This window comes from Diceros bicornis, chromosome 1, assembly GCF_020826845.1.
Source record: "Diceros bicornis minor isolate mBicDic1 chromosome 1, mDicBic1.mat.cur, whole genome shotgun sequence".
Taxonomy (NCBI): domain Eukaryota; kingdom Metazoa; phylum Chordata; class Mammalia; order Perissodactyla; family Rhinocerotidae; genus Diceros; species Diceros bicornis.
The window spans coordinates 51,146,225-51,267,758 of NC_080740.1; the positions used below are offsets into that span (position 1 = coordinate 51,146,225).

The 121,534-nt window shown below is 37.8% G+C and overlaps 1 protein-coding gene across 1 annotated transcript; it reads right to left on the minus strand.

Annotated features, from left to right (window-relative positions):
- Nucleotides 1–3,765: 3,765 nt before the first annotated feature.
- MEIKIN (meiotic kinetochore factor) lies at nt 3,766–118,013 on the minus strand. Its single transcript, XM_058540583.1, has 14 exons — nt 117,809–118,013; nt 117,607–117,746; nt 116,847–116,934; nt 115,148–115,208; nt 109,846–109,983; nt 102,129–102,245; nt 97,187–97,226; nt 90,471–90,535; nt 86,136–86,206; nt 75,134–75,298; nt 73,134–73,214; nt 62,339–62,458; nt 12,573–12,696; nt 3,766–3,797 (listed from the first exon to the last, which is right to left on the minus strand). Exons 1-14 carry the CDS (start codon nt 117,938–117,940, stop codon nt 3,766–3,768), a joined length of 1,374 nt encoding a protein of 457 aa, XP_058396566.1. The 5' UTR covers nt 117,941–118,013.
- Nucleotides 118,014–121,534: the final 3,521 nt, after the last annotated feature.

Consider the following 121,534-nt stretch of genomic DNA (forward strand, 5'->3'; position numbering starts at 1 on the left):
ACTTGGATAAATGAAGATATCTAACATTGAAACAGATAACAGGAGAAATAATTGCTTCAAGGGGGAAGATAAATTCAGTTTAGGATATATTGAGTATGAGATACCATGAGAACCCCTGTAGCGATGACAAGTAGGCATTTGGCTACACAGATCTAGAACTCTAGAAAGGTCTTGGTTGAGTCCATGAGCCAGGTTGTTCTATGTTGCACATGATAGAAAATCCAAACTAAACTAGCATAAGCAAAAAAAGAAATTGATTAGCTCTCATAACTGGACCTGAAGTAGATGGACAGTTCAGGCACAACTGCATCCAGGGACTGCAACAATGATATCAAGAATCCAGTTTCTCCATCCCAGCTCTAATTTCTCTCTGTGAACTCCATTCCCACGCAGGGCCTCCATTTGTGGACACAAGATGGCTGCCAGCAGCTTTCCTTTCAGGTAAAATCCTTTCAGGTAAAAATCCAAGAGAAAAAGGAAAAAGTCTGTATCCCAGCATTCCAAGAAAAAGCTCTAAGATTTTAATCTGATAGGATCATTTTAGGCCTTGGACCCATTCCTGAGCCAGTCACTGTGCCAGACTTGGGAGAGCTGTGTTTATTGACTTAAGCCATTAAAGGCCACCCCTGGAACTAAGGGTGGGATCAATCCCACCTAAATCATATGGCTTGGAAATTCAAAATCCAATTAGGATGGAGGTAGAAGGGAATAGAAATACAACGATGGAGAAGATGTAGTTCCTTCTCTCAAGAAGCTTATAGTCTATGAAGCAAAAACAGAATTTGACAGGCAATTGTAGTACATCGTGATAAATGCTATAATGTGGGCAAGTACAGGATGCTGTGGGAATTCAAGGAAAACAATGAACCTTTTGGGAGACAGATGCAGGGACAGTCACTGCACATGTCCACTACCAATATCCATGGCAGTTAGAGATAAAGATTTGGGGTCAACTTCACAGAGATGGTAACTGAAGCCAGTGGTAGATGAGATCACCCAGGGAGACTGTGTAACATGGGAGGAGGCCCTAGATTAGAACCCCGGGGAAACACCAAAATTTAAAGACTGGACAGAGGAAAATGAGCCTTCAGAAGAAATGGAAGAGAAAGAGCTAGAGATGAGATGAAAACCTGGAGAGTAATGTTTCAAAGAAGTCAGAGGTTGGGTAAGATGAGAACTAAAAAATACTCCTTAGATTAGCATCAAGGAGGTTGCTGGTAGCCTTGAGGGGACCAGTATCAGTGGAGAACCAGAGCTGAAGCCAGATACTATGTGTGCTAGGGGGAGGGGAAGAGGGAGGAAGGGCTGAGGAGTGAAGGATCACTGAGAAAGCAGAAAGCATTCTTTTCAGGAAACATGGACGTAAACGGGTGAAGAATGGGTAGGTAGAGGAACAGATGGAATCAAGAAAGGATTTAAGGTGTAAGATGATACACCATTTTAAATTGCAGGTTAGAAAGCAACTGTAGAGCAGGAGAGGTTGAAGATAATTTTTATCTGGAAAATCTGGGCATCACATCCTTCATATAAAAACATATGCTATATACACAATATGAGATAAAGAGGCTATTCATAACTGAACAAACCATGATGAATTATACCTTGGAGAGATGGAAAAAACACTCCAATTAAAAATTTTAAAATGGAAATGACATCATGCCTGGACTTGCATGCATTTTTAACTGGATTTTCTGGGTACTTATGACCTGAGATTATTTTTTTTCGCGAAGTATAATTTGAAAATATAATTTTAAATGCTTAAAAATGAAATTTAATTAGTTATACGCTGAAGTAAAGGGTTCCAACAGTGCCATTGTTAACCTTTTTTAGATCACAGACCACTTTGAAAATGATGAAAACTATAGAGACCCTCTCCCCAGAAAGAGATGAACTCCTTTTTTATTCTTTTTTTTTTTTTTTTTTTGCTGAGGAAGATTTGCCCTGAGCTAACGTCTGTTGCCAGTCTTCCTCTATTTTGTATGTGAGCCACTGTCACAGCATGGCCACTGATAGAGGAGTGGTGTAGGTCTGCGCCCAGGAACCTAACCCGAGTCACCGAAGCAGAGCATGCCAAACTTAACCACTAGGCCACAAGGGCTGGCACATTAACTCCTGTTTTGATGCTCTTCCAGGGAGGTTCACTGAAAGACCTCTGAGGCCTACCCACAGATATAAAGTTAAGAATATATAACTTGAACACGCCAACAGGAATTTTCTTTGGACTTCTCATGTCTGCCAGACAGCAAGCAGGCTTATTCTTTCCTTCCTCTTAATCATAATTGGAGTTATGTCCTCCACCCCTAAGCCTTGAATGCCAATTGCATCTTCTTCCTCCCTCCCACCTTTCCCTGTGCTCTAGCCAATAAAACAAAAATACTGGACTCAAATAGTCCTGCCTTCAAATCTTGGCTCTGTCACTTTCTAAATTACATCAGCCTGACCAAGTATTTACCTCTCTGAGCTAGTTATATTTTCGTTATCAGCAATGTGAAACTATCAAATGTTTATTTCCTTCAGCCCCACTAGGCTCAGTCTAATAATGAGATGTCATTCCTTCTCACAGGAACCTACCACCTGAATGGAAACTATCAAATAATTCATTCTCATTCTACCCCCTCCCCCTTGGATTATAAACTCTTTGAAGGTAGAGAATAGACCTCCTATTTCATTTCTTCTTCCCCCACTGCTTATCACATTTCTGCTTTTAAAACCACCACAAGATTTGCTGACTTAGTTGAGTACTGATTTAGAATTCAGGTCTAAATTTGGTTCTAGCCTCCATCATTAATGATCTGTTCTATATTTCCTAACAATTTTGCCATATTTCACCTCCAGATGAAAATGTAAAACAGAAATCACAAATAGCTTTGTTAGTGGCTTAAGGCTTTGTCAAATCATTGACAAGAATATCTTCATGAGACTACTATTTTAAAACGAATACTATATGGGTTACAAAACCTCAAATTGTTTTATCGATTTTAGAATTTTCTTTCTTATTTAAGCAGCTTTGAAATTTTTACTCTTACTTACTTTTATGTATAATAACATTTGTAAAACCATCACAGTTAAAATCTCACCAACAGTTATACAACTGTACTATGTTCACTGACAACACGATTGCTGCTTTTTAGGAAGGGCACTGTTGAGATGCCACAACAAGTTATATTACCAAAAAAGTATTAGCTAAAGAAGGTTGTTGAGGATGAGGTAATATATTAAATACTCAGTGTATGATTGATTGTACATATTATACATTCCCTGCTTCAGCAAATCTTGAGTATAGAGTTTCTTTCAGTCAGACCTGGAATTAGGTCTCTCACTCATGTGGTTTCAATTAAGTTCTGTTAAAAATAGCTCGTAATATAAGCATTTTCATTTTTAGTGCTTCAACAACTTTACTACTTTTAATCCATACAAAGAATAAACTCTGGGAAAAAACAATCAAAGGAAGTTACATAGTACCCTGGTGTTGGCTCTTTATAAATAGCTGAAATCATCTATTTAGTGTACAGTCTTCTAATATAAGCTATTTGTTCTTATTTTACAATACAAATACATATATTTAAGAAGCATACAGAAAAATGTTTCTTTTTTAACTGATTAAAGGTAAATTATAAGAGTTCAATAGAATTTCAACATTAGGAAATTATCACAATCAGAGATTTTTGATTTTTGAATTTCATACAATTCCAGGCAGACATTTTGCTTTATGGACTTTGACTTCACATTCATGTCTTCAAAGTAGTTTAAATTCAGCCACAGCTGCTACATCCTGCCATTTGTTTTTATTATAATATCTGGAGGAAAAAATATAACAATAGATTACTTCATACACATCACAAGCAGGTATCCCATAGTTATTAATAACCTGAAAGAGAGAGCTTTGATGCCCAGGCCACTCTAGTTTACCCCGTCAAGCCTTAGGAAACAATTCCAGAGGCCATTAAAAAAAAAAAAAGGAATAGCTGGCTGACTCTTTCCTGGACATGCTGAGGACACTTCTCTTTGGAGACACAAAGAGACCTGCTCAATAACATTCCAGTGGGAAGCCCAGCAAAGACAGCTGTCAGTGGCCATCACAAGGTCTCTAACCCCTACCTTGTAACTTGGAGGAATTGATCCAGTTGTGCTTCTCATCCCTGCCTCCTCAGCCACCACGCAGGCAGAAGCCCCTCACATTTTTCTACCCACTATTCTTCTGCATTCTCCTACTTTTTGTTGTAGCTGAACCCACCACATTATTCCCAATACAGAATTCTGGGGCCTTTCCCCCCATATCTTGCGCCAGGAGATCCAGAGCAGAGCCAGCTTTACCTATTCCCATTGCCATGTTCTTACTATGATATACTTCACCCCCTGGCCTAATCAGCCTATACCAATGGTTCTCAAAACTTTGTTGTACCTTAGAATTACCTGAGCTTTTAAAAATCGTGATATCCAGGCCATACTCCAAACCAATTAGATCAGAATCTCTGGGCAAGGGATTCAAATATCTAAGAAAGTCTGATGTGCAGCTAAGTTTGAACACCAGATACCTATATCTTTGCTATTCAAACTGTGGCCAATGGACCAGTAACTTCATCATCACCTAGAGTTTATCAGAAATGTAGAATCATAGGCTCCATTCCAGACCTACTGAACCAAAATCTCCATTTCAAAAAAATCCTCAAACAATTCACAAGTACATTAAATTTTGGGAAGCACTGGCTGTTCTACCCTCTACTCTTCCTTATTGTTGTCTTTACTGACCTCAGACACTGTTCATTTATTAAAGACTTTGGAAACTGGGCCACAGTCATCCTCTGCATAGCAACTTTTGAGTAACTTCCCAAGTTACTCCCAAATGAGGCTCCCCAACTACCTAGTCTCCTCTACCCCTCCTCAGCCTTCATACATCCAGGGCTATGTCCCATATTTTCCCCTGACATCACCTAGAATGCATCATTTCTGAAACTTTATAATACTAGAGACCTAGGAGTCATCCTCTGTCCTTCTATTTCACTACCCTGTACTAGTACCTAATCAGTCACTAAGATGTGGCAATTATATCAATAAACATTTTAGTTTAGACTGGTTCTCAAACCCCAGATTTCCTAAATAAAATCACTGAAGAAGCAATGACCTGGGAATTTGCACTGTTTTTAAATTCCCTAGGCGGTCTGAGCACCACACTTCAAGACACACAGCTCAGATCCTTATTTTCTCAACTTTTTTCATCAGGACTTTTGCAAAACTCCCACCTGATCTTTCTGCTTCCAGGCTCACTTCTTTCCAAATCACCTCCATATTTCTAGCCAGAATGACCTAATTAAAAAGCAATTTGACCAGGATAAAGTCAAAAGTCAGTATGGTATAGGTGGCTCTCCAAGATCTGACCCCTGATTACTACTCAAGACTAAGTAAGGAGAGTCCAATCTCCACTCCAGCCAAACATAACTACTTTCAGTTCCTTAACTTACCCAAGGATGCTTTAAGCCTCTGTGCCTATATGATGGTGCCTCTGCCTAGAAGGCCTATGCTCAGGATGTCCCTGAGGGCTTCAAAACATCCTTCAGAGCATTTCCTATTTTCCCTATGTACCCCAACAGGGTCTCATATATAACTCTATGAGAAGTACCTACGCCTCCATTGGACTTGTTTTACATACCTGACTTCCTCTATGAGATTACAAACTTCGTAAAGACAACTATGTCTATATCTCAATATTATCAGCAACTAACTGCATGTAGCACATAACATCTAGACTTAATAAATGTTTGCTGAATGAATGAACCAATCAACTGCAGAACTTCATCTTTATATTCTATAGCTACATGACACCAAAACAACAGGCTTAACAGGTCTCCATGATGTCAAACAAGTTTGATTTCTTTTTTCCCCCAAGTGTGTGTCAAAGACTACATACACTTACCTGATATATTTTTTACATGAGATGGCATAACCAAATTTATCATCAAATACAATAACCACACAATATATTTTAGGCTTTTTGTAATTTAATAAAAACAAGGGAATAGTTTTCCAAGAGAAAAAGGGAAATGTAGTGAGCTAGATTTCAGGAACTAACCTAACCTATAGAAGCAAATGATAATTATTGTAAAATGAATAATTATTATATAGCAGACACTTTACATAGATTATCTCTAATCTTTACAACAACTCTTTAAGAACTACTATTATGCCAATTTTACAGATAGGAGGCTAACATTCAGAGGATTTAAGGAATTTACTCATGTGACAGAGCTAGGATTTGAACTTAAGAATGTCCTACTCTTAGGTGATTTCTACTACCATCACTTAGATACTCAAATCTTTTTCCATCTCATTTGTCATATTTCTGGGTGACACTTCTGCCTGCTATCATTATCTAAAAACTCAAACTTCTCACTAAGAATTATATATATTATAAATATATATATCCAGTTAAAGGCTGTTATTCTACTACTAGCTTGAGATATGAATTTACAACACACCATTTATCATCTCTTCTGGAGATCAAAATAAAATAGAAATCTTAAAATCTTACTATAAGGAAAGCTGAAGGTTTTTGTCTGATTTTCCAAAAGGTATTGTTAGCTTGGAAGTCTTCCTTGACACTTCAAAGCAAAGTTATGTATCCCCTCCTGGGTTCCTACAGTGCCTTGTTCCACTCCTAGCTTATCACCTCCTAGAGAAGACTGTGACTATCTCATCACTAGTAAGCCCCAGAGGGTTAAGGTCATACTCATATCCTTGCTAATATTGCAGTGCCTAATGCATGCTTGTTGGCCAAATTAAAATACCAATATATTAACCATCCATTGCTATAAAGATAAGAAGTACAAAGCAAGGATTGCCCAAGCCTTTTATTGGCAAAAAAAGTCTCTGGTTAAATAGAATACAGAAGCCCAATATGTAAAGTAAAGAGAAGTAAAACTTCTCTGTCTAGATGAGCTGAGAAACTCAGAGCCCTATCTACACTACCCCCCATCTCCTATTTGACAGCTACCCAGTCAAACTACTGAAAACCAAGAAATCTAAGTAGTAGTTCTCATTCAGCCAGTAACTAGCTGTGTGAACTTGAGCAAGTCACTTATTGATCTGGCCAGGTCATTTTTGTTATACGTAAAATGAGCAACATAGATTAGATCATTACATGGTTCTCAAATTTTAGTGCTTATTGGAATCCCTTTGAGAGCTCATCAAATTTCAGATTCCTGTGCTATATCTCTAGAGATTATAATTTACCAGGTCTACAGTGACTCTGGTGCAGGTAGTCAGACAAACAAACATTGAGAAACTTTGAACTAGACATTTTGTAAGGCCTCTTCTATCTGACTGTCACCATTCTTAGACCTCTTCTTACCCACACCACCTCCTCCATCACATCTCTTTTGGACTCCTCTAGTGGTTTACTTTTTCACCAAATTTTTTCTTTAATCAGCATAGTGCCAGTTATTAATGAACAAGCAGCATACTGAACAAGGGTCCTAGACCATCAAAAGTGAACTTCACCCTGTAGTCCTGATTAGATTACTGCCAAACTAGCTAAAACGTTAAATGCCAGCACTAAAAATAGGCTGCTGCATGTTTAAAATAACATGACCACTAGTTAGCTTGTGGCTTTGCTATTTTTACTAAAGGAAAGGCAGAGACAAGTGGCTAGGGGTTAAAAGGTAATTACTTAAATGAGGAGGCTGCTAAATAAGGTGAGAGCCTAGAAAGAAGCCAGGAGGTGTCACAGCTGGTTCAACATGCATCAGGGGGTCTCTCTGTGAATTAAACTAAAAATTTTGGTTTGAACGCTCAAAAGAACTTCCCAGACACATTTTAGCTTTGATTTATTGCATACTTAAATCCAGAATTGTGACATTACCTGATGTCATAAACTAAGATGACCATAAAGAACAAATTAAGAAAAGTTTCCCTATTTTTACTTTTTAACTTTTTATTGAAGTATAGCATACACACACAAGAGTACACATATGTGTACTGTACAGCTTGATGGGTTTTCACAAATTTAACACACTCATGTAACCAGCATTCAGATGATGAAACAGAACACTACCAGCACCTTAGAATTCCCTTTATAACCCCTTCCAGTTAATACTCCCTCCCCAACAAGGATATCCACTATGGTGATTTCCATCATAGTTTAGTCTTACCTACTTTTGTCCTAAATGTAACTAATCTTAAATGTACTCTATTGTGTCTGGCTCCTTATATGAGACTCATCAATACTGTTGCATGTAACTGTACATCATTGATCTCACTGCTATATAGCACTCCAATGAATGAATATACCACATTTTTTTAATCCATTCCACTGTTGATGGGCATTTGGATAGTTTCCAGTTTGGGGCTATTATCAACAGTGCTGCTATGAACATTCTAATATATATCTTTTGATGAACATATGTACGCATCACAGTTGGATATATTCCTGGAAGTGGAATTGCTGGGTCTCCAGGGGTCCAGGGAAATGGAATTGCTGGGTCTCTTTCCACCTCAGCAAAATTTCTAGGGGTCCAATGATATGAGAGATATGTCTCCTAAGGTAAAGGATAAGTTGCTTCATCTGGCCCCTCCTACAACCAAAAAAGAAGCACAATGCCTAGAGGGCCTTTTTAGATTTTGGAGCCAACAGAGTTCTCATTTAAGTGTACTACTCCAGCCCGTTTACTAAGTGACTTAAAAAGCTGCTGATTTTGAGGAGGTCTCAGAACAAAGAGAAGGCTCTGCAACAGGTCCAGGCTACTGTGCAAGATAATCTGCCACTTGTACCATATGATCCAGCAGATCCAATGGTCTTGACGTGTTAGTGGCAGATACAGATGCTGTTTGGAGCCTGTAAGTGAATCACAGCACAGGCCCTTAGGATTACGGAGCAAAGCCCTGCCGTCTTCTGGGGATAACTACTCTCCTTTTGAGAAACAACTTTTAGCCTGCTACTGGGCCTTAATAGAGACTGAATACTTAACCATGGGCCACCAAGTTTCAAAGAGAGCCAAGCTGCTTATCATGAATTGTGTGTTGTCTGAAGCACGAAGCTATAAAGTTGGCTGTAAAGAGCAGCACTCTGTTAGCAAATGGAAATGGTGTATATGAGATTGGACTCAAGCAGGCTCTGAAAGCACAAGTAAGTTATATGAGGAAGAGGCCCAAATGCCCATGGCCCCTACTCCTGCTACATTACCTTTTCTCACCCAGCCTAGACTTACAGCATCATGGGGAGTTCTCTACAATCAGCTCACTGAGAAAAAGAAAACTCAGGTTTGGTTTACAGATGGTTCTGCATGATATGCAGGCACCCCCTGAAACTGGACAGCTACAGTACTACAGCTGCTTTCTAGGACATCCGTGAAGGAAATTGGTGAAGGGATATCCTCCCTGTGGGCAGAACTTTGAGCAGTGCACCTCCTTATTCACTTTGTTGGAAGGAGAAATGCTCAGATGTACAATTATATACTGATTCATGGGCTGTGGCCAATAGTTTGGCTAGATGGTCAGGGACTTGGAAGGGACATGATTGGAAAATTGATGACAAGGAAATTTAGGGAAAAGGCATTTGGATAGACTCTCTGAATGGGCAAAAAGTGTGAAGATATCTGTGCCTCATGTGAATGCTCACCAAAGGGTAATCTCAGCAGAGGAAGATTTTAATTATCGAGTGGACAAGATGACCCGTTTTATGGATACTGGCTAGCCTCTTTCCTCAGCCGCCTGTGTCATCGCCCAATAAGCTGATGAACAAAGTGGCCATGGGAGCAGGGATGGAGGTTATGCATGGGCTCAGCAGCATGGACTTCCACTCACCAAAGTACAGCCACTGCTCGGTACCCAATCTTTCAGCAGGAGAGACCAACACCTAGTCCCCATTATGGCACCATTCCCTGGAGTGATCAGCCAGCTGCCCGGTGGCAGGTTGATTACATTGGACCATTTCCATCATGGAAGGGGCAGCATTTTATTCTTACCAGAATAGACACTCTGGATATTGATTTGCCTTCCTGCACACAATGCTTCTGCCAAAACCACTATCCAAGGACTTATAGAATACATTATCCACCATCATGGTATCCCCTTACAGCATTGCTTCTGATCAAGGAACTCACTTCACAGCAAAAGAAGTGCGGCAATAGGCCCAAGCTCATGGAATTCACTGGTCTTACCATGTTTCCTACCATCCTGAGGCGGCTGGTTTGATAGCATGGTGGCATAGCCTTTGGAAGACCCACTTATGGCACCACCTAGGTAGCAACACCCTGCAGGGCTGGGACAAGGTTCTTCAGAAGGTTGTATATGCTCTGAATCAGCATCCAATATATGGTGCTGTTTCTTCCATAGCCAGAATTCACAGGTCCAGGAATCAAGGGGTGGAAATGGAAGTGGAACCACTCAATATTACCCCTGGTGACCCACTAGCAAAATTTTTGCTTTCTGTTCCCATGACTTTATGCTCTACTGGCCTGGAGGTTTTAGTTCCAAAGGGAGGGATGCTTCCACCAGGAGACACAACAATGATTCCACTGAACTGAAAGTTAAGACTGCTGCCTGGCCCTTTTGGGCTCCTCGTGCCTCTGAGTGAACAGGCAAAGAAGAGAGTTACTGTGTTGATTGATCCTGACTATCAAGGGGAAATTGGACTATGGAGGTAAGAATGGAGTATGTCTGGAATACAAGAGATCCCTTAGGGCATCTCTTACTATTACCATGCCTTGTAATTGAGGTAATTGGAAAACTACAATTCAATCCAAACAGGACTACTAATGGCCCAGACCCTTCAGAAATGAGGTTTTCTGTCACCCAACCAGTTCAAGAACCACAACCAGCTGAGGTGCTTGCTGAGGGCAGAGGGAATATAGAATGGGTAGTGGAGGAAGATAGTTATAAATACCAGTTACAACCACATGACTAGTTAAGCAAATATCTTTGTTTTCTTCCCTCTCTTATCCCCATAGCATCTAACATAAGATGTATTAATAATAGTTAACTTTATATCACAGTACTCGAATTACAGAATATCAAGGAGAAGAGTAAACATCACCCAAGGACTTTGCATCCTCTCCTAGGGAAGGAGTTAGCACATTTTTGATTGTTTGTAGGAGAGTTGTATTAGGTTAGGCAGAAGTGTGACTTTGTTATTGTCTTTATTTGGAGATTAAATATGGTTTAAGGAGATATGTATGAATGCATAGTTGACATGGAGTAGACTGGTTAGTTAGTAGAGATGGTTAGTTGTATGTGTCAACTTGGCTAAGCTATATTACCCAATTAAATTAAATACTAATCTTGGTGTTGCTGTGAAGGTATTTTGTAGATGTGGTTAAAGGAGATTATCCTTGATAATGTGGGTAGGCCTCATCCAATCAGTTGAAAGGCTGTAAAAGCAAAACTGAGGTTTCTCTGAGGAAGAAGAAATCCTCCTGAAGACTACATCATCAGCTCCTGCCCAAGAGTTCCCAGCCTCTTCTACAGTTTTCAGATAGACCCTATAATTGCATGTCAATTCCTTGAAATAAATCTCTTTATATACATATACATATATGCATATGTGTGTGTATATACCTACTAGTTCTATTTCTTTGCTAGAACCCTGACTGATATGGCATCTACTATTCCCTACCACTATGCTGTTATGAGAGATAGAAATAGAAAGAAGTCTACTATGTGATCTCTGTCCTTGAAAACTTCATAACCTAAAGAATATGAAAAGTGAGCACTGTAAATTATACCAGGTTGTAGTATATTATTAAGTGTCAAATGAGTAGCATTAAATTAAGTATTCAAGGAACTTAGAAAAAAAGAAAAAGATCTCTGTGGACTAGGGAATGCTCAGGGCAGGCTCGGTAGAGGAAATGGGGATAAGAATCAAGAGTAGAAAGCTTAGTTGGATTGAAGTCAGACATAATCTCTTACATTTCAATTGCTTCATTGCCTGCTTACTCATAATAGGTTTCCAAGCTCCAATGAGTACTTAGACATCCTGCCTGATACACAGTTAGGGAAGTACAGAAAAACCTAAACTTGGAGTTTAGAAGCCTTGAAAGAGTGAATTGCTCTCCACCACTTGGTAGCAGTATGATCTTGGAAAAATTGCATACTGCTTTAAGCCTCAGATTCTTAATATATAAAAGGAGGATAATAGTACACATCCCGTCTATCATAAAGTCATACTGAAAAATAAATGAGATATAATAAGGTGCTTAGCTCAGTGCTTTTCACAGAGGAAGTACTCAACCAATGTTAAGTGAATGTAAAAATATCTCCATATCTTTAAAAAGAATGCTACTAAAAATGAAACCCAACAACACTAAATTTCAAATAGTTATAAGAGGAAGTATCCTAGATAAATATATGTTAAATCAATAGCATAAGCTCCTTTTTCAAAAGATGAAGTATTTGACATTCAAAAAATTATTTTACTCAGTTTCTGAAACCTGACCAAACTTTTTATATTTTACCATTTCCACTTTGTGCAAGAACCCTTAGAATACAATTTATAACTGCCCTTCCTGTGTACATAATGAATTTACAGTGAAAAAATGTTTTATAGCTTCTAAACAGTAGGTTCCACATTCATACTCTAGTACCTTGAGGAATATCTTTAGGAGGAGAATATTTCTTCTTCTTTACAGTAATACCTTTACTTTTCACTTGTCTAGTTCCTGGTGATGCTCTAATGATACAACATATTTCCGATGCATTTGAAGGAACCTGAAAAAGAAAAAAAAAGCAGATATTGCACAATTCATCCAGGTACTATATTTGTATGTTGTTTTATTTCAAAGGCAATGTTATGAGAGGTTCAGAGATTCGGTCGGAGATGTAAAAGAAACTTTCCACTCCAAACAAATGGACTGAAGGTATATTTTATTATATAGAGGAGAGTAAAGGTGATAGTCCACGAACAGATCCAAATAGGTCAAATATTAAGAGGGAAAAACATCAGCTTGACTGGAAAGGGAAAACATCCACATCAACTGAGATAGCAGCAGATTCGAATAGATCATATAACGAGAGGGAAAAACATCAGCTCGACCAGAAAGGGCAAACATCCACATCGACTGAAGGGAAATGACATAAATCAACCAGAAAGAGAAACATCAGGTTCACCAAAAAGAGAACACATCAGATTGGTTACTCACAACATCCAAGCCCCACTGCCTGGGGAGTCCCTTCAACTGACATGGCTGGGCGGGAATCACATGTCCTGGGCAAGGCGTCCCTTCCACAGGTGAGACTCTCACCAGGCCTCAGTTTCCAGCAGTTTTTTATAGCATCGATAATTCCCAGAGTAAGCAGTTACAGAGCTTTTACAGAGCAAGCATTCAGTGTTCCCATGCACAAATGGTTATCAGTGGCATACGTGCACTGAGTCTCCTGGCTATTGTCCCAGCCTTCCAGTTGTGTACATGCATTGTTTACCCTGGTTATCATCCCAGCTCGGCACAGACGGCCAGTCTGCCCCAGGCTGCTGAGCCCAAAGGGCTTGAAATTTTTACACATTGCAACTATCTCCGTGGGAGAAGGGCCAATTCCCACCATGCAGAAAGCAGCTTTATATTTCTTTTTGTGCTGGTGGCTGTAGGTCAATGGAGCAGCCAAACATGGCTGTACTCATGTCAAGACAGGCAGATAGTCTTGATATCCATATTTCATAGATATTAACAATAGAAAGCATTTATGAAATGCTTACTCCACTCCAGACACTAACTAATTGGTTTTAAAACATTTGCTTATTTAATACTCACAAGAACCAGGCAAGGCAGGGGGCCAGCCCGGTGGTGCAAGCAGTTAAGTGTGTGAGCTCCACTTCGGCAGCCCGGGGTTCGCCGGTTTGGATCCCCAGCACTCACCGACACACCGCTTGTCAAGCCATGCTGTGGTGGCGTCCCATATAAAGTGGAGGAAGATGGGCATGGATGTTAGCCCAGGGCCAGTCTTCCTCAGCAAAAAGAGGAGGATTGGCAGATGTTAGCTCAGGGCTGATCTTCCTTACCAAAAAAAAAAAAAAGAACCAGTCAAGGCAGATTATATTATCCCCACTTGTAAAATGAGGAAACTTAGGTTCAGAGAGGTGGGATAACTTATTTAAGGACAGAGAGATAGTAATGATAGAGTTGAGATTTAAGCATTACAAAGTGGGAGAGCAAGTTTACATGATTTACTGAATTAAAACACAAATTTAAATTTAATTCTGAGTCAAACACTAAATTTCCTTGATTTCCCAACTCAGTTAATTTTGACAATTTCTCGTCAAGCAGACAGTCTCTAGAATAAAGAAATACCACATCTTTCAGAAGTGACATATCTTATTTCTTAGCACTCAGAAGTAGAGATATATTTTTATCAAGGGCTCTTCCCATTTTAAATAAAGCCTATATAGAAACTTCTTCTACTGTAAAATTCATATCATCCTTTGTGGTGGACACTTGCTATTTTCCTGCCCAGCATTCATTTTCCATCCTTCTGGTACAGTTTTCTTGGACGATTCTACTCATTCTACCAGCCTGCACACCACTCCTTCCTTATGGATCATGTGGAGCTGGTAATACTTCTGAGCACCGAGATGGCCACAGGACTCAGCCTAGCCAATCAACATATTCCATGCCCCTGGACATAGTGAATGGCTCAGACAACGACACTGTAAATGGACCAGCAGGAAGAAGGAAATGCTGAACCTGATATTCTGGCACTAAGCCAGAATCCTTAAAGGGGGCCAAAGTAGTCCCAGGTTGATACCCAACCCTAGCTATAGATGTTGTAGTAGAAACAGATACAAATCCTCTTAGGAAGATGGGATCCCCAATTTAGGCCCATAGGATTCTTATCAAATAAGAGCAAGGAAATAAATGATCAGGGTCAAGGTCAGTGTCAGAGTTGTTCTTCAAGATTTAGCTCAGAATAATTCCAAACAGAAATGAAGGCCAAAGTACATTTCACCTTTTCCTATAGTTTCATTATAACAACAATAAAGGAAGTACCAAACTCATGAGAAATCAAGCTAATGGATAAGAGTGTACAGGAATATCAAACAGTGGATTTAAGCCCCCAGAACATGAGATATTAGAATTACCAAATCAGAATAGAATAACAATGTATGAAATGATTAAAAAATTAACAATTGAAATCTCACAGATGAGCAAGCAATAAGAGACTATCAGGAATGAAAAGCAAATTTAAAAAAAAAACTAGAACTTCTTGAAATGAAAATAAAATTGTTGAAATAAAAAATTAAGTGGAAGGCTTAAGCAACAGAATAGACACAGCTGAAGAGAGAATTACTGAAGAAATTACCCAGAATACAACAAATAAATGAAAAATATTCAGGAGAGGTTGAAAGATACGGAGGATAGAAAGAGGCCTAACATGGTAATTACCATTCCAGAGAGAATAAAATAGATAATAGCTGAGAAATTTTCCAAATTGATGAGAGATATGAGTCCACAGATTCAGGAAGCCTAATATCTCAAGCAAAATCAGAATTAAAATAGCACAGCAAGCAAAAATATTAATCAATTTATATATACATTCCAGTGAAATTATAGCATATCCAAGATAAGGAGAACTTAAAAGAAGCCAGAAAGAAAAGATATATCAGGCCCCAAGACCACCATCAGGCTCAATGAGTTGCTAGAAGGACTCACAGGATTCAGAAAAGATGTTATACTCACAGTTATAGTTTATTATAGCAAAACCATAAATTAAAACCAAAGATTAAAATCAGCAAAGGGAAAAGGTATATAGGGTGGAATCCAGGAGAAAAGGCACTTAGAACTGAATCGAGGAGGAGAAGCTTCCCGTTGTCCTCTCCTAGTTGAGTCACATGGACAGCAATTTAATTCTCCCATGTGCAAAATGTTGGCAACCAGGGAAAGTCAGTGAGCCTTGACACCAGGGTTTTTGTTTGGAGTCAGTCACATAAGCATGCAATGCCTGCATGATTGACCTCAGCCACTCAGACCCCAGTCCCCCAGAGTCAAACTGATACAAGGTGGCCCAAAGCCTCAGGCATCAGAGTGTTTAACATAAATCACATTGTTAGCATAAACTATCTGGCAGGGCTCAGGACATACAAAAACACCCTTATCAGGCAGGATACTCCAAGGGCTCATAGGTCATTTCCCAGGAGCCTTGCCCCAGGATAGTCCTAAGGATCTTGGGAATGCACAGGACTGCTGAGTTAACCCTTTGCTGCATACACATAATTTACAAGAAATGAAAATTAGACTAACAGAAGAGTTGCAAAAGCAACATGAAAGTCAGAAGACAGTGGAATGATACCACTGATCAAAGAGCAGAGAGAAAAATTACTGTCAACATAGAAGTATGTACCCATTAGATGCAGAAAAAACATTTAATACAAATCATATTCACATCACAGAAAACTAGAAATAGGGGTAAGTTTTCAACCTAGTAAAGGATGTTGGTGGTCTTGAGTATTGTTTCTCAAAGATTTTTTTTTTCTTGGAGAAGATGCACTTTCTGGCTCCTTTGTGGTTCAGTAAGGCCATGTGACTATCTCTGGTCAATGAGTTTTGAGCAGAAGTAATGAATGTCATTTCCAGGCCAGAACGTTTAATTGCCAATGTAAGAAGACCTTCCAGAGCTTTCTTTTTCACGGGCATAGTTTCTAGCAATACTCAAGATGGCAGCTGCTCTGTCAGCTAGAATGAGCAGGGCTGTTAGTCAACCCAATGGAGGGATAGCATAAGCAAGAAATAAACCTTTATTGTTTTAGCTGCTAAAATATTTTGAGTTATTTGTTACCACAGTTTATCCTGCTTAGTACAAGTTACTATAAAATAAGTTGCACAAGCTTTAATCTTAACAGTGAAACTATGAAAACAAGTTCCGTTAAGATCCCAAATAAGAAATATGTTGTACTGGAGGTCTTATCCAAGACAATAAGGTATAATTCACATGGAAGGAACAAAATTGTTATTATTCACTTATGATATGATTGTCTACATAGGAAATCCAAAAGAATCTACAGACATATATTAGCATTAATAAGATTTAGCAGGGTTCTGGTTATACACAAATATATACAAACTCATTGTATTTCTATACTCCATTAACAAAAACTTAGAAAATGTAACTTATAAAAAGATATAATTTACAATAGCATCAAATAATATAAAGTACCTAGGAATATGTCGAAACAAAAAAATGCAAGATCATTCTGGTTATGAAAAAATCTATTGAAAAATATTAAAGAACATCTAAATAAATGAGGAGATATACCACATTCATGGAAAGAAAGACTTAGTAAAGATGTTAGTTCTAAAAAATAAAAAGAAAAGTGGAGGAATGAATGACACAAACCTCAGGATTATTGTTACTTACAGGAGAGGGTGAATGAAATCATGGTGAGACTCATTGGTTTTTGGGGGGACAGTATTTGTAATGTTCTATTTCATTGTTTGCATGCTGGGCACAAGGGTGTTCATCTATTTTTTTCTTTAAACTACGCACACCCTCTTTTGTATGAATGCTATATTTTTATAAAGAGAAAGCAGTCAGATTCCCAGATCTACTCTCCCACTTCTTGTAACTATTCTTCCCGAACTCAAGCAAAAGACTGGAGGATTTTTCAATGAAAAAGGTATAACAGATGGTATCCTCTCTGAGGGATTTCCAGCAGCTGAAGGTGGTGGTGTTATGCTAAAAATAAGCTGAGACTCCCAGCCCTAAAAGAAGCCTTTATCCTCTCTTGCGGCAAGAGATTGAAAGATTCTGCTCTCAGCAGTCCAAAAGGAAAGATCTAATGTTGCTAATACAAGTAAAAGGCTCAGCCATATCACTCTACAATGAATTTCACAGTTGACAAGCCCCATCCAGGAGCTAGAGTATCCAATCAGCTTTTTATATCTATAATCATAAATATGAGTATATAGCTGACTAACTAATATAATAGTTGGATGGAAGGAAGGAAGGAAGAAAGGAAAGAATGAAATAAAGAAAGAGGGAGGGAGGGGTAAGGAAAAGAAAGAAGGAAGGATGCATCTTGGAGAAAAGAGAGACTTTTCTCTTTAGTAAAAGAAAACATCAAGATTAACTGATTAACATTAGATGATATGGCAACCATGAAACAAGTATGATATAATAAAGGGGTATCCAAGGAACAAAGAGGAGCTCTTGTACCTTAAAAAATATAGCATAAGGGGCCGGCCCGGTGGCATAGTGGTTAAGCTCACGTGCTCCACTTCAGCGGCCTGGGGTTCATGAGTTCGGATCCCGGGCACGGACCTACACATTGCTCGTCAAGCCATGCTGTGATGGCATCCCATATACAAAAATAGAGGAGAACTGGCACAGATGCTAGCTCAGGGATAATCTTCCTCAAGCAAAAAGAGGAAGATTGGCAGCAGATGTTAGCTTAGGGCCAATCTTCCTCACAAAAGGAAAAAAAATATATATATATATATAGCATAAATGCAAAAATCTTCAATATAAGATTTGAATATACATTCAATATATTCAATAATTCAATATAAGGGAATCTCCCAGCGAGTAGAACAAAAGGATAAAGAGATTTTTTTTAAAAGATAAGAAGATGAGAGGGCCAGTACAGGAAGTCCACTATCAAAGTAATAGATGTTCCAGAAAAAGGAGAAAAAAATAGGGAAGTAGAGATTATCAATAAAATAATTAGAAAAACCTCCCAAAACCAAAGTGCATATGTTTCCAGAATAAAAGAATCCACCAGGGTCTAGCACAATACATGGAAAAAGACCCATACCAAGGCACATCATCATGAAATTTCAGAACACTGAGGAAAAGGAGAAGATCCCTGTAACTTCCACAGAGAATAAGTTGGTCATTAATAAAAGCATAGGAATCAGCATGCTTCTCAAAACAACAATGGAGGCTAGAACTATAATAAAGTTATACTGGAAAAATTCTATAGAAAATTATTTCCAGCCTAGAATTCTCTAGCCAGTTTAAACTATCAATCATATATAAGGATGGAATAAAAACATTTTCAGTCATGAAAGGTCTTAAACAATTTCTATACCATGTGCCCTTTCTCAGGAAGCTAATGGATGACCAGCTCCACCAAAATAAGGCAGAAAGAGAAACCTATGGGGTAGGGACAACAGGAAATCCAACTCAGGAGAGAGGCAAAGTGAATCCCCAGAATGATAGGACAGGGAGACCCCAGGATGACAACTATGTCCCAGGCACAGAGGGCAATATAGAACAGAATATTCCAACAGGTCAGAAGGCTCAAGAGACACTTCTTTAGTAAGTTTAAATTCATGGAAAACTTGATGCAACCGAAAATCTAGAGAGGCCATATAGATAATTGGTAAAGAATTTAGGACTGATTAGACAGAAAAACAAGAAAACAAGTGTTATGGGTTGAATTGTGTCCTCCCCCAAAAAGACATGTTGAAGTCCTAACCCTTAGTACTTGTTAAGGTGACCTTATATGGAAATATGGTCTTTGCAGATTTAATCAAGTTAAGATGAGGTCATTAGGATAGGCCTTAATCCAATATGACTGGTGTCCTTATAAGTGGGAAATTTGGACACAAAGACACACAGGGAGAATGCCATGTGAAGACATGGAGACACAGACACAGAGGGAAGGCAGTCATATGAAGATAGAGGCAGAGATTGGAGTTACGCTGCCACAAGCTAAGAAATAAATGCCTGGGGCTAACAGAAGCTAGAAGAGGCAAGAAGTGACCCTTCCCTAGAGGCTTGAGAGGGAACATGGCCCTGCTAATACCTTGATTTCAGACTTCTAGTTTCCAGAGCTGTGAAAGAATAAATTTCTGTTGTTTGAAGAAGCCACCTAGCTTGTGGTACTTTGTCATTGCAGCCCTAGGAAACTAATACAAGTAAACAGGATAATTATTTACTCCAGAAAAAAACACAAGGAAAAGTGGTCATAGTTTATCATATACCATAAATAGGGTAGACTCTCCATTGAGTTTAAGAAGTATGAAACTGAATTGAGAGAAACCCATTAAGTCTCGGTCTTATAAAACTTCCATTTTCAGAGTGCCTGAAAAAAAAGAGACTCTTTTGTCTCTCAACCACCATCTGACTCTAGGGCTGACACTCAGTTGAGGTTCATATCTGTATCAGTTGTTTACGGTCTGAGGTTGATCTGATTGGGCCAACATCCATTTTGATAGATTAGTATCTGCACCTCTGCCTGAACCACTAAACATTTTGAAGATCAACCCTTTCCCAAATCAAAGACTCAGTGCCTTTCCAGAATGAAAAGCCTCTATATAGGTAGCTGCTCTTTGAGGATGCTATAATTTCCAGTATTTGGAAAGAAACATTGGGAAGCTCTTTCAAAACATAAAGGAAAAGAACCAAAAGATGCAAACAATAAGAGAAAAGATATATCAATTAAAAAAACAACAAAAAATGTTAAAATAAAGATTATTTTGTACTAGAATAGAGAATAAATGAAGTTGGCAATAATCAGAGATATACTAGAAAATCTTTGAGCTAAAAAAGAAATTGTGCAAGAAGACTGAAAGGCTTCAACATATTCCTAAAGCCTCCTCTCCCTCTTTTTATTCCTTCCAGTTTTACTAAGATGTAATTCCCATAGAATACTGTATAAGTTTACAGTATACAGCATAATGACTTGACATAGGTATATATTGCAAAATGATTACCACAATAAGCTTAGTTAACATCCATCACTTCATATATTTACCAAAAGATTCTTTTTCCTTGTGATGAGAACTTTTGGGATCTACTCTCTTAAACAACTTTCAAATATACTATATAGCATTGTTCCCTCCCCCTTTATTTTAATCAAAAAGCATTACATTCAAGTACATCTTCAAAAGAAGGACATTTTCTGTTTACAAATGATCAGGCAGAAAAATAAACAAGTTATCTGGAAAGGAACAAAAATTAGGCTGGTCTCACAGTTTCTGTCTTCAACACTCAACACAAAACAAATAATTATAGTGGACTGTGATAGCTATTGTTTTGTCTGCTCAGCGAGTTTCTCATGTTCTTTTTGGCTATAAACCTTGTTCCCTGACTACAGATGTAGGCAAGTGACCCAGGGTTGGCCAATTAGAGTTTGACATTTCCCTGGCAATGACAATTGGTCCATGAGGCAGGCATGTGGCCCAAGCAAAGCTAACTGGAATCCTTACCCAGGACTAAAATACATACACAGGGAAAGAAACTCCTCGCTCCAATGCAGACTATGATGAGGTAAACCACAGAAGAATGGTGGAAGCCTGTTTGCAGTAGGAGCCCAAGAAAATGAAGCCAACCAAAAACAAGTTGAGATTAAAAAACATCTAGATGCTTCAAGAGGAATTTCTAACAAGATTCAGTTGAGTTTCTGGATTCAACACTCTCTTTCTCCTTTATGAGTCGATAAATCCTCCTACCCTTTGCTTTTTGGCTTAGGCTATTTGAGTTGAGTTTTTGTGTTTGTAGCCAAAGAAACGTGTACAATAAGTTCTCAGAACTAAGTTCTGAGAAGAAAATGTTTGTAACCTAAGATTTTTATACTTATCTTTTCCTTGTACAGACAAAAAGAGATTTTCAAATAACAAAAACTCAGTGAAATGCATCACTGTGTTCTTCATGAAAATCTTGCTTTCAGACACACCTCGTCTAATTTAGAAATAAATGAAAGTTAAGAACTCAGAGGGGCCGGCCCCGTGGCTTAGCGGTTAAGTGCGTGTACTCCGCTACTGGCGGCCCGGGTTTGGATCCCGGGCACGCACCACTACACTGCTTCTCCAGCCATGCTGAGGCCACGTCCCACATACAGCAACTAGAAGTATGTACAACTATGACATACAACTACCTACTGGGGCTTTGGGGGGAAAAAAAAAAGGAGGAGGATTGGCAATAGATGTTAGCTCAGAACCGGTCTTCCTCAGCAAAAAGAGGAGGATTAGCATGGATGTTAGCTCAGGGCTGATCTTCCTCACAAAAAAAAAAAAAAAAAAAAAGAACTCAGAAAAGGGAGGGTCATGATGTAAGACAACTGGGTGAATACAGAAACAAACAATGATACATGTTAATAATTCTTGTAAATATGGCTACAAAACTGAATGCAAATATTTTGGTTAGGAAGGAAAAATACACTAAAATCATCATTTTAAATTGGGGGGACTAGAATGATAGTGTTTGACAATGAACAAAATATAAGTTAAAGTATACTTTTGAACAGTTTAAACGTGAAGCTTCTGGATCAAGATAGTGTATTGAGACGTATATCAAAACAGAATGAGACCACATATATATACACAACGGAATATTATTCAGCTATAAAAATAAGGAAATCCTGCTATTTGTGACAACACGGATGACCTTGAGGGCATTATGCTAAGTGAAATAAGTCAGACAAAGACAAATACTGTATGATCTCACTTTATATGTGGAATCTAAAAACACCGAACTCATAGAAACAATGTTGGTTCTCAGGGGCTGATGGGGTAGATGAAATGGGGAGATGTTGGTCAAAACTTTCAGTTATACGATGAATAAATTCTGTGGATCTAAGGTACAGCATGATGACTACAGTTACCAATACTGTACTGTGTACTTGAAAGTTGCTATGAGAGTGGAACTTGAATGTTCTCACCATAACAACAACACAACAACTAAACGGTAGCTGTGTGAGGTGAAGGATGTGTTAACTAACATTATTGTGGTAAACAATATATATATGTATGGAATCACAATATATACATGTATCAAATCACATTATACACCTTAAACTTACACAATGTTTTGTGTCAATTATATCTCAACACAACCAAAGAAGAAAAAGCTGAGGTAAGATTAGCATTGTTCTACCCAAAAGCATCCCACAAAAGCTCCAGACTTAGAATTAATGGCATCAACAAATTGAAGAGCAGTAGACTATGGGGTAAACACCAAGATAATTAAAGAATTTTCATAAGAACATCTAAACCAGTCAATTTCTGCCCTCTACCACAGTGATGCTGCCACTTTTACCTCCTAGCTCCCTCCTTTCCCCAAATTACTCTTTAAAGCACTCATCTCAAAGTTTAGTTTTTCAGTACCATCTTCTTTGTTTTGTCATATCCAGGTATCAATTATATATTAATAAATATTTTCCTTAAATTAACTAACTTTTTACTTAATTTTAAAAGGAAACTGACTATTTTGGCTACCTCATATAAATGGAATCATGTAGTATTTGTCCTTCTGTGACTGGCTTACTTCAGTTAGCATAATGTCCTTCAGGTTCATCCCTGTTACCCTGTATTTCACAATTTCCTTCTTTTTTTTTTTTTTTTTGGTGAGGCAGATTAGCCCTGAGCTAACATCCAATGCCAATCCTCCTCTTTTTGCTGAGGAAGATTGGCCCTGGGCTAACATCTGTGCCCATCTGCTTCTACTTTATATGGGATGCCACCACAGCATGGCTTTACAAGCGGTGCATCCGTGTGTGCCCAGGACCCGAACCTGCGAACCCCGGGCCGCCAAAGCAGAGCACGCACACTTAACCTCTATGCCACAGGCCGGCCCCTCATAATTTCCTTCTTTTTTAAAGGCTGAATAATGTTCCATTGTATACCACACATTTTTTTTTTTAATCCATTCATCTGTCAGTGGGACATTTAGGTTGCTCCACATTTCGGCTCTTGTGAATTGTGCTGCAATGAACCTGGGAGTGCTAATATCTCTCTGAGACCTGATTTCAATTCTTTTGGATAAATACCCAGAAGTGGGATTGCTGGATCACATGGTAGTTCTATTTTTAATATTTTGAGGAACCTCCACACTGTTTTCCATACCAGCTGCACCATTCCTGCATTTCTACCAACAGTATACAAGGGTTCCAATTTTTCCACACCACCACCAACACTTGTTGTCTTTTATTTTTTGGAGAATAGCAAAGAACAGAACTGTGATTGCCAGGGGCTGGGGGGAGAGGGCAACAAGGAGTTGCTAAGCAACTGGTATAAAATTTCAGTTATGCAAAATGAATAAGTTCCAGAGATCTGCTGTACAACATTGTACCTATAGATAACAATACTGTATTGTCCACTTAAAAATCTGTTAAGAGGCTAGATCTCATGTTAAGTGTTCTTACCACAATAAAACTAAAATAAAAATAAATAAAAGAAGATTTGTATCATTTTCATGAATGGAAAATCATTATTACTTGTCATAAATAAAAGGTGATCCTAAAAACAAATACAATAAAAACATAGCAAAGTTATTGAATTTTTTGTTTTGAGATACGTATTTCATTGAATTATATTGAGAATTTATTGCTAGATCAAATTTGACTCAATAACAAATTTAAAAGAAAGGTTTTTTAAGTTACTGAATTTTAAAAGTCTAACAAAATCACAAAAATCAAAATCAATAATGTGGCATTAAAAATTAAATTGACCAACTTTTTCTCACCATTCAGCCTTATTTTAAATCATCCCCTCACTTGTTTTCACCACTCCAGTCATGATGGCATTCCCTCAGGCCCTTGTAGTCTTAGTATCTTTCCTACTAGAGGGTCTCATGCCAAGTCATCTTCTTGAAACACCCTTTCTAACCTTCCTTGCCTAGATAACTCTTACTTATCATTAAGATCTAAGGTCAATTGTTAGTTCCTTAGAGAAGCTTTCCATTACCTCCTCATCTAGGCCAAGTACCCCTCTCTTAGGCTCTTATACTACCATGTACCTCTACTTTGCACCACTTGTCAGAGGTGTAATTCTCCTCTTGTGTCTCTCTTCCCCACCAGACACAAAGGCAGATATTCTGTCTGCATTTGCTTACTGTGCTAACTCTAGCATAGTGTCTGGCACATAATAAATGCTCAATATGTATTTGTTGAATGAATGAATAAATAAATAAAATATTCTGGGGATTTTTATAATGCAAATTAGTGATTTTCTGAAATTCTCTTTGGGTGAAATTTTTCTCTACTTCTTCATTTCACCCTCCAGATCAGCTGACTTTAGATTCTGATAATCCAATAATAATAAGGTGTAGGACAATAATGAATATTACTAGCTTTCTTCCAGAAGGAAAGGAAGACTTCTTCTAGGAGAATTATGATTTCTTAAGGTAAGGGATAGTAGAGAGTATTCTAGATGGATTTTGAATTTGGAGGTTTTCCACACCTTCAAATTCTCCTGGATATCGCTGTTCCAAGTAGTAAGATATCACTCTTTCCTCATTTATGTCCTAACTTTCACATAAGAGATTTATTACAGTTATGAATTCAATACATTAAGATAAATACATTTGTATTAGAATATATGTCCTTTACTGCCTGCAATTATCTCCTTAATACCAGTGGTATGTGGACTAAACTTTCCATCTGGAGAGGGCTTCTGGTATGCATTTTTGGGTCTGAGAGAAAAGCAGAGGAAAACTTAGGATAATACTAAGCTTCTGCAACAGACATAGAGGAAGTGAGGAAAATGGAAAGGTGGCTCTGCCTAAGAGTAAAATATACCAAAGTGCACCCTTCATCTGTAAGAAATCCTTCCTTACTTAGATGGTTATAGGGGTTCCCAAACTACCTACTTTGTCTACATCCACACACTGCAAGAGTCAGTTTCCTAACTTGAATGGCCCAGTTACATACAGCTGCAAGTTAGCCCCTTCAAAGGTGACATCTATTGAGATAACAAACCTACATTACTGCAGAGGAAATCTACCTAAAATCAGTCTGGTTTTTCATTGATAAAACATGAATAGACAATGTTAAGTCACCAGATATCTGATGAATACCAACAGGATAAAAGGCAAGAACCAGTATGAACAAACAGAAAAACTGGCTCCATAGGAAACCAAAATAATTCAGTGTACAAAAGAGAACTTTAAAAAATTTAAATTAGTATCCTTAGAAATATCTGAGAGAATATCATATCATAAAAAACTAACAGGTTACTATATAATTAAAATAAAAGAAAATTCTTGAAAATTAAAAACATCATTGCCAAAATAAAAAATGTAATGAAGTGGCAGACAAATATAATTTGAACAGACCTGAAGATCCTTTTACAATTGCCATGAATAGGAAAATAAAAATGAAACCATTTCTTATGGCCCCTGCTCATCCTTCCAGACTCCATCACCTCAAGACTGTGGAGGCATTAAGAATTTATCTCACTTGCAAATGCTTCTTCTGCTCTCAAATAAATGCGCTTGCCTCTGTTTATACTTATACTGTTTGGGTGCATCACCCTCAAATACTTCTTATAATTTTTTACAAGATCTCATATTCTTTCCCTGCATTCAGTGAGGACTTCAGTATTTCCCACCTCAAGATCTTCTGTTATTCTGGGAAATTTTAATACCCATGTGGACAACCACTCAACACTTGCCTTTTCAGCTCTTTGACCACCTCAATTCTATCCAGACTAATCTCCATTTCATTCGAGAAATTCTTTTCCATGGCTACACTCTGGATCATATCATTAGTCAGAACTGCTTTAACTTAGGAAAATGAAATTGAATTACTCCAGTTTCTAATCATTTATCTTTCTAGTTTTCTCACTCTGTTACTCAGCTCCCACATCTGTCCTTTGATCTTATAACTCCTAATCTCTTTACATATCAGTCCCCTTTTCTACTCTCTCTTCTTTCTCTCTCTAATCTAGATACTGTGGTTCATTGTTTTAACCACTCTTTTCCCATTAATGTCAATTATTTTGTCTTTTTGTCCTCCCAACCCAACCTGCAGTAAAAATCCAACTACAGATCAAGCTAACTCTCTTTTTTTCATACCTTCACAACCACTGGCATTTACTAGAGAGAAATGAATAGATTCAAAAATTTCTGCTTCTGCCAAGATAGAATAAAAGGTACTGAATTTACCCCTTTTGTCTTAAATAACAAAAATATACTGGATAAAATGTATGAAACAACAGTTTTAAAAACATTGGGCATCATATAATAATGGAGAATAATCTCTGAGAGATGGAAAATAAATGAGGGGAGCCTTACAACTGCCCCAGCTTATGGTCTTGAAAGAATGTCCAGGCTGCAGTATAGGGAGGGAGAAGTGAGTCAAAGCCCAGAAGACTCCCTGACTTGAGGAGATGGAGCTGAAAGTCCAGGGAAACCAAAGCAGCTAGAGTTTACAGGACAGATTATCAGAGGAAAAAGAGCCACACAGAAAGAAACCTAGCAATATGCAGAGGTTCCCCCTTGAGTACTCAGTAGAGTACTGATGAGCTCATGTTTGTGAGGAAACTACTTGAAGTCTGGGAAAGAACCATCTGAAAAGATTAGCAGGCCATGCTTCAATAATGGGGAATAAATATCCAAGGCTGAAGACTGCTGTAGACCTGTCTAACAAACCTTAACGGCAAGACCTGAAAGAATCAAATAGTTTCCTAGTTACTTAAAGCTCAAGAAGATATATAGTAATAAAGAAGTATTCACCAAGGTAAAATTAACAATGTCTAGCATCCAAAGATTGCCAGGCAAGCAAAGAAGCAGGAAAATATAATAAAAAAATCAATTATTAACTGAAACAAGCCCAGAGCTGATATAGATGATAGAATTAGCAGAGAAAGACATTAAAACAGCTGGCTTAACTATACTCCATATGTTTAAGAAGTTAAATAGAGACATGGAGGACATAAAAAAGACTGAAAGAGAATTTCTGGAGATGAAAACTACAATGTCTGAGGTGAAAAATACACTGGATGGAATTAATAGTATATTAGACCCTGCAAAAGAAATTATTTGAAAACTCGAAGACATAGCAATAGAAAATATCCAAAGTGAAACAGAGAGAGAGAAAAAAATTGTTTAAAGTGAAAAGAGCATCAGTGAGCTTTGGGACAATATACGTATGATATATGGGTAACTGGAGTCTCCAAAATAAAAAAGGGGGGACAGAAAAGAAATTTTAAGGAATAATTGCTGAAAACTTTCCAAACATGATGACAACTAAAAACTCACAGATACCAGTAGCTCAAGAAACTCAAGCACAAAAAACATGAAGAAAATCAGAGCAAGACATACCATAATCAAATCTCTCAAAACTAGTGATAAAGATAAAATCTTAAAAACAGAAAAAAAAGACATGTTATGTACAGAAATATGTACATGTTATATGAAAAGATAAGGATTCCACCAGATTTCTTATCAGAAACAATGCAAGCAATAAAACAGACAGGCAGGGCCAGTGGCGTAGTGGTTAAGTTTGCGCACTCTGCCTCAGCAGCCCAGGATTTGCAAGTTCAGATCCCGGGCATGGACCTATGCCCCATTCGTCAAGCCATGCTTTGGTGGCATACCACATACAAAAAGTGGAGGAAGATTGGCACAGATGTTACCTCAGTGACAGTCCTCCTCATCAAAAAAAAAAAAAAGAAAACAGACAGGCAACGTTTTTAAAGTATTTAAAGAAAAAAACTATCAACCTAGAATTCTATATCTAGCAAAAATGTCTTTAAAAAATGAAGGCAAAGTAAATATTTTTCAGTTATATAGAAGGTACAAGAATTTACCACTAGCAGACCTACACTATAAGAAATGTTAAAGAAAGTCCTGGGCCCGGCCCTGTGGCTTAGTGGTTAAGTGCGCGCACTCTGCTGCTAGTGGCCCGGGTTCAGATCCTGGGCACGCACCGACGCACCACTTCTCCGGCCATGCTGAGGCCGTGTCCCACGTACAGCAACTAGAAGGATGTGCATCTATGACATACAACTATCTACTGGGGCTTTGGGGGGAAAAAATAAAATAAAATAAAGAAAGTCCCACAGGCAGAAAGAAAATCATACCAGGTGGAAATCTGGATCTACACAAAGGAATAAAGAGCACTGAACACAAACTACTAGGATAACTATATAAGATTATTTTCTCATTATTCCAAACTTTAAAAAAGATAATTGTTGACAAGTGATGTCAGCATCATGGCAGAGTGAGTTGTTCTCTTTATCTCTCTCCTCTAAGTCACAACCAGTAGGACATCCATTGATCAACAAAGAATTCTCTGCACAGCACACCAGAACGTCAGAGAGATCCATACATCTATACATCTGAAGGTGGGTGAACTGGACCTCTTGGAGACAGCAGAATTAGAAGAGCAGTGGTGGCAGCTCCCAAGACTGGAGGTTCCAGGATCTGTGGCTGTGCCTCTGGACAGAGGCCACAGAAACTGAGGTAACATCACGAATGGAGACCCCAGGAATTCAGGCATCCCATGCTCCCAGAGGTGCCAGAAATCACTGCTGGCCTGTGACTGGAGACTCCAGGAACCATGAGATACCTGTGACCCAGACCCTTCCCCCTCCCCTGATGGCAGAGCCTCCGCCACTGGCCCTTCCAGCAGCACGGGCTGCAGCCAAGAACTGCACACCCTGGCAGTCGCAGCAGTGCTCATGACCTGAGGTTTCAAAAAGCACACCAGCACTGGAGACCAGAGGGTGCAGGAGCAGCAACAGCTCTCTCGGCTCAGCCCCTATCCCTCCCCCAGCAGTGGTGAGTGGTGGCAATGACCTGAGGCTTCAGGAAATGCAGCAGTGCATGCGATCCAGCCCCCTCTTCCTCCCAGAGTAGTAGCACCTCTGATACTGGACCTTCCAGCAGCAGGAGCTGCATACAAGACCCCAATACCCCAGGCAGCAGTGGTGGTGCCCCTGACCTAAGATTCCAGGAATTGTTAGTGCCCAAGACCAGAGGCTGCAGGAGCCACAGTGGCACTTGTGGCTTATCCATTCCACTCCCCCAGCAGTGGTGGGTGGTACCTGTGACCTTAAGGAGCCATAGCAGTACCCACAACCCAGACCCTAGTGGTGGCACCCCTGATACTGGCCCTACCAGCATCTGGGGCTATATACAAGACCCTAGGCCCCTGGCAACAGCGAAAATACCTGTGAACCCAGCACCCCTTGTAGTGGCACTGCCAGCACCCCCAGATAACCCAGGAGCAGCAGTGCAGGCAACACGTGGCACCAGCACCTGAGCCCATGGAGAGCCCACAGAAAGCCAGGTAACAATGACAGCAGAACCCACAACCCTGGTCTCCTGAGCTGCAGAAGCATCTGCAACTTTGGTCCCTTACCCATAGCGGTGGCCCCTGAACACCCAACAAATCCAAATGTGACAGAGGTGCCTGTGACTCTGGCTCCTGATGCATTCATCCCTTCCCCCTGCCACAGTGAGGGAACACGAGACCCAGGTGACCCTGGAAGCAGTAGAGGTACTTGCAGCCTGGTGACCCCAGTGGCAACACCCATGACTGCAGTGACAATATAAGCAGCAAGGCACCAGCAACCCTGGAGGCACAAGCAGCACAAGGTGGGCACTGACAACACCTCTGGCAGAGGCAGTGGAGGATCAAAAGAACAGTCTCTCAAATACAACCAAAAGCAGCTCAGCATTAAAGTAACGAAAGTCTTACCTAAATAAGAAAGGTGTTTGCTACCACAAATGTGCCAGCAGAGGAACAACTCATCAAGCACCATGAAGAACAATAGTAACACAGTAGCAGAGAAAGAAAATGACAACTCTCCAAAAACCAAACTTGAAGTCATGGAAGACTGCAATCTAACTGACAGAGAATTCAAAATAGCTGTCATGAAGAGACTCAACAAGTTACAAGAAAACTCAGAAAGACAGTTAAATGAGCTCAGGAATAAAATTAATGAACAGAAGTACTTTGCCAAAGGGATTGAAACTCTGAAAAAAAAAAAAAAAAGCCAAACAGAAATTCTGGAGCTGAAGAACACAATGAATGAGATTGAGAATAAAGTAGAGGGGCCGGCCCCGTGGCTTAGCAGTTAAGTGCGCGTGCTCCGCTACTGGCGGCCTGGGTTCGGATCCCGGGCGCACATCGACACACCATTTGTCCAGCCGTGCTGAGGCGGCGTCCCATGTACAGCAACTAGAAGGATGTGCAACTATGACATACAACTATCTACTGGGGCTTTGTGGAGAAAAAGGGAAAAAAAAGGAGGAGGATTGACAACAGATGTTAGCTCAGGGCTGGTCTTCCTCAGCAAAAAGAGGAGGATTGGCATGGATGTTAGCTCAGGGCTGATCTTCCTCACACACACAAAAAAAGAATCAAGTAGAAAGCATTGGAAATAGAGCAGACTATATGGAAGAGAGAATCAGCAAGCTCAAAGAGAAATCTAGAAAGGATTCAGGTGGAAGAGGAGATAGAACTAAGTTTTGTTTTTTTTGCTTGAGGAAGATTTGCCCTAAGCTAACATCTGTTGCCAATCTTCCTCTTTTTTTTGCTTGAGGAAGATTTGCCCTGAGCTTATGTCTGTGCCAATCTTCCTCCATTTTCTATGTGGGTCACCACCACAGCATAGCCACCGACGAGTGATGTAGGTCCGTGCCTGGGAACCGAACCTGGGCAGCCAAAGTGGAACACACCAAACTTAATCACTAGGCCATGGGGTTAGCCCCCTAAGATTTATTTTTAAGTGGAGAAATTCTAAGAGAAATATCTGACTCAATTAGGAAAAGCAATATAAGGATAATGGGTATCCCAAAGAGAGAAGAGAGGGATAAAGGAGTAGAGAGCTTATTTAAAGAAATAATAGAGGAGAACTTCCCAAACCTGTGGAAGGAACTGGATATACGAGAACATAAAGCTAATAGAAGACATAATTATCTCAACACAAAAAGACCTTCTCCAAGGCACAGTATATTAAAACAGTCAAAAGTCCATGACAAAGAAAGAATAGTAAGGGTAGCCATAAAGAAGAAATAACTTACAAAGGAACATCTACCAGGCTATCAGTGGATTTCTCAGAAGAAACTCTACAGGCTAGGATAGAGTGGAATGATATATTCAAAATATTTAAAGATAAAAACTGTCAGCCAAGAATACTCTACCCAGGAAAGTTATCCTTCAGATATGAAGGAGAAATAAAGGCTTTCCCAAACAAACAAAAGCTGAGTGAGTTCACTGTCACTAGACCTGCCTTACAAGAAATGTTGAAAGGAGCCATCCTACATGAAACAAAAAGACAAAGGTATACAAAGCCTTGAGCAAGGTGATAGACAGACAGAATCAGAAAATTGCAACTCTATATCAGAATAGGTTAGTAAACTCTTAACTATAACATAAAGGCTAAAGGGAAAGAAAGCATCAAAAGTAACTATAACCATTTCAATTTGGTAACAAACTCACAACACAAAAAAGGATAATTTATGGCAACAAAAACATAGATGGAGAAGAGGAAAGGACAGAACCTGCATAGGCAAATGGAGATAAGATGCTATCAGCAGAAAAAGGACTATCTCATCTATGAGATCTTTTATACAAACCTCATGGTAACTACAAAACAAAAACTCAGAGCAGAGTCACAAAACATAAAAAAAAGAGGAAACTGAGAAAAACATCATAGAAAACCAGCACACTGAAATGGCAGACAGAAACACAAGGAAAAAAAAACAATGGAAATATAGAACAACCAGAAAACAAAACATAAAATGGCACTATTAAGCCCTCATATATCAATAATGACTCTAAATGTAAATAGATTTAATTCACCAACCAAAAGATACAGAATGGCTAGACGGATTAAAAAACAAGACTCAACAATATGCTGCCTCCAGGAGACCTATCTCAGCTCTAAAGACAAACAGAAGTTCAGAGTGAAGGGATGGAAGATGATATTCCAAGCAAATGGCAACCAAAAGGAAGTGGGTGTAGCCATAATTATATCAGACAAAATAGACTTCAAGCCAAAAAGATAACAAGAGACAAAGATGCACATTATACAATGGAAAAAGGGACATTCCACCAAGAAGATATTTATTAATATATATGCAACTAACTTAGCAGCACCAAAGTACATAAAGCAACTAGTAACAAACCTAAAGGGAGAAACTGACAGCAAAACAATAATAGTAGAGGACTTTAATACCCCACTAACATCAATGGATAAGTCATCCAGACAGAGAGTCAACAAGGAAACATTGGCCTTAAACAAAACACTAGACCAGATGGACTTAATAACATATATAGAACATTCCAGCCCAAAGCAGCAGAATACACATTCTTCTCAAGTACATGTGCAACATTCTCTATAATAAACCATATGCTGGGACACAAAACAAGTCTTAATAAATTTAAGAAGACTGAAATAAAATCAAGCATCTTTTCCAACCACAATGGTATGAAACTAGAAATCAACTGCAAGAAGAAATCTGGAAAGGTCCCAAATATGTGGATAATAAACAACATGCTACTGAACAACTATTGGATCAATGAAGAACTCAAAAGAGAAATAAAAAAATACCTGGAGGCAAGTAAAAATTAAACACAACATACCAAAACTGATGGGATGCAGCAAACAGTACTAAGAGGGAAGTATATAGCAATACAGGCTTACCTCCAGAAACAAGAAAAATCGCAAATAAACAATCTAACACTACACTTCAAAGAACTAAAAAAAGTATAAGAAAGGAAATAATAAAAATCAGAATGGAAATAAATGAAATAGAGAGTAAAAAGACAATAGAAAGGATCAATGAAACTAAGAGCTGGTTCTCTGAAAAGATAAACAAAATTGACAAATCCTTAACTAGACTCACTAAAAAAAAGAGAGAGAAGGCTCAAACAAAATCAGAAATGAAAGAAGAAAAATTACAATGTATACCACAAAAACACAAAGGATTATAAGAGAATACTATGAAAAACTATAGACAAACAACTGGATAACCTAGAAGAATGGATAAATTAGACTCGATACCACCTCCTAAAACTTAATCAAGAAGAAATAGAGAATCTAAATAGACCAATCACAAGTAAAGAGGTTGATACAGTAACCAAAAACCTCCCAACAAACCAAAGTCCAGAACCAGATGGCTTCTCTGGTGAATTCTACCAAACATTCAAAGAAGATTTAATACCTATCCTTCTGAAACTCTTCTAAAATATTGAAGAGGAGGGGACGCTTCCTAAATCATTTCACAAGGGCAACATTACCCTGATACCAAAATCAGACAACAACACAAAAAAGGAAAATTATAGGCCAACATCACTGATGAACATAGATGCAAAAATCCTCAATAAAATATTAGCAAATCAAATACAATAATATATTAAAAGAATCATACACCATGGTCAACTAGGATTTATTCCATGGACTCAGGGATGGTTCTACACCCAGAAAGTAATCAATGTGATACATCACGTTAACAAAACAAAGAATAACAATCACGTGATCATCTTGATAGACACAGAGAAAGCATTTGACAAGATTCAACATCCATTTATGATAAAAACTCTGAATAAAATGGGTATAGAAGGAAAGTACCTCAACATAATAAAGACAATATATGACAAACCCACAGCCAACATCATACTCAATGGTGAAAAACTGAAAGCTATTCCTTTAAGAACAGGAACAAGACAGGGATGCCCACTCTCACTACTCTTATTCAACATAGGACTGGAAGTCCTAGCCAGAGAAATTAGTCAAGAAAAAGAAATAAAATGGATCCAAATTGGAAAAAAAGAAGTAAACTACTGATAGTTTACTATAGTTGACAGTAAACTGTCACTATTTGTGGATGACATGATTCTATATATAGAAAACCCTCAAGACTCCACCAAAAAACTGTTATAACTAATAGACAAGTTCAGTAAAGTTGCAGGATACAAAATTAATATAGAAAAATCTGTTGCATTTCTATACACTAATAACAAACCATCAGAAAGAGAAATGAAGGGAAGCATTTGTAATTGCATCAAAAAGAACAAAATACCTAGGAATAAATTTAACAAGGAGGTAAAAGACCATATGCTGAAATCTGTTTCACATTGTTGACAGAAACTGAAGAATACATAAAGAAATGGAAAGATACTCAATTCTCATGGATTGGAAAAATAAATGTAGTTAAAATGTCCATATTACCTAAAGCAATCTACAGATTCAATGCAATCCCAATCAGAATCCCAACAATATTTTTCATAGAAATAGAACAAAGAATCCTAAAATTTACATGGAACAAGAAAAGACCCCAAAGAGCCAAAGCAACCCTGAGAGAAAAGAACAAAGCTGGAAGTATCACACTCCCTAAATTCAAAATATACTACAAAGCCACAGTAATCAAAACAGCATGGTACCAACAGAAAAACAGACATACAGATCAATGGAACAGAATCAAGAGCCCAGAAATAAAACCACACATCTATGGACAGCTAATTTTTGACAAATGAGCCAAGAACATACAATGGAGAAAGGAAAGTCACTTCAATAAATGGTGTTGGGAAAATTGGACAGCCACATGCAAAAGAATGAAAGTAGACCATTATCTTACACCATACAAAAAAATTAACTCAAAATGGATTAAAGACTTGAACGTAAGACCTGACACCATAGAACTCCTAGAAGAAAACATAGGTAGTATGCTCTTTGACATCAGTCTTAGCCATATCTTTTCAAATATCATGTCTACTCAGGCAAGGGAAACAAATGAAAAAAATAAACAAAGGGGACTACATCAAACTAAAAAGTTTCTGCATGGCAAGGAAAGCTATCAATGAAATGAAAAGACAACCTACCAAATGGCAGAAAATATTTGCAAATCAAATATCCCATAAGGTGTTAATACCCAAAATATATAAAGAATTCATACAACTCAACAGCAAAAGAACAAACAACCCAATCAAAAAATGGGCAGAAGGGGCTGGCCTGGCAGCGTAGTGGTTGAGTTCACACGCTCCGCTCCAGCGGCCCAGGGTTTGCAGGTTTGGATCCCAGGTGTGGACCTACGCACCGCTTATCAAGCCATGCTGTGGTAGGCGTCCCACATATAAAGTAGAGGAAGATGGGCACAGATGTTAGCCCAGGGCCAATCTTTCTCAGCAAAAAGAGGAGGACTGGCAACAGATGTTAGCCCAGGGTTAATCTTCCTCACATACACACACAAAAAAATGCGCAGAGGATATGAACAGATATTTTTCCAAAGAAGTTATACTGATGACCAACAGGCACACGAAAAGAGGTTCAACATCACTAATTATTAGAAAAATGCAAATCAAAACTACAATAGATATCACCTCACACTCATCAGAATGGCTATTATTAAAAAGACAAGAAATAACAAGTGTTGGAGAGGATGTGGAGAAAAAGGAACGCTTGTACATTGCTGGTGGGGATATAAATTGGTGCAGCCACTATGGAAAATAGTATGGAGATTTGTTGAAAAATTAAAAATAGAAATACCATATGATCCAGCTATTCTACTTCTGGGTGTTTATCCAAAGAACATGAAAACACTAATTTGAAAAGATGTATGCACCCTATGTTTACTCCAGCATTATTCACAATAGCCAAGACTGGAAGCAACCTAAGTGCCCATCAATGAATGAATGGATAAAGATGTGGTATATACACACAATGGAATACTACTCTGCCATAAAAAAAGACGAAGTTGTGCCATTTGCGACAACCTGGATGGAGCTTGAGGGTATTATGCTAAGTGAAATAAGTCGGATGGAGAAAGACAATTATCATAGGCAGAAGATAAAGAAACAAACAAACATATAGTTACAGAGAACAGACTGGTGGTTATTAGAGGGGAAGGGGATGTGGGGAGGGAAAAAGGGGTAAAGGGGCACATGTGTATGGTGATGGATGGCAACTAGACTTTTGGTGGTGAACATGATGCAATCTACACAGAAGTCGAAATACAATGACGTACACCTGAAATTTATATAATGTTATAAACTAATATGATCTTAAAAAAAAGATAATTGTTTAAACAAAAATAATAACACTTTCATGAGGCTTACAACATATGTAAAAGTAAAGTGCATGATTACAATAGCATAAAGGCTAGGAGGGAAGAAATGAAAGTACTATACTATATGTGAACTTCTATGATAATCATGTTAAGGTAAACTGTGATAAGTTAAAGATGTATAAACTCTAAAGCAACCATTAAATAACAAAACAAAGAGTTACAGCTAATAAGTCAACAGAGGAGATAAAGTGGAATCACCATAAAATGCTAAATTATTCTGAAAGAAGGCAGAAAAAGAGGAAAAATTAAGAAACTGATAGAATAGAAAATGAACAGCAAGATGATAGACTCAAAGCTAAACATGTCAATAATCACATTAAATGCAAATGATCTAAGTACTCCAATTAAAAGACAGAGATCAATTGATTGGATAAAAAACCAAGACCCAATTATATGCTGCATATAAGAAACACACTATAAAACCACAAATTAATGAAAAGCAAAATGATAGCGGTTCTGCAAATAAGGAGCTTGAAAGTCTCTAATCCATCCTAACAACAAGTACAAAGCTGAATAGATTTAAAAGTCATCAATTCTTCTTGGATCCATAAGAAAGGGAAGGACACAGGATAAACAGCTGTCCCCAAGACTGACAAGGCAAAAGGTGAATACAGGGAGTCTTGGCCTATAGGAACAGAGACTCAAGAGCTGAAACTGCCATGGGAACCAATGCTGGGGTAGGAAAACCTGAAGTGTAATTGATGAATTTCTGGAGGCTCAGCGTGGACAACTCTGAGACTTAAAAACTCCAGGGGTCCCAGTCATAGTGGGCCCCTAAAATATTGTGAGATTTACCTCCAGGAGCTCCATTAGATTTCCACAGTAAATATCAGAGAAAAATCCTCTCAGGCTTCCAGTAAGGGGAGGAGAAAAGGAATCATTTTGAAATAAACCACAGCATTCTATTCTTTTTAACAATACTTGTCCTCAGGGGAAACTAGTTAATAGAGCCTAATCTGCTGGGGTATTATCAGAGCCTAACTGACTGGGGGAGGGAAAATACCCACTCTAGCTGGCTCTAGCTTTCCATGTGGCAGAAGGGAAATAACCAACTCCAGCCCACTCTAGCCATTCTATCCCACCTAAGGGGGGGGGGGAACCTGAGAAACACCTGTGAAGTTAACAGTCCAGAGGCATAGGCTCACTAAAACACTGAGACCTAATTATAGGACTATAGAATGTTTCCCCTCCCCCTACGCCTCACCATCACATTACTAAAGGCCTATTTACAGCAGTTCCTTTTTTTTTTTTTCTTTTTTTTTTTGATTTTTATTGATATTTTAATGGTTTCTAACATTGTGAAATTTTGGGTTGTACATTTTTGTTTGTCCATCACCCCATATATGACTCCCTTCACCCCTTGTGCCCACCCCCCACCCCCACTGCCCGGGTAACCACAGTCCAGTTTTCTCTGTCCATGTGTTGGTTTATATTCCACATATGAGTGATATCATACAGTGTTTGTCTTTCTCTTTCTGGCTTATTTCACTTAACATAATACGCTCCAGGCCCATCCATGTTGTTGCAAATGGGACGATTTTGTCTTTTTTTATGGCTGAGTAGTATTCCATTGTATATGTATACCACATTTTCTTAATCCAATCGTCAGTCGAGGGACACTTAGGTTGCTTCCACTTCTTGGCTATGGTGAATAATGCTGCAATGAACATAGGGGTGCATAAGCCTCTTTGGACTGTTGATTTCAGGTGCGTTGGATAGATTCCCAGTAGTGGGATGGCTGGATCATAGGGCATCTCTATTTTTAATTCTTTGAGGAATCTCCATACCGTTTTCCATAGAGGCTGCACCAATTTGCATTCCCACCAGCTGTGTATGAGGGTTCCTGTTTCTCCACATCCTCTCCAACATTTGTTGTTTTTTGTCTTGGTGATTATAGCCATTCTAACGGGCGTGAGGTGGTATCTTAGTGTTGTTTTGATTTGCATTTCCCTGATGATTAGTGATGTTGAGCATCTTTTCATGTGCCTATTGGCCATCTGTATATCTTCCTTGGAGAAGTGTCTGTTCATTTCCTCTGCCCATTTTTTGATCGGGTTGTTTGTTTTTTTGTTGTTCAATTGTGTGAGTTCTTTATATATTATGGAGATCAACCCCTTGTCAGATGTATGTTTTGCAAATATTCTCTCCCAGCTGGTTGGTTGTTTGTTCATCTTGATTCTGATTTCATTTGTCTTATAAAAGCTCTTTAGTCTGATAAAGTCCCACTTGTTTATTTTTTCTTTAGTTTCCCTAGTCTGGGTAGGCATGTCATCCGAAAAGATTCCTTTAAACCCAATGTCAAATAGTGTGTTGCCTATATTTTCTTCTATGAGTTTTATAGTTTCAGGTCTCACCTTCAGGTCTTTGATCCATTTTGAGTTAATTTTTGTGAATGGCGATAGCACATGGTCCACTTTCATTCTTTTGCATGTGGATGTCCAGTTTTCCCAACACCATTTATTGAAGAGACTTTCCTTTCTCCATTGCATGTCCTTAGCACCTTTGTCGAAAATTAGCTGTCCGTATATGTGTGGTTTTATTTCTGGGCTTTCAATTCTGTTCCATTGATCTGTGTGTCTGTTTTTGTACCAGTACCATGCTGTTTTGATTACTATTGCTTTGTAGTATGTTTTGAAGTCAGGAATTGTGATGCCTCCTGCTTTGTTCTTTTTCTTTAGGATTTCTTTAGCTATTCGGGGTCTTTTGTTGCCCCATATAAATTTTAGTATTCTTTTTTCTATTTCTGTGAAGAATGTCATTGGGATTCTGATTGGGATTGCATTGAATCTGTAGATTGCTTTAGGTAATATAGACATTTTAACTATGTTTATTCTTCCAATCCACGTGCATGGGATATCTTTCCATTTCTTTATGTCATCGTAGATTTCCCTCAATAATGTCTTGTAGTTCTCATTGTATAGGTCCTTCACCTCCTTGGTAAGATTTATTCCTAGGTATTTTATTCTTTTTGATGCAATTGTAAATGGTATTATCTTTTTGAGCTCTCTTTCTGTTAGTTCATTACTAGCATATAGAAATGCAACTGATTTTTGTAGATTGATTTTGTACCCTGCAACTTTGCTGTAGTTGTTGATTGTTTCTAACAGTTTTCCAACAGATTCTTTAGGGTTTTCTATATATACAATCATGTCATCTGCAAATAGTGAGAGTTTCACTTCTTCGTTACCTATTTGGATTCCTTTTATTCCTTTTTCTTGCCTAATTGCTCTGGCCAAAACCTCCAGTACTATGTTGAACAGGAGTGGTGAGAGTGGGCAGCCCTGCCTCGTTCCTGTTCTCAGAGGAATGGCTTTCAGTCTTTCCCCGTTGAGTATGATGTTAGCTGTGGGTTTGTCATATATGGCCTTTATTATGTTGAGGTACTTTCCTTCTATTCCCATTTTATTGAGAGTTTTTATCATAAATGGATGTTGTATCTTGTCAAATGCCTTCTCTGCGTCTATTGAGATGATCATGTGGTTTTTATTCTTTGTTTTGTTGATGTGATGTATCACGTTGATTGATTTGCGGATGTTGAACCATCCCTGCGTCTCTGGTATAAATCCCACTTGATCATGGTGTATGATCTTTTTAATATATTGTTGTATTCGGTTTGCCAATATTTTGTTGAGGATTTTTGCATCAATGTTCATCAGCGATATTGGCCTGTAATTTTCTTTCTTTGTATTGTCTTTGTCTGGTTTCGGTATCAGGGTGATGTTGGCCTCATAGAATGATTCAGGAAGTGTTCCATCTTCCTCTATTTTTTGGAATAGTTTGAGGAGGATGGGTATTAAATCTTCTTTGAATGTTAGGTAAAATTCACTGGAGAAGCCATCTGGTCCTGGACTTTTATTTTTTGGGAGGTTTTTGATTACTATTTCAATCTCTTTACTTGTGATTGGTCTATTCAAATTCTCCATTTGTTCTTGGTTCAATTTTGGGAGGTTGTATAAGTCTAAGAATGTATCCATTTCTTCTAGATTGTCCAATTTGTTGGCATATAATTTCTCATAGTATTCTCTTATAATCCTCTGTATTTCCATGGTATCCATTGTAATTTCTCCTCTTTCATTTCTAATTTTATTTACTTGAGCCTTTTCTCTTTTTTTGTTAGTTAGCCTGGCTAAGGGTTTGTCTATTTTGTTTATCTTCTCGAAGAACCAACTCTTTGTTTCATTAATCCTTTCTACTGTTTTTTTGGCCTCAATATCATTTATTTCTGCTCTGATTTTTATTATTTCTCTCCTTCTGCTGGCTTTGGGCTTTGTTTGTTCTTCTTTTTCTAGTTCTGTTAGGTGTAATTTAAGGTTGCCTATTAGGGCTTTTTCTTGTTTGTTAAGGTGGGCTTGTATCGCTATGAGTTTCCCTCTCAGGACCGCTTTTGCTGCGTCCCATATGGTTTGATATGGCATGTTATCATTTTCGTTTGTTTCCAGATAGTGTTTGATTTCTCCTTTAATTTCATCAATGACCCATTGGTTGTTCAGTAGCATGTTGTTTAATCTCCACATTTTTGTCACTTTCCCAGTTTTTTTTTCCTGGTTCATTTCCAGTTTCATAGCCTTATGGTCTGAAAAGATGCTTGTTATGATTTCAATCTTCTTAAATTTATTGAGGCTTGCTTTGTTTCCCAGCAGTTCCTTTTAATATGATATCATGTATAGCTATCAAAAAAAACTTACAAGGCGTACCACAGGCAAAAAACACAATTTGAAGGAGAGAGCAAGCATCACAACCAAACATGGCAAGGATCTTGGTATCATAAGACCGAGAAATTAAAACAACTATGATTAATATGCAAAGGGCTCTACTGGATAAAGTAGATGGCATGTAAAAACAGATGGATAATGTAAGCAAAAAGATACAAATGCTAAGAAAGAACAAAAAAGAAATGTTAAAGATAAAAAATACTGTAACAGAAATGAGGAATGCCTTTGATGAATTATTAGTAGGCTGGACATGGCGGGGGAAAGATTATCTGAGTTTGAGTATATGACAATAGAAACTTCCAAAATTGAAAAGCAAAAAGAAAAAAGACTGAAAAAAAAGAAACAGAACAGAATATCTAAAAACTGTGGAACAACTACAAAAGGTGTAACATATGTATAATAGGAATACTAGAAGGAGAAGAAAGAGAGAAAGGAACAGAAGAAATACTTGAAACAATAGTGATTGAGAATTTTCCCAAATTAATGTCAGACAGCAAACCACAGATCCAGGAAGCTTCAAGAACACCAAGCAGGATAAATGTCCCCCAAATTACACCTAGGCATATTATATTCAAATATCATAAAATAAAACAGAAAGAAAAAAATCTTGAAAGAAGCCAGAGGGAAAAAAACACCTTATCTATACAAGAGAAAAGATAAGAATTACAGACTTTTCCTCAGAAACCATCCAAGCAAGAAGAGAGTGAAGTGAAATATTTAAAGTGCTGAGAGAAAAAACTCCACCAAGCTAGATTTCTGCACCCTATATTATCCCTCAAAAGTGAAGGAAAAATAAACACTTTCTCAGACAAACACAGATTGATGGAATTTGTTGCTAGTAACCCTGCTTTGCAAGAAATATTAATGGAAGTTCTTCACGGAGAAGGAAAATGATATAGGTCAGAAACTTGGATCTATATAAAGAAAAGAAGAGCATTGGAGAATAAATAAGTGAAGATAAAATCTTTTATTTTTCTTAATTGAAAAATCAATTGTCAATTAAAATAAGAAATCAATTCTTAATTGATTTAACAGATAATAGTTTGTTCAAAATAATAACAGCAATAATGAATTCAATTATGTATGCTTATGTATATATCTTATGTGTGTGTGTATATACATATATATACTTATGTATGCTTTTATACAAGTGAAATGAATGACAACAATGATACAAGTCATGTGAGGAATGAATTAGGATTATTTTGGTATTATAAGGTATTTGTATTACCCATGAAGTGGTATAGTGTTATTTAAAAGTGGACTTGGATTAGTTGTAAATGTATATTGCAAACACTAGGGCAACCACTAAAAAAAAGTTTTAAAGTATAACTAATGTGCTAAGAAAAGAGAGAAAATGGAATCATACAAAATGCTCAATTAAAACCGCAACAGGCAGAAAAAATGTGGAAGACAAAAATAGAAACAAAGGAGAAGGGCAACAAATAGAAAACAGTAGCAAATATGCTAGATATTAATTCAACTATATCAATAGTAACTTTGAATGTCAATGGCCTAAATGCACCAATTTAAAGATGGAGATTGTCAGAGTGAAACAAAAAACACAACCCAATTGTATGTTGTCTACAAAACACACACTTTAAATATAAAGACACATATAGATTAAAAGTAAATGGAGAAAGACATAACATGCTAACACTAATCAAAAGAAAGTGGGAGTAGCTATATTAATTTCAGATAGAGCACACTTCAAAGTAAGGAAAGTTAAGAAGGGCATTACATAATGATAAATAGGTCAATTCTCCATGAAGACATAAAAATTCTTAATGTTGAGCCTAACAACAGAGCATCAAACTACATAAGGCAAAAACTGACAGAAGTGTAAAGAGAAATAGATAAATCCATTATTGTACTTGGAGACTTTATAACCTCTCAGAAATGGACAGATCCAGCAGGCAGAAAATAAGTAAAGATATAGTTGAACTCAACAGCACCATCAATCAACTGGATATAATGGTCATCTATCGATTATTTCATCCAAAAACAGCAATCTGCACACGTTCTTCTCAAACTCACATGGAACAGTCACCAAGATAGATGACACTCTAGGCCATAAAACACATCTTAAGTTTAAAATAATAGAAATCATACAATATGTGCTAAAAGACCACAATGAAATTAAACTAGAAATCAATAACAGAAAGACAGCTGGAATATCCCAAAATACTTGGAGAGTAAACAAGACACTTATAAATAATACATGGGTCAAAGAAGAAATCTCAAGATAAATTCTAAAATATTTTGAACTAAATAAAAACGAAAACACAACTTATCAAAATTTGTGGGATGCAGCAAAAGCAGTATTTAGAGAGAAATTTATACAATTGAATGTATATGTTAGAAAAGAAGAAATATCTAAAATCAAGAATCTATGTTTCCACCTTAGGAAATTAGAAAACAAAAGAGCAAATTAAATCCAAAGTAAGCTGAAGAAAAGAAATAATAAGAATTAGAATAAAAATCAATGAAAGTGAAAACAGGAAATCAATAGACAAAATCAATGAAACCAAAAGCTAGTTCTTTGAAAAGATCAATAAAATTGATAAGCCTCTAACCAGGATAACTAAAAAAAGAGAGAAATAACACAAATTACTACTATCAGAAATGAAACAGAAGACATCACTACAAAGTCCATGAAAATTAAAAGGATAATAAAGGAATATTATAACCAACTTTATACCTACAAATTTGATAAGTTAGATGAAACGGACCAATTCCTTGAAAGACACAATCAGCCAAAATGCACACAAGAAGAAACAGATGATCTAAATAGGCCTATATCTATTAAAGATATTGAATCCATAATTAATAACCTACCAAAACAGAAAGCACCAGGCCCAGATGGGTTCACTGGTGAATTGTACCAAACATTTAAGGAAGAAATTATACCAATTCTCTACAATCGCTTTCAAAGGATAGAAGCAGAGGGGCTAGCATTATCCTAATACCAACACTAGACAAAGACATTACAAGTAAAGAAAACTAATATCTCTCATGAACATATATGCAAAAATCCTCAGCAAAATATTAGCAAATTGAATCCAACAATGTATAAGAAGAATTATACACCATGACCAAGTGGGATTTAACTCAGGTACGCAAGGCTGGTTCATCATTTGAAAATCAATTAATTCAACCCATCACATCAACAGGCTAAGGAAGAAAAAAACCACATGACCATATCAATAGATTCAGAAAAAGCATTTGACAAAATCCAACACCCACTCATGATAAAAACTCTCAGTAAACCAGGTATAGAAGGGAACTTCCTCAACTTGATAAAGAATATCTATAAAAGACCTATAGTTAACATCATACTTAATGGTGAGAAACTCGAAACTCTCCACTAAGATCAGGTACAAGGCAAGAAAGTCCCCTCTTACCACTGCTTTTCAACATTGTGCTGGAAGTCTTTGCTAATGCCATAAGACAAGAAAAGGAAATAAAAAATATACATAGTGTGAAGGAAGTCATAAAACTGTTTTTATTTGTAGATGACATGATTGTTTATGTAAAAAATCTGAAAGAATCAACAAAAAAACTCCTGGAGCTAATAAGCAATTATAGTAAGGTTGCAGGATACAAGGCTAATATACAAAAGTCAATTGCTTTCCTATATACCAACAAAGAACAATTGAAATTTAAAATTAAAAGCACATTACCATTTATATTAGCACCTCCAAAAATGAACTATTTAGGTATAAATGTAACAAAATATGTGTAAGTTCTATAGAAGGAAAACTATAAAACTCTGATGAAAGAAATCAAAAAAGAACTAAATAAATGAAGAGGTATTCCATGTTCATGGATAAGAAGTTCAATATTGTCATTATGACATTTCTTTCCAACTTGATCAATAGATTCAATGCAATCGCAATCAAAATCCCAGAAAGTTATTTTATGTATATGACAAAGTGATTCTAAAGTATGTGGGGAGGCAAAAGACCCGGAATAGCCTACACAGTATTGCAGAAGAACAAAGAAGTCAGACGACTGATACTATCCAACTTCAAGACTTACTATAAAGCTACAGTCATCAAGAGAGTGTGGTGTTGGTGAAAGAATAGACGAATAAATCAATGGAACAGAATAGAGCACCCAGAAATAGACCCCCATAAATATACTCGTTTGACAAAGGAGCAAAGGCAATACAATGGAGCAAAGACAGTCTCTTCAACAGATGGTGCTGGAACAATAGATATCCACATGCAAAAAAAAAAAATGAATCTAGACACAGACCTTACATCCTTCACCAAAATTAACTCAAAATGGATCATAGATCTAAATGTAAAATGCAAAACTATAAAACTCCTAGAAGATAACATAGGAGAAAACCTAGATGACTTTGGGTATGGTGATACCTTTTTAGACACAACACCGAAAACACAATCCATGAAAGAAATCATTGATGAGCTAGACTTCATTAAAATTAAAAACTTTTGCTTTGTGAAATACAGTATCAAGAGAATTAGAAGACAAGCCACAATTCGGGAGGAAATATTTGCAAAAGGTACATCTGATAAAGGACTGTTATCAAAAATATACAAAGAACTCTTAAAACTCAACAATAAGAAAACAAACAATAGGATTAGAAAATGGGCCAAAAACCTAAACAGACACCTCACCAAAGAGGATATAGAGATGGCAAGGAAGCGTAAGAAAGGATGATCTACATCATATTTCCACATCAAGGAAATGCAAATTAAAACAATAATAAAATACCACAACACACCTAATAGAATGGCCAAAATCCAAAATATTGACAACAGTAAATGTTGGTGAGGATGCAGAACAACAGGAACTCTCATTCTTTGCTAGTGGCATGCAAAACTGTACAGCCATTTTGTAAGACAGTTTGGTAGTTTCTTATGAAACTAAACATACTCTTACCATTCCATCCAGAAATTTCACTCCATAGTATTTACCTAAATGAGTTGAAAACTTATGTCCACACAAACACCTGTACATGGATATTTATAGCAGCTTTATTCACACAGATGATCCCTGACTTAACGATGGTTCAACTTACGATTTTTCAACTTTACGATGGTGTGAAAGTGATATGCATTTAGGTAGAAATCATACTTCAGAATTTGAATTTTGATCTTTTCCTTGGCTAGCAATACGCGGTACAATACTCTCATGATGCTGGGCAGTGGCAATGAGCCAAAGCTCCCAGTCAGCCACACGGTCACGAGGGTAAACAAGTGATACACACACAACCATACTGTACTCATACAATCATTCTGTTTTTCACTTTCAGTACAGTATTCAATAAATTACATGCGATATTTAACACTTTAGTATAAAATAAGCTTTGTGTTAGATGATTTTGTCCAGCTGTAGGCTAATGTAAGTGTTCTGAGCATGTTTAAGGTAGAATAGGCTAAGCTATGATGTTTGGTAGGTTAGGTGTATTAAATGTATTTTCGACTCATGATGTTTTCAACTCACAATGGGTTTATTGGGACATAACTCCATCATAAGTCAAGAAAGATCTGTAATTGCCAAATCTTGGAAGCAACCAAGATGTCCTTCAGTAGGTGAATGGATAAATTGTGGTATATCCAGACAATGGAATGTTATTCAATGCTAAAAAGAAATGAGCTATTAAGTCAAGAAAAGATACGGAGGAAACTTAAATGCATATTACTAGGTGAAAGAAGCCAATCTGAAAAGGCTACATACTGTGTGATTCCATACATATGACATTTTGGAAAAGGCAAAACTATGGAGTTAGTAAACAGACCAGTGGTTCCTGGCGGGGCAGGGTGGTGGTGAGGGGAGATGAATAGGTAAAGTGCAGAGGATTTTTAGGGCTGTGAAAATACTCTGTATGATATTATAATGATGGAATTATGTCATTATACTTTTGTCCAAATCCATAGAATGTAGAATATCAAGAGTGAACTCTAAGTTAAACTATGGACTTTGGGTGATTATGACATGTCAATGTAGGTGAATCCTTGGTAAAAAATGTACCATTCTGATGAACGATGTTGATAATAGTGGTGGCTATACATGTGTGGGATTCGTGGGTACATGAGAAATCTCTGCACTTTTCTCTCGATTTTGCTGTAAACTTAAAACTTCTCTAAAAAAATATTTTTTTTAAAAAAGTAAAAGGATGTAAAAATATATACTATATTAACAACAGGCAAAAGAAAGCTGGAGTTGGGCCAGCCCCGTGGCTTAGCAGTTAAGTGCGCGTGCTACACTACTGGTGGCCCAGGTTCGGATCCCGGGCGTGCACCGACGCACCGCTTCTCCAGCCATGCTGAGGCCACGTCCCACGTGCAGCAACTAGAAGGATGTGCAACTATGACATATAACTATCTACTGGGGCTTTGGGGGGGGGGAGAAAGAAAGCTGGAGTAGCTATATTAATATCAGACAAACTAGATTTCTGTGCAAAGAATATTACCAGGGATAAAGAAGATCTTTCATAATGATAAAGGGGTGAATTAATCAAGAGGACACAACAATCCTAAATAATCCTAAATGTTTATACACCTAGTAACAGAGCTTCAAAATATATGAAAAAAAAAGGATAGAACTGAAAGGAGAAATAGACAAATCCACCATTATAGTCAGAAATTTCAATACCTCTTAATAATTGATAGATCAAAGGCAAAAAATCAGCAAGGATATAGTCGACTTGAACATTACTACCAATTAACCTGACATGATTGACATTTATAGACCATTCTACCCAACAAAAGCAGAATACACATTATTCTCAAGTGCACACAGAACATTTACAAAATAAACCATATGGGTTATAAAACATGTCTCAATAAATTTAAAAGGATTCAAGACATACGAAGTATGGTCTCAGACCACAATGGAATTAAATCAGAAATCAGTAACAGAAATATCTCTGGAAAATTTCTAAATATCTGGACAGGAAATAGTACACTTCTAAACATCTCATGCAACAAAGAATAAATAAATAGGGCAAGTGGAAAGTATTTAAACTGCATGAAAATGAAAACGCAGCATGCCAAAATTTGTGGGATGCTGCTAAGCAGTAGTTGAGGGAAATTTGTAGCATTAAACACTTATACTAGAAAAGAAGAAAGGTCTCATATCAATGACCTCAGCTTCCACCTTAAGAAAGTAGAAAAAGAAGAGCAAATTAAACCCAAAGTAAGCAAATGAAAGAAAATAATAAATATCAGAGCACAAATCAATGAAATAGAAAATAGAAAAACAATACAGAAAAATCAATGAAACCAAACTTCTAGCCAGATTGATCAGGAAAAAAAAAAGAAGACACAAATTACCAACGTCAGGAACGAGAAAGATTACATTACTACAGATGCCAGGATATTAAAAGAATAATAGACTATTATAAGCAACATTTGACAATAAATTTCATAACTTATAGGAAATGGACAAATTCCTTGAAATACACAAATTACCAAAGTTCACTCAAGAAGAAAAAAATAAATTGAATAGCCCTAAAGAGATTTTTATTGTAGCTTATTTCCTCCCAACAAAGAAAACTCCAGGCCTAGATGGCTTCACTGGTTCTACCAAACATTAAAGATAGAAATAATTCTAGTTCTTTTCCAGAAAATTGAAGAGGAAGTAATACTTCCCAACTTCTTCTATGAGGCTAGCATTACTCTGATACAAAACTCACACATAGGCATCCAAAGAAAATAAAACTATAGATCCTAATGAACATTGATGAAAAAATTCTTAAAAAAATTTTAGCAAATTTAATCTGACAATATATAAAAAGAAAAATACACTACAACCAAGTGGAGTTTATCTCAGGATGCAACATTGGTTTAAGATTAGAACATCAATCAATATACTATATTCAATTCACCATCATCATCAATTCACCATATTAATAAACTGAAAAATAAAAACTCTATGATCATCTTAATAGGCACAAAAAGTGCATTTGGCAAAAGTCTAACATTCATTTTTGATAAAAACTCTCAAGTATATAAGGAATAGAAAGGAACTTCCTCAACCTAAGAAAAACTTCCAGCTAATATCATACTTAATAGTGAACTACTGAATGTTTTCCCTCAAAGTACAGAAAGAAGGCAAGGATGTCTGCTTTCCCCACTGCTCTCACTCAGTATTGCATAAGAGGATCTAGCCAGTGTAATTAAGTAAGAAAATAAAAAACCTCCAGATTGAAAAGGAAGAAGTAAAACTGTTTTTATTCACAGATGACATAATTGCCATCTGTGGTCTGATGGAACCTTAGGGAAAAAAAGAACTTACTAGAACTAATAATTAAGTTGAGCAAGTTTGTAGTGTCCTTGTTATGAACTGAATGTTTGTGTCCCCACAAAATTCATATGTTGAAGCCCTAACCTCCAATGAGACTGTATTTGGAGATGGGGTCTGTGAGAAGGTGATAAAGTTTAAATGAATTCATAAGGGTGAGGCCCTAATCTGAGAGGGCTGGTACCCTTATAAGAAGAGGAAGAAACATGAGAGCTCTCTCTTTCTTCATGTGAAGAGAGAAAAGGCCATGTGAAGCCATAGCAAGAATGTGGCTGTCTACAAGCCAAGAAGAGAGTCCTACCAGGAAATAAATAGGCCAGCATCTTGATCTGGGACTTTCCAGCTTCCAGAACTGTGAGAAAATAAATTTCTATTGTTTAAGCCACCAAGTTTATGGCATTTTGTTATGGCAGCCTAAGCAGACTTAATATAATAATCAGTATACAAAAAATTTATATTTCTATAGGGTAGCACTGAATAGTCAGAAATTGAAATTAAGAATACCATTTATAATAGCCTCAAAAATAGGACATACTGACATCATGTGGGAAATAACGACATCAGGTGGGAATAATGACCTACACAGTAAAAACTACAAAATATTTCTTAGAGAAAGTAAAGGAAACCTTTAAATAAATGGATAAATACACCTTGTTCTTGGGTTGGAAGACTCAATATTGTTACAAAGTCAATTATCCCCAAATTAATCTACAGATTCAATGCAACCCTAATCAAAATCCAATAAGGTTTTTTTTTTCCACAGAAATTGACAAGCTGATTCTAAAATTCACATAGAAATGCACAGCGTGTGGTGCCGTCAGCAACATGGCAGAGTGAGCTGTTCCCTTTGTCGCTCCTCTTCTAAATTACAACTAAACATTCATTCATTAACCAACAGAGGATTCCCACACAGCACAAGATGCCTGAGAGAACTACACATCTATACATCTAAAGGTGGGTGGAATGGATCCCCGGGAAGCAGTGAAACTGGGTGAACACACCCCACCCCCTCCCCAGCAGCAGCGAGCCAGGTCACAGAGACTTACACAGTGGCCAATGTGACTCTAAAAGGAGGCACGGGCAGCCCAGCCTGCATGTGAATGCTATCAGAGGAATAACCCAGCCTAGAGGAGTGTCCACCATGCCACGGCAGCCCTGCCAGTAGGAACGCTCACTGAGTGGCCGTGGCTCAGCCCCCAGGAAGGAGACCTGCCCACCAAGCACAGAGACCAGCATGAATGTAAGAGGAGGTGGGGGCAGCCCAGCGCACATGTGAACACCTTCAGAGGGATAGCCTAGCCTGTGGGAGCACCCACTGCACCCCGGCAGCCCCATCAGTGGGAACACTCCCCACCAAGTGACTGTGGCTCAGCCCCCGTGAAGGAGCCCTGCCCACCAAGCACAGTGACCAGCACGACTGTAAGAGGAGGCTGGGGCAGCCTGGCGCATATGCGAAGGCCTTCGGAGGGGTAGACTGGCCTGTGGGAGTGCCAACTGTGTCCCGGTGGACCTGCCAGTGGGAATGCTCCCCACTGAGTGGCTGTGGCTCAGGCCCTGCAAGGGTGCCCCGCATACTGAGCACAGCGGCTCAGTGAAACCACCAGCGAGCACAGTGCCAGCCCATGCTTGTGTAACCCACCTGCTGAACACAGAGGCCTCGCCACCACAAGAGCAACCCGCTGAGTGGCTGTGGCCAGACACACAAACACAGAGCCGCTGTACCTACACAACTTCCAGCAAATGCAGCAGGATCAGAAACACAGCTCCTGCCTCCCCTCAGCAGTGGCAGGTGGAATCTGTGACCTGATACTACCACAAATGGGCCAGCAAAGGATCAGTTCATCAAACACCATGAAAAACTACAGTAACACCTCAGAGTAGAAGGCAAAGGACAAGTCTCCAGAAACCAATCCTGAAGTCACAGAAATTTACAATCTAAATGATAGAGAATTCAAAATTGTTGTCATAAAGAAACTCAACAAGTTACAAGAAAACTCAGAAAGATGGTTCAATGAGCTCAGGAATAAAATTAATGAGCAGAAGGAATACTTCACCAAAGAGACTGAAACTCTAAAAAAAGAAACAAACAGAAATTCTGGATATTAAGAACACAATTAATGAGATAAAAAATAATCTAGAATCCTTAAAAAATAGAGCTGAAATAGCTCTATTTTTAGCTGAATAGAGTTATGGAGGACAGAATTAGAGATTTAGAGGATATAAACACAGAAATGCTTCAGGTGGAGGTGGAGAGAGAAATCAGATTTTAAATAAATGAAGAAATTCTTTGAGAAATATCCGACTCAATTAGGAAAAGAAACATAAGGATTATAGGTATTCCAGAGGGAAAAGTGAGGGAGAAAGGAGCAGAGAGCTTCTTCAAAGAAATAAAAGCTGAAAACTTCCCAAACCTGGGGAAGAAACTAGACTTACAAGTAGATGAAGCCAATAGAACTCCTAATTACATCAATGTAAAAAGACCTTCTCTAAAGCAAATAGCAGTAAAACTGGCAAAAGTCAATGACAAAGAAAAAATATTAAGGGCAGCAAGGCAGAAGAAAAATAACCTACAAAGGAACCCCTTTCAGGCTTTCAGTGGATTTCTCAGCAGAAACCTTAGAGGCTAGGAGAGAATGGAATGATATATTCAAAATACTGAAAAACAAAAACTTTCAGCCAGAAAACTCTATCCATCAAAACAATCCTTCAGATACAATGGAGAAATAAAAGCTTTCCCTGATAAACAAAAGCTGAGGGAGTTCATTGCCACTAGACCTCCCTTACAAGAAATCATGAAGGAAGCCCTCATACCTGAAACTAAAAGGCAAAGGTTTACAAAGCTTTGAACAAGGAGATAGACAAAATCAGAAAATGGCAGCTCTCTATCAGAACAGGTTAGCAAACACTTAATTATAACATAAAAGATAAAGGGAAGGAAAGCATCAAAAACAACCATAAGTACTTCAATTTACTCACAAACTCACAACACAAAGTAGAATAATTTATGACAATAACTCAGAAGGGGATGAGGAAAAGGATGGAATGTGCTCAGGCTAATGGAGATAAGAGGCTATCAGAAAATGGACTATCTCATCTATGAGATCTTTTATACAAACCTCATGGTAACCACTAAACAAAAAATCAGAGAAGAGCCACAAATCATAAATAAGGAGAAAACTGAGAAAACCATCACAGAAAACCAGTAAACAGAAATGGCAATCAGAAATACAAGGGAAGAGAAACAACGGAACTATAGAAAAACAGAAAACAAGAGACAAAATGTCAGTATTAAGCCTTCGTATAGCAATAATCACTCTAAATGTAAATGGATTGAATTCTCCAATCAAAAGACACAGAGTCGCTGGATGGATTGAAAAACAAGACCCAGTAATATGCAACCTCCACGAAAAATATCTCAGCTCTAAAGATGAACATAGGCTCAGAATGAAGGGATGGAAGATGATACTCCAAACAAATGGCAAGCAAAAGAAAGCAGGTATTGCCATACTATATCAGACAAAGCAGACTTCAAGATAAAAAAGACAATGAAAGACTAAGAGGGGCAGTATATAATGATAAAGGGGACAGTCCACCAAGAGGACATAACACTTAAGAATATATATGCACCTAACACAGGAGCACTGAAGTATATAAAGCAACTATTAACAGACCTAAAAGGAGAAATTGACAGCAACACAATAATAGTAGAGGACCTCAACTCCCCACTTATATCAACGAAAAGATCACCCAGACAAAGTGTCAATAAAGAAATAGTGGACTTAAATGAAACACTAGAACAGATGGACTTAATATGTATATATAGAACATTCCATCCTCAAACAGCAGAATACACACTCTTCCCAAGTTCATGTGGAACATTCTCTAAGATTGACCATATGTTGGGCCTCAATAAATTTAAGAAGATTGAAATCATATCAAGCATCTTTTCTGACCACAATGCTATGAAACTAGATATCAACTATAAGAAAAAGGCTAGGAAAGTCACAAATATGTAGAGACTAACTAACATGCTACTGAACAAACACTGGATCAATGAAGAAATCAAAGGAGAAATAACAGAATACCTGGAGACAAATAAAAATGAAAACACAACATACAAACTCTTATGGGATACAACAAAAGTGGTTCTAAGAGTGAAATATATAGCAATACAAGCCCACCTCAACAAATAAGAAAAATCTCAAGTAAGTAATCTTAAGCTACACCTAACAGAATTAGAAAAAGAAGATTAAACAAAGTCCAAAGTCAGCAGAAGGAAGGAAATAATAAAAATTAGAGCAGAAATAAATGAAATAGAGACTAAAAAAACAGTGAAAAGATTAATGAAACTAAGAGCTGGTTCTTTGAGAAGATAAACAAAATTGGCAAACCTTAGCTAGACTCACTAAGAAAAAAAAGAGAAAAGGCTCAAATAAATAAAATTAAAAATGAAAGAGGAGAAATTACCATGGATACTACAGAAATATGAGGGATTATGAGAACACTATTAAAAATTATATGCCAACAAATTGGACAACATAGAAGAAATGGATAAATTCTTAGACTCATATAACTTCCCCAAAAGAAATACAGAATCTCAATAGACCAATCACAAATAACAAGGTTGAAACAGTAATCAAAAACCTCCCAAAAAACAAAAGTCCAGGATCAGATGGCTTCTCTGGAGAATTCTACCAAACATTCAAAGAAGATTTAATACCTATTCTTCTCAAACTATTCCAAAAAATTGAAGAAGATGGAACACTTCCTAACTCATTCTATGAGGCCAACACTACCCTGATACCAAAACCAGACAAGGACAACACAATGAAGGAAAATTACAGGCCAATACTGCTGATGAACATAGATGCAAAAATCCTCAACAAAATATTGGCAAACCAAATACAGCAACACATTAAAAGGATCATACACTATGATCAATTGGGATTTATACCAGGGATGCAGGGATTGTTCAACATCCACAAATCAATCAATGTGATATACCACATTAACAAAATGAGGCATAAAAACCACATGATCATCTCAATAGATGCAGAGAAAGAATTTGACAAGATCCAACATCCATTTACGATAAAAACTCTCAATAAAATGGGTATAGAAGGAAAGTACCTCAACATAATAAAGACCATATATGACAAACCCACAGCTAACATCATAATTAATGGTGAAAAACTGAAACCCATCCCTCTGAGAACAGGAACAAGACAAGGGTGCCCACTCTCACCATTCCTATTCAACATAGTACTGGAGGTTTTGGTCAGAGCAATTAGGCCAGAAAAAGAAAGAAAGGGTATCCAAATTGGAAAGAAAGAAGTGAAACTCTCACTTTTTGCAGACTACATGATTCTATACATAGAAAACCCTAAAGAATCCACCAGAAAACTACTAGAAATAATCAGCAACTACAGCAAAGTTTCAGGATACAAAATCAACTTATAAAAATCAGTTGCGGGCCGGCCCCATGGCTTAGCGGTTAAGCGCACATGCTCCGCTACTGGCAGCCAGGGTTTGGATCCCGGGCACGCACCGATGCACTGCTTCTCCGGCAATGTTGAGGCCGCGTCCCACACACAGCAATTAGAAGGATGTGCAACTATGACATACAATTATCTACTGGGGTTTTGGGGGGAAAAAAAGGAGAAAGATTGGCAATAGATGTTAACTCAGAGCCAGTGTTCCTCAGCAAAAAGAGGAGGATTAGCATGGATGTTAGCTCAGGGCTGATCTTCCTCACACACACACACACACAAAATCAGTTGCATTTCTATATGCTAATAACGAGCTGGCAGAAAGAGAAGTCAAGAATACAATTCCATTTACAATTGCCACAAAAAGGATAAAATATGTAGGAATAAATTTAACCAAGGACGTGAATGACCTATACACTGAAAACTATAAGACACTACTGAAAGAAAATGAAGATGACATAAAGAAATGGAAAGACATTCCATGCTCAAAGATTGGAAGAATGACCATAGTAGAACGTCCGTATTACCTAAAGCAATCTACCGATCCAATGCAATCCCAATCAGAATCCCAATGACATTCTTCATGGAAATAGAAGAAAGAATCCCAAAAGTTATATGGAACAACAAAAGACTCCAAATAGCCCAAGCAATCCTGAGAAAAAAGAACAAAGCTGGAGGCATCACAATCCCTGACTTCAAAATACACTACAAAGCTACAGTAATCCAAACAGCATGGTACTGGTACAAAAACAGACACACCGATCAATGAACCAGAATTGAAAGCCCAGAAATAAAACCACATATCTATGGACAGCCAATCTTCAACAAAGAAGCCAAGAACATACAAAAGAGAAAGGAAAGTCTCTTCAATAAATGGTGTTGTGAAAACTGGACAGCCACATGCAAAGAATGAAAGTAGACCATTATCTTACACCATACAAAAAATTAACTCAAAATGGATTAAAGACTTGAATGTAAGACTTGAAACCATAAAACTTTCTAGAAGAAAATACAGGTAGTACACTCTCTGACATCCGTCTTAGCAGTATCTTTTTGAATACCATGTCTACTCAGGCAAGGGAAATAAAAGAAAAAATAAACAAATGGGACTACCTCAGACTAAAAAGCTTCTGCAAGGCGAAGGAAGCCATGGACAAAACGAAAAGACAATCCACCAACTGGAAGAAAGTATTTGCAAATCACACATCCAACAAGGAGTTAATTTCCAAAATATATAAATAAGTCTTTCAACTCAACAACAGAAAAACAAACAACCTGATCAAAAAATGGCCAGAGGATATGAACAGACATTATTTTTCCAAAGGAGATATACAAATGGCCAACAGGCACATGAAAATATGGTCAATACCACAAATTATTAGGGAAATGCAAATCAAAACTACAATGACATATCACCTTATACCTGTCAGAATGGCTACAATTACCAAGACAAAAAATGACAAATGCTGGAGAGGATGTGGAGAAAAGGGAACCCTCATACACTGCTGGTGGGAATGCAAACTGGTGCAGTCACTGTGGAAAACAGCATGGATTTCTGTTTAATCCCTCAAAAAATTAAAAATAGAAATACCATATAATTCAGCTATCCCACTACTGGGTATGTATCCAAAGAACTTGAAATCAACAATTCAAAGAGATTTATGCACCCCTATGTTCAGTGAAGCATTATTCACAATAGCCAAGACATGGAGGCAACCCAAGTGCCCATCAACTGATGAATGAATAAAGAAGATGTGGTGTGTGTGTGTGTGCGTGTATATATATATATTTATATATACACACACACACCATGGACTACTACTCAGCCATAAAAAAAGACAAAATTGTCCCATTTGCAACAACATGGATGGACCTTGAGGGTATGATGTTAAGTGAAATAAGTCAGACAGAGAAAGACAAAGGCCGTATGATTTCACTCATATGTGAAAGATAAACACACGGATAAAGAGAACAGATTAGTGGTTACCAGAGGGGAATGGGGTGGAGTGTGGGTGAAAGGGGTAAAGGGGCACATATGTATGGTGACGGATAAAAACTAGACTATTGGTGGTGAGCACAATGCAGTCTCTACAGAAATTGATATATAATCATGTATACCTAAATTACAGAATGTTATAAACCAATGTGACCTCAATAAAATAACTGGGAAAAAAAAAAAGAAATGCAAAGGACCTAGAATAGCCAAAACAATTGAAAAAGAAGAACAAAGTCAGAGAGCTAACACTATCTGATTTCAATAATTATGGTAGTGCCATATTATTAATAATAATACCGGTGTGATAACAGCATAAAAATAGACAAGTAGATCAATGGAACAGTATAGAAAATCCAGAAACAAACCCATATTTCTTAGATATGACAACAAAGGCACTCCCCATAAAAAGAAATCAACAAGTTGAACTTCATCAAAGTTAAAAACTTATGTTCTTCAAATGACAGTTTCACAAGAAACTACATATTATATGATTTAATTTATATGAAATGCCCAGAAAAGGTAGCTCTAGAGACAGAAAGTAGATTCGTATTTGCCTGGGGCTGGCGGTGGGAGCAGGGCTTAATTGTAAATGGGCATAAGGGATCTTACTAGAGGGATGAAAATGTGCTAAAACTGATATACGGCTACGATTACACTACTCCATAAATTTACTAAAAATCATTGAGGGGCCGGCCCGGTGGCTTAGTGGTTAAGTTCGCATCCTCCGCTTCAGTGGCCCAGATTCACAGATTCAGTGGTTCACGGATTCAGATCCCGGCCACTGACCTACATCACTCATCCAGCCATGCTGTGGCGGCATCCCACATATAAAATAGAGGAAGACTGGCACAGATGTTAGCTCAGAGCCAATCTTGCTCACCAAAAAAATAAAAATAAAAATCATTGAATTGTAAACTTGAAATGGGTGAATTTTATGACATGTAAAATGTACCACAAAAAAGTTTGTTTTTTCATTTTTTCAAAAAGACAGTAGAGTGGATGAAAAGATTAGGCGCAGACTGGGAGAATATCTTTCAAAGCATATATCTGATAAAGGATTTGCCTCCAGAACATACAAAGAACTCTCAAAAATCTACAATAAGAAAATCAACCAATTTTTAAATGGGCAAAACATTTGAACAGGTATATCATCAAAGAAGACATACAGATGGCAAAGAAGCACATGAAAATGTGATCAACATCATTAGCCATTAGGGAAATGCAAATTAAACCACAATAAGATATCACTTCATACCTATTAGAATGGTTAAGATTAAAAGACTGACCATACTAAGTGTTGAATTTAGAAAATGCACAACTCTCAAACACTGCTGGTATAAACGTAAAATGGTATAACCACTTTGGAAAACAGTGGGAATTTCCACTCCTAGGTATTTACCCAAGAGAAAAGGAAATATACATCCATACTTTTAAAGAAAAAATTATTGTGATACTTGTTAAAACAATAAGGAATACTTTATTCAAGACCATTGCAACAGATGAGAGAGATGAGGCTCAACTCCAAATACAGTAAAGACAGCTGTGAATTTATAGCCAATGAGCAAAGTGAGGGCATCAGTGGTTAGGACATTACTAAGATGGGACATCAAGGGTAAGGGGATTCTTGCTAAACTGACCCGTGATATTGTGATTTATAATAAGAAATATACATTTGTTCTCCATCCCTGCTTCCGGCACAGAGCTCCTAAAACTTCTGGAACTTCATAAGTGATGAAGGCAAGGAAGTTGTCTTTTGCTATGTTAATGAGGTTATTTTTGGACTGCACCTAAGGATGGGGGCTGGTTGCCAGGGGAACCAACCATGTGATTAGAGGGTTGGAACTTTCAGGCCCACCCCTGACCTCCAGGGAGGGAAAAGGGACTGGAGGTTGAATCAATTGCCAATGGCCAATGATTTAATCAATCATGCCTATTTAATGAAGCTTCCATAAAAACTCAAAAGGAGGGGCTGGCCCCGTGGCGTAGTGGTTAGGTGCATGCACTCTGCTGCTGGCAGCCTGGGTTCGGATCCCAGGCGCGCACCCACGCACCGCTTGTCAGGCCATGCTGTGGCGGCGTCCCACACAAAGTGGAGGAAGATGGGCATGGATGTTAGCTCAGGGCCAGTCTTCCTCAGCAAAAAAAGAGGAGGATTGGCCTGGATGTTAGCTCAGGGCTGATCTTCCTCACACACACACACACAAAACTCAAAAGGATAGGGTTTGAAGAGCTTCTGGGTTGGTGAAGATGTGGAGATTTGGGGAGAGTCACATCCTGGGAGAAAGTTTGGCAGCTCTGTGCCCTTTCCCCACGGCTTGCTTTGTGCATCTCATCCATCTGGCTGTTCCTGTTATATCCTTTTATAATAAACCAGTAATCTAGTAAGCAAAATGTTTTTCTGGGTTCTGTGAGCTGCTCTAGCAAACTAATGGAACCCAAGGAGGGGATCGTGGGAGTCTCCAATCTGTAGCCAGTCGGTCAGAAGAACAGGTAACAACCTGGGCTTGCGATTGTTGTCTGAAGTGAAGGGTGGTCTTGCAGGACTGAGCCCTTTACCTGTGGAATCTGATACCATCTCTGGGTAGACAGTGTCAGAATTGAGTTGAATTCTAGGACACCCAGCTGGTCTCTGGAGCATTGCTTGTTAGAGATGTGGAGAAATCCCCTCTTCCACACACACATGTTGAAATTGGGTCTAGGAACCTAATTAGACCTAATAGGCCAGGGTGGTAAAGGCAGGCCACAGTAATAAGATATCAGGCTGGGCAACTCTCTCTAAACTGACTTTGCAGAATTCTTGCTAAAACTGGACTCAGCAAGGATGGACACAGAAGCCCCAGTTCAAGGCCTAGTTGAGAAGAGGGCTCAAAGAAGCCTAACTGAAGTTTGATCAAGGAGAGAGTCTTTGTCAATACAAATACTTGTACATGAATGTTCCTAGCAACTAAACAACCCAAATGTCCAAAAACAGGTGAAAGGATAAATAAATTTTGGTGTACCATACAATTAAATACTATTTAGCAATAAAAAGGAACAAACTATTGATATACTCAGCACCATAAATGAATCTCAGAAAAATTATGCCGAATGAAAGCAGCCAGACCAAAAAAATCTCTCTGTCTCTCATGACTCCAAAACTCAAGAAAATGTAACCCAATCTATAATGACAGTAACTAGATCAGTAGTTGCTTGGGGAGCAGGGGCAGGAAGGAAGAAATTATAAAATGGTAGGAGGAAACTTTTGGTGATGGATTTTTTTTTTTTTTGTGAGGAAGATCAGCTCTGAGCTAACATCTGCCAATCCTCCTCTTTTTGCTGAGGAAGACTGGCCTGGGCTAAGATCTGTGCCCATCTTCCTCCACTTTATATGGGACGCCGCCACAGCATGGCTTGACAAGCGGTGTGTCGGTGCACTACCGGGATCCAAACCAGCGAACCCCAGGGCGCTGCCGCGGAGCGCGTGCACTTAACCGCTTGTGCCACCAGGCCGGCCCCTGGTGATAGATATTTTTGATACTGGCTTAGGACAAGGTTGACATGAGGGAAGCCATATTGTAACTCAGAATCACCTCTGACTAATTCACCTACACTGTATATGTTTTACCTTGCATGTAGCCTAGGAAATAAATAGCTACCCTCCATGAAACATGCTCGCTCCTGGCTGATACATGTACCTCCTAACAGTGATAGATGATAACTTTGTTCTTTTGAGTTTCTTAGGAATATGATGAGCTCCTCAGAGAAGAATATCTATGCTGAACATCCATCATCGATGACAACTGAAAGATCTGGTGTGGTGTCTCCAGTCGCTGATGTCAGATGGTCAACATTCCTGAGCCCCTCCTTCATAGCCCACTAGCCCTATAAAACTGCTTAAACTTTGTGCTTGTTTAAGATGGTCTTTGGGACATGAGTCTACCATCTTCTGATTTTACTGGCTAATTGAATAAATCTCTCTCTCAACCACTGACTCGTCTTGCAATTGACTGGCTTCAAGGTTGTGGTGAGCAGAACAAGCCCTCACTTGGTTACATTTTCACTACCTTGATTGTGGTGGTGGTTTCAGAGGTGCATATATACATGAAGACTTTCAAATTTTATACTTTAAATATGCGCAGTTCACTGCATGTCAATTATATGTCAGTAAAGATTCTTTTTAAAAAGTAATAGTTTTCAGTTTCAACTGGGCTCTCAACAATGTGCTATAATCTTGTGTTCCCTAGTTCTTCCATTCCCCCAAACTCCTATTTCAAACTGTTTTTACTTTCCCTAAGCCTCTTATCCTACATTTTCTCTCCCTCTCTCTCTCCCTCCCTCCCTCCCTCTCTCTCTCTCACCCCCCCCCCCCCGCCCCGCTCAGGAGATCATCCCTCTAACTCCCTCTAGTCTCAGCCTTTTACAATCTGTTCTCCACTGCTGGAGCCAGAATAAACTCTTTACAAGAACATCTGATATCATCTCCTGTTCACAATTCTTTATTGGCTCCTCTCAGGAAAAAAATCCAAATTCCTTCATATGGATTGCAAGACCCTTTATGATCTTGGCCCTTGTTTATCTTTATCATCTCATCTCCAGCTTTCTCCGCACCACCTGGATCCCCACCCTTACCCCAGGTCACACTGAAAAGGTATAGCTACACTGAACCACTACATATCCCTAAAGTACTGCCTCTTTCTCTGTCTTACTCTGTCTGTCTGCCCCCACTGCCCCTCTCTCTGGCCCTTTCTCTCTCCCCCTCTCTCTTTCTGTTCTTCTCTCTTTTTCTGCTCATCCCCTCTCTCTACTCCCACCACCACGGCTCTTAGAGTCATGAATTTTATGTCTTTTTTATTAATGGAGCATAGCACTTCCATATATTCATCATAATATAGTGAGGTTGGTGACCACAATTTATATGTACAGACAAAAACTGAGTTTTGGATCAAAGTAGGATAATACTGCTTCTTCTGGTTGTTTAATATCCCCAAGTCCTGATGATACAAAGTGTTTTGGCTGTGGCAGCCTAATATCCTTTATTTGGAATTGTAACTGATACTTACTCCACATGTACATGATGTCAGCCTCAGCTGAGTTACAGGTTTCTTAAAGTATCTCATATACAAAGTATCTAATATAATAGTAATTAAAGGAAAAATGGAAAATACTACCTCATTTGAAGGATTTTCTTGCAAACTTGACCCAGAAACAATTTCATTTGAATTAACATATTTGCTGACATTTGGAAATAGTTCTTCAACAGATGCTTTTTGCACTGAGGACAAATCAATCTATAAAAGAATACATTACTCTTTTGTAGAAGTTAAACATTGGAAAAACAATTATTTTTAAGTAATTAAAGGAAAGTTGAAATACTATCTCATTAGAAGCATTTTCTTGTGACCTTGACATATGAACAATTTTATCTGAATTAACATAATTGCTAACATTTGGAAATAATTCTTCAAAAAATGCATGTTTAACTGGGGACAAATCAATCTATAAAGAAGATTATAATGCTCTTTAGCTTTAAAGTTATTTTTTAAATAGGAATTTTTGTTTACTACAGTATCATGTAATTTTTTCCTATTCATTCATCCAATTAATATTTATCAAGTTCCTACTAAATGAAATTCATCTACCCAGAAACCACACCTGCTGGAATAATTTCCCATGCTCTTCCCTTCAATGTCAGCCTTCCCCAGTGTTCTGCCCTTGCTGTCTTCTTGCCTACCAATTGAACACCAGAGATTTTAAAATCTCTGTCTCTAACATAGAACTCTTTCTTGAGTATCATATCCACATCACTATCAAGTTCCTGACATCAACACATATTTCTATATTCAACTGAAAATATTTAAAACCAGACTCATGAGCCATACTCTTTAGGCTGGGACTCCAAGAAACTCTGTGATGTTGACCAGTTAGATTTGACTAGAGAAATCTGGCCTGAACCTAGCCTAGACCACACACATGGGTGCTCAGAAATGATTATCAGCAGTGCAGGGTGGAGAGTGGTGGGTGTCTGCCTTTACCTAGCTCCTCTTCCTCTTAGGAGGACAGAACAACTTCACATCTACCCATGTGTATCTTGGAACAGTGTTAGGAATGTCACATTAAAGTGAGACCCTGGAAAATGAAAATCCCCCAAAGTCCTTGAGTCAACTAGCCTTCTTTAGGGGCATCCAGCCAAGGACTGACAGCTTGTAATTGAGGGGGATCCACATGCCTCATCTGGTGACAGAGAGCTGTGGAATGAACCAAAGGGCAATCAGTCTCGGACTCATTTGGTAAGAAAATGTAGACCTTAAAATATCAAGAACATTAAATGTTCTTAAAAGTATTTTTATTTATGAAAAGATACTAGAATTTACCCACAGAATGGGGGAAAATATTTGCAAATCATATATCTGAATAAGGTCTAATATCTAGAATATATAAAGAACTCTTACAACTCAACAATAAAGAGACAAATAGCCTAATTTAAAAATGAGCAAAGGATCTGAATAGACATTTCTCCAAAGAAGATACACAAATGGCCAATAAGCTCAAGTGCAAAATCACAATGAGGTACCACTTCATACCCAAAAAGATGGATGATAGTAAGTACTGGTGAGCTTACAGACAAATCAGAACACTTATACACTGCTGCTGGGAGAGTAAAATGGTTCAATCACATTGGAAAATATCTAGCAGTTCCTCTAATAATTAACCATAGAGTTATTACATAACCCAGCAATTTTACTAGTAGGTATATACTCAAGAGAAATGAAAACATATATCCACACAAAAGCTTGTACCTGAATGTTTACAGCAGCATTATTCACAACAGCCAAAAGGTGGAAACAACCCAAATGGCCATCAACACAATGAAATATTTTTTTTTTTTTTTTGATTTTTTTTTTTTATTGATATTTTAATGGTTTCTAACATTGTGAAATTTTGGGTTGTACATTTTTGTTTGTCCATCACCCCATATATGACTCCCTTCACCCCTTGTGCCCACCCCCCACCCCCCACCCCCACTTCCCGGGTAACCACAGTCCAGTTTTCTCTGTCCATGTGTTGGTTTATATTCCACATATGAGTGATATCATACAGTGTTTGTCTTTCTCTTTCTGGCTTATTTCACTTAACATAATACGCTCCAGGCCCATCCATGTTGTTGCAAATGGGACGATTTTGTCTTTTTTTATGGCTGAGTAGTATTCCATTGTATATATATACCACATTTTCTTAATCCAATCGTCAGTCGAGGGACACTTAGGTTGTTTCCACTTCTTGGCTATGGTGAATAATGCTGCAATGAACATAGGGGTGCATAAGCCTCTTTGGATTGTTGATTTCAGGTGCGTTGGATAGATTCCCAGTAGTGGGATGGCTGGATCATAGGGCATCTCTATTTTTAATTCTTTGAGGAATCTCCATACCGTTTTCCATAGAGGCTGCACCAATTTGCATTCCCACCAACTGTGTATGAGGGTTCCTGTTTCTCCACATCCTCTCCAACATTTGTTGTTTTTTGTCTTGGTGATTATAGCCATTCTAACGGGCGTGAGGTGGTATCTTAGTGTTGTTTTGATTTGCATTTCCCTGATGATTAGTGATGTTGAGCATCTTTTCATGTGCCTATTGGCCATCTGTATATCTTCCTTGGAGAAGTGTCTGTTCATTTCCTTTGCCCATTTTTTGATCGGGTTGTTTGTTTTTTTGTTGTTCAATTGTGTGAGTTCTTTATATATTATGGAGATCAACCCCTTGTCAGATGTATGTTTTGCAAATATTCTCTCCCAGCTGGTTGGTTGTTTGTTCATCTTGATTCTGATTTCATTTGTCTTATAAAAGCTCTTTAGTCTGATAAAGTCCCACTTGTTTATTTTTTCTTTAGTTTCCCTAGTCTGGGTAGGCATGTCATCCGAAAAGATTCCTTTAAACCCAATGTCAAATAGTGTGTTGCCTATATTTTCTTCTATGAGTTTTATAGTTTCAGGTCTCACCTTCAGGTCTTTGATCCATTTTGAGTTAATTTTTGTGAATGGCGATAGCACATGGTCCACTTTCATTCTTTTGCATGTGGATGTCCAGTTTTCCCAACACCATTTATTGAAGAGACTTTCCTTTCTCCATTGCATGTCCTTAGCACCTTTGTCGAAAATTAGCTGTCCGTATATGTGTGGTTTTATTTCTGGGCTTTCAATTCTGTTCCATTGATCTGTGTGTCTGTTTTTGTACCAGTACCATGCTGTTTTGATTACTATTGCTTTGTAGTATGTTTTGAAGTCAGGAATTGTGATGCCTCCTGCTTTGTTCTTTTTCTTTAGGATTTCTTTAGCTATTCGGGGTCTTTTGTTGCCCCATATAAATTTTAGTATTCTTTTTTCTATTTCTGTGAAGAATGTCATTGGGATTCTGATTGGGATTGCATTGAATCTGTAGATTGCTTTAGGTAATATAGACATTTTAACTATGTTTATTCTTCCAATCCACGTGCATGGGATATCTTTCCATTTCTTTATGTCATCGTAGATTTCCCTCAATAATGTCTTGTAGTTCTCATTGTATAGGTCCTTCACCTCCTTGGTAAGATTTATTCCTAGGTATTTTATTCTTTTTGATGCAATTGTAAATGGTATTATCTTTTTGAGCTCTCTTTCTGTTAGTTCATTACTAGCATATAGAAATGCAACTGATTTTTGTAGATTGATTTTGTACCCTGCAACTTTGCTGTAGTTGTTGATTGTTTCTAACAGTTTTCCAACAGATTCTTTAGGGTTTTCTATATATACAATCATGTCATCTGCAAATAGTGAGAGTTTCACTTCTTCGTTACCTATTTGGATTCCTTTTATTCCTTTTTCTTGCCTAATTGCTCTGGCCAAAACCTCCAGTACTATGTTGAACAGGAGTGGTGAGAGTGGGCAGCCCTGCCTCGTTCCTGTTCTCAGAGGAATGGCTTTCAGTCTTTCCCCGTTGAGTATGATGTTAGCTGTGGGTTTGTCATATATGGCCTTTATTATGTTGAGGTACTTTCCTTCTATTCCCATTTTATTGAGAGTTTTTATCATAAATGGATGTTGTATCTTGTCAAATGCCTTCTCTGCGTCTATTGAGATGATCATGTGGTTTTTATTCTTTGTTTTGTTGATGTGATGTATCACGTTGATTGATTTGCGGATGTTGAACCATCCCTGCGTCTCTGGTATAAATCCCACTTGATCATGGTGTATTATCTTTTTAATATATTGTTGTATTCGGTTTGCCAATATTTTGTTGAGGATTTTTGCATCAATGTTCATCAGCGATATTGGCCTGTAATTTTCTTTCTTTGTATTGTCTTTGTCTGGTTTCGGTATCAGGGTGATGTTGGCCTCATAGAATGATTCAGGAAGTGTTCCATCTTCCTCTATTTTTTGGAATAGTTTGAGGAGGATGGGTATTAAATCTTCTTTGAATGTTTGGTAAAATTCACTGGAGAAGCCATCTGGTCCTGGACTTTTATTTTTTGGGAGGTTTTTGATTACTGTTTCAATCTCTTTACTTGTGATTGGTCTATTCAGATTCTCCATTTCTTCTTGGTTCAATTTTGGGAGGTTGTATAAGTCTAAGAATTTATCCATTTCTTCTAGATTGTCCAATTTGTTGGCATATAATTTCTCATAGTATTCTCTTATAATCCTCTGTATTTCCATGGTATCCGTTGTAATTTCTCCTCTTTCATTTCTAATTTTATTTACTTGAGCCTTTTCTCTTTTTTTCTTAGTTAGCCTGGCTAAGGGTTTGTCTATTTTGTTTATCTTCTCGAAGAACCAACTCTTTGTTTCATTAATCCTTTCTACTGTTTTTTTGGTCTCAATATCATTTATTTCTGCTCTGATTTTTATTATTTCTCTCCTTCTGCTGGCTTTGGGCTTTGTTTGTTCTTCTTTTTCTAGTTCTGTTAGGTGTAATTTAAGGTTGCCTATTAGGGCTTTTTCTTGTTTGTTAAGGTGGGCTTGTATCGCTATGAGTTTCCCTCTCAGGACCGCTTTTGCTGCGTCCCATATGGTTTGATATGGCATGTTATCATTTTCATTTGTTTCCAGATAGTTTTTGATTTCTCCTTTAATTTCATCAATGATCCATTGGTTGTTCAGTAGCATGTTGTTTAATCTCCACATTTTTGTCACTTTCCCAGTTTTTTTTTCCTGGTTCATTTCCAGTTTCATAGCCTTATGGTCTGAAAAGATGCTTGTTATGATTTCAATCTTCTTAAATTTATTGAGGCTTGCTTTGTTTCCCAACATATGGTCTATCCTAGAGAATGTTCCATGCGTGCTTGAGAAGAATGTGTAGTCAGCTGTTTTTGGGTGGAGTGCTCTGTATATGTCTACTAGGTCCATCTCGTCCAGTTTTTCATTTAAGTCTAATATTTCTTTATTAACTTTTTGTCTGGATGATCTATCCATTGCTGTAAGTGGGGTGTTAAGATCCCCTACTATTATTGTGTTGTTGTTGATTTCTCCTTTTAGGTTTGTTAATAGTTGTTTTATGTACATTGGTGCTCCTATGTTGGGTGCATATATATTTATAAGTGATATGTCTTCTTGATGGAGTGTCCCTTTTATCATTATATATTTCCCTTCTTTGTCTTTCTTAACCTGTTTTATCTTGAAGTCTACTTTGTCTGATATGAGTATGGCAACACCTGCTTTCTTTTGTTTGCCATTAGCTTGGAGTATTGTCTTCCATCCTTTCACTCTGAGCCTGTGCTTGTCTTTAGTGCTAAGATGTGTTTCCTGAAGGCAGCATATTGTTGGGTCTTGCTTTTTAATCCATCCTGCCACTCTGTATCTTTTGATTGGAGAGTTCAATCCATTTACATTTAGGGTAATTATTGAAATATGAGGGTTGAATGTTGCTGTTTTGTCACTTATTTTCTGGTTCTTTTGCATTTCCTTTGTTTCTTGTCCCATTTGTTTTGGACTGCCAATTCAGTTTGGTTGTTCTGTATTATGATTCTTCTAGTTTTCTCTTTGTTTATCATATGTGGTTTTAATTTGATTATTTGTTTAGTGGTTACCTTGAGGTTTGGGTGAAAAATCTTCTGTATGAGATAGTCCATTATCTGATAGCCTCCTATTTCCTTATACTAAGTCAATTCAGTCACTTTCCTCTTCCCCTTCTAAGTTGCTCTTGTTATACCTTATTCTATCTTGTGTTGTGGCTGTGTGTTTACAGTGATGAGGTTAAATTTATTTTTGGTGAATTTCTTCCTTTGATCTTTGAGTTTAGTATTTAAGTGGTTGCTAACCTATTCCTGTAAAGATCTACTATTTCTCTGATTTTGTCTACCTACTTTTCTCCTTACTCCAAGCTTTGTGTTCCCTTTCTCTTCTTGTTTTCAGGCCTGAGGGCCTTCTTGAGTATTTCTTGTAGTGGCGGTCTCGTGGCCATGAACTCCCTTAGCTTTTGTTTATCTGGGAGAGTTACTATTTCTCCATCATATTTGAAGGATATTTTTGCTGGATAGAGTATTCTTGGCTGAAAGTTTTTGTCTTTTAGTATTTTGAATATATCATTCCAGTCTCTTCTAGCCTGAAAAGTTTCTGTTGAGAAATCCGCTGAGAGCCTGATGGGAGTTCCTTTGTACGTTATTTTTTGTTTTTGTCTAGCTGCCCTTAATATTGTTTCTTTGTCGTTGACCCTGGCTAGCCTTACCACTAGGTGTCGTGGTGAAGGCCTTTGTCTGTTAATATATATAGGAGTCCTGTTGGCTTCGCTTACTGGTATTTCCTGCTCCTTCCCCAGATTTGGGAAATTTTCAGCTATTATTTCCTTGAATAGGCTCTCTGTTCCTCTTTCCCTCTCCTCTCCCTCAGGAATACCTATAATTCTTATGTTACATTTTCTAATAGAGTCCGATATTTCTCGGAGTCTTTCTTCATTTCTTTTTAGTCTTAGTTCTCTCTCTTCTTCCATCTGGAGTATATCTGTATTCCTATCCTCTAAAGTACTAATTCTTTCCTCCATATTGTCAGCTCTGTTCTTTAAAGATTCCAGATTCTCCTTTATCTCCTCCATTGTGTTCTTCATCTCCATCAGCCCTGATAGGTTTTTCTTTATGATTTCAATCTCTTTTGTGAAGAAACTCCTAATCTCATTTAATTGTTTGTCTGTGTTGTCTCGTATTTCGTTGAGTGTTTTTATGATAGCTATTTTGAAATCTCTGTCATTTAGTTTATGGATTTCTGTGTCTTCGGGGTTGATTTCTGGGTGCTTGTCATTTTGTTTCTGGTCTGGTGATTTCATATATTTTTGCATTGTGGTTCCTGTGTTGGTTTTGATTTTCCTCATCCTGGAAGTCTCTGGTTGCAACTTCCACCTGCCGCCACTGTGTGGTGGTAAAGGGCTGTGTAGTCTAAGCCCCCTGCGCTCTGCCCCAGTTTTTCTGCTGCGATGCGCAGTTTTGTTTTGTTTTGTTTTGTTTCTTTTCCCCACTGCGATCCACGGGTCCAGTCCAGTTTATTGAGGTCTGCCTCAGACCGCTAGATCTGGTCGAGCTGCAGACTCCGGGTTGCGGGGAGGGGGGAGCTCTCTCTTTTGCCCTCTGGGTCCCTGACGTGGGAGGCTTCTCGTTTGCCCCTCTTTATCCGCTCTCTGGGTTGCTCAGATGTTGATGGTAGCCCTGTGGCTCCTCTGAGCCCTCTGTGCGGGAGTTTCCCACTGGCTGAGAGCGCCCGAAGAGCTACAGTTTCCCGCCGAGGGCCGCCCCTCCCCCCTCTCTGGGAGCCGCGCGGACCGGATCGCTGATCTGATGGGGAGGGAGCGGAGTTCTCCTTACCTCTCCCCACTTCCTCCGGGGGCCCAGCACGTTCTGCTCTCAGATGTGCGGCAGTGTGGATCCCTCCGCTCCAGCTTTTGACCGTCTGGGATTCCGTTGTTGGTCTGTGGCTGTTACTTTTGTTGTATTTTGTGGGGGAAGAATTCACGGGAAAGCTCACTCCGCCATGATGCTGACGTCACTCCACAATGAAATATTTTTGATCCATGAAAAGGAAAGAAGTACTGATACATGCTACAATATGGATGAACTTTGAAAACACTATGCTAAGTGAAAGAATATAATCACAAAAGAACAGGGAAATTTATAGAGATGGAAAGTAGACGAGAGGTTGCTTAGGGCTAGATAACGGGATGGAGGAATAGGGGGTAAAAGCTAAGGGTTTCTTTTTGAGGTGATAAAAATGTTCTAAAATTGACTGTGGTGATGATTGCACAATTCTGTGAATATACTAACAACCACTGAATTTTACACTCTAAATTGGTGAATGGTATGTGAATTAAACCTCAATAAAGCTGTCTTTAAAAAGCCCACTAAACAAAAAAGTGTTAAACATACAGTTACCATGTGACCCAGCAATTCTATTTCCACTCTAGGTATATACTCTAGAAAACTGAAAACATAGTTCACACAAAAACTTGTACATGAACGTTCATAGCAAGATTATTCAACCAAATGCCCATAAACCGATGAATTAGTAAATAAAATGTGGTATAATCTTATAATGAGATATTATTCAGCCAAAAATAAGGAACAAAATACTAATACATGTTATAACATAGATGAACTCTGAAAACATTATGCTAAGTGAAAGTAGCCAGACATAAAAGGCCACATATTGTATGATTCCATTTATATGAAATATCCAGAATAAGCAAACCTATACAGACAGAAAGTAGATTAGTAGTGTCTAGGAGCTGCAGGGTGGGATGGGGGGAATGGTAAGTAACTGCTAATAGGGTGATAAAAAATATTCTTCAATTACATTGTAGTGATCATTGCACAACCTTGAGTATACTAAAAACCACTGAATTCACACTCTACCATGGTGAATTTTATAAAATGTGGATTATAGAGGAATTTTTAAAAGATGTTAGTATTTATAAAATAGTTACTAAATTAGTTTTGCAGGGGAAAAATCTCATGTTGAAATATTTATTCCTCATCTATACATTTTAACCCCAAATATTAAACAAAAATGAATAAAAAACCAAACACTTATTTTCTGGAAAAAGTATTAACTTTTAGAACACGAAAAGATTGTGAACAGAGTGTTAACAGAACTCTTTTACCCAGCTTGAAAAACTGATCTTTGGTTAACTCTCTAGCTCTATTCCTCTAGGAACCTGATAAAGGTAAGAACATCCACTATATTACTAGTCAACATTGCTTATGGTAAAAATGATGTCTGATTGGTAAATTGTATCTGATTGAGAGAAGCTACAAATGCACTATAAATAAATGATAAATGCACTATAAGTAAATAAATGCTATAAAAAGCACCATACTTTGGGTTTCCCTTAGTCTTGTAATTAGGCAGATCTCTTGTGCAGAACTTGGAAGCTATGTATATGTTGCTACAAAAGACATTGGATGCCATCTCCTTGTACCTGAGTTGTCCGCAGACTGCTATGTAAGCTGCTAAATGGACTTCTATGAGGACTGCTTCCCCAGAAGAGGAACACCTGATTCTGACCTGCCTGCAAGCTGTATTCCTGTTGTTTAGTTGACCCTAAGAAGAACCTGGTTGTTAAGAGCTCAATTATAAAACACTTAAAAGAAAACAGAGAGGGAAAACTTTATGACTTTGGGTTTTGCAATGAATTCTTGGATATGCCACCCAAAAGCACAGGCAACAAAAGAAAAAACAGATAAATTGGACTACATAAAAATTAATAACTTTTGTGCATCAAAGGATACTATCAACAGAATGAAAAGGTAACCGAGAGAATGGGAGAAAATATTTGCAAACCACATATCTGATAAGGGGTCAATACCCAGAATATATAAAGAATTCCTACAACTCAACAACAACAAAAATAAACAACCTAATTTTTAAAATGGGCGAAGGACTTAAATAGACATTTCTCAAAAGAGGATATAAAAACGGCCAATAAGTATGTGAAATGCTTCTCAACATCATGAGCCATTAGGAAAATAAAAATTAAAACCACAATGAGATACCATCTCCCACCCACGAGGATGGCTATTATTTAAAAAAACAGAAAATAACAAGTGTTGGCAAGGATGTAGAGAAATTGGAACCCTTGTGCATTGTTGGTGGGAATGTAAAACAGTGCAGCCACTATGGAAAACAGTATGGTAGTTCCTCAAAAAGTTAAAATGAGAATTACTACATGATCCAGCAATTTCACCTTCAAGTATATACCCAAAAGAACTGAAAGCAGGGACACTAAGAGATATTTGTACACCCATGTCCACGGCAGCATTATTCACAATAGCCAAAATATGGAAGCAACCCAAATGTCCACAGAGAGAAGAACAGATAAACAAGATGTGGTAAATACATACAATGGAATATTATTCAGCCTTAAAAAAGGAAGGAAATTTTGAAAGATGCTACAACATGGATGAACCCTGAAGACATTATGCTAGGTGAAATAAGCCAGTCACAAAAGGAAAAATAATGTATGATTCCATTTATATGAAGTACGTAGAGCAGTCAAATTCATAGAGACAGAAAGTAGAATGGCCAGGGACTGGAGAGGGAGGAACGGGGGCTTATTGTTTAATGAGTATGGAGTTTCAGTTTTGCAAGACGAAGAAAGTTCTGGATGTGGACGGCGGCGATGGTTGCACAACAATATGAATATACTTGAACTGTACACTTAAAAATGGTTAAAATGGTCAATTTTACCATTACCGTGGTACATTTTGCCACAATAAGAAAAATGAAAAAAACAAAAGAAGAAGAACCTTGGTTGGTGCTACAGTATTCTCATCTTTCTTTCTTTCATGTATAGCAGTATATAGAGTCTGTCCAGTGAACGTGTGTTAATGCAAAATAAAAATACAGACATTATTCTCTATGTACAGTATTTGCCCCTGGTGTGACAAAAGCAGAATAAAGAGGAGGAGCAGGAGCCAGAAAACAGATACTACAAGTGTCAAATGCTAATACTTACCACGAAATCAGCTGTTTGTGAAGATGGAGTACTTGTTAACAGGCCTCTGCTTTTCTTATCAGGAATACTGGAATTTGTGTTCTATCAACATTTTGTGAAATAGGGGATTGAATAGCAGAAAGAAATAAACTACTTTAATACAGTAAAAAACCAATTTAAAATTAGATCATAATGTGTCATACTAATAAAATTTTAATCTACTAATTAAATTTTAAATCACTAGACAGATAACTAAAGAATTTTCTGGATTGAGCTAGGTCATACAACTCCCAACAGAACTCTATGTGGCACAAAAACTATATGAGAATACTTTGGTTGAAATCATTATTAACTTAGGAAGAAAGCTAATTAAAAGTTTTGAATTAGGAAATGGTGCTTTATCTTTGTTAACTGCTAATAAAGGTATTTTACTTTTACCATTTGTTTAACTGCTAGTATATTATTGTACTTTTTATGGAAAGAGATTAGAAGTTATTTCTGAAGCTGTTAAAATATATATGGTTTAAAATACATACATTTAAATGTATATAGATACTTGAAGATGCAAAGAGGCAGACAAAGAGAGACAGGAAGACAAATTAACAGTGAGAGACAGAGCAAGAAGAGAGAGACAGGATCAGAGAGCTAAAGAGTTTAAGACAGAGGGAAGGACAGACTGACAGGTGCTGGGGGAGGGAAGGGAGAAGAAGGAGGGGAGAAGGAGTAAAGGAGGGGGGAAAGAAGGGGTGAAAGGAAGGATGGGGAGACAAAAGACAGAAAGAAAAAAAGAGAGGAAGATTGAGAGGAGAGGGAGGGAGAAGACAGATACCAACAGAGACTGAGCAGAAAGAGATTGACAATCAGAGAAGCCGAGTCAGAGACAGAGAAGTACAGATAGAGAGAGATTAAGACAGAGATAGGGAAAAGAGGGAGACAGAGCTTGAGACTGAGAGACAAAACTAGGGAGAGCAAAGACAAAGTAACAGGTAGAGACAGCGCAGAGAGAAACAGAGTGACAGAGATAGTCAAAGTGAGAGAAAGAAGACAGGCAGCTTTATTTCTAGCAATTTTCTGCCTTTTCAACTCTCAGATTCCATGAAACAACCATGTCTCTCCAATAAATCTCTTTGTATACGTGTCTACTATATGCTGCCAAGTCTGGAACCCAAACTCAGAGTTAAAACTTGAATATCATAGGAAAGTTTGTGTTAGGTTTCTTTTCTTTCTGGCTTAAAAATCTCTTAAACTAGTTGTTCAAAACATAGTCTGGAATAGTCTATTAGGAAAATTTTTACCAAAATATTTCATGGGTATATTTACTTGGTACCCGAATATGTCAGCTCTCTAATTTATTAGTTATATAATCTTTTAATTTTTTTCAGCTGAACAATGGCTATTATTCTATACCCTAGGGATTGCTGTGCAAGGATTACAAATAGTACATGTAAAGAGAATCTATGGTGCCCAGACAGTAGGAGATATTCAATGATAGCTATTATTATTATCATTGTGGTGGCCATGGAGGTGCTCTACTGAGATCTCCCTCAACCAAGAACCGGCTGGCCCACTGCAAGGAGTGCAGTTAGCTGACAGCCCCCAGCTGCAACATCTTTAGAATCTGCTTCAGTTTTCAGGCTGAGGACATCATCTTCTCAGGCAACGCTCAGCCAACGTCTGAGCCAACCCACCGGGAGAGCTTTCCTCAGATCTGCATTGAGGACTGAGGCTATTCCTGCCTAATCCTGTTTTCTCTCTGCTTTCCTTTCTCAGCTATTACTCCCTCCAATAAGCCACTTGAACTCTTAGTTCTGTCTAAATATCTGCTTCCCAGTGGTTCCAAGTGACACAATTATCAACTGTCAGTCCACTTAAAAAAATCTGCCTGTAGATAGCTGTATCTAGCTTTTCTGCATTTTTTTCCTAGATTTGTTAAGAAATTATGCATAGCTAAATCTTCCCAATAAGTACATTTTCTTTTCATAGTCTTTTCAAGAATTAGTTAATAAAAGACCAGTGCTTACCAACGCAGGTTCCAGGGACTGAGGCAGCAGAACTTTGGTAACTGATCTACCTGCATTACTTTCAAGAGCAGACTTCTGGTGAGATGATGGAACCTTGATTTCTAGATGATGAGAGCTTAGCTTTGTCTGAAAATTTGTAACTCTAGGTTCAGGACCCTTTTCAGGCTGAAACAAATTCACAATCATGAAATACATTTCACAGTATTCAAATGCTATAAAAGCATTTGAAGCACTTCTCAGATGTCCTATTTTTGTTGTAATATACATATATAATTGTTACAATTAAAATAGGACATATGTATATATACATTACTTTTTCTTCCTTCCCTCCCTCCCTCCTTCCCTCCCTCCCTCCTTCCTTCCTTTCTTTCTATATTTGTCGGCCTGTCTGTCTATCTATCTATCTATCTATCTATCTATCTATCTATCTATCATTCCTTCAACTTGAAAAAACAGTTTTAAACTTAAAGATAAATTCTTTTCTAAAAAATATAAGGTTTTTATATATGTTTAAGGAAGATAGCTGTTAAAAGACAAAATAATTTGAAATATACTAAGCTCAAAAAATTTCACTGCCACATTTAAGGTAACATCTCCCAAACGGTGTTCTGTGAAAAGAAAACAAATGAGGGGCCAGCCTAGTGGTATAGTGGTTAAGTTTGCGCATTCTGCTTTGGCGGCCCAGGGTTCGCCAGTTCAGATCCTGGGTGCAGACCTATTCACTGCTCATCAAGCCATGCTGAGGCGGCGTCCCACATAGAAGAACTAGAAGGACCTACAACTAGGATATACAACTGTGTACTGGGGCTTTGGGGAGAAAAAAAGAAAAGGACGAAAATTGGCAACAGATGTTAGCTCAGGGCCAATCTTCCTCAAAAAAAAAAGCAAGAAAGAAAAGAAAACAAATGATAATGAGATCTATCTATCAATATTATAAATTTTAGAGAAAACATTAAATATATTTATGTAGATGTCTTTATCATGCAATAATCTTCATTCAAGAAACCAAAAGTCCTCTCTATGACAACAGGAAGCTGCAACTATAAGAAAGTGTGTTGCTTTACCAACTAAACCCTGCATTGAAAACTGTAGGCTATTCAGTGACTGCTTGTCCTAAGTTATGTAACTTGTCTAATGCTTTCAAGATGTATTTATAATAGTACTCAAAGTTTAAATATATTCAACATAACTGAGGAGGTGGAATTTGAGTTGAGTCCTGAAAGAATGACAGGATTTTGGGTTGGGGATAACGGGATTATAGTTGTTAGAGTCTTATAGTTAAGTCTTTGACCCATTTTGAGTTAATTTTTTGAGTGCTGTAAGGAAGTAGAAGAGGTATAAGGTATACTCCAAGTAAAGGAAAGAAGAAGAGTATGGAGCAAAGAGTGAGGTATTTACTGGTGTCTACTGACTTTTTTTTTTACTGAAGATTTCACACTTTGTACACAGCTTTTTCTCTCACTCCTGTCATCATTCTCAGCAATTTCATCATCCAAGAGGATAACCCATCCAACCAACTGGTCTCTCAGTTGCTTGACCTCTGCATTTCCAATAACCCTTTCCCCTCATGCCATTTCAGTCACTCCATGATCAAACTTAGCCTTACCATCAACAAAACCTACAGAATCATCAATTCAAATAGCTTCTTATATCCTTCAACCCCTGCTCAATTATCTTCCTGAAATAAACTCCTCCCTCATTGAAATCTCCAATTCACTGATCATACCATTTTGTCTTCATCCATTATCCTTCCCCGTGTTATTCCTTCCTTATCTACCACCATCCATCATTATAATTACTTTCTTATCCCTTTCTCCTTCTATCACAGATACCTGAAAAATCCCCATCCCTAGATGAACCCTGACATCAATATCCTCTGTACTTCCAGTACAACTGAATGCTGGGGAAAATTGTACCACCTGGCACACCAAAGTCACCACAAACTCATAAAGAGTAGCCATAGACTGGAAACTCTTCTACACTTCTCTGACTTCTCATGACTAGTTCATACTCACTCCATTTTCCTTAAACCTCTGGCTTCCTTCCCTCTACCATTCTCAGCTGACAGCCTTACCTCACATTTCCTGCAACAATAGAAGATATCAAACAGGATGCGACCACTCATGACTCATAATTTTGGGGGCTCCGTGTAAGATGAAAATGTGGGGTCCCTTGTTAAAAAAACTATTAAAAATGTCAAGATGGTGACAGCTGAGCATTAAATGAAGTGTGGGGTCCTTCTAAATGCAAAGCCCACCCTGTTACCACTACATCTATAAATGTACCACAATGGAAATATCAGTCCTCTTTGAAAGGCCAGTTCTTCCACTTGTATTCTGGGTCCCATCCCTCCTCATCTTTTCAAGGACTTCCCTCTTCCATGTAATAGTATAGGGAAGTTGATTTTGTTTAACAGTTTTATTGAGATATAATTCACATACCATAAAATTTACTCATTTAAAGAGTAAAAATCAATCGTTTTAATATATTCACAGAGTTGTGCAATTACCACACTTTGTCCCCACTAAAAGAAACCCTGTACACATTAACAGTCAATCTCCATTCCATCTTCACCTGCCCTGAGTAACCACTAACCTATGTCTGTCTTTATGTATTTGCCTATCCTAGACATTTCTTAGAAATGGAATCATATAATATGTGGTCTTTTGTGACTAGCTTCTTTCACATTGCATAATGTTTTCAAGGTTCATCCAAATATGTAGCACGTATCAGTGCTTCATTTGCTTTTATTGCCAAATAATATTCTATTGTATGGATATATCACATTTTATTTATCCACTTATCAGTAGACAGACATTGGAGTTTTTTCCACTTTTTTGACTATTACGAATAAATTCTGCTATGAATATTCACGTATAAGTTTTTGTGAGGATGTATGTTTTTATTATCTCTTGGGTATAAACCTAACTGGGTCCTATGGTAACTCCATGTTTAAAATTTTGAAGAACTGTCAAATTGTTTTCCCAAGCCGCTGCACTATTTTACATTCCCACCAGGATGTTTGAAGGTTTCAATTTCTCCATATAGTCACCAATATTTGTTATTATCTGTCTTTTTGATTACAGTCATCCCAGTGGACGTGAAGTAATATCTCATTGTGGTTTTGTGTGTGTGTGTGTGTGAGGAAGATCAGCCCTGAGCTAACATCCATGCTAATGTTCCTCTTTTTTTGCTGAGGAAGACCAGCTCTGAGCTAACATCTATTGCCAATCCTCCTCTTTTTTATTCCCCAAAGCCCCAGTAGATAGTTGTATGTCATAATTGCACATCCTTCTAGTTGCTGTATGTGGGACACGGCCTCAGCATGGCCGGAGAAGCGGTGCATCGGTGCGTGCCCGGGATCCGAACCCGGGCCGCCAGTAGTGGAGCGCGCGCACTTAACCGCTAAGCCACGGGGCCGGCCCTCATTGTGGTTTTAATTTGCATTTCCCTAATGACTAATGATATTGAGTATCTTCATGTGCTTATTGGCCGTTCGTATTTCCTCTTTGGAGAAATACAGGGAAGTTCTTATACATCAGCATTCCAGTGATGGTAAAGCTATAGTCAGGAAGAGATGCCTCCTAGGAACATAGCTTTTGAGAAGGGGCAGAACATACATGAGCATAAGAAATGGCATTTAATGCAAGAAGTGACATACTTAAATTGCAAGATGCTCGATTTGTATAGAAGTGTGTGTGTGTGTGTGTGTGTGTGTGTGTGTGTATGTGTGTGTGTGTGTATGTATATGTGAATTGGTGGAGTCTGAAACTGAGACAGTATGCATGGAAGCAGGAAAGGGAAATGTAACCACGAGGAAGTGAAGAAGCAGGGAAAAGAAAACATAGAAAGTATGGGGAAGATTCTTTTACTGCTTTAGGATAAAGAAGTGAAATTCAGGCCAACTTCAACTAGATCGCTAGGCTACAGAGAGCTCCAGTTGCCTAGTGGGTTACATTCAGCTATCCCCTCTTTCTCCCTTCCATCATTCCCATTAGCCCTCAAAAATGATCTACTATATCTCATCTTTAAAACAAAACAAAACAAACTTTCTCTGACCCTGCCTCTCCCTCCAGTTACCGCTCTTTTTCTCTATTTCCCTTCAGAGTCAAACTCTATACATAATCTTTACTTCCTCATTTTCTTTTGTCCCACCTTTATTGAGGAAAAATTGACAAATATAATTATATATATTTAAAGTTCACAAGTGATGATTTAATATACAGATACATTGTGGAGTGATTACCAAGATCAAGATAATTAACACATGCATCACTTCACATAGTTAACTTTTTTGTGTGTGCGTGGTGAGAAAGCTTAAGATCTACTCCTGGCAACTTTCAAGTATACAATACCATATTTTTAACTATTGTCACCATCCTGTATATTAGATCTTCAGAACTTCTTCTTCTTATAACTGATAGTTTGACGCTTTGACTTACATCTCCCCAATTCCCCATCCCCCCAGATCCTGGCAACCACCATTCTATTCTCTGTTTCTATGAAACTGGCCTTTTTTTTTTTTTTTTAAGGATTCCACATATAAGTTATACTATAGTATTTGTCTTTCTCTGATTTATTTCATCCAGCATAATGCCCTCTGGGTTCATACATGTTGTCGCAAATGGCAGGATTTCATTCTTATTTATGGATGAATAATATTCTATTGTCTATATCTACACCTATATCACATTTTCTTCATCCATTCATCTGTTAAAGGACATTTAGGTTGTTTCCATATCTCAGTTATTGTGAATAAGGCTGCAATGAACACAGGAGTACAAATATCTCCTCAAGATACTGATTTGGTTTCCTTCGTATATATATCCAGGAGCAAGACTGCTGGATCACGTGCTAGTTCTATTTTTAATTTTTTCAGGAACTGCCATAACGGTTTTCCATAATGGTTGTACCAATTTACATTCCCAGCAAAGATGTATACGGATTCCCTTTTCTCCACAGTCTTGCCAACATTTGTTATCTCTTGTCCTTTTGATAATAGCCATCCTAACAGGTGTGAGGTGATATCTCATTGTGGTTTTGATTTGCATTTCTCTGATGATTAGTGATATTGAGCATCTTTTCACGTACCTATTGGTCACTTGTATGTCTTCTTTGGAAAAATGTCTATTGAGATACTTTTCCCATTTTTTAATTGGATTTTTTATTTTTTTGCTATTGAGTTGTGAAGGTTCTTTATATATTTTGGATATTAACCCTTTTAAGATATGTGATTTGCATACACTTTCTCCCATTCTGTAGGATTCTCCTTTACTGCTCACACAAAACACTCACACTTCTGACATTTCTGGTCACGAAATGTGTGGGGCTTTTCCCCACAACAAGCAATTCTCTGCAACACCAGTTAGGTGTCCTACAATTCAACTTAATTCTAACACTATCTATCTGAAAATAATGTCAGATCCCACAGGTTAAGGGCTCAGGCCCACAAGACTGCTCCTACCCTACTTCAAATGCCAAGTGCAAGTAGTAGGTCTCCAGGGTACCCACAATTTCTGTCAAATCTGGCTACAAATCAGAGGTTCCCACCACCCCCTCCTCAGTTTCGACTCATTTGCTAGCGCGGCTCACATAACTCAGGTAAACACTTACTTACATTTACCAATTTATAAAAGGTTATGATAAAGGATGTATATGAACAGCTTAAAGAGATACATAGGGCGAGGTCTGGAAGAGTGCCAACTGCAGGAGCACATTAATGTGCTCTTGAATTTGGTTTGCTAGTATTTTGTTGAGGATTTTTACATCTATGTTCATCAGGGATATTTCCTATAATTTTCTTTTCTTTCAGTGTCCTTGTCTGGATTTGGTATCATGGTAATACTGGTCTTGTACAATGAGTTTGGAAGCGTTCCTTCCTCTTCAATTTTTTGGAAGAATCTGAGAAAAATTGGTATTAATTCTTCTTTAAATGTTTGGTAGAATTCACCAATGAAGCCATCTGGTCTCTTTCATTTGGTGGAAGATTTTTGATTACTGATTCAATCTCTTTGCTCATTATTGGTCTGTTCAGCTTTCCTATTACATTATGCTTCAGTCTCAGTAAGTTGTATGTTTCTAGGAATTTATCCATATCTTCTAAGTTATCTATTTGTTGGCATATAACTATTCATAATAGTCTGTTATGATCCTTTGTATTTCTGTGGTATCCATTGTAATGTCTCCTCTTTCATTTATAATTTCATTAACTTGAGTCATCTCTCTTTTTCTTTAGTCTAGATAAAAGTTCATCAATTGTTTATCTTTTAATAAAACCAATTCTCAGTTTTGTTGATCATTTCTATTGTCTTTCTAGTCTTTGTTTCAATTATTTCTGTTCTAATCTTTATTTCCTTTCTTCTGCTAACTTTGGACTTAGTTTGTTATTCTTTTTCTAGTTCCTTGAGGTGTAGGGTTAGTTTGTTTATTTGAAATCTTAATTTTTTCTTAATGTAGGCCTTTATCCCTATAAATTTTCCTCTTAGAGCTGCTTTTGTTGCATCTCATAAGTTTTGGTATGCTGTGTCTCCATTTTCACTTGTCTTAAGATACTTTTTGATATCTCTTTTGACTTCTTCTTTGACTCATTGGTTGTTCACAAGTGTGTTGTTTAATTTCCACATAATTGTGAATTTTCCAGCTTTCCTCCTATTATTGATTTCTAGTTTCACACTATTATGGTCAGAGAAGATACTTGATGTGATTTCAATCTTATTAAATTTGTTAAGACTTATTTTGTGACCTAACATATGATCTATCTTGGAGCACGTTCTGTGTGCACTTGAGAAGAATGTGGATTCTATTTTTGTTGGCCAGAATGTTCTGTATATGTCTGTTAGGTCCATTAGTCTGAAGTGTAGTTCAAGTCTGTTATTTACTCACTGATTTTCTGTCTGTATCATCTACCCATTGTTGAAAGTGGGGTACTATTATTGCATTGCTGTCTATTTCTGCCTTCAGATCTGTTAATTATTTGATATATTTAGGTGCTTCAATATTGGGTGCACATACATTTATAATTGTTACATCCTCTTGATCAATTGACCACTTTATCATTATATAATGATCTTCTTTGTCTCTTACTACAGCTTTTGACTTAATATCTATTTTGTCTGATATAAGTATAGCTACTCTTGCTCTCTTTTGGTTTCCATTTGCATGGAATAACTTTTTCAATCCCTTCACTTTCAGCATGACTGTCCTTAAAGCTTAAGTGAGTCTCTTTTAGGCAGCATAAGTTGGGTTATTTTTTTTTCACTCAGCCACTCTACGTCTTTTAAATGGAGAATTTAAACCATTTACATTTAGAGTAATTATTGATAGGTAAGGACTTACTGACAGTAAGGACTATCGCCATTTTGTTAATTGCTTTCTGATTGTTTTGTAGTTCCTTTGTTCCTTCTTCCTCTCTTGCTGTCTTTCTTGTGAATTGGTATTTTTTTTGTAGTGGTATGCCTTGAATATTTTCTCTTTATCATTTGTATATCTCTTACAGATTTTTGCTTTGTGATTAACATAAGCTTTCATAACACATAGTTATAACAGTATATTTTAAGCTGATAACAAATTAACTTTGACTGCATAAAAAACTTCTACACATTTACGTCCCCCCCCAATTTTATGTTTTTGATGTTCCAACTTACGACTTTTTATATTTTTATACTTCCTCACTTTCTATAACTCTTGAATCTATTCCAATTTAGCTTGCTTCTCACTAATCCACTAAAATTATTCTTGCTAAAGTTATCAGTTTCCTTCTTGATTCTAAATGCAATTGACTCTTAAAAAATCAACAAACTTTATTTTTTAGAGCAGTTTGAGGTTCACAGCAAAACTGAGCAGAATGTATAGGGCTCCCATACACCCCTTATCCCCAGGCATGTGGGACCTCCTCTACTATCAACATACTGCACCACAGTGGTACATTTGTTAGGACAGATTAATCTATGCTGATAGTTATTTTTCTTCTCCCTGAAGAACTTCTATTACTATTTATCACAAGGCAGGCCTACTGGCAACAAATTCCTTCAATTTTTGTTTGTATGAGAAAGTTTTTATTTCTCCTTCACTTTTGAAGGATAATTTCACAGGGTACAGAACTCTAGGCTGGTGGGGTTTTTTTCTCTCAACCCTTTAAATATTTCACTTCATTCTTTTCTTGCTTGGATGGTTTCTGAGGAGAGGTCTGTAATTTTTATCTTTGCTCTTCTATAGGTAAGTTTTTTTCCCCTCTGGCTTCTTTCAAGTTTTTTTTTCTTTCAGTTTTATTTTCTGATATTTGGATATGATATGCGTAGGTATAGTTTTTGGGGGCATTTATCCTGCTTGGTGTTCTCTAAGCTTCCCAGATCTGTGGTTTGGTGTCTAAAAGTAATTTTGGGAAATTCTCAGTCATTATTGCTTCAAATATTGCTTCTGTTCCTTTCTCTGTTTCTTCTCTTTCTGGAATTCCAATTATGTATACGTCACACCTTTTGTAGTTGACCCACAGTTCTTTTTTCTCTTCACTTTTTGGTTTTAGAGTTTCTATTGTCATATCCTCAAACTCAGATATTGTTTCCTCAGCTGTGTCCAGTCTATTAATGAGTCCATCAAAGGTATTCTTCATTCCTGTTATAGTGTTTTTGATCTCTAGTATTTCTTTTTTAATTCTTAGAATTTCCATCTCTCTGCTTATATTATCCACATGTTCTTGAATGTTGTACTTTTTCCTATAATTCCCTTAGCATATTAATCATATTTACTTTAAATTTCTGGTCTGATAATACTAACACTACTGCCATATCTGACACTGGTTCTGATGCTCATTCAGTATCTTCAAACTGTTTTTTGCCTCTTAGTATACCTTGTAATTTTTTCCTAAAAGGTGGACATAATATACTGGGTAATAGCAACTGCAGTAAATAGGCCTTTAGTAACGTAGTGGTAAGGTGTGGGGGGAGGAGAAGCAATCTGTAGTTCTATGATTAGGTCTCAGTCTTTTGTTGAGCCTGTGCCCCCGCACTGTGAACTTCACCAGTGCTTCTCAGTTTTTTTCCCTCCCCTTAGGTGGGACAGGATGGGTAGAGGGGGCTGTAGTTGGGTATTTCCATCTCCCCATGTGGAAGGCTAGAGGGAGCTGGCATTGAGTATTTTCCTTCCCCCACTTGGAAGGGTAGAACTGGCTGGAGTTGAGTATTTCCCTTCCACCAGGTAGGCTGCTGATAAAACCCCAGCAAGTCAGGCTCTGGTAAAATACTTTTTCCTGAGGGCAGGCTTTGTTAAGAAGAACAGAATACTCCGGTGTATTTCAAAATGGTTCCTTTTCCCTTCCCACTACCGGAAGCATGAGGGGATTTTTCTCTGAAATTCCCTCTGAGGATCTGGTAGAGCTCCTGGAGGTAAGACTCACAAAAGTGTGGAGGCCCCCTAATGACTGGTCCCCTTGAGTTTTTAACTCTCAGAGTTGTCCACACTGAGCCACCAGCAACTCAATCACACTTCTAGTTTTCCCACCACAGGCCTGGTTCTCAGGGAGATTTCTGTTCACGTGTTTCTGCTCAAGTAATTGAGCAGTAATTTCTGCTCATGATTCTCTGTATCCACCTGTCTGTCTTTCCAAGTTTTGGTGCAGCAGTTTGCGTTGTGCTCTTACTTCTCTGACAGATCTAAAAAGAACTGTTGATATTTCAGTTTGTTCAGGTTTTACTTGTTGTTATGATAGAGTGGTGACTTCTAAGTTCCGCACATGCTGAACCAGAAGCCAGAAATCATCCAATTTTTCAAAATTCTTTATAACACTGGACCTCTAAGTAGCATTCAGCATTGTTGACCACTTCCCCTGTTAGGAGTAACACTCTTTTCTCTTGGCTTCTATGATACCACATTCTGTTTATTTTCCTCCTTCTCTCTGTCCACTCTTCCTTTTCTACCTGACTATAGAGTTTTCCAAGGATTGATCCTGGACCCTCTGCTCTTTCTCACTCTATTGATACTCTTACCCAGGTGATTTCATCTTTTTCCATGAATTTAAATATATCTATAATACTGTACACTCCTCCTCTATTTTCCTGACCCAACAGCCCTTCCAACATTTTCATATTAATGTGCCTTCAGACTTCCTTCCTGTCTTTCCTTTCACATTAAATAGCACCTTTAACCAAAGCTTCTTAAGATAGAAACCTAGAAGTCTTGACACCTCTCACTCCTTCATCCTCTATATCCAATCCGTGACCTGTACAGGCAAAATTATCTTGAATCCATTCATATTTCTCCACCTCTCTTACAAAACATCCTAGTCAAAGCCTCCACAATCTTGCACCAAAAATCTTTGCAACTTCATAATAATGAGTCTTCTTGTCAATACTCTTGCTCTCTTTCAATTTGCTCCCTAATGTGCACAATGACAGTATGGTGTAGCGGAAAGACTACAGCTTTAGATCCAGAAAGACCTGCCACAAGCTGCTCAAACATATTGGTTAACACCCAAACCTCTTTTCTCTCATCTATAAAATAGGTAAAAACAAAACAAACAAGAAAAAACTTACCTGATAGTAATGCTATAAAGAAAAGATATAATTAATGAAAAGTGCTTAGAATAATGCTTAGCACTGAGTAGCCACTCAAATAGTAGCTCCTGCTACATACCAAATAAAGTCCAAATGCCTTCTCAAAGACCTCCCGATTCTAGGCCTAATGTACTAATTCACAAGTATTCCTCAGCATAAAACACTGCTCTGGCTACATAGCAAATGTCTTATTTTTATCTTAAATTAATGATTAATAAACATTCAATTATCCAAAAAGAAGTTGGAAAAATTGTCAATTTTAATTATCTTTCATTAAACTTATATAGACTATATATTCATGAAAAAATAATGTAACCTAATTGCTAAACTCCAAAAATGTTTTAAATTATTGACTTAAATAGATGAAAAATAATTCCTATAAAAGTGATGGTTAAAAGCATGTCCTATATTAATGAAATTTATGGTTTTTGTAGTTATTCTGCTTCAATACTTGCTTTTTTCTTTGTTTTTTCAGAGGTTGAAGGGGAAGTTTTCTCAGAAAATAAAACTTCACAAGCTGCATTATCTATAAATAAAAACATACTTTAGTATTTTAATTATTTAACCTGTCATTAACTATAGGTACAGAAAAGAGAACTGAAATTTGAAAAAAAAAGATTTTACTGACTATGTCTTTGTAATAGTTTTAAAAGAAAAACTTAATATATGTTGAATAATCTGACTTGCTACAGATAGAATAAAGTATTCTTTAAAATATCTTTATCTCAAGAGCTCTAGGTTTCACAGGAGTAAATAAACTCTATACAAAAGATTTACTTTTCAATTAGTAGAAAAAGTTTTATATGATTAAAATTCTTCATTAATTATCCTTCCATTTCTACTTTCCTGTATTTTCAGGCTTTCCCTTTCTACTGCAACTTTTTTTAATCAGCATTTAAAACATACCCAGGCCTCTTTCATCTTACCAAAAACTTTATCTGTACCCCATCCCCCTTTCTGCTACATCCCCTCTCTCCTCTTATCCATAGGCAAGTTTCTTCAAAGAGCAGTCCACATATACTAACATAACTTCCTCTCTTCCTATTTACTCCCAAACCCACAGCAATCTAGTTTCAGCTCCCACCAATATGAGCAGAAGCTTTCCTGTTCTACCTTACTGGACATCTCAGTACAACAGGCCTGAACATCTTCCCGCTCTAGCCTCTATTATGGCTCCTCTTCATTCTTGACTCTTCTCTTTTCCTCAGTCTCCAGACTCAATCCAAAGCAACACATATTTATTGAGTGTCTGCGATGTGCTAATTTTACCTATTATATGTACTTAATATTACAGTTTGGTTTTCCTTTATTCTTAACACCAGTACCTTGATTTAAGGCACCAAAAGATTTTCCTTTACATTATTCCAATAGCTTTTCAATTTATCTCCCTCTGCAGTCCACTGTTTACATTGTATACCTAAAATACAAATCTAATATTATCTGCTTAAAACTCTTCAAAGGCTTTCCACTGCCCTCAAGTTAAAACTTAAGCTCCTTAACTCGGCATACAAAATCCTGGGTTTTATGATCCAGTATTACTTATATATTCCCAGCCTCATTGTGGAGGGTAATAGGTTGCTAAATAAAATCCAGGATGCCCACTTAAATTTGAACTTCAGATAAACAATAAATAATTTTTTAGTTTAAGTAGTTTCCATGTAATAGTACAAGCATGTGCAATATTTGCGACACGATTATATTAAAAAATTATTTGCTGCTTATCTGAATTCAAATTTAACTGGGTATTTTGTATCTTTATTTGCTAAATTTGGCAACCCTTGAGGCTAATCACTCCTCTCATCTTCATCTCCCAAGGTCAAGAGAAGTAGTAGGTTTGAGAGTTCTGTAAGAGACAAAACTGGCACCAAGATTTGGTAATAGATTAGATATAGGAAGTGCTATAAAGAGGAGGGTGTTGAGGATGCTCCCCATGTTTCTGGTTTGCTAAGCTACATTTGCTAACTGAAATGGAGGACACTGGAGAAGGACCAGATTAGGTCTTGGTCGTGACAATTCTCAGTCCTCAATTCTCGTTTTATTTAATCTCTTGGTAACTTTTGTTTTAGCTACTTCTAAATATTGGAATGTTCCATTTATATTCTTTTTATATGTCTCTTTTCTATTTATTTTCCCTTCCTAGGTGACCTCATCTAATCCTATGGCTTCAAAACATCTATACTCTGGCTCTAAATACTTATCTATAGCCCCAGTTTCTGCCCTGAACTCCAGACTCCTGTGTTACAAACTGCTTTCATGACATCTCCACTTGGAGGCTAATAAGCCTCTCAATGTTTTAATATTTTATTGAAGTATTCCATATATAAAGTAATGGGCACAAATCTTATATGCATATGTATTCACCCATATAATCACCACCCAGATCAAAATATAAAATATTTCCAACACCCCAGAAGTTTCCTATATGTTCTTTCCCAGTCAATTCCCTCTTTCCAAAAGACTACCACTATTTTGACTTCTATCAGCCAGAATAGTCTTGCCTGTTCTTGAACTTCATATATATGGAATTACACTGTATAAACGTTCGTGTCTGTGTTCTTTCATGCAATAGTATGTACGTGAGCTGACAGATAAAATTTAATATGTCCAAACCAAATTCTCTTAATCATTCTCTCAACTTGCTCTGCTCTACAGTGCTCCTATCTTAAGAAATGATATCACCATTCATCTAGTTGCTCAAACCAATAATTTAAGACTCATCCTTGATTTCTATTTTTCTCTCTTACCCAACATCTAGCCTAATCAGAAAATCCTGGCACATCTGCCTTTAAAATATATTCCATATTAAACCACTGCTACCACCTTAGTCTCATACACCATTATCTAATCACTGCAATAGTTTAACAAGAGCTCCTTGCTTCCACTTAGTCCTTGCTTCCTCCTTAGTCCATCTCCACATAGCAGCCAAAATGATCATTCTAAAAAATATATATATATATCTGATCACATCATCTCTCTGCTCTAAGATGTGTTTCCCAGCACATTTAGAATAAAATCCCTACTCCTTACGACGGCATACAAGACTCTACAATATACTACTTGACTAGCTCTCTGACCACAATTTCAACCATTTATTTTTTCACTCTCTTTGCTCCCGTCACACTAACCTCTTTCCTCTTCTTCAAACATGCCAAGCACATTCCCATCTCATGGCCTTTTCTCTTGTTGTTCCCTTTGCCTGGTATGCTCTGCCCCTAGATTTTCACATGGCCCACTCTCTCACTTTACTCAAGCTTTGCACAAATGTCAACTCCTCATAGAGGCCTATCCTCATTACCCCGTCTAAAATAGGATCCCTAGTCCCACTCTCTGTTTTTATTCTGCTTTATTTTTCTTCATTAGTCTTATTTATGATGTTCTTATATATTTATTTATCTGTTTATTATCTTTCTCCCTCCACTATAACATAAGCTTTCACAGGACACCTCTACGTATCAGGGGGTAGATTGAAAAGAGGTTAAAATCCAGGAATTAGCTTTGAAGAGCTCCAACATTTAATGGCTAATAGCAGTAGATAAGATTGCAAAGGAGATTGAGCAGGAGTTGCCTGAGAAGTAATTTCTTGTTTATTTGCTTGTTTCTATTACTGGACTATTGGATCCTTAAGGGCACGAAAACAGCCATTTCTTGGTTTTCTAACACTTAGTAAAGAGCCTGACACATAACTGTAACACAATTGGATTTGTTGAATTAAGGAATGTGTAAAAAAGTACCTCTAGAGCAAGATGTGATCTATTCAATTTTAAATGTTATGTCAATCAACCACATAAAAGTAAGAATACAAAAGCATACATAATTCCAGAATTACTATTCTGCCTTACTACTAGGCTTTATAAATAATACTTTCCACAGCCAGAGCAAAACTTGTTATTGGGCAAGACCTAGGTAAAATCATGATTGTTTTTGGTACCCTAACCACTTTCCCTGTCATCACCTCTCTTCTGTTGTTCACAATTTCCCTTACTCTTTGATCTATAAAACAAATCCTCCTTCTAGTGCTCGCCCTCCACAGTAGTAGGTATTACTCCTTCTAAGGATGAGTGCTTTCACAGGTTTGGTTTTTATCACTAGATTAATTTCCCTTAGAATAGAAACTATCTTAATGATTTTTATAACCACAGTTCCTAACATAATTCCTGGCATTTAGTAAATGCTCATTAAGACAACTTCTTAAAGTAAAGATTACACAAAAAAACTTTTGTTTTTTTAGTACATACAAACATTTATCAGGAGCAAAACTAGCAATTCTTCAAGTTTACCCCCAAATAGATGTTATAAAACTTGTTGCAGGAAATAAAGAGAACAGAAATCTGAGATACAGCAGAGGTTAATAAGGTTGTAAATGTCTTACTAAGTCTATTTTAATAATAAACTAAATAACAGAGTGTCTATAATGCAAGGCACTTTGATGATCCTTTTATTTTTCAATCATCACACATAACTCCAATATATCTGTTTACTGATTATTTTCCTCTGCTATGACTGAAACTGACAAGGGCAGGGAATATATATCACTCCCCACTGGTATATGTATATACCAATGCCTAGTATAGAGTACATACTCAGTAAATATTTATTCAATGAATTAAGGATGGGTGCTGTGGGGATGGTTAAGACTCACTTTCTAATCTCACCTATCTTCATTTCTTAAATACAACCAAGCTAAAAAGCACTCTGTTTCCTAGGCTATCAATTTTCTTAATATATACTGCATTGTGACAAAAATAAAGAAATACAGAATTATGAAAATGATTAGTTTCACTATTTATTACCTGATTCTGAATTTGAAGTACTCTTTGGTTTGGGAGAAATATTTTGGTCTGCTAACATCATCACCCTAAATTAAGAACAAATTAACGATGTTCTCTTAATCTTTCAGTAACTTTCAAGAATCCTCAAATAATACTTAAAATAAGGACATTTATATGCAATCAATTATGCTGTAGAAAAAATACAACTGGTTAGAAAAAAATGTTATCATATCTATATGAACAAATAGTTTAATAATAAAAGGCAACATATTTATACATTTATTGGTGTTAGACAATATGTGCAGAAGACAAGGCATAGTGTTTAGAATTAGATAGACCTGAGTTTAAAGCCCAGTTCTGCTACTCACACTTGGGTGGCCTTCAGAGAATTACTTAACCTATTTTGAGTCTTGGTTACCCCATTTACACAAAAGGAATAGCAATTTTGTTTCCCAGGATTCTTGTGGTAAGGATCTCAAGTAACATGGCAGATTAACGCTTTCTTAAAATTAATATCCTTTTCTTTTTTATACTTTCACAAATGAGACCACCTCCAAATCTATCTAAATGTGTAGGAGAGGATTAGCTATTACAAGAGAAATATAAAAAGATCACAGCCCAGCCTGTGACCACCAAAATGGGATTTCTGAGTCCCTAGCAAGACAAGGGAGTTTAAAACCAAATGTGAGGAGATGATTTTCTAAATTCCTATTACTGGTTTATTGAAGTGTTAAACTCAGTAAGCAAAAAACAATTTTATTCCTTCATATTTCCCCTTTAAATTCATCCTGTCAAAAGAGTACTTTTTCTTGTCCCTGAATGAACTCTCAGGTGTATTTCATTGCTTTTGTGGCATTCTCTTGTAGTAAATAGTCATTTTTAGGTAATAAAAAGCCCAACACCAGACTCTTATTATCCAGTTTAAATTTCTTCCTTTTCCCAACTTAGGCCTGATTTAGACTCATAAGCTGCAGTGAGGAAATCAACCATGGCTGGTTTCTTCTCTATTTCTTGTTCTTTTTCCTCCTCCATTTGGTAACTACTCTTTGGGGTCCTCTGGCATTGGAGTAGGGGGAAGGGGTTGTAGAAAAGGGCAAGAAAGGTCTTTCTTGATCTTGACTGATACTACGATAATACACCATTGGTGCCCTTTGGGTGTGACAGATAATCAAATGCTGACTCTTTCAAATCTGAAGTATTTTGAAGGGTTCAGTAATAGGATTTCCCTACCCCCGGGGTTCTCTCTCTTGCTGCTATTTATGATCTCCTCAGCTTTTGCCATTTGATGATAGAACTTCCAGTCTCTTTCAGTTGACTTTACTTTGTCCTTTGCAGAAAGTCTTACTGGGCATGATCCCTTTCAAGATGATCCATAACTGGCTCCCTTCTGAGGGATCTATGTCTGACCTATGGGCATTATGCACAAATCTTTGTTGTGCCAAACTCTGAAAGTACATCTAGCTTCCTCTTTATTCTGCCATTCTAAAGCATCTAACAGACCCTCTGGCCTTTAGACTTTTCTGTGAGTCAGAAACCCAATTCCAGGGGACATATGTCAAACTTTCCAAATGGTTCTCTTGGAGCTTCCTCTCTTGCGTTGAGGTGAGGGAGAAGTCTCCCTCTCTCCTTGCATATATGACTCCAATAACTCTTACAAAAGAAATACACATTCTTGGTCATTTCACCCTTTCAGTGCATTCTTGGCCTTTTCTTAAATAGCTTGGAGATTGGTGATGGGCTAATGCTGGAAGAATCGGGTTTTGACCATACCTTTTACAAATTCTACATAGATGGTTCTACAGAGAGTAGGGATAAAGGTAATTGTCATTTTTATTTTGTTTTCATCTATTGAAGTCACTGTCCAAAATCTAAGACTACATGAAAGCCACATTTAACATCCTGCTACATTCCTTAAGTTCCTATTAACATGTGTAGATTAAGGCTTGGTGGACATAACCACAGAGTTTTACTATTAGCCATACAATATAGAAAGAACTCAAGATGCGACCAAAGACAGATCCCTCCTCCATACCTTCCAGCCTAGAGGATTACTGAAAGAGAAAGAGGACAGAGGCTTAGGAAACAAGAAGTTAGACAACGTGAACTGATTTCTTTCCCTCAAGCCCAAAATCTGGAGGTGGGGGTAACAGGTGGGAAGATGACATTAGAAGAGGGGAAGAGAAAGCCAAACGTAGAGGAAATGTGTGCCCAACTTCGTTTAGAATTCTAGGAGGAGACATCCACACAGGGTGGAAACTCAACATAAAAGTAAGAGCTTGGGATATTCAGGCAGATGGGGCCTCAGTTAGCCGTCCTGAGATCCTTAATTCCTGTACATTGTGAACAAGTTCTCAAGGTTCCTCATAACCAAAGGCAATGCAGAAGGTGGTCATATTTACAACCAAAATACCTGGCATAGGGCTGCTGTGGTGAGGTGACTCTACCACAAAGGTTGTAGAAAGCAACCAAGTCAAAGTCTAAACAGAAGACTTCAATGAGACTCAAGGGGTTTGGGGTAGCAACAAAAGCTAAGGTGAGGAAAACTCAGCAGCGGAGGACCTCAGTCCCTAAATAAGGTCATTATTTCACCAATGACTTTATCTGTGGAGTCCATCCCAGGTATAGAACCAGTCTTGAGACCTGCAGCACAAATTAGCAAAAATCCAGAGACAACTTGTGGATTCCAGACACCCTCAAGCCCCAACTTCACCCCCTCCCCACCTCTGGCCTGCCTGTATGCCTACACTCCTATGTTTAGGGTGACTATTTGTCCAAACTGGGACCTTTCTGACAGTAAAAGGGAGCTCTGTTAAAAATTATGTCAGAACAACAGGCACATAATGGGACGGTTCCAGGCAAATCAAGAGGTATGATCGCCTACCTATATGCCATGCTCAGAAATATGGAATGGGGAGAAAACCTGAAAGACTCAGTATTCACCCGAAAGAGACTTTTAACCCTAACTGGATGGCATTAATAAGTAAGTTTAACTCATAATTTCTCAGCTAAATAGAGGAGAAAGACGATGAGAGCCCATGAGAAGTTTAGATCAGTTATTTTAAAAAATAAATAAAGATATATTTTCTTTGCACATCCAAGTGGTAGGTTTTATTTTTCAAAGATAGGACAGCATTTAAGGGAGAGAGGAAATAGGATCAGACACACATAATCAAGTTATAACACTCAGGCAACAGTCATTGAAGTGGGTCTACACAGATCTTACAGCCATATAAACAAAACTCCTTTTCTCCATTAGGTACTATGTCTAAGTTGTAGGGTTTTAACTTTGTGAATGTACTACTTAATTAAAGAGAATGCCAAAATGTCTAGTAGATAACAGGTGCTCAAAACTGGTATCATTATTCTCCAAACATCACTCCTTCCTTCTTAAGAATATATTGCACTGCAAATTGTGGAAAAGATTAAAAAAAATGAGTGCATCATCACTTCTCTCTGGTGACTTTAATAATTTATCTTTAGAATTTTCAATGTTATTCACCAAAAAAGAATAATTCACCCAAGAATAACAGTAATAGATTTTCTTTTCTTCAGAAGTTTCTCACCATTTAAATACAAGCCTATTTATAAGGAGGCTATCACACTAATGTTATTCTTTTCTTACTCTATGTACTTTCCCAAGGGGACAACCATGCCTTCAGCCCAGAACATTTCCTTTGCTCTCCAGGCTGGGATATCCGACTGCTTGCTAGATATCTCCACTCCAAAATACTGTAGGTATTTCAGTGTTTTCCAAACTAAAATCATTTGTCACCCCAACTCACTCTTGCTTTTCTATTTGTGTTCCTTCACCCAATGAATGAGTCATCATTCATCTAGTTTCCTAAGTCAGAGGGCTGGGGGCCAACTTGGATTCCATCTTCTTCCCTTAACTAACCGATCACTAAAAACTATTGATTATCCCTCCTAAATTGTTTTCAAATTTTTCCTTTATGCTATCCTTGCTGCTAAAGTTCAGATCCTAATCATGCCTTACTTGGAATGCTACAATAGTCATCCCCTTAATCTAAACACTTCTTCTAAGCCATCTTTTTCTTTGCTGCAGGAATGATTGCTCTAAGACAGAAATATGATCATGCATATCTCTGTGAAGAGGTGGGATAACAGGCAAGAATTTTGGTTGGGTAATATAAAAGTTCCACAGAAATACGCTCTCAATAATATACCACTTCTCACTCCCACACACTCATCAGCATAGAATACCTATACTATAGATCCCCACCAAAGAAGACAACATTGTACTGTCTACCATTTAATTCTGGTAAAAAAAAAATCTAGTTATAAGACAGTAAGAATTGTACACGATTATTCGAAGGACACAAAATCTACAAAAAGCTATAGACTTTTTCCTTATATCTCAAGAAGCTGAGATCCAAAATATGGCTCAATTAAGTCATCTGCCTCTTAACTCTTATGGCTTATTTTTATTCTATTCCCTTTCCTATCTATAGCTCCTATTAAAAATTATATTTCCTTGGTTTCCTTGGTTCTAAATTTGTTTTTTGTTACAGGTTTATTGACATAATTCACATACCATACAACTCACCCACTTAAAGTGTATAATGCAGTAGCTTTTATTATATTCACAGAGTTGCGCAACCATCATCACAATCAATTTTAGGACATTTTCATCACCCTAAAAAGAAACCCGGTACCGATTAGCAGTCAATCTCCGTTTCTTTCCAAACCTCCCAGTCTTAGGCAATCACTGATCTGCTTTCTGTCTCTATAGATTTTTCTGTTCTGGATACCTCATAACGAATGCAACCATAAAACATGTGGCCTTGTATGACTGGCTTCTTTCACTTAGCAATATTTGTGGGGTTCATCCATGTTGTAGCATACATCAGAATTCATTTCTTTTTGTTGTTGAATAATATTCCACTATGGATATCCCACATTTTATTTATCCATTTATCAGTAGATGGATATTTGGATTTTTTCCACTTTTTGTCTATTATGAATAAAGTTGCTGTGAACATTCATGTAGAAGTTTTCATGTGGACATAGGTTTTCATTTCTCTTAGGTATGCATACCTAGGGATGGATTGCTGGGTCACATGTAACATTTTGAAGAACTGCCAAACTATTTTCCAAAGCACCATTTTAAATTCCCACCAGCAATGTATGAGAGTCCCAACTTCTCCACATCCAGGACAACACTTGTTACTATCTGTCTTTTTGATTATAGACATCCTAGTGAGTGTGAAGTGGTATCTCATTGAAGCCTACTTGCATTTCCCTAATGGATAATGATATTGAGCATCTTTTCATGTGCTTATTGGCCATTTGCATATCTTCTATGGAGAAATGTCTGTTCAGATCCTTTGCCTATTTTTAAATTGGGTTATTCATTCTTTTATTGTTGAGTTGTACAAGTTCTTTATACAATCTGGATACAAGTCCCTTATCAGATATATAATTTGCAAATATTTTCTCCCATTCTGTGGACTGTCTTTTCACTTTCTTGATTGGTGTCTCCTGACTTGTTTTTAAACTTGTATGAATATTTTTATAAGTTCCTTCAACCTTTGAAGATTAAGCTGTTAGAAATTTTCATTATATTTTACAGTCCTACTGAAAATCTTTCAGAGGCTCCCATCATATTCAGGATAAAACAAAAATCCCAGCCCTTAAGACCATTCATGATCCAGACTATGACGACCACCTTGAACTTAGATACTGTCTCTCTCACATACGCCTTACCCTTCAGTCTAAATGCCCCAAACCAAACTCTTGATCTTCCCCCAGTAATATGTTTCTCCTCAGTCTTCCCTATCTTAATAAATGGCAACTCTATCCTTCCAGTTGTTCAAGCCAAAATTGTGGAGTCAGTCTTGACTACTTGCAGACTCCACCATTCAGTCCACCAACAGATCTCGTTAGTTCTACTTTCAAAATACATCCAAAGTCTGACCTCTCACTACCTCTACTCTTACTATTCTGGTCCATACTCCAATATCTCTTGCCTATATTTGGGCAACAGACTCCTAACTATAGTCTCCCTAACTTCTAAACTCCTCCTCAGGAGTCTATTCTTACCATGGAAGCCAGGATGATTCTTTTAAAACAAAGGTCATATCACGTTATCCTTCTAAACCTTTCAAAGGTTTTCCAAACCACTTATATTCACCTATAATGCCTTATATGATCTGGCTTCTTGCTTCTTCTCTCACTTCATCTCCTACGTCTTTCCTCTTCCCTCACTCCACTCCAGGAGCCCAGGCCTCTTGCCTCAGGGCCTTGCTCCAGCTATTCCCTCTATCTGGAATGCTCTTCTCTCCAGTGAGTCAGACAGCTTGCTCTGTCTCCTTCTTTAGATCTCTGCTCAAATGCTCCCTTTTCAATGATGACTTCTTTGACCACACTACTTAAATAGCAAACCACCATCCCAATACTCCCTAGACCCCTATCTGGCTTTATTTTTCTCCATAGCATTCATTACCATATAGCAGAGCACAAATATACTTGCTTATTTGTTTATTGTCCATCTCCTCCAACTAGAATGTGGACTCAATGAGGGCAGAGATTTTATTTTTAATCAACTTTGTTCACTACTATATAGCTCCAGCAATTAGAACAATTCTGGCATGGAGTGAGTCCTCAACAAATATTGAATAAATGAACACCTGAATTTGTGGGCTAACAGTCATACCTGCTATATAACTATTAGAACACAGAGTTTTAAAAAGCACAACTTAAAAAATGTTAGTTCTTACATTTTTCTGTGGTATTTCTGATAGTCTTCTGAAGAGGTACCTAGGAAAGGAAAAAAAACCAATCTAATAAAAATATAATTCAAACACAGGCCAGAGGCTAAAATTACTCTAGGTAAAAATAACTATTTCCTCTAAAATACATGCTGATAGTGCAGTTTACTTTTATAATTTTATCATTTTATATTGTTTTTACATCTGCCACTTAAATTAGGAAGAAGCATTTTCTAAATTTTTTTTTTTAAATAATTTTATTTATTTATTTTTTTCCCCCTAAGCCACAGTAGACGGTTGTATGTCATAGCTGCACATCCTTCTAGTTGCTGCATGTGGGACGCGGCCTCAGCATGGCTGGGGAGGCAGTGCGCCGGTGCGCGCCCGGGACCGAACCCAGGCCGCCAGCAGCGGAGCGCGCGCACTTAACCTCTAAGCCACGGGGCCGGCCCTGGAAGAAGTATTTTCAAAATACCAAAATAAAACAAAATTGTTGTAGAATTTTATGAGATGCAGGAATCTATCACCTTGTATTTAGACAGTTCTTTATAATTTTTGAAGTCCTTTTACATCTGATATCTTATTTGGTTCTTAAAACAATCCTGTGTGGCAAATATACCAATTTACTATCCCCATTTTACATATAAGAAAAAAATAGCTGGTCAAGTTATAAAACTAATAGCTATATGCCTGGAACTTAAACTCAGGTCTCATGGTTCTCAGCCCAGTACCAAATATATAGATATGCATATTAGTAGATTGATTAGTCAAGAGAATGCCTACCAGTCAGGATTTTACTGCCTAGGTACAGTAGAATATTACTAGGAATCTAAAAAACCATGGGAGTAGTCTTCTGAAAAGTTTATAACCCTCAGCAGCTGCAGAACTCTGCTTACATTAAATTGGAATTTAAAAATCCCAACAGTTAAGCAAAAGTTAAGTGAATGGTGGCTCCCAATCATTGCAAAGCATTTCCCTGAAAGGAAGTTTCCCAAAACATAAACGACTACTGTGGACCCTTATCATCCAGTATCTACTCTTTGTTTTTGCTGATAACAGTCTCCTGCTTTTTCTTCTGATGGTCCAGACATGGCCTGTGACTCAATGCAGTAAGAGCCCTGCATCTCCTTGGCCAAAGGGACTGTTCAGGGATAGGCATATAAACTAATTTAAGCCAATACGTAAGGCCCAGGACTTCTTGTCAAATCAACGGGAAAGAGAAGCACTTTTTTCATTGGATTTGAGGCTGTGAGTATATAAGCCTGGAGCTAAAAAGGGTTGCTATATAAAGGGAGCTTGGCTGAGAGCATAACTGACATAGAGGGATCCTGAGCTGAGAGATGGAAAGGAATTGGGTTCTATTGATATTATTTGAAACCCTGGATCAAGTTGTACCTGCATCTGATTTACTGCTGGAATTTTCAGGTACATGTGGTATAAATTCCCTTTTTAACCTAATATAGTTTGAGGTAGGTTTTTTTTTTTTTTTTTTGTCATTTGCAGTGGACAAATAACCTAACTGAAATACTTGCTAAAGAGACAGGCCATTTTTTTGGGCACTTTACATCACCAAAGGAGGTGCCAAACTAAACATAACACAAAAGACAGGGCCTTCAAACACTGTTAGAAATATTGCCATCCAGACAGCTATCAACTCTCCCATAAAGGACCCTGAGCCCAATGCTTAGTTCTTTGACTGATATTTCCCCTGCTTTGTAGTAGGCTCTGGTAGGTGGGCTGACAACATCCATTTCTACTCCCCTCTCCATTTATCCATTTTCCCTTGCTTTCTACCACTATAGAGGCTATGAAAGCAAAATACTTGGTTTCCCAGCATCCTAAGGAGTCAGTAGATATATGACTCAGTTCTGCTGAGGAATTTCTGGGAAAGCTTTTGCTCTTCTGATAAAAGGAGATGTACATGGCTGGTACTGCCCTTTCTCATTCTTTCTGCATGGAACACAGCTGTGATGCCTGGAGGTTTAACAACCATCTTACACCTATGGGGTGACAAGCCAACACACATGGTAGTAAAAGGATAGAAAGAGTCCAGGATCTTGATGATATTAGTGAGCTGCTACACTAGCTCTGGCCTGGGAAGAAAAGTAAATCCAATATAAATACACATTTTTTTTTGCATGACAAAAAAATACCATAAACAAAAAAATAAATGACAAGCTGGGAGAAAATATTCACAATATATACAACAGACAAAACACTAATATTCTTAATATATAATGAACTCTTAAAAATTGAGGATAGGGGTCGGCCTGGTGGCGTAGCGGTTAAGTTCGCGTCCTCCACTTCAGCGGCCTGGAGTTCGCAGGTTCAGATCCTGGGCGCAGACCGACACACTACTTGTCAAGCCGTGCTGTGGCAGGCGTCCCATATAAAGTAGAGGAAGATGGGCACAGATATTAGCCCAGGGCCGATCTTCTCAGCAAAAAAAAGGAGGATTGGCAACAGATGTTAGCTCAAGGCTAATCTTCCTCACAAAAAAAAAAAAAAAAATTGAGGGTAAAGGATAAAAAACCAGATAGAAAAATGGGGAAAAGGCATGAACAGAAAATTCACACACACACACACACACACACACACACACACACACACACACACACAAAGTAGAAATGACCCTCAAACATATGAAAAATGTTTGAACTCACATATAATTAGGGAAATGCAAATTAAAATAACACTGAGATACCATTTCTCACCTATTGGTGAGGATATGGGGAAACAAGGACTCTAATACATTGCTGGTGGAAATGCAAACTAGTACAGTCCTTCTAAAGGAAAATTTGGCAATACTCAACAAAACTATATCCATTTACCTTTTGACCCAGCCACCCTACTTCTGGAAATCTACCTTGAAGATATACCACCAATAATATTAAAAAAACATCATAAGTTTATTCACTGAAGCACTGTTTGTAACGACAAAATATTGGGGAAAAAACCTAAATACCCAATTCATAGGAGAGTGGTTGAATAAATGAAAATACATCCATACAGTGGAGTACTATGCAGCTGTAAAAAACATGAGGAAGATCCCCGTAAAACCATATGGAGTGATTTCTAGAACATACTATTAAGTGGAAAAAGCAAAATTAAAAGACTATAATCATGCTATCCTTCAGGTAAGAAACAAAAGGATATAAGAAAATACATAGGTATCTGTTCATTTGTGCAAAAGAAATATAAGAGAGAAAAACCATAAACAGAAGACACTGATACTTATAAGGGGTGGGTAGGAAAGGGGTAGAAAGAAAAGGGGAATGGGATCAGGGGAGCAGGAAGAAAGAGGAAGCGATACTTTTCTGAGAATATTTTTTTGTATAGCTATGACTCTTAGAGCCATAGTAATGTCTCACATACCTTCACATAGCCCCCTCTCCTTGAATAAATAAACAAAACCAAACAGGATGGGAGAAACAAAAATTGAATCGAACACTAACAAATGAATCTAACTATATTACAAGCAAATAACAACTTCCCTGAAAGGGGAGGGGAAGAAAAGAACTAACCTACATAACTTATTTTGATTAGATTCTGTAATGCTAAAGACAAAAAGAACTGTACATAAATGCTGTAATCTATTTAGTAAATGTGTTTCTCACAGGGGTCTGGTTTAACAATCCTAAAACTTCTTTATGTGTATATTAGAATTAAATAAATAACAAAATAAATAATGAAAGTATTGGATTTAAACCCACAAAATCAAATAAATATTCATGAGTCCATACTGATATAAATAATTGAATAAATAAATGGCAGAAAAGAGACAGTTCTTCAACAGTAGAATTCCAATTAATAGATTTAGCAGGAAAGAATAAAGTAGAAAATCACCATTAGATGGACACCACAGTAATCACTGTTGCAGTCAAGTTCCTCTGGTGACTGGTAATATCAGTGAAAGAAAGTTTGAGGAGAAACAGGATTTACAGAGTCTCAAACTATCTTTTTCTACGTATTTATTAACTACAAAGGGAAACTAATAACTTTAAAGTGGAAAAAACCAGCAGATACCATCTTAATCAAGTAATTAAGTTTAACATCACCAGTAATAAGATATATTGACATCAGGAACTCCTTAATACAACGTACTGAGAAGGGTGCAACATCATTTCTGTGGTGTTCTTATCAAAAATTGCATAACCTCATTTCAGTCATGAGAAAACATTACACAAATTCAAATTGAGGGACATTCTACAAAATAACCTATCAGTAATCTTCAAAAGTATCAAGATTATGAGAGACAAAGAAAGACTGAGGAACTGTAACAGACTGCAGTAGACTACAGGAGAAACAACCATTTAATAAACAGTCTTGGGGCTGGCCCCGTGGCTTAGCGGTTAGGTGAATGCACTCCGGTGCTGGCGGCCCGGGTTCAGATCCCGGGCGTGAACCGACGCACTGCTTCTCCGGCCATGCTGAGGCCGCGTCCCACATACAACAGCTAGAAGGATGTTCAGCTATGACATACAACTATCTACTGGACCTTTGGGGGAAAAAATAAATAAATAAAATTTTAATATACGATCTTGGATAGGATCCTGAAACAGAAGAAAAGACATTAGTGGAAAAACTGGTCAAATGTGAATAAGGTCTGTAGTTTAATTAATAGTTTTTATACCAATGTTAATTTCCTGAATCTGATCATTGTACTAAGGTTATATAAGATAACATTGGGAAAGGTGGGTGAGAGTTATATGGGAACCCTCTGTACTATTTTTGCAACTTTTCTGCAAGTCTAAAATTAATTCAAAATAAAAGTTATAAAAAAGTAAACCCATATGTGCTTAAGCTACTATTAGATATTATTTGTAGCCAAAGGTAATCCTAGTTGATGAACTTAGCTTAGAAATCATCCAAAAGAAAAAAATACTTGGCTTTTCCAACATAGGTGAGGGTTTTCGGCTGTGACATGAGAAAAAAGAATGTGAAAACTCACTTAAAACTGCAGAGAGGTTTGAAAACTGTGGTGCCTTCTCTATCGGTACTGCTTTACTGGTATCCAGAAGAGTTGAATTCTTGTATTGCGTGTGTTCTAACTTGGGACTCTCCCAATCTAAAAAAGCAGGAAGAAATGGCACAAAACTTTGAACAACAGCACACAAATGGCAGGTTACCTCCCGCCCGCCCCCCGCCCCCCAACTTAGGTCTCCAGCCCATACCAAACTAGGGTAATTGAAGAAGGTTTTGAGTGAGACAGAGAAAAATGAGAAGGATTGATGGTGTCAGTATAGTAAGTAATCTTTGGCCAATTCCAGTGCTCTAACCCACTTTCTTTCATAGATTTTTGCTCCATAAAGATTACTGATCTAAGGGACAGACAGCATACATGGAGCTGCCTCTCATATTTTATGTATAAGTTAAACCTATGTCCCATTAACTGTCATATCACTGAATAGCATACTGCTATCACTTGACGTCATTTTTAAGCTTTCCATTTACTTCCCACGATGGAAGAATGACGCTGTTCTCTCTCACATTCCCTGTCCCCACTTTTCTCACACTTCCCATTGTCCTCATATTATTACATCACATGTTTAGTTAGATCTATATTTAATGTAGACATTATGATAAATTACTATAAAAGGACTATTTACTCTTGTGGTACACTATGACCACCTTTTGTTTTTCCTGGAGTCAATAAAAATCCTTTTAGTTTGTTTAGTTTTCTCGGTATTTTTCATCTATTTAATCCCAAACTCTACCAAATTGTATAAATCCATTCTGTTTATTCCATTCTCTGGTGTTCTGAAGTTTCATAATGCTTTATCTTGATGTTTTTCATCTATTGTGCTAGGCACACTCTGGCCTCTTTAACCCCCAAATCATATTCTTTACCTCTAGAAAATGTTCTTAAATTACATCTTTGATAATTTTCTTCCTGCTGTTTATTTCATTATCTTTTTCTGGAACTCCTATCATTTGATATTGAACATCATATACTGTTCCTCTACTTTAACTTTTTTCCCTCCAAACTTCAATCTTTTTTCTTCATTTTTCCCTCTTTTTTTCTGGGAAATCTCCTCAATCTTATCTTCTAATCCTTTTACTCAGTTTTCCATTCTGCGATTGAATTTAATTTGTTCTCTGAATATTCCCTTTTTAATTGCATCCTGTTCCTATTTAATGGATGTAATATATCTTTTCTTATCTCAGTGAAGATTTTTTTTTCAATATTTTCTGCTCCTTGTCTTTCTATTTCTGCTTGGTTACTTTTACTTTTTACTTTTTAATTTTATTGTGGTAGGAACACTTAACATGAGATCTATCCTCTTAAGTTTGTAAGTGTACAACAGAGTATTGTTAACTACAGGCACAGTGCTATATGGCAGATCTCTAGAACCTATTCATCTTGCATAACTGAAACTTTATACTTGTTGAATGGCAACTCCCCATATCCGCCTCTCCCTAGGCCCTGGCAACCAACATTCTACTCTCTACTTCTATGAATTTAACTATTTTAGATATCTCATGTAAGTGAAATCATACAGTATTTGTCTTTCTGTAACTGCCTTATTTCACTTAACATAATGTCCTCAAGGTTCATCTATGTTGTTGCATATGGGCTAACATTCTTGCCCATCTTCCTCTACTTTATATGTGGGATGCCTGCCACAGCATGGCTTGATAAGTGGTGCATAGGTTCCTGTCCAGGCTCCGAACCTGCAAACCCCGGGCCGCCAAGGCAGAGCGCACAAACTTAACCACTATGCCACTGGGCAGGCCCCAGAATTTCATACATTTTAAGGCTGAATAATGTTCCATTCTATGTATATGCCATATTTTCTTTATCTATTCATTCATCGACGGACACTTAGGACGTTGCCACATTTGGCTACTGCATATAATGCTGCAGTGAACATGGGAGTGCAAACATCTCTTTGAGATCCTGATTGCAATTATTTTGCATAAATACCCATAACTAGGATTGCTGGATCATATGATAGTACTATTTTTAATTTTTTGAGGAACCTCCATACTGTTTTCCATAGCAGCTGCACCATTTTACATTCCCATCAATAGTGTACAAGGGCTCCAATTTCTCCCCATCTTTGCCAACACTTATCTTTTTAAATTTTTTCATAATAATCCTAACAGATGTGGGGTGATATCTCATTGTGGTTTTGATTTGCATTTCCCTCATGCTTAGTGATGTTAAGCATCTTTTCATATACTGTTGGCTATTTGTATGTCTTCTTTGGGGAAAAGTCTATTCAAGTCCTTTGCCCATTTTTTAATCAGGTGATTTGGATTTTTTTTCTTCCTATTGAGTTGTAAGAGTTTCCTATATATTTTGGATATTAATCCCTTATCATATATGTGGCTTGCAAATATTTTCTCCCATCCCATAGCTTGCCTTTTCACTCTGTTGATTGTTTTTTTGCTGTGCGGAAGCTTTTAAGTTTTATGTAGACCCACTTGTCTGTTTTTTGCTCTTGCTGCCTGTGCTTTTGGTGTCATAGCCAAGAAACCATTGCCAAGACCAATGGCGTGAAGCTTTTCCCCTATGTTTTCTTCTAGGAGTTTTATAGTTTCTGGTCTTACATTTAAGTCAAATCCATTTTCAGTTGATTTTTGTGTATGGTGTAAGGTAAGGGTCCAATATCATTCTTTTGTATGTGGATACCCAGTTTTCCCAACATCATTTGTTAAAGAGACTATTCTTTCCCCGTTGTGTATTCTTGGCACCCATGTCAAAGATCAGGTGACCATATATGCATAGATTTATTTCTGGCTCTCTATTCTGTTCTACTGCTCTATATGTCTGTCTTTATTGCCAATACCATACTTTTATAATTACTGAAGCTTTGCCATATATTTTGAAATCAAAAAGTGTTTTCTGTCTGGATAGTCTATCCACTGTTGAAAGTGGGGGTATTGAAGTCTCCTACTATTATTGTAGGAGACTATTTCTGCCTGTAGTTCTGTCAGTGTCTGCTTTATATGTTGGGTGCTCTGATGTTGGGAGCATATTTATTTATAATTGTTATAAGTTCCTGAATTGACCATCTTATCATTATATAATGCCCTTCTCTGTCTCTCGTGGTAGTTTTGGACTTAAAGTCTATGTTATCTGGTATAAGTATAGCCACTCCTACTCTCTTTTGGTCACCATTTGCACGGAATATCTTTTCCCATCCCTTCACTTTCAGCCTATATGTGTCCTTAAATCTAAATGAGTCTTTTGTAGACAGCAAATAGTTGGATTTTGTTTTTTAATCCATTCAGCCACTCTTTGTCTTTTGATAGGGGAGTTTAATCCATTTATATTTAAAGTAATTATTCATAGGGAAGGACTTACTATTACCATTTTGCTAATTGTTTTCTGTCTGTTTTGTAGTTCTTTGCCCCTCTTTCCTTTCTTGCCATCTCCCTTTGTGTTTCGTTGATTTTTTTTTATACCGATATGCTTTGATTTCTTTATATTTTTCTTTTGTGTATCTTCTACAGGTATTTTATTTGTGGTTACCAAGGGGCTTACATAAAACATAGTTTTAACAGTCTATTTGAAGCTGATAAAAACTTCAATCATATACAAAAACTCTACACTTTTCCTTCTCCCCCACACACACTTTGTTATTGATGTTACAATTTACGTCTTTTTATATTGTGCATCCATTAACATATTCTTATAGTTATTTTTAATACTTTTGTCTTTTAACTTTTATACTGTAAGTGAGCATAAGTGAGGCCATCTTGTTATGCTAAATGGCCCCAGACCCTCATCTGTGTGACTACTTGCTGCTCCACACGTACTCTAACAAAATTCACATGTTCTCCTGATTTATGGTCTCTGCATATGTACGTACTCCCCGATACCTTGATAAATTAAAAACTTTGTTCTATGAGTTTCTCTCCAGGAACAGGCTGACCACAGGTGGGAAATACACCTACAAGTATCTCTCACAGCTGACAGAAGAATGGCACAATAAAAGACCCTGGAGTCCACCACGCCTGAAGGAAACCCCCTCCTAACTGCCCATTTTGCCTATATAACTACCTCAAGATTCTGTAATTTTTGAAGATGTGTTTTTTAGACATTAGTCACTTGTCTTCCAATTTGCTAGCTAATCTAATTTAACTTCCTTTATCGATCCCTAACTTTTTGTGATTAATTGGCTCAGATCGCAGCAAGCAGAGCAAGCCCACTGCTTGGTATCAATACTAGAATTAAAAGTGACATATACCACTGTTATAGTATTAAGTATTATATACTTTCTATATATTTATCAGCAAATTTTACTTTCATATGCTTTTATGTTGCTGTTTAGAGTCCTTTGTTTCAACTTGAAGAACTCCCTTTAGCATTTCTTGTAAGGCAGGTCTAGTGGTGATTAACTCCTTCACTTTTTGTTTGTCTGAGAAAGTCCTTATGTCTTCTTCATTTTTTAAGAACAGATTTGCTGGATATAGTAATCTTGGTTGACAGTTTTTTTCTTCTAGCACTTTGACTAGATCATTCCACTCCCTTCTGGCCTGCAAGGTTTCTGCTGAGAAATCCATAGATAGTCTAATGGGGGTTCCCTTGTACATATCAAGTCACTTTTCTATTGCTGCTTTCATAATTCTCCCGTTGTCTTTAACTTTGACAACATGATTATGTGTCCCAGTGAAGATTTCTTTGGGTTATCTTATTTGAGGTTCATTGGGCTTTCTAGGTCTGGACGTAACATTTCTTTACCCAGATTTGGAAAACTTTCAACCATTATTTCTGTGAATAAGCTTTCTGATCCTTTCTCTCTCTCTCTCATCTTCCTCTGAAACTCCCGTAATGCATATACTGATCTGTTTGATTTTGTTCCATAAGTCTCTCAAGCTTTTTTCACTCTTTTACATTCTTTCTCCTTTTTGCTCCTCTAACTGGATAATTTCAAATGATCTACCTTTGGGTTCACTGATTCCCTCTTCTGCTTGATCTAATCTGCTGCTGAACTCCTTTACCGAATTTTTCAGTTCAGTTGTTGTATGCCTCAGCTCTAAGATTTCTGTTTGGTTCTTTAAAAAACTTTCTATATCTTTTTTAAAATTGTCACTTTTTTCAAGCATTGTTCTCTTGAGCTCACTGAACATCTTTATGACAATTATTTTGAAATCTCTGTCAGGTAATTCATATATCTCCATTTAATTAGGGTCAGTTTCTGGAGCTTTATCTTACTCCTTTTTTTGGACCATGTTTCCTTGTTTCTTCTTTTTCTTTGATTCTTTGTTTTGGTATCTACACACTAGAAAAAACAGCCACCTCTCCCAGTCTTCACGGAGAGGCCTCGTACAGAAGACCCTACCAATCACCCCAACCAGAGCTTAAGGGATCCTCTCAAACCTTCTTGTTAGTCCAAATCACCATCTTTGTTCTTAGTGGCCACCAAGCATCTACAGTATACCAGGCCCCATCAGCGCTCTGAGATAGGTGAGACAGAAGCCATCCCCTTGAGCAGCCTCTGGAAATGTTGGAATGTTGGACACATGATCCAACTCTTTCCCTCCCCAGAAAGAAGTGGGATCTAGTGAATGCTTGCATTCTAGACCAAACTTCTATCTTTGTTCTTAGCACCCATCAGGCTTCTAGAGTATGTCAGGTCCCATCAGCACTCTAAAGATATGTAAGACAGTATCCAATCCTTTGGGAAGCTCCCAGAAAACTTAGAACATTTCATGCCTGGTTCAGTCCTTTCCTTCCCTCCCCAGGGAGAAGCTGGGAACTAGGGTTTTTCTGCCAATTGTATGGCACTGTGCTGGGGGTAGTGATGGTAGTGAGAGGGTGTCTTGAATTTTCCTACTGGCTTTCGTGTGGCTGGCCTCATGCTTGCCTGGGGTGCAGGAGCCCCTCAACTAGTTTTTAGATTTCTCACAAAGGGAATTAGTCTGTGCATTGCTGTTAAATTATTGTGTCTATAGGGGAAGGAGGGGCCAGGGCTTCCTATTTAACACCTTGCTGATATAACTTTCATATTTTGCTTTGTTTTGATCTCTATGTTTTATGTTAGAGGGTTTCCTCAGAAGTCTGGTGATCCTTGGCTCTCTGCTTATATTTAAGAAGGAGCTCTAAAAGGCCAAGTGGAATCTCTATAGCCTAGCTGGGGCTTGTCACATAGTTGGCTTCACTGTAGGGTGTTCCTGTCAGTTTCATCGAAGGACTATTGAGGTCAGTATCTTTAAATATTTTCTTTAGAGTTGCTCAGACTTCTCATGAAAGAATCTTCCAGTCTTCTGCCTAGAAGGTTCAAGTCTGGGTACTAGTATTCTGAAAGCTGAACAGGGAAATGGGCTATTGGGTTGGGATGGGAATAGGCATTGGGTGAGCAGGTCTCACAATTTAGAATGTACGTTTTCATTTAATTACCCCTCGTCTGCGTTCAGTATAGTATCTGAAACAGTCGACTTTTTCTGCATAATAAATAACTCCAACATCTCAGTGGCATAAAATAAAAGCATTTATCTCTTATTCCCATATTTACTGGTTGGCTCTGCTTCAGATTACAGGCCTGCTGATCAGCAGGGGCAGCTCCCTGCAGTTTGCAGGTTGCCTGGGGCTGTTCTGCTCTGCATCTTTCATTCTGCAGTCCCATAGGAGAGGCAGAAGCTAATTAGGATATATTCTTATCATGATGGCAAAAGTGTAAGAGGACAAGCCTAAAACCATTTAAGCATATTTCAAAGGTTTGCATATGTTTCATTCACTGATATCCTACTGCCCAAAGCAAGTCACGTGGTCAACCCCAAAGCTAAAGAGTGAGAGAGTATACTCCACCCACTAGGAGGTTATGGCAAGAGTGTGGATATATAACATTACTACAGGGGAGTGAGTAATTGGGACTAACATTTCAAAATACCACAGTATCCCTGCTCTTAACAGTGCCTAGTATCTTCCAGTCCAGAGTCCTTCTGTTTCAAAACATCCCAAAGAATAAATCTCTAGGCTCCAATTGAGTAGGAAAGGAGTAATCACCACATCTTTCACATTTCAGACATATCTTTTTACAAGTGTTTGGTGCAGGCAAACTGCGAGCTTTTCTGGGATACCATAGTACAAACTAGCTTGTTTCTGGTGTATTCCCATTGTTGACTTAGGACTCAGCTTTCTCAAGTCTGCTTTATCAGACCATTTGCTCTCTAGCTTTCCAAACTTTATGCTTTATTCTTTCCAACGCTCTTTACCCTTATGTTTTTGTGTCTTAAAAAAACGCCATTTTTTGCCACTGCAAAAAGTTGTGGAGGAAGGCATGTGTTCAGTCTGCTATCATTAACAAAGGCTCTTAATTACATGTATAGTCAACGTAAATAACTGGTAATTTGTAGAGAAAATTCAAGCAGGGACATGGCCTAATTAACATTTAGCTTATTTACTGAAAAGTAGGAGAAGTACAGGAAATAAAAGATAGACCATAGTTCAAGAGAACAAGTATACATTCATTATGTGCAAAATTGCTTAATAATTGGATATGTGCTACATGTAAATGTTAATCTCTTCATTCTTTCCTGATCTGAGGGCTTTTGATCTATAGTCCTATGCGATTGAGCATGGAACATAGTGGATAGGGGGCAAGGGAAAAAGATTTTGGTGAGGAAGACAAGTACGCCTTCTCAAAAACAACATTATTCATTGGAGGATTTGTGGACAAAGGAACAATTTCTTAAGGTTGAAATTATTTTCTCACCTAAATAATCTGATCCTCTGAAGAGTTCAGGCGATGGAAAGCTACTTAAACTCTCTTCAAAACTCCTGTTTTCTGTGTCAGAGGCTGTGATTGAACAGCTCAGAAGAGAACTAGAAATACCATGCTGCAAACTTAGTCCTGTAGAATAAGCAAACACAAAAAAGGTAAAATGTTTCAATAGTAAACAGACTAAAAATCCTAAGAATTCAAATTTGTAGAAATGTACATGCAATTGTACACTAAGACTGTAAAATTACTTCCACATACAACTGAAAAGGCATACTATTGTATACCACTTAAATTTCAAGCTTAGAAAAGAATCTTGTTTTTGATGTACAGAAAATGCATTATAATCCTTTCCATTGTTTTTAAAATTTTTATAACTTATTCCTTCCCTATTTTGGTTCAGTTGTGATTCTTGACTCAAAAATGCAAGTTTTATATATAAGTAACCCACTAATTGTAAGCTAACTAACTGAGGAGAAGAAAGAGTGATTCTAGTTACTCCATTTAAAAAACAATGAGCCTAAACATTGACAAATAGATAAAGTAACTGAACAGAGAGCCCAGAAATAGACTCACACGCATATGAGCAACTGATTTTTGACCAAGATGCAACGGCAATTGAGTGGAGAAAGGTATTCTTTTAAACAAATTATGCTGGAACAACTGGATATCCATATGTAAAAGCAAAACAAAACAAATATCTTGCACTTATACCTTCCATCATATAAAAAATTAACTCTAAATGGATCATAGACTTAAATGTTAATCCTAAAACTAGAACACTTCTAGAAAAAAAAACAGGAGAAAATCTTCATGACACAGAGTTAGGCAAAGTTTCTTTGATATAACATTAACAAGATGATTCATAAAACAATAGTAATGATAAATTGAACTTCATCAAATTTACGAACTTCTCTTCAAAAGAGACTGTTAATTTACATTCCCATCAACAGTGTACAAGGGTTCCTTTTTCTGCATATCCTCTCCAACACTTGTTATTTCTTGTCTTTTTGGTAATAGCCATTCTAACAGGTGTGAAGTGATATCTCGTTGTGGTTTTGATTTGCATTTCCCTAATAATTAGTGATTTTGAACATCTTTTTATGTGCCTGCTGGCCATCTGTATGTCTTCTTTGGAAAAACATTAACATCTTTTTATGTGCCTGCTGGCCACCTGCATGTCTTTTTTGGAAAAACGTCTATTCAGATCTTCTGCCCATTTTTTCAAGCCACAGACTAAAAGAAAACATTTGCAAATGGACTGCAATCCAGAATATAAAGAACTCTGAAAACTCAGTCATAAGAAAACAAACATCTCAATAAGAAAATGGGCAAAATATTTGAACAGAGAATCTCCAACACTCAGAGATCTTGAAGTCATCCATGTGAAAGTGGACTAGAATGAAGACCTTTCCAATAAATGATAGGGATAAAACTTAGTACTAAAAGTTAAGAGCCAGAAAGTTTAGTAAGAAAAGGGAAAACATACTCTGCTATACCTATTATCTCCTGCCCTGGAGCTGACTTATGCCTATCTCTGCTCATCTATTAACTACCTGAGACAACTAACTCTTTGTGCTTCCTACATTCACCTTACCACACCTTTTTCTCCCACTCCAACCCTCTCCTTAAAGTTGACAATTGTTTTTTACCTGGCCACCTCCTCCAGCCACCAATGCAATACTTAAAATGATTGACCCAATCTACCATCCTTCTTTACCTCCTCAGACGTCAGAGGTAGATTATCCCTCTAAGTATCTTTGGCTTCCCCTTTTCCAACTGCCCTAGAGTGTTCTGTCCCTATCTTTGCTACTTTTTACTTTTCTCACTCTGTCTTCATCCCTCCCACCCACATGTTGTTGCATCTCTCTTGCATTCCACCTCACAAAATTCCATGAATACCACTCAAAGGAGAGCTATCCTTTCCACCAAACCCCAGAACTTAAGCCAAGTTCAGAAATTAGGAAAGTCCTATACTCACCATCTGGGTAGATGGGTAGAGCAAAGAATAAATAAATGTTCATGACTATATCAGTGGAAGGTTGTTCCTGGTGTCACAAGTTAGAAATGTAAACGCATTTAAAATTACATTTATAGCAAATTATACTATACATTTTTATTTATTTTTTTGTGAGGAGGATTGGCCCTGAGCTAACATCCATCGCCAAACTTCCTCTTTTTGCTTGAGGAAGTCTGGCCCTGAGCTAATATCTGTTCCAATCTTCCTCTCCGTTATATGGGACGCCGCCACAGCATGGCTTGATGAGCGGTGTGTAGGTCCGCGCCCAGGATCTGAACCCGCGAATCCTAGGTCGCTAAAGCAGAGCACACAAACTTAACCACTGTGCCACCGGGCTGGCCCTATACTACACATTTTTAAAAAGTCAAATAGTCCTACAAGGATTATAACAAAAACTGCAATCTCTTGTCTTATACCTCCCCATCATAATTCCCTACTCTCTAGAGACAACTACTTTCAACTCTACTAATTTTTTCTTTTAAAATCCACCTTCATATTTCTAAATTAAATGTATTCAATGATTCTATTATGATTAGACCTTTTACACATCAACTTGATAAATCTAGTAACCAAGGTCATTTATCATATATTTAAACTGCAATTTTAGAAAATACTGATTATAGTTAAATGGTTTATTTTCTCTAAGTAGAGTACAAAACTTATTCAACAAGCATTTGAAACTACATTATGTCCCAATCACGGGATAGAAAGATAAAAGGTACTGCTTATTCTCAATGGCTTTAGAGTCAAGAGGAACAAAAACAATTAGACTGCTGTTTTGAGTCCTAAGACAGTACATAAAGAGTGCCACAGAACTACTAGGATAGAACAACTTATCTAGAGAGAGAGAAGAGCGGTCAGGAGAGGCTTCCCAGTAGAGATGGCACCTGAATTTATTTTTCAAGAACAAATAGAAGTTAACCAGGCAAAGAAGGGAGAGGAAGGAGGGAAAAGCATTTGTTGAGCACCTCCCATGTTCTTTTGCACTACATTCTAGGAAATATTCCTCTATTCTATTTTCTAGCTCACTAATTTGATTTTCAGCTGAATTAATTCCAATATTAGGCTCATTTATTGAGTTTTTAAATTGGATGATATTTTGAGTTTCCAGGGACTATAATTGTTTTCTTTATAGCAGCCTGTTATATTGTGGATTCAATGGCCTCTTGCCTCTAAAGAGATATTTAAAGTTTTCTGCCATTTCCTCAGGTGTTAGTTCTTCTGTTTGTTGCACTTGTTGCCTCTCTTCCATGGCACTGGTTTTCTTCAAAGGTTTGGCTGTTCCTGGTTGTCTGTTCATATCGCTATTTGAGAATCTCTTTTTGTATGGCAGTGAGTACAAATTCTGAAACAACACCCTACCTCTGGAGATTTTAGAAGAGGGATGAGACATTTGGGGAACTTATGTTCAGGGTGGGGATGTCCTCCTATATTTTATGGGTATTGTAGGTTACGTGGGGGCACTGCCCTAATTGTCTGGCTAGTGTCCACACTGGAAGTCTCCTGTATCGGAATTCCCACTTCAGAGAGCCATACTATATCTATATCCTGGGGTTAACAAGCATAAGCATAATCTAGCTCTTTTGCTTTTTTCTCCCTCTGCTATCCTGTGGCAATCTGGAGTTACTTCAGATTCTCCTCTGCTTCTCACTCCAGCCCCAACATTGACCCTCAGGAGCCAATCCCTTAGTTCACTTTGCTTGAGAGTAGTTCCCAGGGTTTTATCCTGGCAGCAGGCACTGGTAGCTGCCAGTGTTTCCAATATAAGAAGGGGATCAGGAGAAGGGGGCCAGGTCATGTAGTGCCAGAATGTAGTGCTTAATCTATTACTTTGACAATTCCTTTAGGGTCCCTTCTATTAGAGTTTTTTTGCATTTATTGATGAAGTGTTTCAACTATCTCTAGAACTATTCTTACCTCTGCAGTGGTTTTTCTCTGCTCTTGATATACTCATCAATCCTCTCGTCTACTTTTAAGAATTCCTCAGTATTTCTGGTGTGTTGATGGCATCCTTTCTTGTTTTCAAAAATAACCTCGATTATACCAATATGTAGATGGTTCACAAATTTCTATCAGCAGCTCTCCATATCCAAGTGCCTATGTGACATTACTACTTAGTCATCTGAAAGGCACCCATACTTAATATATTAAAAACAAAATGTATACGGGGCCGGCCCCATGGCCTAGTGGTTGAGTTTGGCATGCTCCGCTTTGGCAGCCTGGGTTCATGGGTTCGGATCCCAGGCACAGACCTACACCACTTGTCAGCCATGCTGTGGCAGCGACCCACATACAAAACAGAGGAAGACTGGCACAAATGTTAGCTCAGGGACAATCTTCCTCAAGCAAAAAGAGGAAGACTGGCAACAGGTGTTAGCTTAGGGCCAATCTTCCTCACACACACACAAAAAAATTACGATCTTTCCCTCAAACAAGATTTTTTTCAGTGACTGGTACCACCTTATACCCAGTTATATAAACCAGAAACAGGTGTCATTTTTAATATCTCCATCTCCTTCACTCTTCATTTGCCAAATTGTGTCAATTTCACTTCCTAAAATAGCCATCAGATATGCCCACTTCTTTCCATTTCCGATGTCATCCCTTAGTACAAATTGCCATCATTTCTCCCCTAAACTACTGCAATAACCTCCTAACTAGTCTGTTTGCATCCGCTCCTGCTTCTTTCCATATTGTAGTTAAAGTGATCCTATCATTCTCTATTTAAAAGACTTCAGTGGCTTCGTGCTGCTCCAAAGATAAACATCAATATCTTTGACATGGCCTACAAGGCTATGCAAGGCCTCTGTCTGTCCAACCTGTCTTATTATCACATTTCCTCTTCTTCTCTGTACTACAGCCACACTGGCCTTTTTTCAGTTCATTGAACACATAATGCTCAGTCCCACTCTGCACATGCTATTCCCTCTGCCTGGATTGCTCTTTACTCATTTCTTTGCATAGCTAATTTACAGTCTTCTTCAGATCTCAATTAAACTGCCATTCTTTCGTGGAAGCCTTCCCTAATCTCTCCAACTAAACTCAATTAGTTACACTCAAGTCAATCTCTCTTTTGTAGCATTTATCACAATTGTAATTTACTGGTGTGTGCTTGAAGGCTTTGAGGATGAGGTCCAGAGCACAGGCAGAAGGATTCACCGTGGACTAGGAAAAAGACATCTCTTCCACTGAGTTGGGAAGATGGGGCAGAGATACAAATGGATGCTTATGTTTGTAAGAAAGAAAGCTGAGAGAGTTCACATCTAACAGTCTTACCAGATACTAGTTCACTATTTGATGAACTACTGTCAATCTGGAGGTCATCAGGCACTGACTCCTATGTGAAATAAGAATTAAAGATACAGCACAAATTATGAGATTGAATATTTTTATATTATAATTTATATCACATTGATTTGGTTATTTTGAAAATGAAAAACTAATGTCAACTTTGTATATCAGTTTCATATGTATAACAAATTCTTTCAGCTTACTGATCACAGATGTAATCTTATATTTAATATTAAATCTAAAAATTAAAATTAAAATATGATATTGTGGACATATCTAGAGAGTCAACAATATACTAGTCAACTAACTACTGTGGGATAAACCAGCAACTACAAGATAAAGGTGAATATTTTTCTGATCCCCTAGGTAGGAAGGGCTTTCTTCCCTCTAAATATGAAAGGAAAATAAATCAAAAGAAAAGATTGATAGTGAATTCTAAATACCAGAAATAAAATTAAAGGCAAACAAATATGAAAATATTTGTTATATATGTGTGTGTAAAAGTATAACTATCTTCAGTATATAATGAATAAGTATTTCATACACAAAAAAGAAACACAAGTGGTCAATGAAATGAGGGAAAAAAGCATCACCTTTACTAGCATTCGAAAGAAATAGAAAGTGAAACGTGCCACTTTCCACCTATCAAATATGTATATTTTTTAAGTTTCAGGCCAAGATTCATATTGGCCAATTTGGCAATATGAATCAAAAATTTTAAACATGATCCAACCTTTGACCCGCTGCAAAGTATTTGTCTTAGGATAACAATTTGAGGTACACAAAAAACTTCTGTAGTAGGATGTCCACTGATATCTACAACAGCAAAACATCGGAAACAATCTCAATCCTCCAACCACAGGAAAATAGTTATACAAATCACAGTACATCTATCTATAAGACAAAGCACTACACAGACACTAAAAAACATATTTTTGAAGAATATTTAATGTTAGAGGAATATACAGTAAGATAATTTGTAAAATTTTAAAAAGGCACAGAAAAAAGTAACGGAAAGAAATATACAAAAATTAGAAGAAACTGTTTAAATGCTTTTTTTCAAATAGTCCGAATCATCTACAAGGAACACTTAACACTGTTAAAATCTAGGGTAAAAGCCTTTTTAAAAAATGCCTTTTGCTGAAACTGCCCTGTTATAGAGAAATATGTAAGTTAAAACACAGTCACAGCAATTTTTAAAATCTGAGTTTCTCCAACATACTGCTATACATCTTTAAAATATTATACAGAATTCATATTAAATACAGTAGATCAAGACGTTATATAATATTCTAATGGTAATGAATCCTGTTTCTAGTTGTTAATGGAAAGTCAAATGACAATATATGAAAATGGCTTTAACATGTGTAAGTGCTACCAATCATAAGGGAGTTACTAAGAAACGTTTTACATCTGTCACACAGAAAATTAGCCAGTAACAGATATTTCTCAAATTTTTGTCACAGGAAAGAAAAAATGAAAATGCATGGCTATGAATCTACCACAACCAGCAATTCAAGGCCTTGACTAAAGACACAGCATCAATGTTTATAAAAACACTAGAAAGCTATGTAGTCTCTATTTAACAAAGACCATATTATACTTTCATCTGGAGGTACATCAGGTACTGCTGGTCTCTACACTAAGCGTATCCAAGGACTGACCATAGGAGAAACATACATACACTCAATGGAGCAATCTTCTCATCCTGGGGCTCTTCACTAGCGCTCTTTTCTTGCGGGCTTTTCTCTCCTGTAAGTCTTAACTGAGTGCTAACAAACAAACAACACAATTAGTTTGCATGGTGTGGACTTGGCTCTCCACATCTCTGTTCACTGCTTACACTGTTCAGAATCTGAAAGGTTCTTTGGGGACATCATTAGCAAAAAGGAAGGACCAGAGTGGGTGAATTGTACCAATACCCAACTGAAGCTACAAACGTTTTCTTTGAAGTTTTATGTCACTTGCTTTCAGGTAACTTGACAAGATTTCCTTTTTTTTTTTTTTAAATAAATCTTTCTGAAGTCAAATTTCTGGGTCTATGTTCTGAGAAGAGTGAAATCAGAGTATTCTATTTATTTTGTTCGTTGACTCTTAGAAAGAGAAGCTATCACCAGAAAATTAGGATTCAAGTTTTTTTTTTTTTTTTTTTTTTTGTGAGGAAGATGGACCCTGAGCTAACATCTGCCAATCTTCCTCTTTTTGCTGAGGAAGACTGGCCCTGGGCTAACATCCATGCTCATCTTCCTCCACTTTATATGGGACGCCGCCACAGCATGGCTTGACAAGCAGTGCGTTGGTGCGCGCCCGGGATCCGAACCGGCGAACCACGGGCTGCGGCAGCGGAGCGCACGCACTTAACCGCTTGCGCCTGGTCCGGCCCCCTGATTGAAGATTTGAGAAGGAGGCCAGAAGCCATGGGGCTGTTACTCGTGGCTACGCACCTGGGCAGCCCAGAGCAGCCAGCTCCCTGCCCACTCCGCTCCGCTTTCTCCGCAATCTTCCGCAAACCGTGCGCTTTGTCATTTCTTTTCAGGCCTGAGAGAGAGCGACACGTTTCAGGGCAAAAGCCCTGGAGGCCCGCCTGCCGGCCTCAGGGGTCCCTGGGGCCGAGGCCCAGCCGCACCCGCCCTCCACGCTCCCCACTCGACGGGGCTTACAGTGGGCAGCGAGCCTTCGGCCTGGACCAAGGCGGGGATCCGCTAGGTCGGGCGTCGGGGTTAGGTTGAGTCTCTGGCCGGCCTGCTTCTTGTTGGTATAGACCCTTAGCGGCCACATTGCCACCCCACCCTCAGGCCTCAGGGGCCTGTTGGCCCTTGACGGCCTGTCTCGTCGCCTTCCTGAGGAACGGAGCTACAGTTGGCGGGAGTCAGCGTCCGGGGCGGCCTGCGAAGGCTGAGAACACAGAAGCCACAGAAAACCAAAAGGCCTGTAGCACCCAGCTCTGCGCTGGAAGGGAGCCGCTCCCGCCTTTTTATCTCTGCCAAGCCGCGCGGTGGTTTCTGGGAAGACGGAGTAACGGGGCGGCGGCCCCGCCCTCCTGGAGGCACAGCGCTCGGGTACTTGCCGTGGGCCTCGTGGTTTCTGGGCGCTTGGCACAGGCTCCTTCACCTCGTGCTTAAGGGAAGCTTATTGGAAAAGCCCTTTTTCTCGTCCAGGAGGTTGCCTTTTGCTTTTCATTTTCTCATCGGTCTCATGGGCCCAACATGTGCTACTGACGCCTCGGCTGCGGTAAGGCCGTGGTAATGGAGTTTTAAGACTCTGAGCACGGAGTGTCTAGCTGGGGGTCAGCCTGACTCAGTGCAGGAAGGTCAGAGAGGAACGAAAACACATTAAAGCAGCAGGGAGTATCCTCCTGAGCAATCAATTTCACTTCTTGGGGCCACCAATTTACTGGGGGGCCATGGTACTTGAGAGACGCAGCATTTGAAGATCTTGGCTTCCAGAAGGTTTCTTCTCAAGGACAAGCAGAGTCCCTTAGCCCTTGCCCAGGAGCCACCTCCTGGACATATGGGCAGCCTTGTGGTCAAAGTAGAGACTTCCACAGTGGTTCCTCAGCTAGTGCCCTGGGGCTCAGCTCTTTTGCTCTACCCAGTTGGAGGGACATAGGAATGACCTCCCTTGGTAAGGAATTTAAAAAATAATTAATATATAATCATTTATTTAATTTATTTATATAATTAATCATTAAAACATACCTTTGTAAAGAACAGAGGGTAGGCATTCTTACCTAATTAGATATAATGCTTTGAGTCACTGAATCGATACTTGCTTAGCACCTTACTCTGTTAGGCATTGTGGTAGATCCTGAGGATACAGAGGTGAATTAGAAGTGATCCTTCAGTCAAGAATCTCACAATTTTGTTGTAGTATAAAGCAATTATTTCAACATCCTTTCTTTAGTCACATCCATAATATGTTGGCAGGCAGTCTCTAGTTTATAAGCTAGGTCTCCAGGCTCCCTCTCTCCTTTTGGGGGCTGTTGTGAAAAAAACTTGGGAGTTCTCAAATGACTTTGGGAAGTCTGGGTCCTGGGATGCCCTAGGCCTAGAAATAGAAGAAACATTGAAAAAGGAAAACAACTTAAAGCAAAAGCTCATCTGCCCTTTGGTAGTCCTATTCCCTAGAACTCTGTCTTACATACTGAATTACATTCGCTGAAGTGCCATCGAGTAAAGATTTGTGGGAGTTAATGCACAGGGTTTCAAAATGGGAAATAACCTTTGGTATGATTTCTTGAGCCAAAAAGGTCCTTAGAGATGATCTACTTGCCCCCTCATTTTGCAGCAGAGGAAACCACAGCCTAGAAAGGCTCATTATGACAGATGGTTGGCGTAGGTGGCACAGATCTCCTGGCATTTGGCTAGTGTGCTTGTCATGCTCCCATTCCTCCTAACATATGGCTGGGAAAGGAATAGGAGGAGCACGGAAAGGAGCTTGAAGCCCTTGGTAGCAACGTAGAGGAGACTTCGTCTTTTTAAAGCCTCACCTAGAGCCAGCCTGTAAAAGGGGAAGGAAATGTGTTTCCTATGAAAGGGTGAGGTAGGGCAGAGACATCTCAACTCAGTCATTTGTCTCCCCCTACTCCATCTCCAAATACACAAATGCCAGTGCAAGCATTCAGCTATGAGTGTTAAATGGAACTTCTTCCCTTCCCCTGTTGTACTGCTCCTGTATCTAGACTCAGAATTCTGCAGTGTTTCAGTTCACTCATGTGATGGGTTTGACTAGGTGTGGAACAGTCATGGAGGTGCTAACTTCCATGGGAAAACAAATTCCAAATTTCAAAGAGATTTCTGAAGAAAGCTTTTGGAAAACGACCAGTTCATGGGCTTAGGATTCCCTGGAGCCCAGAAATCTTTCTGAACAATATTTTCTTATGGAGTGACCCACTGAACAGCTTCATTTGTGGTACCATCCATAGGCTTTAGGGTCCAACTGAAAACCAGTTTATTTTTGCTTAGTTGACAAGAGTGGAAAAAATCACAGTGATAGATGAAATGTACCCTCAGGTATTGCAGTCTTAATGCTGTGCAACATATGAAAAAGGGCCAAGGAGTTTTCATTCAGTAGCCATTTCTTGAGCATCCACTGGGGCTACAACCTCAAGCAACTCACAGTCTGAGTAGAAGTGGGGCAGAGGGACAACCAGTCAACGGTGTGGGAAGCTTCTCAGACAAAACGATAGTTGAGCTAAGTTTTAAGAGATGAGGGGATTTAAGGAAAGGGCATTCTATGAAAAGAGGACTGTATATGATACATGGAGGCACAGAATAGCATGATGCTTTTAGGGCACTACAAAAAGTAGTTGGTATGATTGGAGCCAAGACTCCATGGGGGAAGGGCGGGAGGAGGGATCCTAGGCCTTGTGTGCTGAACCAGGGAGTCTGAACTTTATCCTGGAAACTATGGGATTTCATTAAAGGAATATTAAGCAGGAGAGTGGCATGACCAGATTTTCAATTTAGAAAGATCACCCTGACTAAAATATGGATGGTGAAATTTGAGGAAGCTGGAGTGGAAACAGGAAGACTAATTAAGAAAGCACCGTAATATTCCAGACAAGAGATGAGAGTGGATACTAATAGCTGTGAGAATAGAGAGGAGTGGATAATAGCAAATATGCAGAGAAGGCAGAACCTGCATAACTTAGACTTGGCAGAATGTACCATTTTAAAAAAGTGTATCTGTTAACTTGTACATGGGTAAAAGACATTATAGAAATACCATTTAAGGCCCAACATGATGGAAAATTTGAATACAGTTATTTGTTCTTTTAAAAGTATAAAAATGACTTAAATCCAGGATGCATTTAAATCCAGGACACATTTGATAATAGCAAATGTGCAAAGCAAAGGAGAGGCTCTCTGGGGGGCCCATAAGTCTTTGGAGTTTTGGAACCCTTACAGAGGATATAGAGTATGCTGACTAGTGATATAGCGTGATACCATATTTACCATAAGCACTATGATCAATGATTACCAAATATACTAACATCAGGGGATTATGATATATAAATATATAAAATAGCAATTATAAGCAACTTTGAGAAACAAAAAATCTTTATTTTTTACAAAAGTTTTCATAAATGCATTTTATATTTGATATGCATGCTATTATAACAAAGCAACTAAAAATATAATTACAGTTAAGATACTTTTATGTATATTTAAAAAGTAATATTTTAATCTTCTCAATTTTTAAAAATTGAAAGTAGAATAAGCAATTCTTCAAAAATTATCCATTTCTCCCCCATGCAATTGTTGCAGTGACTTAAGGAAAATTAAGATAATTAGTCAAATGAATGTTTGTCACCTCACAAAAACCTTTTCTGTTTGGAGCCAGGTTTAGAAATGTTTGTATTCTAGGTTT

Coding starts and splice junctions, on each gene's coding strand:
- MEIKIN (XM_058540583.1), bottom strand. CDS start 117,940: ATGTGGCCGCTAAGGGTCTATACCAACAAGAAGCAGGCCGGCCAGAGA. Junction 62,459..73,133: donor CACAAACAGCTGATTTCGTG/GTAAGTATTAGC, acceptor ATTCTTTTATAG/ATTGATTTGTCCTCAGTGCA. Junction 12,697..62,338: donor AAGAAAATCCTTCAAATGAG/GTAGTATTTTCC, acceptor TTTCTTTTTCAG/GTTCCTTCAAATGCATCGGA.